Source organism: Paramisgurnus dabryanus, chromosome 18 (assembly GCF_030506205.2).
Source record: "Paramisgurnus dabryanus chromosome 18, PD_genome_1.1, whole genome shotgun sequence".
Classification (NCBI taxonomy): Eukaryota; Metazoa; Chordata; class Actinopteri; order Cypriniformes; family Cobitidae; genus Paramisgurnus; species Paramisgurnus dabryanus.
In genome coordinates this window covers 7,460,405-7,604,583 of record NC_133354.1, presented here as the reverse complement: position 1 = coordinate 7,604,583, position 144,179 = coordinate 7,460,405, and the positions used below count along the sequence as shown (strand labels likewise).

General features: G+C 38.0%; 4 protein-coding genes and 1 long non-coding RNA gene across 9 annotated transcripts in view; 2 read left to right on the top strand and 3 right to left on the bottom strand.

Annotated features, from left to right (window-relative positions):
• Nucleotides 1–35,557: 35,557 nt before the first annotated feature.
• klf4 (Kruppel like factor 4) lies at nucleotides 35,558–39,572 on the top strand. 2 transcript variants are annotated; one of them, XM_065243591.2, is made up of 5 exons: nucleotides 35,558–35,833; nucleotides 35,944–36,067; nucleotides 36,894–37,662; nucleotides 37,795–37,959; nucleotides 38,338–39,572. In XM_065243591.2, exons 1-5 carry the CDS (start codon nucleotides 35,829–35,831, stop codon nucleotides 38,511–38,513), a joined length of 1,239 nt encoding a protein of 412 aa, XP_065099663.1. In that variant the 5' UTR covers nucleotides 35,558–35,828; the 3' UTR covers nucleotides 38,514–39,572. The 2 variants fall into 2 exon arrangements, with proteins under 2 accessions (XP_065099663.1, XP_065099662.1); XM_065243590.2 differs by having other exon boundaries at nucleotides 35,944–36,082.
• Nucleotides 39,573–41,955: 2,383 nt separating this feature from the next.
• On the bottom strand, nucleotides 41,956–53,371 carry rad23b (RAD23 homolog B, nucleotide excision repair protein). Its single transcript, XM_065243592.1, has 10 exons — nucleotides 53,170–53,371; nucleotides 51,021–51,102; nucleotides 50,691–50,770; nucleotides 49,834–50,027; nucleotides 47,115–47,158; nucleotides 46,748–46,875; nucleotides 46,384–46,522; nucleotides 45,306–45,433; nucleotides 44,865–45,023; nucleotides 41,956–42,702 (listed from the first exon to the last, which is right to left on the bottom strand). Exons 1-10 carry the CDS (start codon nucleotides 53,233–53,235, stop codon nucleotides 42,589–42,591), a joined length of 1,134 nt encoding a protein of 377 aa, XP_065099664.1. The 5' UTR covers nucleotides 53,236–53,371; the 3' UTR covers nucleotides 41,956–42,588.
• Nucleotides 53,372–57,278: 3,907 nt separating this feature from the next.
• Nucleotides 57,279–94,705, bottom strand: znf462 (zinc finger protein 462). Of its 4 annotated transcripts, none has more exons than XM_065243597.2 (13): nucleotides 93,552–94,705; nucleotides 75,971–76,215; nucleotides 70,483–75,839; nucleotides 70,053–70,190; nucleotides 67,908–68,248; nucleotides 66,893–66,942; nucleotides 66,028–66,198; nucleotides 64,752–65,040; nucleotides 63,268–63,404; nucleotides 62,946–63,169; nucleotides 61,891–62,104; nucleotides 60,106–60,223; nucleotides 57,279–59,802 (listed from the first exon to the last, which is right to left on the bottom strand). In XM_065243597.2, exons 2-13 carry the CDS (start codon nucleotides 76,182–76,184, stop codon nucleotides 59,610–59,612), a joined length of 7,446 nt encoding a protein of 2,481 aa, XP_065099669.1. In that variant the 5' UTR covers nucleotides 76,185–76,215; nucleotides 93,552–94,705; the 3' UTR covers nucleotides 57,279–59,609. The 4 variants fall into 4 exon arrangements, with proteins under 4 accessions (XP_065099669.1, XP_065099668.1, XP_065099666.1 ...); XM_065243596.2 differs by having other exon boundaries at nucleotides 66,824–66,942; nucleotides 75,977–76,215; XM_065243594.2 differs by having other exon boundaries at nucleotides 66,824–66,942; nucleotides 93,552–94,704.
• A 15,423-nt stretch (nucleotides 94,706–110,128) lies between these two features.
• On the top strand, nucleotides 110,129–111,628 carry LOC135721779 (uncharacterized). The gene is made up of 3 exons (XR_010521564.2): nucleotides 110,129–110,328; nucleotides 111,038–111,144; nucleotides 111,223–111,628. It is a non-coding gene; the product is annotated as an uncharacterized lncRNA (long non-coding RNA).
• A 24,776-nt stretch (nucleotides 111,629–136,404) lies between these two features.
• Nucleotides 136,405–144,179, bottom strand: part of tmem38b (transmembrane protein 38B) — a 12,185-nt gene continuing 4,410 nt past the window's right edge. The window contains exons 2-6 of the mRNA XM_065243598.2: nucleotides 142,448–142,604; nucleotides 141,316–141,500; nucleotides 139,988–140,075; nucleotides 138,300–138,417; nucleotides 136,405–136,686 (exon numbers count right to left, since the gene is read on the bottom strand). Coding sequence (XP_065099670.1) covers nucleotides 136,456–136,686; nucleotides 138,300–138,417; nucleotides 139,988–140,075; nucleotides 141,316–141,500; nucleotides 142,448–142,604 — 779 coding nt within the window. The 3' untranslated portion in view covers nucleotides 136,405–136,455. The remainder of the gene's footprint in view (nucleotides 136,687–138,299; nucleotides 138,418–139,987; nucleotides 140,076–141,315; nucleotides 141,501–142,447; nucleotides 142,605–144,179) is intronic.

Here is a 144,179-nt window from a genome sequence, read left to right as displayed (position 1 = left end):
GATTCGAACTCAGGGAATTCACATACTGATAAAATGTATATCTTGTAAGTCACTTTGGATAAAAGCATCTGCCAAATGCATAAATACAGTCAAGAAAGTTGTTTATTTATTTTTACAGCGAATACCACAGCCAACTTACAAAAAGAGTTTTTCTTTGGCATTTTTTAATAAACGCCAAACATTTGTTGGCCATGACAGTAAGATGTGTATTTAGATTGTGTGCATGACAGTAAATAGTAGACATAAAGCACATTATTATTTTTGTATTATTGTTGTGACCTAAGGATAAAGCAGCTTGTGTCCCGAACCGAGTTCAAACGTTAAACTGGTCTATGTGATGCTACAAGAAAGATTTCTGTGCTGGATTTCTCATGGGAAATGTTTTAACATCAGTTTAACATATTCAGCCTTCACTGCTTTCCAAAAAGCCATGTTTGTCCAAACTTTGTCTCAGTGTTTGACTCTTGAAAGAAATCTGATTGAAGTAGATGTGTCTGAGGTATCATTGATGTCCAGATGTTGAGCAGAGTTTCATCTGTTTGCACTGTAATTGAAGTTCTTCTACATGAACATCATGATGAATTACAGATCATCTAAGAGTGAGAGAGTTTGATTGCCCCCTTCACAAAACACACAGCAGAAATGAAAAGACCTCAAGAGTTATTCTGAGACTACAGTGGGAAGATAAAATGATATGTGTGACTCTTCTCATCTCAGTCTCCTTCTCTCCTGGACCTAATGGAGACCTACAGTACTGCCAAACGTGTGCCCTGACACTCAATAAAAAACTCAAATTCATGATTATGCAGATGAAGGTCAGATTACAGGATAACAGGGACACATTTACTCTGCAGAACACAACACTACGGTAACACTATAGTAACACTACAGTAGCACTATAGTAAGTAACATTACGGTAACATTACACAACGGTAACAATACAGTAACACTACAGCAACACTATGGTAACAATACAGTAGCAACACTACGGTAACAATACAGTAACACGACAGCCACACTATGCTAACACTACAGTAACAATACAGTAATTGTACAGTACAGTAACAATACAGTTACACCACAGTAACAATACAGTAACAATACAGTAACAACACTACGGTAACAATACAGTAACTGTATAGTACAGTAACAATGCAGTTACATCATGATAACAATACAGTAACACTATGGTAACAATACAGTAACAACACTATGGTAACAATTAGTGCTGTGTTCAAAATATCGATACGACGATACATCGTCATGGACGCCTGACGATGCGCGCATCGATACAGCACCTTCCGTATCGATTCGGATGTACTTTTGAAAGTAACGTGACAAATTTCTGTTGATCCGTGATCCATATGGAAAGGACGCATGTGTCCCGCGGAGTATGTAGAGTTAAAGGTGGCGGGGTATACTTTCACTTTGCGTGTCTGTCTCGCTGGCGCACGTGTCTGCATAGTGAGCCGCGTACTCGCGCTCTCTCTCTCGCGCGCGCATTAAAGTCAATGAGTTCAGTATGAAAGCGCAGATATCTTAGCCTATACTACTGTAAACGGCTTTATTAGCCACTCTCTTATAAAACAGTACTAACGCATTTGAGAAGAAACACGACAAAGATTTGCATGTGAAAAGTGTACGTCTAGAGAAGAGATACAGAGCTACAAACTATAACTGTCACATTAATAATCTGATTTCTATTAAATAGTATTAAGTCTGACTGCATTTTTATAGAAATATTCATAGATGTAGAATAATGAGAGACAAGAGTAAGGCACCATCTTTGTAAAACTGCTTTAAAAAAACATAAGTTAAGTACTAACTCTAGGATTTTAAATATTTCTAATAGCTAATAAATGAATGGCAAAAACACAACTGTTACAACACTGCTTATTCAATGTACAATAAACAAATAATAATAATAATAATAATAATAATAATAATAATAATGTTACTAAATTCTGAACAAAAATTTAATTCAAAACGGTCTTGTATCGTGATGCGTATCGTATCGGGACCCTTGTATCGGGATACGTATCGGGGAATTGTTGGCGATACACAGCCCTAGTAACAATACAGTTACACCATGATAACAATACAGTAACTGTATTATTACAATATAGTAAAACTATGATAACAATACTGTAGCAATACAGTAACACTACGATAATACTATGCTAACACTACGGTAACAATACAGTAACAACACTATGGTAATACTTCACAACACTACGGTAGCAATACAGTAACACTCCGGTAACACTATGCTGACACTACAGTAACAATACAGTTACACTACGGTAACAGTAAACAACACTATGGTAGCAATACAGTAACACCACAGTAACAATACACAACACTACGGTACCAATACAGTAACACTATGCTAATACTACGGTAACAATACAGTAACACTATGCTAACACTACAGTAACAATACAGTAACACTATGGTATGTATATCTCAGACAAAAAACATCATGAGGTTTGGATCTGGCAGTAAACGTTCTGTGCTATCAAAGGCAAATTTACCCAAATATTCCTGTCACAGTTTGGTTTTAAATATCTAGTAGTGTTATTATGGCCATCCTTTTACTGTGAGGTTTGGTGTCTGACAAATTATTACAAATGAGACAAACAACCCATTGAAGTCCTGCATGTTGAATTCTGTAGAATTTAAAGAGTTCAGAGAAGAAAAATTAATGCATAAAGATATCCTATAATCATCCATTAGCAATAAAAGTGATGTTCACTTCAAATCTGGACAAACCTTCATTCAAGTTCACACATCACCAGCAAACTCTTAAAGGGATAGTTCGGCCAAAAATGATATTAAACCCATGATTTACTCACCCCCAAGCTGTCCGAGTTGCATATGTCCATCGTTTTTCAGACAAACACATTTTCGGATATTTTATAAAATGTTTTAGATCTTTCAGTTGATTAAATGTAATGTTACGGGGTCCACAACCTTCAAGTCCAAAAAAAGTGCGTCCATCCTTCACAAATTAAATCCAAACGGCTCCAGGATGATAAACAAAGGTCTTCTGAGGGTAATCCGTGCGATGTTGTTGTAGAAATATCCATATTTAAAACTTTATTAATGAATATAAATACCTTCCGGTAGTGCCGCCATCTTAGTCGCGTCCGCATTCAGGATGAGAGCTTACGCAGCCTACGGAGGCTACTCTGCTGCTGCTCTGTGCCCCCGCCCTCCGAATTTGTCATACGTCACTAAGAAAAGTGCGTACACTACGCTAATACTCTCTCCTGAATACAGAGGAGTCTAAGATGGCGGCGCTACCGGAAGGTATTTATTTTCGTTAATAAAGTTTTAAATATGGATATTTCTACAACAACGGTATGAACATTTACATTACGGTTATAGTGACCAAAATCACCACGGTTATCAATATTATCATGGTTGCTAGAAATGTAAAAAAAGTACTGATGCAAAGCAAATTTAAAATACATTTTACATGTAAGTGCAATTTTGTTCACATAAACATCAAATAAATCACATTAACATTAATCATGGCACATTTGGAGTGGTGAGATAAATGCTCATCTAGTTCAGATAAAACACAAGTGAGTAAAGCAGATTTTCATATAAACACAGAACAAATCATCAATTCATCTGTCTGTGTTTGTTGTGAGAAATCAGGTGAACTTTATGACCCAGGAGTAAAACTGCTCGACACCTGAGCTCACAAAAGAAACAAACAACTCATCCGATCACATAATTTCATGGAAAATTAATACAAAGATGAATCTGTCTAAAAAAAATATTAAGTAAACATGTGTCAGTACAACTAGATTTCCCTAAATATGAAAATGTTTTGTATTTGAATTCAGTCAGTGAATCACTGTCATCACAAACACATGAGATCAGACCTGACTGAATGTGTTTGTTTCATGTTATTGCTTTAATTGGTTGATGCTGGAGAGGAGTTTTCAAGCCATGACACTGGCACATTTGAAAGGTAATTAAAAAATGATGCGGTAATACTAACCATTGGACATTTTTATCACGGTTAACCATCAGTACTACTTAACACAACCACATCACTAAATCAAGTCATATTTGGGCTACTGAGAAAATACAAATATAAAAAGCTGTAGTTGAGTAAGTTAAGCATTGTGTTAGCAGCAGCTTAAAAGGTCATGGGTTCAATCCCAGATAACACAAATACTGATCAAACATCAGCTTGTAATACAATTAAGACTAAAGTGTCTGTAAGATATAAAGATATAAATGTTTCGAAGAAAAATATTAAAAGGTTTTTTGACTGCAGGTCGGAAGAAATGTATATTTATGATTTTCAAGTGTCTAAAACACAGTGAAGATTACAAAAGAGACGATTTAATGTAAAGCAAAAGAAGAAATGAGCGCTCCTATCTTAACATTAAGTATTATTGATTTAAAATCACAATAACATTGAGTCGCCTCATGATCAGATGAACTGTGAACATCTATCAGAGAAATAAACTGTGAACAATATTCTCATTTAATGAAATATAAAAGTATAAATAGTTAAGTTGAAATCAATATAGCTTCATGGTTTTAGTTTTCAGCACAAATTTATTTTTAAGTGATTTTACACTCATAAGTGAATAAATAAAGTCATAACAGCAACTAATCACAGAGACACAGCAGTGAGTTTTATTAAAACTGAAAGACGAATTATAGCAGACGTATAAAACAAATGCTACGTCTTAAAGGGGCTGAATGTAAGTTATTACTTAAAAAAATCTTTAAAGTCGCAATGAAATTGAAATGAAAAACTATATATGTATTTTTAATAGTGTGGTATTATTAACAAATGACTTATCTGTGAGCTTCATTATTTTTTAAAAATTCGTGTGTGCTCATAATCTTTAATCAAAAATGCAAATCTCCTCCCCTCCTCAAAACGATCTCTCTTCACTTCCGGTCAAAAGTATGGCAGGTGGGCGGGGTCCGGGAGAAGATCGCAGTGATTAGCAATTAGCAACACGACCCAACTTCAAACGATCCAATCAGATCTCGATGGACAAATTCAAATCCAGCCCTGCCTTATTTCATCTGAAAAGCCGTTTCATTCGGATATACGTCACCACGGGGAAAATAAGGCAATCGCTACTTCCGTTTCATGGCGACTTTAAGATAGAGTTTTCATTTGTATATTTATGAGGCAACCATAATGTAATAGAAAGAATGACACCTTGAGTGTCCTCCACGGTTGTCTCTATCAGCCTGTAGGCTCTTTTCTGTGTAGAGAAGTCGGGTCCGAATTGGCGCGAAATTCAAAATGTGACGTCATGCGCGTGCTCGTCTACCTGGGCGTTCCATATAGACGCGTACGGCAGTCATTAGTAAACAGCGGCAATCGCTAGCATGTTTCAAATGGACTCTGTAGACGGAAAGAAGCGACCAACTTCCAGCACGATCCAGACACTTACGGAAACTCCTCGTAAGTTTAAAAAAATCCTTATCTAGTGCGGCCAAAATAGTGCGTGACCGGCGTCGGGGAAAAGACAAGAGTAAACATCGGATTGGCATTTGATTCTTGGAGGGAGCTCCGGTCAGCGCTGGGTATGAAAACAGACCTTGAGCAGGTTTCCTTTTTACTGCAAAGGTAAGACATAGTTACAGGGCATCTGTAATATATGTTATTGTTTTTGTGGTGTAATGCTAACGATAGCATGTAGCACAGGACCGTTTCAAAAGTTACTTTCTTATATGAATTATCTTTATTCAGAGCACGAGTGCATTAAGATTGTGAGTGTCTGGAGTGTGTTTTACAGTGTCGTGTTACAAAACTTTTAGAAGTAGACTTCTGTTGAAAATATAAAGTAGCACTGCAACATTTTGCTAAAATATGGTCTGTCAAACAATAACCTTACAGTACTGTAACTTTTCTTACATTTGTAAACATGCTGGTGAATCTCAATGAGCTGTCTGTGGTTGCTACGGCAACTCTGGTTGTTGTGGTCGTGCTCCTACGAGTGTGCCCACCGAGAACGAGCATGAGACTGGCTGCAGTTTCTATAACGACCACTGGTGTCAGTAACGGTTAGAAATTGCTCAACTTACGGAGAGCCCCTTTAAACGAACACTACGTCTTATAGCAGACGCGAGAAACAAATGCTACGTCTTATAGTAGACGCATGTAACGAACGCTGTTTTATAGCAGACGTATGAAACAAGCGCTACATTTTAGTGTGGTAACCCAGAATGAGAGGACTTGAGCTCAATATCACATCAGTAGATGTCCATCCCTTCTCAATGTCTCTGTACTTTCCCCTTTTGAATGTGTAAACATGTAAAACTGTGAATGTTATTACGTCTCCGTCAGCCACCTCACATAAAATAAATGCTGACAGTTAATGTGACTCGTCTAGACCATATTCTCTGCATTAATGTGAGCGCCTAATTCGTTTTTTATTGTCCACCCTCCCTCCGAGTCCCTCTTGTATTTTTCCCATTTGTTTTTCCACATGTTGTCGTGTGTGTGCGCGAGTCTGATAAAAGAGAAAGAAATAAAGAAGTGTATGTAATAATCTTCATTTATATCAAGGCTGTGTGTGGGGAAAATCATGTTAACCAATGAACTTTCTTCATGTTGTTTTAAAACTGTTGCTTCAGAACACAGAATTTCCCTGAGACTCAACATGAGATGATGACCACAGACACACAACATCTGACTCCAGATCAGCTCAGCTCTCTGTGTCTCTCACACATAAATAAAGAGTTCAGATGAAGAGTATCGGTCTGGTTTAAACCCACCAGCAGTCTAAAAGTTTAATGAAGGCAGTAGAGACTCACACATCAAACTCACTCTTAAAATCTCTCACAACTCTTTTATTAGGTTTGTAGTTTGTGTTTGTCTAAGAGAAACATGTGTGTAGACTGCATGTGTGTGTGTGTGTGTGTGTGTGTGTGATTATAATAAACTATATGACTGCAGACGCATCACAGACTAATACTGTCAAATCAAACCCAAACCATAGTGTTGCCGAATCATTTCACATTTATCCATCTGAAGAACTCAAACACATCACTAAACCCTTCTGACAGATGACTGCCTCTTCAATAGTTTCTCATAAATAAATATACATTCATAATATTTGTTCTTATTGATTTAGATGATCATCATTGATCAAAACACACAGCTGTCTTCACACATCATGATTTCTGTCATTGTCATTACCGGTATCTTCTGTCATATCAAGATCCAGCTTACATTGACATAACATAACTGATATTGAATCAGGCTGCCAACAGGTAAGAAATGAAGAGGCTAAACACCACCTAAACGTGTGCTTATTATCATTTACAGTACCAGTTTTGGCCACAATCCTACATACTGTTGCTTTAAATGTCTTTAATAACAGCCGTCAATGATTAACAGTGATTTACTGAAAATTATGACTTGATCATCATTAAATTGAATTTACATCAGTAAAGGCGATCAGATTTACATATAAATGTGATAATTCCTAAAAGTCTAGGTTGCTGTGTTGATTTATATTTGAAACATCTACAGCAGATGATAAACATCAGTTCAGTTCAGTAAAAGCGCTTCAGTTTAACTTCACATCCAGCTGCTGTCACAGATCTCTTCAGCTCTTTATTAAACTCATTACTCATCTATCAGATCAAAACACTAGTTCATGTTTCCTAATCCTGCTGAAAAACACACCTCGGGTGTGAAGACACACACACACACGGGCAGGTGAAAGCAGCTCACCTTGTGTGATTGCTGACGATGACGATGATGAAGATGATGATGCAACAGCTTGTGGATTCTTGCTCATAACTCATGATTGCAACATTGAAATCCAGATGTATAAATGTCCAGAGACCTGAAACATCAACAGCAGTGTGATGTGAAAACAATAAGACTGCATTCATATCAAACACAGCTTTTCACTTGATCAACTCTTGCCATCTGCCATACTACTAGACAAATGTTTGTTTCGGTGAAACGTCTGTGTGTTTTAATAAATGTTTAAATAAATGCTGATAGTGTTCAGGATTAAAGTTCAGAACATCAGTAAGGATGTTTTGTTATGTAGTATATGACAGTATGTTGTGTTCAGTTATAATCACTATAACATCAAACTCTTCTCTCAGATACATGACAAATAAATACAGTGTTTACATGAGTGAACTCTACCTACAGGAAGTGACATCACAAACAGATAAAAGCAGCTGTACATCAGGAGGAGGATCTCAACTGTTTTATAGTTCATTTATACCAAACATTTCATCAGGAACTCACAACCCCCAGATGCTCAACACTTCAGGAGATCACATATTCCCTATACGTGTAGACTTTTAAATGATCACGTTTTTTTCAAAGAACTTTGTATATCTTTATAAAGTATTTTATTATTTCCTTTTTTTATTATCTATTTCAAATTTAGGTACATTTGTATTAACATTTTATTGTAACAGCAAAATAATTCAGTGACCCCTAATGACAAACAACCTTGTGTACCTGTAATGATGCTAAAAAAAACTATAAATCAAATCAATTAATAATCAAAGTCAAATGATAAAAGATTTCTGTTTTTATCTCTTCAGAAAGTTCTGCATAAACAATCAGTACAAAAAAACTGTGTCAGCCCCAATATCCCTGTGATTACTGCGCTGACATATAAAACCAGTGTGTTCACGGAGTTACATTCCCATCTCTGAGGTCCTTTAACCATCTCGCTCCTCTATCTCCACCCAACATTATCCTGACTTCTCTTCTGCCTAAATAAAAAACAAAAAAATGCCCAAAAATAGAACTTAACTACAAAAATCTTCAGAAAATCTGTTTCAATTTGAATTTAAATTGTATCTAAACTGATAAAGCACAGATGAACATCAGAAACATTTATCTGATTATCACAGTTATTGAACCTCTCTCTCTCTCTCTTTCTCCCTTTCTCTCATTATTTCGTAAGTGAAGTGAAGAGTCCCGGCTGAGCTGTTTTCTGGATCTTCCAGATATGTGAGCTCAGCTGCAAATGGGGATCATGTTTTATATCAGGGCGTTTTCTTCTGATAAAATGTCACCTCACGTGTTCATCTGCTCAATGTAAAAACTTGCAGATCAAAGTTGCACTAAAAATATTATACAGAGGTCTGACAAAACAGCACAAACCAGTGGTAACCAGCATAAACTAGTGTAAACCAGCACAAATCAGTGTGTTGTTTGACTTACAGTGTAATACAGAAAATTAACGTAATGCAGAAAAGTGTCTTCTTCAAGGTAAAGTCAGTATTTAGTGTTGACGTCTCTTTGATTTCATTTAGGTTTAAGAGATCCTTGTTAAAGTATAAGATCACATTAAATACGTTATAGATGATAATACTGCATCAGTGTTTTCTGCTTGTGTTCTAATAAAGAGAAATAATTCAATATATATGATCCACTGAAACAAAAACAACTCATCTAATGCTGGCCTGAGACTTTACTGTATTTATTTCTCACAGTCTGGGATTAAATTCTCAGTGCAGTATTTGTGTGAAATTGGCATTAAAATACTGACAGCCTGCTGTGAAACTGTGTTAACATTAAATACAAGAAAATAATGAATACATATGCAGCTCATGAGGTCCTGGAGTCGATCTAAAGTAGTTTAGAAATCTCACCCTGAATGTTTTTCTCATCCTGTAAACTGCGAGAGGATCAGGATCAGTGTGAAGCAGATGCTCGGCTCAGGTGGAAGCGGATCTTCTCAGTCAGCAGATGGACGTGTAGAAAAACATCACAGAGGGAATTCTGCTCCAAGAACAGAGCCAACGGAAGAGAGGAAAACACAAAATAAATCACAGGATCGTATTAATAATAGTAGTGCAATAGTGATCTTATGAAATCAAACCATGGAAAAGTTTAAGCACTTCACTTCATTACAATCATTTCACTCTCCTTGTTTTTTAATTCATGTTGTGTACAGTGCAATAGAAACCACAGCATGATCTCATATCATCCAGAGGGATTGAGGATCCCGAACAGAAGATGCGTTATTATTAATCTCAGTTTACCTGCTAAACATTTAAAACAGACTTCTACTTCTACAGCTCGCTCTCATAATGAAGAATAAAGAACCGAAATCTCATCCTGTAATTCATAACCGCAAACACATTCTCCTGTATTTTACAGACCGTTCACTTCATGCCACAGGATTATATTTCCTAGCATAAACAAATGAAGTTGTGTGTATTTGTATGAGTGTTTAATTGAAAACACATTGCGGGATATAAACCATAAACTTCTGTTTGGTGTCCTGTAGTGTAACGACACAAACTCACATGATTCACATTCAACAAACATTTATTCTGTAATAGTAACAAACCTCAGTACTTCTGTCAAATACCATTAACATTTAGAAAGATTTTTACTGTCCAGAAATGATATTATAAATTACATTAGTACATTTTGAGGATTTATAATTATGGGATGGGAGCGCCTCCACATTCATAATGCACAGAGTCAAAGTCATTCAGCTGAAAACAATCAAATCAAAATCGCATACAAGAGAAAAAAATAAGATTTGTCCTAAAGTAAATAAATCAACACAAACAGAAATAATCCTGTCATCTTTATAAAGGATTGAATGTCTATATGTCATTTCTTCTTCTAATGTTAGATGCTAGTATATTACATTTCTTTATTACATGGCTCTCTTGTCATGTAATAACATATTTACTTACATTTATGACATTATATTTACAAATGATTAAACCAAATAGTATGTTTATGACATTATTCTTAAATATTATAAGTAAATGGGTTTTCCTCACAGAAGGTCTTCATTAGAAGTGAGCAAATAAAATATTTCAAGTCAATATTTAATGTTCCATACTTTAGTTATGAGGTTAATTATAAGGTGTAATAAGCGGGATAATGTACAGACAGTAGGTTGTTATCGTGAAATAAGCCCAGACAGTGTGATACAACAACCTGCTGCCTATACATTATTCCTTTACTTAAAGGGGCGGTGTTTCCCGGACTAAAATAAATGTAAGATCCGTCCAAACTGAAAGCATTTTAAAACATATCTTAAAATACATCAGTGCCCTTTGTTTTGCCTCAAAATGCAAACAAGTAATGTTTTTAGTAAGGCATGTTTGTTAAAACTACTTATATATCCTAATTAATCCAAGGTTTAGTCCTGGCTTGGGAAACCACCCCAAAGGATTTTTAAATAATTTATATAATAAAAACATTAATAATGGAGAGATATTTAACCAACGCCTTTAGAAAACCACCACAAATCTCCTTTCATAAAATCATCTCAATACTGTATGTGATATAATGTATAACATGTGTCTGATCTGAAGTGTTTGCTCATCTTCTGACCGTCTGTCCTCACGAGATCAGGTGGTCCAGATCTTTAGTCTAACATGACACACATGCACGCTTGCTCATAATGGAAAGTTAAGTAGTCAGCCGTGATGGTTGTCATTAATCAGATGGGTGTTACACTTTCTCTTATTTCACACTAATGCTCGTTTCTCTCACTCTTCATCTGCATTAGTTTTCATGTTTACACGAGTAAAGAGATGTTTGTTTCTGCTCGAGTTCTTCTCATATTCTTTGTATTTTTATCATATGGAGTCATGTAGCTACGCCATCAAAACAAACACAAACATACTGACAACATCTGTACACACTAAAATCACCATACAGCTCTCATAACATTTCTTTTTTACTTAACATCATCCTGTTTGATTTTATACGGACACAAATCTGTCCACTGCGGTTTAAATGTTTGTGCTATTCATAACTAAACACTTTTGACTGACATATACAGGGACCAATCACACGTCACTTGATCTCTAATGGGTTAGGTTCTCCTGGTAAAATCTCTCATCTCACAAACATCCATCAGGAAAAACTGTAGAGGTTTGAATCAGTAGTGAGTAACCGTAAGCAGTCTCCAGCATGTTTATGTGTGTTTGATACCGACGGCAGGTTTCTATCAGTAATTGTACAGCGTGATGGTGTAAGACTTGGCAACAAACAGAAAACACTGGAATGAGTGCAGTAATAGTGCACGTGTCAGCGCTGTCGTCATGATGACAACATTTGACATCCAGCTCACAGCTGCACGCGTCTTCAGAAAACAATCAAAGATTTCACTTCTGAAAACTAACTTGTTGTTTATCATTCATTATTTCAGTCTTTTTTAATCTTCTGAGATTTTAAATCTGTCCCATCACCAACACAAACTTCTTCAACATGCAGTAAGGATTAGAAGTGCTACACTCTTAAAAGTGAAAAGTTGAAAACTTAAAGAACATTACACAAGACTTTAAGATGTCAAATAAATCTTTGGTTTCCGAAGAGTACATATGTGACGTTTACCTCAAAATATCATACCTATTATTTATTATAACATAATAAAATTGACACTTTGTAGGTGTGAGCAGAAATGTGATGTTTTTGGGTGTGCCCTTTAAAATGCAAATGAGCTGATCTCCAAAACTAAATGTCAGCGCCGTGGTTGGATAGTGCAGATTAAGGGGCGGTATTATTATAATAAGATCCCCTTCTGACATCACAAGGGGAGACACAGTTCAATGACCTATTTTTTCACATGCACAACTAAGTTACTGGGTTGATCTTTTTCACATTTTCTAGGTTAATAAAGCACTGGGGACCCAATTAAAGCACTTAAACATGAAGTCAGATTTTCATCATATGTCCCCTTTAAAGCCTGCATCATATTACTCTGCACTGTTACGAAGCTGCTTAGGTCTATTTACATGTGCAAAGAGAAAATGACAAACTGTTAAACATTCTTGTCTGTCAGATCTAAAGTGATAACAGACTGTAGCACAACATGAACTCAGATTCAGATGACTTGTTCAGAAGCTCGTTCATTCGGTGTAAATCACTGCTTTCATTGGTGACAATCGAATTAAATCAAATGATTAAAACAAGGGCGTTTCATACTACTTCACACACAAGTCTTATAAATTCCTTGTGAAACTGTGAAACTGACAGATTTCATTCAAACTGAAGTAACTGAAATGTGCTGTACTAGTTTATCATACATAATTTATGACTTTCTGTCTGATATAAACGTTGAGGTCCCACAAAAAAGTATCCATAACTCTACATCACATTTAGTCACGAGACACAAGAACACAAGATTGTTTTTGGCATTAAAGTTTGATAATGCATCTGCATGCCATTAAAAGTGTTTTTGTAGAGATGACGGTCTGTGGTTATTACAAAACAGTCAAGAAAATCCTACAGTACAATGTTTGTAAGGTGAATAAATGGTTTCGACTGTTCTCTCATCTGTGTTGAGCTTTGACATCACAGCCGATCATCGCACATCCAGACGTCAGCGCTGAAGCTTGCAGCTCTGCGATCTGTTTGCTAAACATTTCTTTAGAAACCACAGCGATGAGAATGTGGCTGCAGAAACTGCCAACATGAATACAAGGTTCATTTGGTTTGGTTTGGCCTCAGTTATTGAATGTGGAGATCTCTGGTGGGCTGTAACATTTAATGCAAACCATTCCTGTAGAAAGACCACTCGCTTTTCATTCAACTGAAGATGATCGCAATCATTTTATTAACAAACTTCACTTCTCTGATATTTGATGATAGTTGCTGAATAACTGAAAAAAGTGATTTTTTAGAAGTGTTACATTAGTTGCGTTATTCCTCAAATGATGATACTTTTATTCTGTTAGTTCATTCATCTACAGGTTCATATAAAATAAAACTCAGATTGTTCATTTATTCAAAAACCCTCAATGAGTCTTTAATAAAATGATAATGGATATCATTGAAAAGTGTTATATTGTAATTATATCAGTTAATCATTAACACAATAAAGTCATATGGGAATGCTATTGTTTTACTATTTAATATTATGTGTAGCTTATAAGCTGGCAAAGTTTTAAAGCGGCTTTAACAGCACAGCTGTGTCATTGTAAGTTTGATAAGGAAAAACTATACGACAGCTCTTGAGTTTATGGATCACACGTAACCTCATGCCTTCTAATGTTTGCATTTAAGAAAGAAAATGACGTCCATCATCACTAAAGTCCACACCTCCTCAAACATCTATAGAAAACACTTAACATTATAATACAACTGCCTGACCACATGAGAAGACAGACATCAGTCCTGAAATACACAATAACACGATTACAATACACAACCATTATTACAACCAAACACGGAGACTCATTTTCTACTTCAAATACAAAAAAGTGAATCACTGTTAAGGGCTCATTATAGTTTTACATCAGTTTTCTCATATATACTTCTGTGTCCTCATGCAATTACACAAGCAGACCACTAGTAGTCATTATCAATGCGTGTAACTCACAGTAGTAGTGCAACAGCTAAAGAAGCAGCAGCTTTGCCAGTAAACCCACAAATGAAGAAGAAGAAGCAGTTTGTTGTGTATGATTTGCGAAGACCAGCAGTGATGGAGGTAAATACAAATACAATTTTTGTCGCATTTTCAGCTAAATCACTCCTCAACTCGGTCGATCTTTGTTTTAACCTTCGCAAACTGAATACCTATGAAAATGTGGCGCAGATGTTTTTAATATGATGGGAGGGGTTCTAGTGGACCAATCACAGCGCTTACAGTCTGCGTATAATGGACACGGTGTTAAAATTTTGATGAGGTGCTCGTCAAGCTACGCAGAGCTAGCACAACCTACGGAGTAGAACCCACATATGACTATAAATTACACTTTACTGTTAGTGAAATATTCCCACTGACCTAAATCATTTAACTCTTTCACCACCAGTCACAATTAAGAGAAAACGCTTCCCTGCCAATGATGACTTTTTATGGCAATCCATATTTCTGCTATTATCCAGTAGGTGTCGCTCTTACACAACTTATAAACACTGAAGCATCCACTGATCCAAAAACAGTAAAAACTCTGTGTATGTTTTGATCCTCGCTCTGAAGCTGATCTCTAACAAAAGTCCTTTACAAAAATGCAAACATATTTGTTCAAAATTGTGTTTTAATGAAGAAACCTACCCATATTTGAGAGGTGATAAAACAACAACAAATGAAGGTAGGATAAAGCAGTTTTTATCTTTTGATATATTATATTTTTATATATTTAAACTTTTTTTGAAAACAGTGGTGGGAAAAAAGTTAAAGACCAGAAAATCAATAGATTTTTTTTATTTGGTTAATTGAACCAAGTCATTTGTGGGTGGGATCTTCTTCAGAACACCTTGGCAACAGCACAGCAACGTCCTGACAAACTCCACTCAGATTTTTAACAGAAGATAATTGATGGTTATTGATAGTTATTGTAGACAGCACGCACCGATCTCATCATCTCATCACTGAGCGCTTAAGCAGCGTGTCAGTATTTCTGTCACATCTAATGTAGGGTGAGCATGACATCACAGAGAAGGCGGGTCCTTCTGACACTACACATGTTTTCTGGTCCTCCACCCAAATCTCTCACTCACTGGGAATCACTCCAAATGTTAACACTTAAGAGGTTTCCAACATTACGGCTTAAACCCCAAATCTCTCTCGCTCTTTCTCACTGGCACTGGTAATATTTCTCTTTAGAGCAACAATGCCGGAAAAGTTGGTTTGGATGAAGCTAAAGTTCTGAATCCACAGTCACAAATCTTTAAAACATCATTGATAGAAACTGAACGTGTCCATCAATCTCCTATGTATATGTCAACATATTATATCTCTATAGCATCCATACACAAAGCAACACATTTGTCTGAAAAACACAATAGATCTGAATCTGTTGAATGTCATGATTTTCTGTTAATCTGTTTTGCGGTAGAGTATATTGGTGAAAGCATTTGATCATATAACTGACCCCCCATAGAAAGGTGCAGAGATAACTTTATAGAGAGGTTCATGCTCAAATGAAAGAGAGAGAGAGAGAGAGAGAGAGAGAGAGAGAGAGAGGTGTGTGTCCTCATCAGCGGTGTTGAGCGGTGTATGTTCGTATAATCACTGTTGTATGAGAAAGTGACGCTGATGATGGCCGAACAAAGAGGGAAATTCCATCTCTCTCTCTCACTTACATTCCTCAAGAAATATCATGACTGACTGCACGGCCCAAATCCCAACACATGAATCTGTCCAGAGAGCCCATTACAAACAGAGAACAGAGCCAAAAACAGCGCAGCTCATTTCGGGTCAGATTGTTTAAATTAGTGAGATTGCGTCCGCTTGCGTCCCTGAAGGCGACGTGAAACTGTTTGTCTTAACCCTTAGGACGAACGCTCAAACGCAGCTGTCCCGCGACTCTACTGAGACCTGCGTCATAGTGATGTCACACTGACATGCCTGCGGTGGTCTTCTGATGACATCAGAGGGTGATGTCACTACAGAAGGGTGTGGTCTTGAAAAACAGAGTTTGTGAAACGTTTGAGAGTTTTAGCATTTCAAAACAACACTGTAAGCAACTTAAAAAAAAGGATATTAGAGGAAATGTTTGTATTACAGATGTTTAAGCAGATGGGTTTATCTTTGAAGAGCACACACAGAGATCTGTTGATTATAACAGATGGACAAACACGGTTCTGCCCTAACAAAACTTTACATATGTACTACATAAACAACACAAAACCTTGAAAATGTGTAGTCTTACACTGCAAAAAAATGACTTTCTTACTTAGTATTTTTGTCTTGTTTTCAGTACAAATATCTAAATATTCTTAAATCAAGATGTATTTTCTTGATGTGCAAAATTACTCGTTTTTAGATAGAAAAAAATTAGTGCATTTGTGCTTAAAATCTGCCAATGGGGAAAGAAAAAAAATCTTGAACTTTTTCTTAAACACTTAATTCAAGAAAAAAATATTTTTTGCTAGTTTTAAGCACAAATTCAAAAAGTTTTATATTTATTGTCTAACGTTTATTTTGTGTAAACAAGACTTATTCTCTCAGGTAATTTTGTTTATCAACACGTCATTATGATTTTCAAGAAAATGTTTTTGTATTTTTGTGTTGTTTTCAGTAAAAATATCTAAAAAAAATTGACCAAAAATATCAAATTTAAGTGATTTTGTGCATAAAACAAGCAAAAAAATCTGCCAATGGGGTAAGCTAATTTTTCTTGAATTTTTCTTGAATTTAGTAGCTTACTCCATTGGCAGATTTTTTTGCCTGTTGTATGCACAACATAACTTAAATTTGATGTTTTTGGTCTATAAATTAGACTTATTTTCTTGGGTCGTTTTGATCATCAAGAAAAAGCATCTTAATTTAAGAATTTTTAGATATTTTTAATGAAAACAAGACAAAAATACTAAGAATTTTTTTTCTTGAAATTCATTTTCTGCAGTGTAGTTGTTGAGTTCGGTTCTGTAGACACTACACAGAGTTTTTTGAAATGCGATTGACACTACCTGCATTTTATGGGATTTAATTCGGTAGTAAAATGTGGTTGTCACTTCTATAAATGACTGAAGTGTGTTTGTACAGAAGAGGATTAAGCACTAAAGCTGAAGTGACAACTGAATTTAGCTGCAGTGTGTGGTTTAAGCAACAGACATGAGATGTAGATTTACTCGAGCTTTCTTTGACAATCACCTGTGCTGTTAAACTAAAGGTGTGTCAGGTCAAATAAAGTTTCAGATTTACTCTTCTGGACTTTGTTCAGGTCCATATAAAGAAATCCGGTCTTGAGCTGGCCAGGTTTTACACAGACCAATCAGGTGGATTATGTGTGTTGTTTACCCGTCACCATGGCAATTTATTAGCATACAGTGACTTCACTTACATGACGTGACTTACATACAACAAAGGGTCAAGATTCACCGTTTAAGAGACAGATCACTCATAACTTCTTTCTTTATTCTTTATGCCATTCCAGCATCTATGGCTATATTCATGGCAAGAACTGGTTAATCCATACATAGGTTGATCCACACAAGTTAATCCATACACAGGTTGGTGGAGAGACAATTTTGGTAATTCACCTAACTTGCATGTTTTCACGCTGACACAGGGAGAACATGCAAACTCCACGCAGTATCCACGCATGTAATCACAGTAGCAGCACGACCAATGAAGCAGCATCTTGGCCAGTTTAACCCGTAGGTACGGCACGGCATAGATCTTACGCACGACTATAACATGGACTTAAGTCCAGCATATCATCATGTATTTTTGACCTTTGTGTAACCACGACAACAACAAAGAACACAAATCAAGCACATGAAACAAGTGTGTATCCAATACAATACACAAATGCATCTAAAGATTTGTTAAATAAAGTGAAGAGTTACACAGAAGTTAGAGAATATTAGTGAATGAATTTGTGAACAGTAACCATCATGCAACTACTTATAGGTGTATCATCATCATCAAACCAAAGGCAAAGTTAGAGAGAAATGATTGTAAATCTCTTTCTCTGTGTAATGAGAGGAATGAACTTCTGTAAGGAGAGTTTATAATAACACACAAGCGTCTAATATGAGATGAATAGCAGAACTGAGGCTGTTTTATAAATGCTGGAGGAGTTACACCAGATGACTCTGAACTACAACACAAACCCCTGAGCTTCTTTTATAGAGCCGTAATTTACATTTATGAGCTTGATTTGCTGGTTTTGCAGAGTCAGAAAAAAACAGGGTTGAATTTGAAACATGCTGTTTAAATGAAGACTGACTGGAAAGAGTCAAAAATCACACAGCACTGAAAACAACACAAATCTGATCCCATCTGATCTCTAAGTCACTTTACAAAACTGAAAACTGTTTGTTCGGACCACAAAGTCAACACTGAACAAAACTATTTGTCTTAATCAGTATTTGATCTTAATGTCCATCAGAATGTGGAAAACTTCTGATCTCACCTATGTTCATTCATATTTCTTAACTTCTAGGTGATCTGCTATGTTCAGACCAAGGGCAAACTTCTGATCTCTATCATGAAACCATCAACACAGAAGTGACTTAAACTGCAATTCATCGACTGGCCACTGGCTCCAAAAGGGAGTCAATTCCCATAGACCCCCATGTTAAAACTTTACAGCAGGAAATAATGTTTACAGCCTGATACAAAAATTATTTTTGGTCTATTAAGCTTTTTGTAACTCATCCGTTTAAATTATATTAAGCCTTAAAATTCTGCATAATTAAGGGCGTGGCCACTTGAGTGACGGGTGAACTGGGACTGCTCCCACTACGGTTGAGCTAGGCGGGCGTGGTTTCAGCAACCAGCCACCTTTGGTCCACCCATGTCCCACCTATGTCGACGGTAGGCTCTGCCTACTTTGGGCTTCAAAAATGCTCTTTACAAACCTACGGGTGACATCATGGACACTATGTCCATATGATTATTACAGTCTATGGTTCAGACTTCAGAGATGTGAGCCATAAAGTTGTTTCAAGGGGTGGCAGTGGCTCAGTGGTTCATGTAGGTTGTCTACAAACCGGAAGGTTTGTGGTTCAATCCCCGGCTCCACCGGACCAAGTGTCGAGGTGTCCTTGAGCAAGACACCAAACCCCAGCTGCTCCCGACGAGCTGGCTGGCGCCTTGCATGGTGTATGAATGTGGGAGTGAATGGGTGAATGTGAGGCTAATTGTAAAGCGCTTTGGATGGCCATAGGTCTGTTAAAAGCGCTATATAAATGCAGTCCATTTACCATTTATTAATCTGAATGAGGCCTTTAATGTGAATGGCAGAAAAAGACACCCTATGATTTCTATATATATATATATATAGAGTCCACTGGAATACACATTGTGACATCACTCAGTGCCGTGACGTCACTCAGTGCCATATCTATGACCTATCTTTGTGTGGTGACGTCACTGAGTGCCGTGACGTCACTCAGTGCCATATCTATGACCTATCTTTGTGTGGTGACGTCACTGAGTGCCGTGACGTCACTCAGTGCCATATCTATGACCTATCTTTGTGTGGTGACGTCACTCAGTGCCGTGACGTCACTCAGTGCCATATCTATGACCTATCTTTGTGTGGTGACGTCACTCAGTGCCGTGACATCACTCAGTGCCATATCTATGACCTATCTTTGTGTGGTGACGTCACTGAGTGCCGTGACATCACTCAGTGCCATATCTATGACCTATCTTTGTGTGGTGACGTCACTCAGTGCCGTGACGTCACTCAGTGCCATATCTATGACCTATCTTTGTGTGGTGACGTCACTCAGTGCCGTGACATCACTCAGTGCCATATCTATGACCTATCTTTGTGTGGTGACGTCACTGAGTGCCGTGACATCACTAAGTGCCATATCTGTGACCTATCTTTGTGTGGTGACGTCACTGAGTGCCGTGACATCACTAAGTGCAATATCTGTGACCTATCTTTGTGTGGTGACGTCACTGAGTGCCGTGACGTCACTCAGTGCCATATCTATGACCTATCTTTGTGTGGTGACGTCACTGAGTGCCGTGACGTCACTCAGTGCCATATCTATGACCTATCTTTGTGTGGTGACGTCACTGAGTGCCGTGACGTCACTCAGTGCCATATCTATGACCTATCTTTGTGTGGTGACGTCACTGAGTGCCGTGACGTCACTCAGTGCCATATCTATGACCTATCTTTGTGTGGTGACGTCACTCACTGCCGTGACGTCACTCAGTGCCATATCTATGACCTATCTTTGTGTGGTGACATCACTCAGTGCCGTGACATCACTCAGTGCCATATCTATGACATATCTTTGTGTGGTGACATCAGTCAGTGCATATAAGAGAATATAAGACTGTCCTTACATTAGATGATCTGAATTTAACTCTGTTTCAGAAGGTTCTGGGGTTCAGGACAGGCACTGATGATCTTTTGATTGACTGTCAGTAGACACATGATTGTGCAGCTAGAGAGAATGAAAGAGAGGCCATGGTAGATTTGAGGTAATGAGATATTTTCCTGACACTCTTGAGCCACTGCAGCAGGTCACTGATGTGAAACAGAATTTTACTGTGTTCAGCAGTGCGTTCAGGGCTCTCATCCGCCCGTCGTTCTTTTGCTGGTGTACTAAACCAGTTTCCTTCCTTCTGAAATCAGATCAGAGCCGTCCGTCACTCCACCCAGCCCCGAGAGACCAGAGCGTTCGCTCTCCATAAGCCCGAGCTGCCGTTGTTACATAACCACTGTGAAAGTACTGGAGCCGCTCCGGATGGACTCACCCATTCCAGTGTGTCCGGACAGAGAGAGAGAGAGAGATAATGACATCATCAGCATGAGACGACTGAATTCAGTTCACTAGAAAACTGCTTAAAATGAAAATATCTGCTGTTAAAAAACAGATCACGCAAATATAAGCATTTTGCCATCACGTCCACACTTACACGACTCTCTTCTCTCTGAAACACTAAATATTTTTAGAGGAATATTCAGATTTCTGTCTTTAAACAACAATCAGGAGCTCAAACATTACAATCAAAGTACATCAGAAAGACTCAGTTTTAAGTATTAAATCATTCATGTTACGCTGAAAGTATAGCAGATGATTTCTGACATGTTAAAGGTGAAGTTATGTGACCGTTTCCTAGAGTCAAATCCAAATGAACAGGTAACTAATGTCCTGATGTTTTCAAGTTTCAGCATTACACAGCAACCAATCACGACGCTGAGGGGCATCTGTTCAGCCATCAAACATAAAATGATGAAAGGATGGAGATTTTAACAGAAGACTCAATGTGAGAGAAATATAAACAGAGCTGAAAGATGACATTTGTACTTTTCTGTTTGACTGAGCGGGTTTAAAAAGATGTTGTGGAAATGAAGTGGAGCGGTGAAACATGCATTCATCTATAATTGTGTCCCAATTATCTGCCAATAAATACACACACATTTAATAGTCCTGCTTAAACCGTCCTGAACCACAAACAGAGTCGAGCGTGTTTTAGCGCTAATGATGCAGGATTGGATACAGAGTGACTCTTTCACACAGGTACACCATACTGAGTTCATTAACTCTCTCTTATCTGATCCGCTCCATACCGCTGGGTCTCTGTACACATTACTTCCTATTATAACAGACATTATGTGCCAGTCCGGCTGGCAGGCCGAGAAACTCTGATAAAGATCGAAATTACATTGGTGACAAAACGTCTGTGTGCGTTCGTGTTGGGCTACATGTACTCGACCGACCGAGTCACGACATGAAAAAGACAGAAAGCACAAAGAAAGAAAAGAAACGAGAATTATTCTTCATTCCAGAGGTGTCTGGTTTGACCAAAACCTTACAAACACAATTACTTTTGACTGATACTTCATATAAAAGACGAGTCAGGTCTGTATCAATGTGTCAAGTTAATTTATTAAATGATATCATGATAAAATGGTGTGAACTATAGCTGATAGACACAAGTAACAGTAACTGGTTAACTAGTCAATTAGTAATGGCCAAATTTCAGTCAAGCACATATAGTATGTGATGTATTTACACGACATGATTCGGCCCTTAACACTGTTCATGCAACATGAATCTGAGACACAGATGATTTAATTTTCATCAGTCCATTCATACGATGAGAGACGAGTGTGTGTGTGTGTGAAACTGAAGCTAATGCAGTGAGATGATTTACGTCAGGTTAACAAAGAGCAAGTGCTGATGTGTGTACAGGTGTTATAATGCGTATGTTGCTGTGACTTTGTGCGTATGCACACATGCTAGTGAGTGTTTGCATACCTGCACACCTTTCAGAGAGAATGTGTGTGTGTGCTATTGCTGTGGGTGTGTCAGTGTGCTACTGTTGTGTGTGTGTTGTGTGTGTATGTGAATAGAGATTTAGGTTCAGTGTGTCAATTGCACAACAGGTGACGCATGTAAATACCGCAGACATGAACTTTCGCTGCTGCTATTTTAGGAATGACCTCAAAATATCTGCCTTCATTTCCACAGTAAGACAATAATAACACAATAATAACAACACAATGACTTTAAACAGCCAATGAACCAAGACAACATTCTCTACAAGTACATCTAAAGTTAGTATCGTCTCTTCAGTGTGTAACTCATTCAAACACCTGCAGAAGAACTAAAATAAAGTTTGTAAAGACAAGAATATCTGAGACTGAACTTGGGTCGGTATAAAACCACTTAGCAAAGTTTCCATCAACCACACACACATCACCTAAACAATTAGATAAGATTTCTGCTAACAGCCTGATTTCTCTTCTCGGTGTTACTCATTGGTTTGATGAAGACAGATCTGAGGTCAGGCCGTGGTCCTCGTAACCTTTAGACTGCAGTCATAAAGAAACACTGCAGTTTCTAGAATGAGACGGATGAAGGAATTACTGCTGGATTCCACAGCATGAGGGAAAAACAAGGTTATAAAAACCATTGGGTTTGCTGGAATATGCTATTTGATCTCTATTCAAGTTTTCACAACTTTGCATTTTGCAGTAAAGACTTAAAAACAGTATTGAAAGATGTGAGGAAAAAAGTAATGATAACATAAACAGAGTTCATGGTATTTTATCAACTGATACTTGACTTAACAAATATTACTAATAAATACAATCAATGTGGATTCATAAAGGTCACGCCATGTGTCAATCAGAAATACAGAGTTTCCTACAATTTCCCTACAGCTCTCTCTCTCTCTCTCTCTCTCTCTCTCTCGTGATTCATTCACAGTATATTTCTAACAATGATGTTCTGTTCTAGTATGGATACATCAATGGAATATTGAGTTGATCATAGCACAACAATGCTGGCAAACTACGGTTAAGGAAAAAAAGAGGTCAAAATATGAAAACTACTAATAATAATACCATTCTGTACTATCTCATTCCACGTGCACGCACACACACACAATATACAGTGAGAAAAATAAGTATTTGACCACCCTGCTATATTGCAAGTTCTCCCACTTAGAAATCATGGAGGGGTCTGAAGTTGTCATCGTATGTGCATGACAATTGTGAGAGACATAATCTAAAAAAAGTCCAGAAATCACAATGTATGACTTTTTAACTATTTATTTGTATGATACAGTCTCAGAACAAAAAGGTACAAAAGCTGTCATTGGGATGGTACCCTTTAAATGGGTCCTAATGTTTACCATTTAGGTACAGATATAGGTACATTTGTACCCATTATATTTAGGTACAAAGGTGTACTATTTGAAAGGGTACCACCCCAGTGACAGCTTGTGTAAATTATCTTCTGAGAGTGCACACATACAGTAAACAACCTAAAATAAAAAATATCATAGAACTACATTTTAGGGAAGTTTCCCGACAGGGTTTAGATTAATGCAGCACTAGGCCTATTGCTAGGTTATATTAGGGCATTCAAGTAGTTTTTACAAACAAACCTTACAAAAAACATTACTGGTGTGTGTCTTGAGAGGCAAAACAATGGCAATGAAATATGTTAAGATTTATCAGTGCAAGATGTGTTTAAATTAAGACAGATCAAACATGCATTTTAGTCTTGGACTAGGATAAGACCTGACTAGGAAACTGCCCATATATCTCTAAAGCAGAACATAAGCCCAGTCTAAAATTAAATCATGTATTTTTAGGGATGTCACAAATCCACATTAATCCTGCAAATTAAAAAATACCCCATAACAACATTTAAAATCATTGTGGTAGACTTAGCTTAAGAAAATAATAATAGTCTTGATAAACATTCACCTTATTACACACCATATAATGTTATAAACATAATCAACAAGTGTATTTTGTGCATACAGCCTACAAGTGGTGCAGTGTTTAAGAATGAAAAAGTAAAGATTTTAGGATGTTATTTAATAATTATGACAAGACCATCATGTAATATTAGACACCAAAAACCAAAGTGGAGAAGATGATCATTAATTAATTTTTGCGTCTGATATGAACGTAATACATTAATACTTTGAACGTAGATATAAAAATGAACACTTTTCAGAAGTTTAAACTGTGATTCTGTTAAGGACAAGCAAACATGCTGAAAGAGAAACTGCAGGTAGGCTAGCTAGTGGATTATATCAAAAACCATCAGGACATCAACATGGCCATAATTTAGTGAATCCTCACCTCCAGATGAAGTAATAAACTGGACTGATGATTTAAATGTTGACATAATCATATGTGCGTTGTTAACTCTCCGGATTTTGTTATGTTTTGTAGCTATTCTTTGAAAACTATGGTTACAGTGTCGTGTGAGCTGCAAACTGCGAGCAGATTGGATTTCATTTGGCGCTACGCAGACCGCTTGGTGATGTCAAAGTACCGCGAGAGCGATTAGAAAGCAGACTTCCCCGTGTGATTTCTCGAATCGCTCTCGCGGTACTCTGATTTCATTCTTCTGGCTGTTGTTGAACCACATGAATACACCCGTCTGCTTTACAGTCACTTTTGCACCGTGATAATTTGATTTCATATAATGATCGGATCGCGCAGTGCCGCATGAAGTCAAATGCACCAAATACAAAAGAGCCGACTGTATATGAGGTTAAACCCGCCAAAGTAGCAAGTGCAGCATGCGAATGGTGAGTGATTCAGATGTCAATTTATGAATGAAAGTGTCAAAGGTTTGTCACACACTGTTAAGTATTTTCACGCTTTTTTAAATAAGGAAGTCCTTGACCATTCCTGATGGGTATACTGCGTATACCGGTGTATCACGTTAGATTACAAACAAACAAGAAAAAACAGTGTTACAAGACCATAGCCTTCTCTAGTTTTCATACTGCGCCCTTCATTTTCGCGTTGCTCTTTCTCGTTACATGTAAAGCTCATTCATGACTCCCATTTCGCGTTGTGCTACTAGCATCTATGGGTTTCAAAAGCAGTAAACGCCTCATATTCAGCACCAAGATGACTGACATATATATATTAACGAATTAAATGCAGCACCAAACAATTCCGCACCAACCAATAGGCTGTAAAATAAAAAATGAAAACGACTGAACAAATCAAACGAACGCAAGCAAGCACGGAGGCCCCTATTGGCCGGGGCCCCTGGGCTCAAGCCCAATGGTAAGTCCGGCCATGGATACAGCTGCAAATAAGTATTTGAACGCCTGAGAAAATCAATGTTAATATTTGGTACAGTAGCCTTTGTTTGCAATTACAGAGGTCAAACGTTTCCTGTAGTTTTTCACCAGGTTTGCACACACTGCAGGAGGGATTTTGGCCCTTATTTTCCTCACTGTATATGTATATGTGATTCTTATTCTTCTTTTATTCAGAATTGTTCCTGCTGTTTTCTGACTCTCAGTGTTTTAATACAATCTTTAAATAGATGTTTAAAATATATAGTACAAGACAAGCAAAGAAATAATATTTGACTGCAGACAACAAAACAACTGTTATTTCATTTTGGGGCTGTGTTTTATAAAGACATGTCAATGTTAATACGTGCAATTTGTTAGTAGATGAGATTAAAGAGGATAGCAGTGCATTGTGGGATTGTAATGTTCATCTCATTAGGTCTTCTCAGACTGAGACTCATCATTATTGTGCTTATAATGCTCTGTGTTTTATCATTAATCTCATGTGACTTTTTAATGATTCTTCATCTATGAATTTTATAGGAAAACGACCCAAAGACATATTAGGGTCATGACATCATTTATATACTTACGAAAGTCAAGCAGAGGATAGTAAACTAATTCAATTGAATGATATCATGTTTTTATTGAAGTCTTGATTATGATGACTGATATAACATGCTGTTTAATTACCTGTTACTGAATGAAGCAGATTCAATGACTTGCTCACTGAAGTGTATGATTGTTCTGGAGATTGGAAAGTCCACTGGAAAGAGAGAAAAAGAAGAAAATGAGAAATGAAATCTATGTGAAAATGTAATTTCATCAACAGAACAGTTTTTCCCACATCTTTTCTCCTCTGTCCTGCCAAACCCCCTTTCCATTCAGAGTTTGCTTTAAACTCTTCTGACTGTGTATTTGATTGGTTAAGCCATCATAAAGCCTTTTCGTCACTGTACCGAAGTGCATTCGTCAGTCCCACAAAATCAGTAAAAGTGTCAAAATCTTACAAAAATAAAAATAGGCATTCTCAACTCTCAATAAAGAAGTGTGCAAAGCTGGTGCCTGAAAGTTATTACTTGAGAAAAGTCTGTGTCTTTTTATACTTTTCCTCAGGGAGATGAAGAGAAGTCCACAACATCTGAGCTGAATTCCAGAAGGCCAAACTCTTATCTGCTTTAATGGTTTGTGAAGAGCTTTTTTGAAGCCAATAGTAGGCGGTGACTGGCTGCCATGGCCATCTTGGCATTGCGTCACCGCACATCACTCGCAGATAACCAAAAATGGGTAAAGAGGCGGGAAGTGGGTGAAGCTGAGGTGGCTGTTTGCTGAAACCACACCCGCCTAGCTCGACTCTATTGACAGCAGTCACTCAAGTGCCCACGCCCTTAATTATGCAGAACTTTAAGGCTTAATATCATTTAAACAGATGAGTTGCAAAAAAATTCACCCCCTCTCACAGTTGTCATGAAGGGAAAAATTAACTTTATAGAGCAGAATATTTTTTTGTCCACGCTGTAAACACATTATTTTCCATCTATGTGATGACCAATGAATTGCATTTTAAGTCACTTCAGTGATGGCTTGGTGATAGAGTTTGGAAGGTTGCCCCTTGATTTCAACACATAAAACACAACATGTGCTCATGTTATTCCCAACCAAACACATAAAACCAAGCACTATGATAAAGTAAAGATGAGCTGATGCTGAAGATATGACACTAAATTAATATATACCTCTCTTTTTTAATATACCGGTATTCACTTAATCTTTTACAGTGCATCATGAAAGTGGGTTAGCATTTAGCCTAGCCCCATTCATTCCTTAGGATCAAAACTGGAATGAATGAAGCCACCAGACACTTCCATGTTTTCTCTATTTAAAGACGGTTACAGCACTTTGCGAGCAGTAACATCATCACGCCATACAATATAGTTCTCATTTTTTTCGCTTAAAAAAATCGCCACCTTTTATTTTGTGCCACAGGGCAAACATGGAATGTTGGTGGCTTCTAAATTCATCCCTGTTTGGATCCTAAGGAATTAATGGGGCTAGGCTAAATGCTAACATTTTCACGACTTGAGGTAAGTTGAGGTAAGAACATAGTAAAACAGTGGTGTTTTCCTTTAAAATCAACTCAGATTAACATGGTTTAATTAACTTTATATCACTATCCAGATCTTATTGTGAATGATTCATTGGCCCATGTTATTCTAAAGAAAGAAAGGTAATCTTTTCATCAAACTGTGATTTACCATACAGAGTTTAAATTCAAGTCAAAATAAATATGGCATCTGAATGAAACACAATAATCTTTAAACCTTGTTTCAGCTTTATTTTTTTCATTGCTAGCACAATGGTGTGCATTACCAGAACGCATGCTTTAAGTCTAGCGGGATCATCCCTCCAGTTAATACTGAACAGTGTTGACCAATCACTTCAAAACAACAAACATATGACATGAGTATAAAGAGAGTACAGAAGAAATACTGGAGTGATAAAAGAGTATGATCGAGAGGTGAACACCACAGACATGAAGCCTCTTTAAGATGTTTGACATTCACAGTATTATCATTCAAAGTAAACTCATCCACAAACATTATGTGATAACTCACAAGACATTCACAGACATGAGTTTACCAAGAGTAGCGTTGGGGGAATCCCAGAGAAAGCCATCGGACGGGGAGAGGTTTACATTAAGAGCTTAAATTCATTTCCAGAGGCCCAGCGCTCCTTCATTTCCCTGATTATTGCACTTGTTTATACATTATTTCATCACTCGTTTCTCAGTTATGTGGAGTAGATCCAGAATCTGCCTGCGCTTTACAATTAGGATCTAATCAAACAGACCTTCATCCCACATGAGAATTACAAGCGCACAAATCTAAACGGCTGTGATTTTTGGAGCGATCCGAGTGATTTAATGTTGTTTAGGGGATTTTTCTGTTGTGAAATATTTACCCTTTAAACCATTCAGTGTGAGCTTTGACAAAATAAAGTTTTCATTCAATAAAGCTTTATGTCAAAGCAGAGATCAATCTGAGGTCTACTGATAACGTCTAATATAGTTAAACAGCTGAAGATCTCAGCCATATAAAACTAGAGCAGTCTTGCATCCAAACCACAGATATATTACATGTAGTGAATAAAGCTGCTCTCACATTCACATTCCCTCACTGAATCCTGATCAACAGGTTCAAAACCATGATGTCTGCTTGTGAGGAAGTGAAATCTGTGCAATAAGCAGAGGAGCATTTCAGATATTCATCCATAACTGTTTGTGCTTTCTGGGATTACACTAATAAAACTGATCCCACATAATAGATGACTGATTCATGATGAACCGCACACTGAAAACATACAATCAGACCAAAACATATTTTAGCTAAACTTTGGTCTGTTTTAACTCTATCCCCACCACTGACGAGTTATCTTGTGGATTAAGAGAAAACATTTCCTTGCCAATGAAGAGTTTTTATTGAAATCCATATTTCTGCTATAATCCACCATGTGGCGCTCTTACCCAACTTATAAAACACTGAAGCATCCACTGATCCAAAAAACAGTTCAAAATCCGTCTATGTTTTGATCATCGCTCTGAATCTGATCTCTAACAAAAGTGCTTTACAATAATGAAATTATCTTTTTGCTCAAATTTTGGTATTTTTAAAGAAACCGACCCATATTTGAGAGGTGATAACAAGAGAACTACAAACTCTCAGAAATAAAGGTACAAAAGTGTCACTGGGACGGTACCCTTTCAAAAAGGTACACCTTTGTACCCAAATTAGTACTTCGAAGGTACATATTGGCAGTTCATAGATACATATTTGTACCTAAATGGTACTTATTAGGACCTTTTTTAAAGGGTACTGCCCCAGTGACAGCTTTGTACCTTTATTTTTGACAGTGTAATGAAGATAAGATGAAATGGGTTTTTTTTTCTAGTTTTTTGTTTGAAAGCAGGGGGTAGGTTCTTTCATTTGATATATTGCATGTTTATATATTTAAAGAAGACATTTTTCTGTAAGGCATTAAACTTTTGTGGAAATCAAAGAAAATGCTGCTGCTGGCTGGCAGCTTTAAAAAAAAAAACATTGGCGGGGAAAGAGTTTAAACAATCTGCAATTGAATCATTTCTGATTGGAGAACTGGTTTTCTTTTTTTGAGTCTATACTAGGCCCAAAAGATATATCGAAAGAGTATATATATATATTGCAAATGTTCATGCTGGAACATGCATATTCTGAATAAGTTTAATATTTCATAAAGTTATCATAGAGCAAAGTGTAGTGGTGTCAAAGTTTTAGTTCAATGCAGACAGCAGATGAGACAGATGCTTCCTTTTCCAAAGATTTATGTAAAAGATGTTATACAAGTTTCAATTGATAAATATTTTTTAAACAACTGAAATTAAATTTACAAACTAAGATCATTACCACAGCAAACACTGCATTACTAAGCAAATTATTGTAAGGCACATTTTTCTTCAATATCGCAGCTAAAGTCCAAATTCTTTTCGGATGCTTGGTTCAATATAAAATGTAACATTTTTAAATGAAATATTCAAAAAAAAAAAGAAATTAAATAAAAAACTATTTGTTACAGCACAAGACCCAAACTTAATTAGCAACTCTGAAGTTTATAATAAACATCCAAACAAACTATGTGTAACTCTGAAAGTCACTTTCCTGTCCAACCAGTGACCATGTGACCCATAAAAAGAAACAAATCCAAAAATCACATTTAATCAAATGAGCCACCCAGCTGTCCAACAGAATCTCTCAACCAACTTCATGGGATGAACCTTCATTCAATACTGTTTAGAAATCTATCTTTGTGTCGGTCTTTTCATTCAGTGTAAGATATATTACACAGTCGCTCGAGAGTTATGGGTCATATGTAACACTACAGTGTCCTCCCAGCTTTTTAGAGGTTTCTAATCCTGGACGACCCAGTGACATCACTGCCCACAGACACGACACACACGCACTTCCTCTCTTGCCCTCATGTCAGAAATGTCTCCACCGCACCCGAATACACTGAAGGGGTTAAATCCACTCATGAAGCAGAGATCTGGGCATCAGGCCTGGATCTCCCCCCGCTGTCGTATATCTGTGACTGGGCCATAACATCACGTGACCAGGAAGTGCGGCTCCTGTCCGTTTCCCCTGCTGGCTGAAGGGCAACATTGTTAAATAGTGGGCGGTGCTGTACTGCTCTTACACACCGAGTTAAAAATAACCAGCATATTTAAGCAGAGGAGGAATCCCTTCAACCTCAGAGGCAGCGCAGACTGCCCTGCGACAACAACTTGTGCGCTCGCTCTCCTCCCTTTTTCTATTCCCCTTTTATTTGCCAGATTGAATGGGTTGATGCAAGTGCTGGCGTCCAGACTTAAACACACTAAACAAAAGCACTTCTATACGAGAACACCCTTTATGTTTGAATATAGCGTGGACTGAAACAAATAGTTGACCTTAATAAAATATTTCTTAATTAAGCCCAAGCACTGCCTTGCACCTCTATTCTCTCTGTGATTTAATCTAAATCATACCATTCCTCAAAATATACAACTTGGCACATACAGCTTAAAATATTTGGATTTATTTAACTTGACCTATCGCTGCAAATATATTCACATAAAACTTTCAAGCCAACACTGAAGAAACCAACCCTTTAAAGACAAAAAACAGAAATAGATTCACATAAACATGAATGAATACAAATTTAATATAGCTACTTTTCCTAATGCACAATAAAAGTGCCATTAAAAAAAGTGAATTGACCCTAAACTGTTTTATTGAATTATCCACAATTCACACTCATGGATCAAACTGAACTAGTTTATCGTGTTTATTCTGGTAGCAATTGAATATTCACTGACTATTAAACAAACACAAGATGAAAGTCAATCTTTATACTCCTGCAGATGCAAATGTACTGTAGGAATCAAAAGGGGAAGATCATTGGTATATTTAAATATCTCATTTGCATTCTGATTCCTGGATGTAGAGCGCTTGTCAAGATTTTCCCACAGGTACATAACAGGACTGAAAGCTTGCATCAGGCTCAGTTTTTCTCGAGCAGAAGATGCATGAAGTTATCTTGCTCATAAATCATAACCAAAACAACATTTGCTTAAAGGCTTGAATATTAAGTTTCTCCTCATTTACTTTGTCAATGAATAACAACTAAAACTAAATCGCTTCTATCACTGCCTGGTGAAGCTCCATATCAGATTTTACTAACTTTATTAACTAGTTCTGAGGTAAAATAACAGTTGGAAATGCAAGTGGACTACTCTCATCTGAAAAGCACTTCATGACGAGGGCCCAGGTGAAGAAAATACACTTCCATAATGTACTTATAGGGGCGGTTTCCCAGACAGGGATTATCTTAAGCCAGGACTAGACCTTAGTTTATTTAGGAAATATAACTAGTTTTAACAAACATGCTTTACTAAAACATTATTGTGTGCATTTTAAGGCAAAAGAAAGAGTACTGATGTATTTTAAGATCTGTCAGTGCAAGATGTTTTCAGTTTGGACAGCTCTTAACATATTTTAGTCTAGGACTAGTCTAATCCCTGTCCAGGAATCGCCCCATAGTGCCCTTTTTCGAACCCTAATTTTGTACTTAATATAATAGATATTCTTCTTTAGTACTGCTTTGTCTGAAAGTTGGGTTCAAGTTTAATAGAAGTGCTAACTAAATGCATTTTTAATACTGAGATAGTAAGTTAAAAGCACATTTTAGTTTATATTCATGGTGTCTCAAAATAGCACAAATATGTACACTTAGATAATCCTAAGAACATCTTAACAAGTACTCAGAAATATTTTTTTATTTTTTAAGTACAAAATTAGTGTGCAAAAATATGGCACTTTAAGTTCATTATGGAAGTGTACCACTTTTTCACTTGGGGGGCCAAAATGGCGCCATCATATTCACAACATTGCAGCTAGTGTAATAACATTCTTATTTGTTTTAAAAGTTTGTCACATATTGTGAATATTTCCAAGAATGGCGAATATAAATGACAGATATTTATTACTGTGGGATGTACCTGATGTCATATCAGCATCTACAGTTTTAATGTATTTCTGTTGTTCAAGTAGCCGTTTTAAGAAGCAGAAAATCTCTACTCTCAAGCCAGATTAATAAAGGGAAATAAAACTTAACACTTAATCTGAATGTAGCAAAATATTCTTAATGGTAATACAACAGTAATACACAATCTATTTATGTTCTCAGCTACATTAATCATCAAAGAACCGGTGGCACTATTTGAGAAAGTGTTTCTCTCTCACACACACACACACACACACACACACACACACACACACACACACACACACACACACACACACACACACACACACACACACACACACACACACACACACACACCGTGTATTCTGTGGCTAAATGACAGGCCATGCTGTTGACAAAGCAATACGAACAAGATCCTGATGTAACAGGATGGTCTAAGAGCTTGTGTTTGCTCTTCATACAAAGACGACTGTAGACAGTGCAGAGAACGAGTCTATGTAAAGACCCATCTGTCAGCAAACACCAACACAACACTATCCGTATGCCTCATTATAGAATATAAACCCATGCTGTTTAAAGCAGACGTTTAAAATTAAATGTTTGGAAAACTATGGAAAAGTTCTTCTTTGTAACATTCCTGTAGTTAATGTAAGGAATAATTGACAATGGGCTTTTGGATTATTTGAAAATAATGCACACCAAAGGTGGTAATGCGATGGGAAGTGTAGTGAGTTACACCGCGGGTGTGCATTATTTTCAAATAAGGACCGGAGTAACCACAGACATTACTCTGGTGGTTATTTTAAGATATTTAACAGGTCAGGTGTGCGTTTATCGAAAAAATGATGCATACCTGTGAAACATTTCTCAACCAATCAGAATGAAGCATTTTTAATACACACCAATGACACTACTTTTACATTCATGGAAAAAGTTAATTTTAGTGAATATCTACACAATCTTAATATGATACAAAAACAAAGATTGTGAAATCCACATTACTACTGAATTAAGGAGAACCGGTATGAAAGTAACGCAGGATGACAAAGTGATTTTCACAGAGCCCTGAATATATATGCACTCCAAACTATGACAGCATCATTTATTAGCCTTGACAGAGCTGACAAATATCGTGTTATTTTGTCATCGTTTCGCGTGTGTAGGTCCAGAAAGTTATTTTCCACCATGAATAAGTAAATTCCTAAAGCGTATTTTTTTCTTATAACGCCTTGTGTTTTACAGTACTGATCAATCTACAGGTTATTTAGTGCTCCAACTCTCCTGAATTTTTTCAAAATAAAAGTAAATCATGTTTAAATGTCAGGAGTTCCTGTCAGTTCCTGTTACTTTTGTCCCGCTGCTAATACTGTTGCATTGTGTTGAAAACAATTAAAAAGCATAATATAAATAATTTTATTTCCATATTGTTTATACTGTTGAATTTTTTATTCTGGACATTTTAGTTTGTACTGTCGGGTTGCTTTTGAAACATTTGATGAAACTGAAGTTTAAAATAAAAATGTAATTTCATTATATTTTTTTGCAAAGATACATAACAAAATATGTTTGCAGACAGATATTAATGAGGTCATAGTAATGTATATTTACTAAAAACTTGTTCTGTTGTGTTACTTTTGACCCACCTGTGTGTTACTTTCATCTAAGCTGTCAGGGTCAAAAGTAACAATGTGCTACTGCTGTTCAAAGTGAAATTATACTGAAGTCTTTTACATATGATCAAAATTACACCTGTTATTAATAAACCATAGTTGTGAGTTATTGACCACAGCAAATATATATCTCTGTCTAAAACATTAGTTTTTAAAATGACATTTTTGTGAAAAAATGTACTCTCGTCCCTGCTCTCCCCTATGATAGATTTATGTAAATAGAAAACATAATTTCCACCACACTGACACACAGCACAGCTCCTCTACTAACTGATGAGAAATAAACTCTGAGGGGTTTTAATGATCACTGTATGTTTATGTTTGGTACCAGATGGATGTGAAAAGCCCACTGATCACAAAAAACTGACAGGACGAATGAATGAATGAATGAATGAATGAAGGTAAGGCCTCCATCAAAAGAAATCCTACACAGTTCTGACTGCTATTGTCCTGCACATGATCATATAAAAACTATTAGTGCTAATTACAGACACACCTCAATAACCGCGTGTGAACACTGTGTTCAAACTCCTTGCGCTCGCACGACAGTAACAGGTGCGCGCACGCGCGCGCTCACACAAACAAACACACACATTTCTGCAGCTTCTACTCAACGTCCAAACAAGTTTCACGCTGTACCGTCACAACTACTTTGGTTTTGTTAAAGAAGAAGAAAAAACAACTCGTCATTATTCACCAGTGATTTTCTTACTTGGGTCTGTTCAGATCGGTTGCTAACACGCACATGTTTGTGTGGATACAAAATATCGGCCCGCTGCCAGTTTCTTTTTCCTCATCTATGACGTCACGCAGTGTTTTTTTGTGGTTGCCTCGCAACGGGAGAGGCGTGTCCGGGATTTAAGAACTAGGCGAGGAAAGCCCTGCGTGCATCTGACGAATCATTCTCGCACAGACACCGGAGAGCTCGCAGGTCCCGAATGGCAACAGAGTCGGCGAGAGACAGATAGGGAATCCCCGCACCGATACCGACCCGGTTCATGAACCATGGCGCGTTCAACGATCGCTTCTGTCAGGGTGGTACGGATGCGCGTTTGACTCGCTGTATTAAAGACTCTAATAAAAGACTTTTCCTTGAGGATTTCATTGCTTGCTGTAAAGTGGACGCGATTGAGTGTTGGGTTTTTTTCCACTGATGAGGTGCGTTGTGCACTTGAAGGGGGTCATCACTCTTCCTCTTGAGTTTGATGTGTCATGTTTAGGAGTTTTCCCACACCGGCGTGACCGGGATGATTTGTTTTTGATTGCAGGCAGCCACCGAGTGAGTTGGATAACATGGCACTGAGCGGAACGCTTTTGCCCTCTATATCCACGTTTGCGAGCGGCGCTGATGTCAAGCACAAGGCCATGATGGGACCTGGAACTGCCAGTTTAGTGAGTATCAAACAGGTGATGATCAGCGATGCGATTCGCCGCTAATGCGAACACTCGCGCGGCGGCAGTAGCGAATTCTGCCGCTGGTGAGATTGTGTCATCATCGGTTATTCCTGTAGGGCGTGGGACAGCTGTACTGTTATATATCTATAAATTAAACACTTGACCATTACTGACCATGCACTGACATAAACCAAAATGTTATACCTAAAAGTGTAATCTCTTTCATACTAGGAAATTCACGAACAATCTTTGGTGTACAGCTTCTGAATGTAATTCAGAGAAACTACATTTAAGTATAGATGAATCTTGACGTTGGGAAAAGCATAATTTCTGTTCAAGTCATCTATACAAGATGCAGAATAGGACATATACAAATTACACCAATTTATATTTTCAGGATAAAATCCTCCAAAATGTCCATCTTGTTAGAATTCATTGCCCATTAAACATATTCTACTAGACTGTATTACGAAACTTTTATTATTCTTTTAAAATCTTTCGAAAAAGTTTTGGATGAAGTTAATCCAAACATAGTTCTACGATTTTTAGATTAAATTATTTTGAATTTTTTTTCTAGTCTTACTTTATATTAATAGACTTTATTTTCGCCATGAATATAGCCTTAGAAGTGGTGTTGAAAAGAAAAGAAATAAAGAATTAAAATATAAGTCCGCTTAGCTCAATGAAACTACATTCACTCAAGGACTCGAACATGACAACTATAGTAATCTTCAAATCTTGTGTTCTCAAACATCTTTCATGTATTTTAAACTAACCTTGTGCTATTGTCCTTTTCTGTATTTCTCTGTGCGCTTGGGATAAGAGATGGAATGAGGAGATGTCTCAATTAAAACGCACCTGCATGCTTTCTGGTGGGAACGGGACTGACCAGGACGTCTCCAGAATCATGGCTAAGATGGAACCGGAGGAGTTGGATCTGTTGGACTATGACTTCATTTTGTCAAACAGTATGCTGCAGCAGCAGCAACTACAACAACAACAGCAGCAGCAGCAGGAGGCCTCCATGGCCAGCACCTCCAGAACTCATCCACCTTCCCCCATGTCCTCCTTCACCTATCAGATGCCCTCTCCTCAGGGCCAAGATACCAACATGCTGTACAACATCCCAGACATCAGCGACGTTTCCCCCTCCGGAGGATTTGTGGCCGAACTGATGAGGGCGGAACTGGACCCCGCGTATCTTCAGCCGACGAGCCTTCACGGCAAGTTTGTGGTAAAAACCACCATGGACGCGACAGACTTTAACCAAGGGGTTAGCACTGATAAGGACATTTCTTCAATGGCAAGGATTCCTATAAAGCAAGAGCCTTACGATGGGATTCCCTGTTCCCGGCCGATGGACATCCACCTGGGGGCGAACTCACGGCCTGGATCAAATCCAAGACCCCTGGTGGATTTTTCCACAGGGCGAGGGGCAATGGGGCCCAGCCGCTCTTCCAGTTCATCTCTCTCTCCAGATGAACATCCTCAAGCTCAGGTGTTGGGACCTCCTCCGCTGCCCGGGGCTCAGAGATTTCCGGGTTATTCAGGTTTTCCGCAGGCTCCTACGCAGGCTTCACTGCAATACCAAGGTCTGAGCTGATTTTTTTTACAATTGTCTCAAATTGTCGTTAACTGTACATAAAGCAAAGAAAACAAGTTGTCATTTACTTCTTGCCTGGAATTTCCACTTACACTGTGATTTGTTCTTTTCCCATCCACAGAGCTTATTTCTCCAGCCGAGTGTTTGCCTGAAGAATCCAAGCCCAAGCGTGGTCGTCGCTCTTGGCCGAGGAAGAGGATAGCTACGCACATGTGCGACTATGCAGGCTGTGGTAAAACGTACACCAAGAGTTCCCATCTCAAAGCCCATCACAGAACCCACACAGGTCAGTGTCTTTATGTAACGGACCCTGAATCTGAACGTACGCTGTTTTTCGATGAGAAGTGTATTTGTTGTATTGTGCTGACGCGCAGCTGCCGAATGCATTGTGTTCGAGTGCTTGTGTTCTTATTGGAGAGATATACAGCGAGAGTACAGTTGGCAGGTGGTGTTGCTCTGCTTTTTAGACAGCAGGTTGATACTGATCCCTGCTGAAAGACCGGACTGACTTCCCTTTCTATTCAATACATGAAAGAATGAGCACCATATTAATTGTTGCTCAACTCTCTCTAACGGCTCTCTCTAATGTGACCCAAGTGTGTTTAATTGTTCTGGTTAGGACCTCGGGGTGAAATGCTAACCCTTGCCTGTATTTATGTGTTAGGAGAGAAGCCGTATCACTGTGACTGGGAGGGATGTGGCTGGAAATTCGCCCGTTCGGATGAGCTCACGAGGCATTACAGGAAGCATACGGGCCACCGACCATTTCAGTGTCAAAAATGCGACAGAGCTTTCTCCAGGTCGGACCATCTCGCGCTGCACATGAAACGCCATCTATAACCCAGACTGGAAGACCTACGAGTTATGGACTAGTGAACCACGTGTTGCTTTTGAACAAAAAAACTAGAGAACTTCATGACAACCTGTTGTTCATGTCCACAGCATCAGGGTTTCAGACTTTACCGGGTTGGGTTTTTTTTTCCTTTTTTGCCATTGTCGTCTTCCAACACGCTGGTAAATCAAGAGGCCTTGTCCATATCCTGCACACTGGGACGTTACTGGAATGTGCATCTACTTACCGACAAAACTTGGACATGCCAAGTGCCAAACATAATACTGGAAATATATGAATATCAGGGATATGTGAAAACATTATATATATGTATTAAAGAGGCCTTTAATTGAGCTGCAAATCCATCACATCTCTCAAACACTGATCTGCCATAAAAAAGATTTCTTTATTGTTCTCTTTCAAGCCATTAATTTCAGGTACTGAGTAATTTATGTGTGTTACAAGATGGTGCTGAGTGTTTTCAGTGAGGTACCAAAGACAAAAGTGGATTTGATGAAAGTCGTATGTATTCTCAAACCGTCACGCAGAACCGAGGTGAACTCACGGCCTCTTGGTGATGGCAATCTAAACTGCACTGTGGTTGGTAAGGTGCAATAATTTTCATATTTTTATATACGATTACAAATCAAAATAACTCTGAACAAAGGTTTTGTTTATAGTCAGATTAATGTAATATAATCTTAAATTTTGTACATTTGTAAATACTTTTGCATTAAGGTTTTTGTATTTTATGTATGAATACAATTCAGTATAAACATCATCAAATAAATTGTATCTGAGATTGTTTTCAATGAATAACACATGTGGAATTTCATTAATTGTTTATCCGTTTTGCATGAGAGTTTTACAACATGTCCAAACATTTGCATGCATTAAGGTGGCATTCAAACACCATCAGGTTTTTCTACCTTTCACATGTGACACATTCTGTTAAACATCAGGTGGTGATTAAAGGCTGAATGCTTTATTTATTCCTCTTATATATATATTGGTTTCAGTATGATTTTTACCTTGATTAAATACGTAAAAAGTGTGACCTTCCTAAATATTTGTCATTTGTGTTGAATGTGTCTTTTTATTGCATTCTGAACCATTTTAGAGATGCATTGCTGTCCAAGACCACACGCTTATACACGCATGTATTTATATCAGAGGTGGACAGCACTTCATTTTTTTACCTAACTCGAGTACATTTTTCAAGTATCTATACTTGTGTTTTTCTTTGCTTAACTTTTAATTGAATATATTCTAAAGCATTGTATCATACTCTTTTATTTAACTACATTTCATTAAATTAAATTTAATACATAATTACATTTAAGAAAAATTACAAGTAAGAAAGTTGTACATTTTTTATATAGTTGAGTATTTACAACTGGTATTTATGAAATGCAGTGGCGTAAAAAGTATTGGAATGAAGTGAAGTGTTTCCAAAGAAAAACACATCAAGTACAGATATTTGAAAAATGTAATTTAGTAGAAAAAAAAATACTTCACTACTGTCAACATCTGATTTATATACATAGGGGGTGGTTTTCCGGAAAGGGATTAGCTTAAGCCAGGACTAGGCTTTATTTTAATTAGAAAATATAACTAGTTTTAACTAACATGCAGTACTAAAATTATTACTGGCGTGCATTTTGAGGTAAAACAAAGGGCACTGATGTATTTTAAGATAAGTTAGTGTAAGTTGTTTTCAGTTTGGACAGCTCTTACATTTATTTTAGTCTAGGACTAGTCTAATCCCTGTTCGGGAAACCACCCCATAAATTTTCATTATTATCTTATATCTAACCTTTTTTTTTTTTTTTTGAAGAATTGTAATTTTAATTATTCAGATTCACAATTTCTCAAGAATGGCCATGTGATTTGTTGTGTGTTGATACCTGTAGATTTTAATATATATTTTACCGTGATTATTGACTATAATTGTGTTTTGACCCATATATAATATGAAACAGAGTGAGAAAAGAATTTAAAATGAAGTAATTTAAGTTGATATGTTTTAGGTACTTTCCGCACTTTACTTTTTTCCTTTTAAACGTCAGATTAATGCTTGAGTGTATTGTCACGTACAGCAACCTGCGGTAAACAGCGACACCTGCAGGACAAAGTCATGAGACAAACACCTGTGCGTGACGTCATCAGTAATATATGATAGTGTGATACTAGAAAACTTGAGAAGAAAAATTAATAATATAAATGATTAACTTCATATATAAAAACAGCGATTTTATTAAAATTGGCTGTACTGACCCGTGTTTGAAACATATCATCAAAAAAACAAACAAAAAAACATACTTTGTACAGTCAAAATGAGCTTTTAGTGTTTTCAATTTATTAGGCCTAAGATTAAAGCGTTGTCTCTGTTTGGTTAAGGACGCTGGTAAACACCAGAGTGGTTTCCCGGACAGTGTTTAGATTAATCCAGTAACGTTACTAGGCCTCAGTTATTTTAGGACATTAAAAGTAGTTTTACAAACAAACCTTACAAAAAATACTGGTGTGCATCTTGAGACAAAACAATGGCACTGATATATGTTAAGATACGTTAGAACAAGATGCTTAAAGCAACTCAAACATGTTTAGTCTGAGGAAACCACCCCCAAAAGTATACATCTCTAATTTAACTGATGTTTATTAAATTGAGAGAAAAGTTATTTATTTCTGACTTACCTGTACGTAAGCACTTAATGATTTTAGTCATCTTGATTTCTTGTTTTTGTAAATGTGTAATAATTTGTAATTTGTCTCTGAAAATCCCGCCATTCCTGTCAGGGTCTCCATCCACGCGCTGCTGTAGTCAAGCACGTGACCGTCATTAGACTCGCTTCCAATAGAAAATCGACATTTGCAGACGATTGCCACAGTCAGAATTATCACAAATAACAAATAATTGATCATTTTGTTATAGTTTACAACAAGCGATTATTTTAAGAATCATAAAACCCCAACCCCAGAGTTTTATTTTTTTATTTATTACAGACTAAACTTTTGAGTTTGTTCTGTCTATAAAGGGATCATTTACCCAAAAATATAAATTCAGTTATCATAAAAAAACAAATTTATTGGAAGTTTTGTTATAAATGACACACAGTTGATGGTATCAAAATACTTCTTTTATATTTGTTTTTCCTACTATGGAAGTCAATCAGCTGTGTGCTTCATCATGTATCAAAATACTTCTTTTATATTTGTTTTCTTCCCACTATGGAAGTCAATCAGCTGTGAGTTTTATCAAAATATTTTTTTTTGTGTTCATCAGAAAAAATAAATGCATAAGGTTTAGATCAACATGAAGCTGAGAAAGTGATGACAAAATTAACATTTTTGGATAAACTATCTCTAAGTGTGTGAACTTAATGTTTATATGTTTACAACGCAAACATCCAATGACTTCCTTAAATTAAAACACAGAAATAAGTCATCTGTAATAACGCTGAAAACGTTTATTTCCCTGTAAAAATGACATCATAGTGATAGTAATGTGAAAACTAATCATGTCAAAGGATGAAAGCCACACACATGCTCTTAACGCACGTGTCCGTTTCACTCCACACAAAGAAACACCTAACATAACTTCCTTATTTTAAAAATGTTTTCCTTTAATTTAAAACTGCATTTAATTATTTGGAATCTCTATTAATGATTATAGTCAAATAGAGACAGAAGGCATTTTGAACAGGGACAATGATAATGAGATTAAATCATACATCATGAATTGATCTCATGAAAAACTAACTCCACAAGCCCCTTTAACCTGCTAGCATGTCTTAACAATGGAGGAAAAAATGCTCTTTATTGGTCAAAAAAAAAAAAAAAGAAAATCAACAAATCAAAAATAAACAGGCAAATGTAGATGAAGCAAAGAGGCTTTTACTGACTTCTGCCTCTGGAAATGAACAAATGATATCATCTCCAGATGGACGTGCTCATGTCATCCAGTGTGTAAAATTTAGACAGCCTGTGTGTTTGAATAGATTTCTTTTCCAAAATGATCAAATCGAAAGAGAAAAAAAAAAAACATTAGAAAGGGGAAACGATGAGGGAGTCGCTCCTCCTCTAATCATCATCAAAGTTCTGTTGTAAAAGAAAGTTTGCAGCCAAATTTTCATTCTTCTCACAAGCAAAGTAGGCCTGTATAACAAGTCCTTCTGGAAATCCCAAGGCTTTTAGCTGAGGAACAAACACAGAGACATGGGTACGTTAGATAGCAGCACAGCAAGAGGTTTTGTGTATGTTTGGGAAAACATGCGCTTTTTTGATGCTTTGCCAACACAGATCCATCGTCCGTCTCTTTTAATTATCTCTAAACTCTCACAAAGAGTTGAACTTTAAGCACAGACTAGAGATCCACCACTTTATCACCAATAGGGTTCTAATCCCATTTTACCGAGATACTGACAAGCCAACCGCAACAACCACGCTTTTCACGCTAAATTCATGATGCTATGCCATTCTGGTTTTACACATCATACAGAAATAACAAAGACCAAATACATTGTCAAGAGAGCAATTTGTTTTTCGTACATTTTTCAATCCAAATGTAATACTAAGCTATTCATATTTCATCATAGTGTGAAAAACCTTGAGCATGCAAAGTAAAACTAAGATGACAGATTTAGCATCATCTGCCTCTAAATGCAGTTTAAAGGCAAACAATGACTTTAATTTAACTGATCAACACAAATACAAAGTGCCATAATTAGGGCTGTCAAAATGAACACGTTAATAACACGTTAATGCAAATTGATTTTAATGCCACTACATTTTTTAACATGCGATTAATGCAATAGACAATTTCTGTTTGACCCCAGGTCTAGTCCATAATTGTATAAAATGAGAAGCAGCCTTAGACAGTAAATGTGAACCTTGCTGTCTAAATGAGTCAGAGGTTTTCATAAAAATAAGAAAATTAAGCTCTCATCTAGGGAATCCAATTCTCCAAATGGTCGTTGAACATCTAAAATGATGTTTATTTGTACGTTTTCTGAGAGGTGTGCCGTCCTAAATGCTTAACAAATATACCAAGGATGGTTGTCCATCCAAATGCACGTCTGAGGTTTTGGTTTTAGACCATGCAGGAATTAGAAATAGAGTGCAGGACTTGATTGATGTTAAAATAGTTATTAAGAGAGATCAAGTTTGGTTATTAAGAGCGATAAGACACAAAAATGATTTCCTCTCATCTGAAGCACATGCACACAGATGTGCGAGTGCCCGACCACGATATATAGACATCTACAGTTTAAAACATTACAAGAATTCATGCTTATATAATCTGTTATGTCTTATGTTTGGTTAACTGTTCTGATCTGGATCTGATGTGTAAGATTATATTAGATCCTTCCATTTCAGTAGATCTTAAAGCTGTCTGTCTCAATGTCAATCAAACAATAAAAGAAAAAAGTTGAACATATATTAATATTGTTTTTATCTAAATCTATTAGTTTTACAAGTGATTATAAGGTATATTTTTTCTCAAAATTAACTTTGCTGATAGGGGTGTGCATTGGCACTGCCCTCACAATTCGATTCAATTACAATTCACCAGGTAACGATTCAATTCAATTCGATTCTACGATGCATTGCGATGCATCAGAATTCTACTGTACACAACAAGGCAAATTTTTAATCAGTCAAGTAGTAAAGTCAAGTGCAACTATTCTCAACAAAAATGGAAGCTTAGCAGCTTTAAGACAATGACAATTATATACCTGAGATGAGAATTTTACACACAGACTAAGTCTTGTCTAGTTTCCCATTAACTTCATAGAATCCGAAATGTGCCCATATGTCCACTTTCCATGGAAAAGGGTGCGTTTTTATTTACCCGTCTATCACGGTCATCTCATGCGATTAATCTAGATTAAATATTTCAATCAGTTGAAAGCCATAACACAACTGACTGCTTAACAACATTAAAACTTTGAAGGTTTTATTTAGTGTATCTACAGCGTCCACACCATCTGCTTTATTAACGGAAATGTTTTCTTGTACTCGTATATTTCTACATATTTTTGACAAAATATAAATGACTAAAAAATGATCTCTTCAACATAATTTAGCTTAAATAATGTTTTCATACTTTATAGATACACATTAATTTATCTACTAATATATTATTGAAATGCTTTATATTAATATGCATTGCATTCATTTTGTACAGGTGACACAAATACTGTCTCATTTTAATTCATTAAGACACCGCTGTGTTCTGTATAGACAGAGGCGCTGTAAAAATAATGTTCTTCAATTTAATTTTGTTATTTTTTTAATAGATATTTAAAAGCAATATGAGAAAGAAAACTGGTGAAACAAAGTGGCAAAAGTTTTACCCTTTCAATAGCTTCCTTTTCTTGAGGTGTGACCTGGATGTAGTTCATTTGTCCACCTCCAGCCTCAGCCACACCCCCTCCGCCTCCTCCTCCTTGCCCCGCCTCCTGGACGGGCTCATTAAGCATCTGGATAAACTGCTCTTGATGGCTGCTAATTTGCTGTTAGAAACACAAAGTTAAAGTCTGATTTACTGAATGACAGCACTGAGTTCAATGAAAAATGAAAAGTACGGTTTTTGTCCCTTTAATTACTAGCAAACGCATGGCTCAAAATTTTGTGCGTGAATACGGGAGCTTACAACAAACTGTGTGTTATGACTAACAGTCATTTGTACAGGTTAGACCGGATGGCTCTGAAGGCAGCTTATGTATCTCTATTAATAATACAAACACAGGCCTTGGGTCAGCAGTAAAGACTAGAGTACAGGATTGAGTGAGTACCTGCAGGAGCTGTGGGTTCTCTCTACCGATCTGCTGTAGTAAAGCTGGCAGGAGAGATGGGTTCTGCTGGATGATCTGTCTCATCTGAAGGAACTGTGGCTGGTTCCTCAAGAACTCCAGAGGATTTGCTGCACGCACAAACACAACATAGACAATTCAGTCTCATGCACAAAGTCCTGTGTCAGGTATAATTTCATCACTACATTGAGTCCATGTGCACAGTGTTTTATTTTAGTTTGTCAGGTTGATGACATCAAACCCGAGGAATGTTTTTAAAGCCCACCAGATTTAAGATTTAACCACTGCTAACCGGTAGTTGGTCATTTTACATGTCATCCAGGTTGTCTCAGTTCTAGGCCAGAATGAGGCTCTTTGGCTACGCTTACATGCAACCAAAATAAATCTGTATTTAATTGGATTAGGATGATTCATACTAATATCTGTCTAAAAAAATCTATTCTGAAGCGCAAAGACAATAATAAGCACAGTTCTTTCATGTACTACTGCTCTCTAATCAGTAGGAAATCCTTATCGATCTAAAATCACACAGTTTGAGTCTGAAAAACTTGTCAAACATAATCATTATACATATTCTTTATTATCATGAAAATACCTGAAAAGATTTGAGGAGCAGCGTTATAAATGTGCTTAAAGGCATTTCCTGGAGATCTGTGTGTAAATGGTTCTTCTGCGACGGATATACACGAGAGCACCACTTGCGGCATTTCACCGCAGTTCATCGAGAAGCATAGCAAAGTATCCTCACATGATTAATTGTCCCAGCCTTAGTATTTAATCAGACCAAGTCTTTATGTAAACACCTTAATTGATTTGATCGGAGTCAATCTGACTGAAATTTCGATCGGATTGAAAAGGGTGGTGTAGACCAATCATCAGGAGAAAAGTATGCATGTAAACGCTACCTTTAAACGGTTTCTGCGAGTTGGGGATGAAGATGGAAGTATTTTGGATTCCAACTTTTAGATTACAAATAAACAGCACGATCCTAATCTGCAATCGGATTCAGTTGACGCAAGTAAACACAGACAGGAAGTGAAGGTTTGATAAAGAGACCCACCCCCTGATCCTGTGCTGGGCTGTGATGGGGCAATAATAGATGGGGATGAGAGGCCTGTAGACACAACAGGAGCACCACCTGAAGGAGCCACTGGGTCAGCACCTCCTACACTGCCGCCCTCAGCCTCTGTGGGAATGCCCTGACACACACACACACACACACACACACACACACACACACACACACACACACACACACACACACACACACACAATCCACGTAAATATTTCAAATAGAAGTAGACAGTTTAGAGAGTGTAGATAAAAAGTTTTCATGTTTTTTTTTTGAATTTGTAATAATAAGTGCAAAGTAATTAAAAAATAATTAGTAATAGTTTATTCAAGTAGTAGTTTAGTCTAGTCACCGTGAGCAGATACTCGACAGCGCGGTCAGGATTGTTAAAACTGGCTCTCAGTGCAGCCACCACTCGATCTCTCTCGTACCCCATCAGCATGATCTCAGTCACCATGTTCTCATAGGACTGACCTGTCACTGAACAAACACAAAATCACATGACAGTGACAGAGGATATTTACCTGTTTCAAAGGTCAAAGGTGAATGAAGACTAACAGCGTGTCAAGCTTTTCTCATTACACAACAGCGGCATGTGTTGTACGTCTATCAAATGATTTAATAAGACACATTTCTGAGAATACCCATGCACGGATGTGTCATCACAACTAGTAATGGTATGTATGGAGAATGTGATCTGCAATTGTGTGTAGATTTACCCAACGCTGATGTCGCCTCTTCAAATATATTTGCATTTGCAGAACTGAAAGAAATGATCACATTAATCTGTCAATGATGAGCTTCATGAACGTGACACATATACATCTACACTGATAACAAGACGTACTGTACTGAGATTTATATTCAGACACAGTAGTGAGGACACTGCTGAATCTAAAACTAGACTGCAAACTGGTCAACCACAACTTATTTTAGACAAAGTCCATTCAGAAGAAATAAAAACAGATGTAAACAGAATCCAGGCATGTGATTGGCTAAGGACAAAAAAGCAGGAAAATATATTGAGACCCCACACACACACGCCAATCAAACTGGTGGCGGATCTATACGGATAGTAAAGTAGGACCCATAACAACTTATTTGAACAAAAAAACACATTTTAATTCATTTTACAGCTAGATGTGCAACATGCTACTTTTTTGTACAGTATGACACATAACAACTTATTTGGTGGATGTGTAACAGTGGGAATCAAAAGCAAGTGTCTTGTCCACTGCTCCATCACCACCTCTCTCTATATCAACAACCATGATAAAAAATATGTTTTAACTTATTTTTGTTTTGCATTTTTACCCAACTTTAACAGCTAAATGTGCAACATGCAAATGTTCATGTCAAAAGAAGGCCTATTTTGCCGACATCCAAATAAAATGTAGGCAATGGCTTATAAAGAACTAAAGGCATGGCTACTTTTAATTTTATACTTTAAGAAAATTCCCAAGCCTGTACTTTGATACTTTTACTTGAGTAAAGAAGTTAAATCAGTACTTCTATTTTTACCAGAGTATTATTTTAATACAAATATCTGTAAAATGTGCTACACAGGACCATTAGTTATAATAAAGTGTCTTAAAGGTCTCTTTTTCTAATTTTAGACCCCTGTAGATGAGTAACTTTGTTAGCTGTTAAACATGAACAATAGAAGGTTGACACTAATAAATAGAAGTAATTGTACAAAAAAGTGCAGGTGCTATTTATTTTAATCAAACTTGTCAACCTTAAAACTTTAAACACACGAAACCTTTGAAACAAACGATGATACAGAGCTCAATCCTAAGTCTGCAGCCTTCCGGAGGTCGCATTTCTAAGCTGCATACGTCATCAAGACTCATCAAGAGTCACAATATTAACAATAATGAAGTTTACTATTAATTCTTAGTTAATCGTAAATTGTTGTAATATGTTTATCAGGGCTTGACATTAACTTTTTGAGGAACTTGTCCTTCGGACAAGTAAATTTGTGTTTCACTTGTCCATGCACAAAAGTCACTTGTCCGGGTAAAGATTTATAATATAATGTATTTTTTGTGTTTTGCTAATCAGTGGCAGAGCAAGGGATTTTTTCATAGGGGTGGCCAGGCAGGGGCCAGCAGTTACTCTGGGGTGGCACATAAAATCTCTATCATCCAACCTTAAAATACTTTTAAGTATTATAGTGTGTTAATCAGAATAATGTATAACATACAATTGCTACAATAATTTAATTTTTATTAAAATGAATTGAGATTAACATACAATTTATAGTCATAATTCAACCTCCATGTTTTTTCATGTGAATCATGTGAATTTTGAAGGCTACTTTAATGTATTTTACTAAGATTTGTTTGGCTGCTTCTTGCTACTCTTTCTGAAGAAGGATGCTATATCTGCTGCCTTTCTCTTCATTTTTCCCTCATTTCAATGATTGTCTGGCATTAAAACACTAAAGCAAAACATTAAAACATTACCATGTTTTTAAAAACTTATTAGGGTAAATGTATCTAGATTATCTGTTATATATAAAATCAATCTTAATCCTAGCATTTACGCTGTAATGTCTGTGTGGGATTTTTTAATGTACAGTGACGAACTCTGTCAGATTCAAATCGGCTGTCACGCGGCGCAAACACACGTAGGCGCGCTGAAAGAGAGATTCTCATTATAAAACAGATTCTTAAACAAGATTTTAAGCCCATTATCTGTTTTTACAGAACTTTAGAAGAGAAATTTATATTCACGCCGGAGCCTGAAGAAACACTCCGTCCCGCGATTCCCGCCCCTCCGTGTTCGTCGATCAGGTTTCATGCACGAATGTAATGCTCAGTTAGGTTAAACCAGGCTCGATGAGGTAACTTATTTCCTAGCCTTTTTTCGGAACCAATATTATTGCATCGTCCCTCTCTCAGTCGCCACCAGGATATTCTGCAATGGCGCTCGTTTTTCCTCTCATTTCTGTGAAAATTGCTGCTCCAAATCCACCAAGTAAACCGACGTGTATATGTTTGCCGCTTTGTTTCGCGTCACGCGAGTGACAGCCAAACGTCGCAAATGAGGAGAAGAGAGGAGATAAACGATCGGGTCTGATTGGTGAATACAATCATACTTCGCCATCCGCCATTTGCCAACGGTCAGAAACACGTCCTTGTTGATACTTGGAAAGGAAGGAAAATGCATCTCTTTGTCATCTGCCACCGGTGTGGCCCTGTTGCGCGGGGACGGCGATTGTGGTTCCGTCCCGGGTTACCATGGCGACGGCTGTGAGATACCCCCCTCCCCCCTTATTATTATTTTTTTACATATCTGCATGATTCACGTAGGTCACATTTTCAGGTCGGAAAATCCGGAATTCCGGATTAATCCGGAAAAATCACATCCCTGAGAATCTTATATCCACTGAGGGGTGTTCATTGGAGTTTGGGGGTAACCGTGTTCATGTACCTGATGGGTGTGGAGGAGGGCGGCGAGCTGCTGGCCGGTTTCTCTTCAGCAGGTTTGTCTTCTTTCGGGGGGCTCTCAGAGGGACTTTGTGCAGCCGGGGCAGTAGGAGGAGTCGGGGTCGTTGTAGTGCTGGAGGAAGCGCCGCTGGTTGTCGTGGCAGCAGATGACGGAGCAGATACAGGAGCTGTCTTAGGCTGGAAAAACAAGTGGAGACGCATGACGTTTCTGATGGAAGTATGTACAGATGTGTCAAAGTAAAAGTGCTGATGACATCACATCTTCTGTGTCTGATACATTCATGTAGATTGATGAATTGTTAAAGCTTTGTATAAAGCCTAATTACCATTGTGAAACTCTTTAATATTTAAGTCTTAAAGATACAGGAGCAAAACAGCCTGTTTAATATAAGGTCATGAAATATTAAACAATGACTGCTTTCACAAGAAACCATAACTAACATAAAAAGTGGCTTGATGGGAAAAATTTAATGTAAACAACAGAAAAAATACAATATTCAAGTTTATTTCAATAGTGCTTTTCACAGTTTTGCAGAGTTGCAATGATGTATCATTTGACAGGATGGCAGCTTTTTACCATGCGAGTAAATCACTTGCTTATACGTCATTAATAAGCCAATCTCTTGTACAATTACACAATTTAAAAATGTCTTAAAATATATATTTTTTATACATTAAAATTAGGAATGCTCCGATCAGGATTTTTGCAGCCGATGCCGATTAACGACATGTCTGTTAAAAGTAATGAAAATAAAAATGCTCACACCGTGTAAAAATGGTCTTCAATTGTGGCCGCATTCAGGAGCCCTATGATGACAAAAGTAAACAAAATCGTCTCACCTTTGCTACCATCACGACCACAAAGTTCTTCTCATCTATCTTGTACTCCTTTAGAGCCGTGTCATCATTCAGGATTTTACCTGTGGGGAAAATTATTCAAATAAACAGCAGGTAATTCATCAGCCGTCAGCTCGGCGATCTCAATGTGACAGACAGTCAAATCAAACACAGTAAAATGAGGATCCTCCATAAACAGACTTTTATTTCTTACAGTCAAATTGATAAACTTGATGATGTTAAATCATGTGAATTCTCTTATCAGCTAGAAGACACACAAACAAACAGTGCTATACAAACAACCGCACAAAAGCAGAGAGAAACATGACGTACCTGCATATATCAACTTCTGTCCTGCCACTGGAAAACTGTCTTTTCCTTTTTCATTCTCAATTTTTTCCTTTAAAGCCTTTACCTGTGAAAGACAGATCAGAGTCAGACTATTTAAATCTGATATAAAGAGTGAGAATCAAGCAAAAACATCCTCGCTTTACTGTACAGGTCAAAGCTTCAAGTTTAAGGCACAATATGTACGATTCAAAATATGAAAAAAAAAATCACTAGCATACGGTTATATTTTTGTTAACATGTATTAATTTTACATTATACCAAATATTTTCAAATATGTTTGATTTAAGATAATAACCAGCACCCCTGTTCCCCAGCAGATTGATTCCTATGGAGAGTAAGAGAAAAGACTACAACTCCCATCATTCCTCAAGCTTTCACATCATCATCAAGCTACACTGTTGTTGTTGTTGTTGTTAAGCAACCTCAAGAGTTGAAAATGACAAACTGCCCTGATAAAGCAAAACTGTTTTACATGTTTACGTGACCTTGCACGTTATCAGTTTATCAAGCATAATCCAAGTAAGACTGCATTTAAATGCCTTCGTTCAGTGACACTACTACTGTTGGGTCCAAAACTGCCTACTTCCACACTATACAGCAGGTGAAAATCAGGTGAGGCGAGTAGAATGCCAGAATTTATAGTATTCCAAAAACAGTAGGCAAAAAGTACCCGGATGACCTACTACTTCTGGCAAGATCCCGAAGACTTCATTCAATGTGCACTTTTAAGATCCCATGAGCCCCGGGAGAGGAATTAACCAACCAAGACGAAAACAACAGCGGAATGTTGGTATATTCAAAAATGTCTAAAAGTGGTAACGCTGCTGTATTCAAATGGAAATTCATATATTAAACAGCTTTCACTTGTGGTTAAAATGCGCTTGTTTAAAATCATTTCAGCTAACAACTAACTTGTTGTTATGACGACGTATGTCACGTGATGCATCAACATGGTGGACGTAGTACATCCAAAGTTATTCATACTAACCATATTCATACTTTATAGTAGCTACTGTTTTAATGGTTGATGATGAGTAGACACTTGATCTAATTCAGTACCTACTGTCACAGTATGAGAATTCGGACACAGAAAAACATTTCTGAAAAAGATCTGATAAAACAGAAAGTAAATCAAATAATGTGTGGACCAAAGTTTATTTCCTTCCTAAAGGTCTGACTGACATTTGACCCATAACTAATTATTATTTTTTGCTTCGCGAGAGCAGTTTATGATGTCTGCTAAATATGTGATTGTAGATCTGTCACAAATGAGATTAAAACGATTTTCAATGACAAAATGGGTTCATAAGTCATAATAACAATATTGGCCACATTGTCAGGTTGAATTATACAGATAAATATAACAATGCACCCCTATTCACTAAAATAAGAATCAGTGTGTGTAAAGTAAATAAAAGGGAGCAACAAAGGGACCAAAGTCATGCAGATAATTCCGATAAAACACTTTTACATGACGTGACAGAACATGACACTGCACATTAAATTTAACAGCAACTACACCATTTCATCTTCATTCATTTAATACTGTCATTGTAGTTATAGATGACAAACATTTATTTAGTTTATTGTGCAAAACGTGAAAAAGATTTAAACCTTTGTGTGTATTTATTCAAAGCGTTTTGTTTCTGACTTAAGATCAACATAAATCGTATTGGTAACAGTAAGGCACGCGGACACATGCGCGTGTAACGTTAGTGTCACTAATAACACATTAAAACATCAGACGATGACTTGCGAAATCGTTTAAATTGCATATGCAATGACACATCTGACCCTATAAACATCTCTGTTCATGTTTACAAATCGATTTAGATTCTTTTGTATCGTTCACCTCAACTTTATAATTGATTTTGGGAACTTTAAGGGGGTTTTGCTGAAAAGGTATACTCACTTTACTAGCAGCTAACATGCTAATGCTAGCACATTTAATAAAGCATAAATATCGCCTCGCACATATAGACTTGCGTCTGCAATGACATTAGTATTTGTTTTACATTAGTCCATGGCACTTTAAAGGCTCAGCGTGTGTTTTATGCGTTTTATTGACTCTTTTGTGAGAGATCTGTTAGCCGCTAACAGCGCGCGCTAGTGTCACGAGCGGGCCTCTCACCGTCTCCTCCGCGTCGATGTCGATTTTAAACGTCTGCTGCTGGAGAGTCTTTAATGTGATCTGCATTTTCGCACTCTTCCGTGTCGCCCGTGTGGAGATTTACTGATGGCTGGATCGCTGGCTGCTATTTTCCGCCGAGGCTCATCACAGCCTGTCCGCCGCCATTACGTGCATAAACATTTAACGGCCCGCCCCCCTTACGCCACACTGCTCATGCGCGGTAACGTGCTTGCGTCACCGCGCCGTCATTTTTTTGTTGGCGTGACAAATATTTTAGTTTTACCAAGTTATATTATTTTATTACACTTACATTTAATTTAAAAATAATTTAAATTTATTTAGGCTAAGATTATCTTTTATTGTTTTTTTTATTATAGTTTAGTTCTCACTTTCCTACTTTGTTACGTAAACAAAGTGTTGTTTTACACTTTCAGACCATTTGAGGATTAAAATATATTAAATGCCACTATCAAGTAAACAAACAATCAGCACAATACAGAGAGTGTATTTAATCTTATCTGTCAAATAAAATATTAATTTCTCTGGCCAAAAAATATGTTTTAAATATATGCGAAATACACTTTGGAGAAGAGAAGCTTAATAAAATATATATGAAAATATATTTAGTTTTAACCTTCATATATTCACATATATTTTAATACCTAAAATGTATAATGTATAAAATGTATAAGGATGTATGAAATTATAAGTATATTTTTGCAGTTGAAAATATATTTAACTTTAATCTTTTAAAACTGTTATGTTTACAGATTTGTAACATACAAAGTTTATCTTCAATGTAACGTGAATATAAATGCTTTAAAATATATTGGTGAAAAATTATTTTGTCTTAATATATTTCAAAATATATTTCAGCAAATATATTTTTCAAAATTTTTTGTATATCTGAAAAATATTTAAATTTATGTTTGAAAATATATTTTTTGCAATATGGGGACAATAATTCTTTATTGAGCTTTCTGGTGGCATGGATAAAAATACAACTATTGTATTTGAGTAGCTCTAATACCACCTGTTTGGCTGGTTTTAGCTGGTCCAGCTTGATCTGGCTTGAATAACAGGTTGAATTGCTTTGCCAGGCAGTAGGAACCGCTTAAACCAGCTAAGACCAGCATGACCATATGAAAAGTGACCAAAATGCCTCAGAGACCAGCCCTTCTACATCAAATTTGACAAATTATGGAATATTTTTAATTGGTTTATTGAAATATATTGTACAATCAGATTGCTAAAATGAACCAGACATTTATCTGATTCAATGATAATCTAGTATTTTTTAAGGCAGTTATCAGTAGGATCATATTGATGGTACCCTGTATAAATGTGTGAGTTTGGCATTAGTGGATTAAAGTTTATAATGCTGAGCTGTTTACTGCAGTAAAACCTCCTCAGTTTAATGTAAAGAGTGTTAATCAACAGATGAACAGAACACTGGGGTCTCCTGTAAGTTAACCAGAGAGAATAACAACAAACCAAATGTCTCTTATTCAGTATTTAAAATAAGAATGCTAATAATCACTGCTAGTCATATTAAAAATAATCTTATTTGACATTCGATGACTCCATGACTCCTTCAGGCAAGGAGAGGTTTACTGGATTAGATTTATAATAAATATGCATTGGGACTTACTGTACAAGCAGTTTAAATGATGACCCTTTCGTGTTTTTGTTGGCAGAGAGTGGGGTTTAAACATTTAGTTCTTTCTTAAAGTATGAGAAGTTTCAGAATGATGAATTATACAACAGTAGGACCATTCTGTATTTGAATAAAATATAACAGTTTCTGGCCCAGAGGAGCTGACCGTGAGTTTGAAGTGACCTTATGATCTGTATGAGTCCAGAACCTGGGGCAGACCTGAAGGGACGGTCTTAACCTTCAGAAAACCCAAAGGAAAATTATAAAGCCAGAGAAATGAAATGATGTTTAGCAGATCTTTCAAACGTATAGCAAATCTATTATTGGTAGCTACATTATTAAGTTAAAGGATAAAGGAAGAAAATATGACCGCTGCAAAATTCAAATCAGATGGTGTGAGGGTCGTTCATGTGTGTAGATCAAACACTACAGACGCTGAAGTTTAAATCACCAAACTACACAAACTAATGCTTTACTAAAATAACTAAGAGTATTGATCAGAGAGGAGAGGTTAAGTTGGCTACTCATGAAGGACGGGAAAATAAATGAGGTCATTCTCAGTCCTGCATTCAGGTTCAGATTGTCTCTCATCAGACGTTTCTTTTGTTGTTTTAAAATGGATTTCTTCTATGTTTGTTCTGAAGGATCTCAGGGGTCTGATCTGCAGAAACAAAAGTCTGATCTTCTGATATGTTGATCCCTCGTGTCTTAGAGATATTTTTATAAGATGATGTTATAGCTGTGAAATCAAGGGCTTCAAAACGTCTTTTTTTGGGTATCAAATGTGACCTGGATTGTATAAATGTAGTATTCCTGTCATACAAAAAATGTATAGACTGAATGTCTATAATGCAAGTAATTGCAAAAGTTTTGGTGGGCTGCAAATTTACTTCAGTTTAAAGTTAGAACAACACGATTGGTTGAGGATAATTTCCAGTTCCTTTGCCTGAACCTGCATTACGAGAGCATTGTTTGAAATGAAGTGATATTTGATGTGGTTTTCAGTAAAGAGAAAGACTCAATAGTGTTAAACGTTTATTTATGTTGGAGATTTAGAAGAGTTTGCTATTTTTAACATTATTCAGAAGTGTAGTGCCTGTGTTTAGGCTGTAGGTCAGATATGTTTGCTTTATCTTAGAAACATAAACTGTGTGAAGTCAGCATTGAGCTCAGTCACTTTGCACATACACTGGTCAATTGAATATAATCATATAATCTGTTTCTGGGACTTCTGAACAAAATTAAATGGTAAAAAGAAGTTTTAAGTATAGTATACAAAAAACAATGCTTATAGTAAACCGTAGTTTTATGTATGTACTTTAATATTAACATTGAAATGTACACTTTTAAGTTTGGATTAATTGTAAATTATAAATTTTCTTTACTTAAAAATGTAAGTAAAGATACATATATTAAAATACATTTAAATGTGATGATTTTTAATTTTGTAATCAGGACTGAATAATGTTAAACGAAGGTGAATATATATTTTAACATGCAGGATTTGAATGTTTCATAGATGTGTTGTGAATACAGAACAGAGTCATTCTGACACGGTGAAGGTCAAAGCGATTTCTCTTGATCAGTTTTCAGCTTCTGTGATAACTGCAAACCCTTTCATGGTATATCTGAATTCTTGTCATCCACTTCACCTTCCCTGACAGACAGACAGGAGAAAATTGATGCGTCTGTCCACGGCAGCTGTCGTCTTTCTCCTCTGTGACCCTGAAGATAAATCTCTGAAGAAACATTCAATCAAATCTGCATCAGGACACTCCAGGTTCAAGTGCACGGCCACAAATCTTCTGCCTTTGTTTCTTCTGCCGTTTCTGAGCTTCACGTTGAGATGAGCTGCTGAGGATTTCATCACTCAGACATCAGCCAATGAAAAACTTCATCAATGCAGAACGCAGCAGCGTCAGCTCAAACCTTTTAGTATCTCAAATCTATTTTCAACATTTTCTCTTTGAACGCAAGCATTTATTTTTCACCTGTGGTTCTGTCAGGAACACTTTTGCTTAAGAGCACAGGTGGTCGTGAGGAGCATAATAACATTGCCCGGAGGTTTTGGAGCCGAAGATAAAATCCTCTTGGTCTTTCTATAGGGAAACATCCATCATAAAGTATGAAAGTCAAATCATTTGAGTGAATTTCTTTGATATTCTGAGTGAAAAAAAAAAGACTTTTAGCTGTAAGACTAAACTTAAAAAAAAATCATGAAGAAAATATCTCGCTCATGTTTGTTTTAAACTCTAACTCAAAATAGTAAGTGTTTATTTTACAATCAATATTTTTAAAGTTTAGCAAACAAAAACATTTCAGAGTAAGATTTTACATATACATTTTTGATTTTTTTCACTTATATATATATACAATATCCTCACAAAATAAATGAGCACAAAAGCGCCACCCAGATCTGCCGTTTTGAATAATAAACTAAAAACTAAACAAGTTTACGTTATCTGATAACTTTATTACCAAGTTAAAAAAAGACAATGAATTACAATATTTACAGAATATAGAGAAATGAAAGGAATAAAATTGTAAACAACCAGTCTAGTCGACATCACAAGCAACCATCAGAAATCATCAGGATTATCACAGAAGGCCAAATGGAGAAGAGGAAGTTAAGTTCAACTATGGTGCACCTTTAACAGGAAGAGAGAATTAAAGCCTAAAGCGTATATATATATACAGATATATCCAGTGTGTTACCACAGCCAAAAGCTTATTTCTGTCATGTTTCTCTACGTAGGGTTTTCTTTCAGAAAGGCTGGACTGCTCCTTATGAAGGAAACTCAGGGATTTAAAGGTACAAAAGGAGACTTTCTTTTTATTGTTTTTCTTAACCAGACAATTTACAACAGCATTGAACAGTGGAGAGCTAAAAAAAACAAACATTATTCTATTGGCTTTGTATTTTCTTTCTATTCTTCTTTCTCTCTCTCTCTCTCTCTCTCTCTCTCTTTTAAGTTAAATATCAGAACAACATTTAAAATGAACAGATTCTTTCTGAAACAGCACAGTTTTTTCAACACTTATGAGGAGTTTGGACGTTTTATACATGGCTGCAGAACGGCATGCACACATTACCCAGAAGGCAGCTGGGTTTCCTGTCAGCAATGCTCGGGTCGGGTAAGACAATCGTATCTCGGGCTAACAGCCAGAACTTTGGGAAGCGAAACTTTTGGTACCAAGAAAAGTATTTTGTTTTGTTTTGTTTTCTGTACTCGTGTGTAAGTTGCTCATGGCTCATGATAAACGTGTTTCGTATGACCAATAATATTCTGCTTCCTCAATGCAACAGACGCTGGACGGAAGCATCTGGAGTCTGATAAGGCTTTGGGGTTTTCCAGCAGCAACGTCCCGCAACATTCAATCTCAGCCTTATAGTTTTCTTCATTTATCTCATGCCATCAATAAGTGCAACGTACAGAAACGCAGGCAGTCCAACGGGACTCACGTGAGAAGCTTTGGAAGCGATGAACTTTTATTCGGTTGTTTCCTGCAGTCAGAATTGAAATATTCTTCATTCAAAACTAGTTAAACGGTGACAAACTCTTCCTTCAATGTCAGACTAGAGATAAAAAATTGGTTGCATGACCAATGTCGCTTCATGTAAATGGTCACACAGAAGTCCATTCATTGTTTTTTTACAGGTATCACCTTTAATACTTTCACTATAACTGCATTATTTTGCTTTTCTTATAAATGAAATGATTTTCTGTGGTACCTAACATGATGCTGTCAACAGAGCTGTAGTAGTTTTAAACCCAGAATATAAAGATCATCTGATCAAACACCGATCAAGATCCTTTACGTTCCAAATGCAGGAAACGACTTGAGATCAGCAGATACATGTTTAATGATTTAACGTCGTCTGTTGAGCGACTCGCAGGCCATTACTAAAGTCAAAGTGAAGCGTCGGGGAAAACAAGAGCAATACAAAGTCTTCAAAAGTAGCAATTTGCTACAAGTTTTTTTTTTTTTGGGGGGGAGTTTTGATACTCTAAAATATCTATTAATAAAAACGAACAAACTTGTGATATATAGATAAATAAGATGAGACTATTCCTTAAGGAATTCAGCTACAGGAAGATTAACACAAGGCTAAAATGTAAAAAACTGAAACTGTCAGGCAGTATTTCGATGGAATGGGCGAGTCGTCGGTAACGGAGAGAGCGTTCTGGATGAAAGGAGCTTGTGAAGCACATATACACACCGTCTTCAAGACTATCAGTGTGCGTTCACTGCGGTGGAAGACATCGGTTTATTTACTCTAGATTTTAGTGTACACTATCATGTTTAGTGTACATTTACATCACAAATGTATGTCACAAAAGTGCTTGGAACATCGCGTGGATGTGAGAAGAGTTGGGATATTTGTTTAGTTTAACGATGGAAACAAAGCTGTGCCAAAGCAAACCCGCAGCCGGGAGACCCGAAATCCCATCGGAATAATCGCCTGTCAGTTTCATTCACTATTGGTTACCAATATATCAACATCTGTCCTGAGGGACCAAGTCACACTTTGTAAAATTCAGTGTAAGATTTAGCAACGAAACAAACACGAAGAACGTAAAACAACTCGATGTTTAACACGTCATCTACTGATACTCCAAACCGGGACGATTACGCGTGAGCTTTTTAAACTAAAGATTAACGCAGCAGCCGATTTTGTTCTGCATCAAAATGAATGATCTAGAACAGATGAACAGAAAACCAAACATACAACATTCTTAACCATGTCAGATGATCCAAAACCAACGCTTTCATTTTTCTCCTAAGGGTCGTTTTTGGTCTCCAGCATCTCCTCGTTTTGAATCTTGGACCGGTCAGATTGAACCGCCCTCACAGGATCCACAGTGTTACTGGATAAGTCAAGGCCTCTGTCAATCACAGACGCAGGACCAATCAGAGTCGATGATCCGGTGGAGGGCAGAGGACCGCTCTCCTTCTTGCTGCCATTAACAGTCCTAGAAAAACAGCAGATCTCTCTTTAGTCGTCTGAAATCAAATGATCTGCTCATGTCTCTATAATCTACACTACTCGCATGTATATGAATATTTCTGTTTATTACTGTGTGTAGTTGAACGCTTGTATTAAAATGTTTCATTGTCAAATTTCAGATCAGTCTCACTTGCTCGGCCAATAAGAAATTTCTATCACTGTTGACTCATTTGTGTTGATTTCTCAGAGGAAATTTTGGGAGAAACAAACACAGATCTGAGACTAATTGAAGATTTTGTTGCACTCAGTCTGTGTTATTGAGACTCACATGCCGTGCCGAAGGACGTGACGTTCCCATTCCGTGTCGAGCGTGAACGTACGGCCGCAGAACTCGCACGGATACCGTTTCACGCTGCTGCTGCTGCTGCCCGGAGACTCCAAAACACCTTGGCAATAAAAACAATGACGTTCAATTAAAAGAAATGTTGCTACAAATGCTGTCAAATCAGTTTCTTTAAAAGAATATATTTATCATCCTCATGCCAATCCAGATGTTTAAGACATCCTTTATTCAGTTCAACTAAAACAAATTATTTTATATTCAAATGTTATTTTATTAAATGGCAGTCAAAAGTGAATCGAATACTTATTAATATACTAAATTCAGATCTCAATGCATCTCGAGCACAAGATATAAATAGTTTTGTCTCACAAGCTTTAGAAGGCATACATAAACACACAAGAGTCATTTGGATTATTTTAATAATAAAGATATTATTGTATTATTAGATATTACTGTGATAACATATGCAGAACATTTAAAGGGGACATTTCACAATATTTTAAAATAGCATGTAGATGTGAGCAAAAATGTGCTGCTTTGGGGTGTGTACTTTAGAGCTGAAGATCTTTGCCCAAACCCGCCGGGACCCGACGGGCTCGGGCGGGTTCGGGCTTCCTTTCTAACATTTTACACGGGCTCGGGGCGGGCTCGGGCTTGCGCTCCGGCTTTGTGAGGTAAATGAGCGGTTAAGTTCAATCAGTAGCGCAGGATCGCGCTGAATTCATTTACAGTGGATTGGATTTAATGATTTTCCTCATCAAAAACATGTAGCCTAATCTTGGTGAGTAGGTTTTTCAATGTATAACTAAATATGAATCGAGTCTTAAATACATAATTTAGACAGAGGATATAGACTAATGTTGGCAGTAATGGAGAGAAGTGCCGACGCAAATCCCGCGGAGCCTTTCTCTTAATTTCGTTATTGCCAAATACCCATCTTAATTCAGAATGTATTATCTTAATTTAATTCGTTAAGGAATAATAATTTTATTGGCATATTTATAGTGTATTGCATAAGCCTATTTAGAATGAGATGTTACAATGTTACAGATGACTTATTTTATTTCTTTGTTTCAACTTCCAAGTGGCGTGTAGATTATTAGTCATGAATAAATAATGTTAAAACCTGTGTAAATTTATCATTCTTGACAAAAGCTGTGTGTGTGCGCACATTTAAATAATGTCGGGCTGTAAACGGGTTCGGGCTTTTAAATAGCTGTCAATCTAAATGTACGTTCGGGTTCGGGCTGCATTCTGTCGGGCTCCGGACATTTCGGGCCTAACTTTTAAGGCCCGATTACAGCTCTAGTGTACTTTAAAATCCAATGAGCTGATGAAATGCAAACACTGATCACCATTAAAACTCAATTGTGCTGTGAATTATTTTTTCTCTCTGCACTAAATGTCAGTGCTGTGGTTGGACAGTGCAGATTATGGGGCGGTATTATTATAATAAGATCCCTTTCTGACATCACAAGGGGAGACAAATTTGAATGAGCTACTTTTCACAGGCTTGCAGAGAATGGTTTTCCCAAACTAGTTACTGGGTTAATCTTTATCACATTTTCTAGGTTGATAGAAGCACTGGGGACCCAATTATAGCACTTAAACATGAAAAAAGTCAGATTTCCCCTTTAAAGTGTGAAATGCATCTGTTAAACATTTACATGTATGCACTTAGCAGATTTAATATCAACACACTTATAACAATCTTAGAATCAAAAAATTTTCTACAAAAAAATCACTTTTGTTGATATAAAATGATCTTACCCGTCACATTCGACCGGTCAGTGGGCTCCTCCTGTTGACTCTCTGTCACCTTTTCTTCCTCCTTCTCATCCACCAACTCCTCTTCCTCCTCCTCCATGTTCTCTGCTTCCTCTCTTTCCTCTTCCTCACTGCTGCTCGTCTCCCTCATCTTCTCTTTCAGCAGCTCCAGCTGATCCAGGTTCACCCGTCCCATCAGCTCAAAGTTACGGATCACCTGCAGCGTGATTGGTCAAACTGAGGTCAGATCAAGCATTTAGCGATATCATTGGTTTGTGACTGTCAAAGGCATAGATGTGTATTAAGGGCAATACACTGAACAAAACAATAGAAGCAAATCCCATGACGTTGACATGCACACACTAGAGGTCTTCACAGGGCCACTTAGATCTGAAAACCCAAGGTCTGACCTAAGATCCAAGCGGGTTCGGGTCTAAAAGTTTAATGTGTGCCTTGAACACGGGTGGGGTTTAACATTAGCAGCATCGGGTCTTGGGGAATTTAAAATGAATGGGTTTTTGCCAAACGGACCCAAGAAGACCAATGAATCAATTAAAGTTCTACTTACAATTAAATCAAGATCTCATTTTTAAAATGTGTATTGCCTTGCATGCATGATATAGTTTAGATTAATTTCCCCAAATTTCCAAATTATTCTTAGAAATTCCAGTAAATTTTCGTTAAGTTTCCAATTTGGAACATTTCCAAATTTTCCAGATTAAGTTCCCATGGAAAGTTTTTGTAAAGTTTTCTTCCCTTTGCAACCCTACTGGTGGTAGGTTAATATTCGTTGGGACAGACCTGTCAATCAATTTTAAATGTGCATCTTAATGAGCGGGGCTGGAGACGGCTCACATGTCGGCTTGGACTCTGGTCTAATTTTCTCAGGGGTTTGTCTCGAGTCGGGTCTTTCTTAACACAAATATTTATGCATGATGGGTTCGGGCAAAAAGTGTCTTGGATCACTTTAGGTTGGGACATTTCTTTGGACCCGATAAGACACACACATATAATTTCTCTCCATCACTGAATAACTGTAGATGTAACTCATGACCGACCTTGTGCTCGTCCCGCAGGTGAATCTCCAGCTCATGCAGGAGTTTGCTGTCGTAGTAACACAGCTGACACTGATAGGGCTTCAGTTCCTCGTGTTTCTCCAGGTGCTGCTGAAGGTTCTGCTCGCTGGAACACGTGAACGTGCATTTATGACAATGAAAGACGATGCCCTCCAGGTGACGAGAGAGCTTCGACCGTGACACGTCCAGAGGTACGACACGCTCCTCTGATGAACCAGACAGACAGACAGACACATAGAGAGTAAACACACATATACACACACATGGGTTTATCATTCATCTGGTTATAAATGCGACTCTTCACCTCTGTGCAGGACGATGTGATCGATCATGCTGCTCTTGTGTTTGGTGTGGTAGAGACAGAACAGACAGCGCAGATCTTTGGGAATCTCCTCAGGATTGCTGGGATGACCGCCATCCACATGTAGAGTAAAGGTCGATCTACAAAACAAAGAGAAGATGCTTATAAAATACAGGAAGTTTCAGGAAAACACAGATGCAGGTTTGATAACTTTCCAGTAAATGTAAGTGTGGAATAGGGGCGACCCCAAATAGTTTATTTCAGTTTATTACAGTTATTTCTGCAGTTAAAAAGACAACAATGGCAATGGCTAAACTTTAATTCATTTCTTTGTTTTTATTTAATTTATAGATTTATCCGATTTAACTATGTGTGGCTTGTGTTTTGTTCTACTTTTGTTCTGCACCTTCTTACTTGATTCTGACGTTTTTATTTATTATAAAACGTAAATATTGATCTAATTTAAGTCAGTAAATTTTTGATTGCTTTTTGTTGTATCGATGTTGCACTGTTGCGTGCTGGCACATGTAATTTAGCCGAACTCGCTAGGTGCTCTGCGTGTCATACTTAAGATCATATTTAAAAGTTCATCAAACTAAACATCAAAAAACAGATTTTTGTGACAGGCATAAGTTTTAAAATGTATTTAAAACATGGTGGTTATCCTGTCAAAAGTTGAGCTATAAAACAGGTAAGCTGTTCCTGAAATACCGGTGATGACACGAAAAATATCTGCACCAAACCTACAGTATATTTATGCCTGACACGACTGTCTCTCTTGTGATTTAATATAATGGTCGATGTTTACTTTCAAATGATAGAAAATAAATTCCTGAAATAAATGATATAAAAATCATCAGGTGTTACAGAGATGATCAAAGTCAAAGTAAGCAAATAAAATAATAAAGCATAGTGTCATTTCAATGTTTTTCTTGTTATAAATTTACGTTTAAGGAATTGTGTATAAAGCTTAGTTTTTTTAACATTTACAGTAACAATCACAAATTGTCATTTGTCGGGGGTTTTTTGGTCATGACTACTTTGATGCTAAATCTGAAAATGAAATAAAATCTTAGAATTTTAGCCAGGGTTTCCCAGAGGATCACATTTGTTATTTTTTAGGTTTAGTTAACAAAAATGTTTTTTGTTATATCTTTGTGTGATATTCTGTTCATCATGGCTAAAATATTTGAACAGGAATCATTTAATGAATGTTTATACACATTGCCTTTCATTTTAACTTAAAAAAAGATAAAAATGCATTTATCACTTAAAAGTCAGTTTTGGTCACTTTATCAGAAAGTTGTTTCTGTGTGCTTCTTGTGAAAGAAAATAAAAGTTAACCATTTGTTGACTACCTGGTCTGCCTAACCCATGGACACACACACACACAGATGAATTGACTATAGGCAAGATTCAACAATTCTGATTGAAATATGTAAATCCTCAGTCGGGGACAGCCCTCGTGTGAAAGGTTTTGTTCTCACTTGTAGCAGGTGAAGAACGAGCAGTCCTTGCATTTGAAGAGCTTTTTTCCACCGTGGCGATCACGATAATGTCTGCGCAGACTCTGCATGTAACCGGAGCTGAACTCACAGAACTCACAGGTGAGGATACAGTCAGGTCGAGCCGGAGGAACCGGACCATCCGCCGCCAGAGAAGACGCCGCGCCGACGGATGGGCCGGTGGAAACCTCGCTCTGAGAGGACAGCTCGAAGTGACTTAACTGCTGCTGAACATCTGTTGGTTCCAGATACCCGACCGTCTCTGAAACCACTGGAGAGACCACAACCAGCTGTTACCATAAACTCATCTCATTTACACACCGGCTATAAATGTAGCCGCACATTAACGCTCGTGTCTCAGGTGACCTAACACAAGGCTTCACTTGATACAGACTCCAGGTTACACCAAACTAAATGTAAGGAGACTTAAAAACAATCATTGATTTTGTGGCAGAAAACGCAAACGTTAGAACAAACTTCTCTGCATGTTTATACTTTATAAAGCAGGTGAGATCTGATCAGTCGGTCACAGACATGAACATCAGATCAGCTTCTCAAACTAAAAACACAAACTTCAATATAAACAGATCAAAACCACAAACCATCATTTAAACTGCACATAAATAAATAAACCTCATCTCAGTGTGGGAAAAACACACTCATGATGAGCAGACATCAAGAACCGGATCATACAGATCAAATCATATAATACAGTCTATTACTGGAAATTAGACTTATGAGGTGTCATGAAACATTTTGATAATAAAAGTAAAGCTATCACAATAAGAATCATACAGTTACAAACATCTCTTCGTGTACTATTTTGCACATGATTTCAAATGACATCATACAAACCAATTTTGTTGTTTTTTCACATTTAAGGGGAACATTGTCATTACCGCAACGTGTCCATGACTTGATTTGGGTTCTTTGTCATGGAAATATTTATAATTAAAAATAATAATATAATTATAATGCATGTTATACTATAAACTTTTACAGTAAAGAAACATGTGGTGTTTGGTGATCATTGGTAAATGTAGAGACAATAATAAGGAATATAAATGTGTCCAAGAGCAATTTTCTCATCCTCCGCAACAATTTTCAATCATTGTTTAAGCCCTCAATAAACTAACATTTAAAAAAAAAATTGTTGGGGACATAATTGACTGTGACACTCAAGATGGCTACCAGGTAAGCAGTTTTTATTTTTTGTCTCCCCTATGTTATTATCCACACAGGTGATGTATGCTCTCACCATTAGACTCAGTTGTTTCTTCAATGTTGGGTCGTGTGGATCGCAGTGCGGCTCCGGCTCGGAGTTTAGGCAGTGTGAGAGTTTCTCCGTGTTCCTGCAGTGAATGATCCTTCAGCTGACTGATGGTCGTGGTGGAGAACGGACAGGAGAAACATTTATACGTGTGCTCACCTGAAAAACAAATTCAACAAACAACATTAAACCTTGAAGGAAAACATTTAAATCATTTAATAAAAACGCAAACAAATCGCAGAACATTACATCACTTTTGATACACAAAAATAAAGTGTTTTTTATTATTCCAGTCAAAAAAGTGTCTGTCTTTGAATAACATCAGTCTGAATTATTTCCTGATAAACTCATAACATCTCTCTCTCTCTCTCTCTCTCTCTCTCTCTCTTCTTTTAAGAGCACAGAAGAAGGGGCTGATGGGTACTGCAGATAGAAAAGGGCCGATCGGAGGTTGACACTTAATTTGTGTTGCTCTGCCCTTCAATGACTTTCACCCTCCAGTGAGAGAGACAGAGAGAGAGAGAGACTCACACAAACACACACACACGCTGACACACACACACACACACACACACACACACACACACACACACACACACACACACACACACACACACACACACACACACACACACACACACACACACACACACGCTGACACACACAAACAAATATGTGAAGACCCACACAAAACCAGATTTGATCAGTTGAGAGATTTCTATTGAAGGATAATCTCCATCATTGGTCTCTTCATCATGTTTGTGTGTGTTGTGTTGCGTCTCACCTGCGTGTGCTTTGTGCAGATGACTCTTCAGACGACTCAAGTATGAAGATTTAAAGGGACAGAACTTACAGCGGAACGGCTTCTGATGTCCATGATGAGACTGAACGTGACGATCTAAACTAAAGAAACAGACAGACAGACGATTCATATAAACCACAGACATCAGCGGCTGAATTCTTTTCTGAACATTTCTTCAAACAGATGATATGACTACAATCTATAAGTGTCTGTTTCCCAATGATTCATCTGTCATCTGAATCAGTGTTTGTGTAATCTCATGAATGATAAAAAACTCCTCATAACCGTGACACAAGTGTGACAGGTGGCCAATGAAAAAGAGAAGCACAAACTCAAATTGTGTGTCGGCTCGGCTGTCTCTAATGACAAAAGATCTGGAAAGATCTGGAACGTCTGAATGATACTACGGTGACAGACGGAGAAAAGAAGCCTTAGCGAAACATCTAATGATAACTGTAAAGAACATCTCTCCCTGCTTTTGTCCCAAGTCTCTGACAAAACATTCATCTCTGGCGGTGATCTTGGGAACGAGTGTTTTTTATCCCTGGTTCCCGTGTGGCACATGAATGCAGCAGATTTCTGGGTCACAGAACATCCAGTGAAGACGGATTTACTCCAGGGAGACAAACAAAGGCCTTGAGCTTCAGATTAAACAAACCGCTCTGTCAAAATATCCAACATTTCCACAGGAGGACACCTGAACACTTCAGCGTGCACATGCACATCATCCTATATTAGATGTTTCCCCTTAAAATGTTTTTGGTTTTATTTGCAAATCAACAGCCTGATGTTACTTGAGAACCCAAAAGAATACCAGAGGAACCTAATGAAACATTAAGACCTTTATTAAACTATTATAATTAAACTTCTGCATAATGTGACTTCATTTTATGCCTCAGGTAGTAAATGGATAATGAAAGTGTAATGCCAACGCTAAAGCTTCTTTAATATTTTTGCTTTGGCACTGAACAGCTTCACTTGTTGGCAGCAATCTAGTGAGGCTCCGTCAGCTACACCACTTCCTAACTCAATCTAGCGTCAGGTAAATGGAGCGACGTTCACTTACTTGTGTCTGAATGGAGAAGAGAACTGACAGTACTGACAGCTGTATTTGTCATCTCTACTGATGAGCGCAACAGCCGAGTGGCTTCTCTCGTGAGAGCGCAGGCCCTGCATGGACATGAACATGCGGTTACACATGCTGCACGGATGCCCGGGAACCGCTCGCGTCTTCTCCTCCTCCGCCGGCACCGTTTCCACGGGCACAGACTCCTCTGTTTCCATGGTGACAGCGGACGGTGGCGAAACGGTCTCCGAAGGGTCAGCGTCCACGGCAACCGCATCCTCTACGTCACCGTTGGAGTTCCCGACCACTGGAGGAGCAACAGGCATCTCTACAGCTTCATGCTGTCAGACAGGAAAAACAAAAACAACAGTTTCAACTTCACCTGATGAATATCATAAAAACATTTTGTCCAAAAACCAAACAAGCAATAAATTATACATTTCACTGTGAGAATAAAGTTTATATGTAAGGGATCATGTAAGGGCAGCAGGCCCAGAAATAATCTTCGACCTGACATGAAGTGGAGGGTCTTGTATTAAACTGAAGAGGTTTATTTCATGATAACAACCCGCTGTCTGTACATTATCACGCTTATTACACGGCTATTTACCTCATAAGTAAGGTAAGGAACATAAAATATTGATTTAAGGTATTTTATCTGGTCATTATTTACCCGTTTACTTTTTTTTTAGAAAAGACAAGACGTTCAAATGTCACAAACACACTATTTGGTTTAATGATTTGTAAATATAATGTCATATATGTGATTAAAACACATCTTTATATTGAATTTTGTGCAATATTAAATTGTACCTGTCAAAATGATTTGCAGCATCCGGATTACCTTTCTTACTTTTTTTTGTCTTGTTTTTAGTAGTAATATCTAAAAAAACTTAAATTACTTTCTTGATGAGCAAAATTAAGAAAATAATTCTTGTTTTTAGACAAAACATACAATTTAAGTGAATTTATGCGTAAAACTAGCACAAACAAGCACTAAATCTTGAACTTGTTTCTTAAACACAAAACTTCAAAAAATGATTTTCAAGAAAAAAATTCTTAGTATTTTTGTCTTGTTTTCAGTACAAATATCTAAAAATGCTTAAATGAAGATGCTTTTTCTTGATGAGCAAAATGACCTAAGAAAATAAGTCTAGTTTTTACACCAAAAATATCACATTTAAGTGATTTTGTGCATAAAACAAGCAAAAAAATCTGCCAAAGGGGTAAGCAAATTTTTCTTGAATTTAGTGTTTAAGAAAAATGTTGAAAATGTTTATCATTATCCTATATCCCATTATCTCTATATTAATATGACCATGCTGGTTTCAATGGTTTATAAGCTCATGTTGTTGTCAGTTTTCAGGGCGATATAATCTAATGGCTGTTTCTTTTAGACTGAAATAAGCCTGTTTTCATTTACATTACAAATGCCTAGTATGTCTATTTTAATGGTCACTGGTGTGGGGCGGATTGTAAAATAGATACAGTGGTTCGGGGCGGGCAAAATATTTCATAAAAACGAGACCTGTGGTTTGGAAAAAAATCCAACCTGTGCATCACTAGTGTGCATTATTTTCTAATAATTCTACGGACCATGGTCAATTACTCTTTACTTTACAGATAAAACTACAATAGTTCTGTTGTCTTTTATTGTCTGATTTTTAAACTTTGAATACAATGTAAAACACGACAAAGCCAAAGAACCGTACAATTAATATTTATTCACAGAAGCACTTCATTCTCACTTTCTTCATGCAATAGCCCCAAAAAACACCCCTTAGTTTAAAGCAATTTGCTCTCTTACTTAAACGTGCAGCTGTTAAATCATTTAAACAAGAGAGAAATCAACTTCAGAGGAAGATAATAGCGGTGGTTTTAAACAACTGTCCTGTGAATAGAGATGCTGTTATAAGAAATAAGCAGGAGAAAACATTCAACACTCTCCCAGGAGAAAGACTTGGGAATGATTTGAACCTCATCCCAATAGCCAGAACGTATAAAACAACAACATAAAGACATTAAGATCTGGTTGTATTTGTTTTCACAACAGCCATAACCTAATCTGATGATAGATGTATTTGTAGTCATTAATGGATATTGATTTCACATTAACTCAATGTTTGTATGTCTTGTGGTTCGTACCTTCACGTGACCTTCTTTGGCCTCGCCGTACTGCACGTGTTTCCTCAGATGGTTACAGATGGCACGGAGGGTGGAGTGGACCTCGACACAGAAGTTACACCTGTAACCCGCCGGAGTCTTATCGACTGTGTTTTCCACCTGTAGGACGAGAAAGATCCTTCAATGTCTTCAGTAGAAGAGATCCTGTTACAACTGTGTGATTCATCCCAGCCCTAGGACTAATATAAATATTATGACATTTTTTTTACATTTATCCATATTTACCTCAAATGAAGTAATGTAGTCACTTTACAAACCACTTCATCTACACTAAACTACTTTCCAGCCCCCTTATATATTTTCACAGTAATTCACAGCGCTGGAAAACAGGAAGGGATTTCTGTGACATCTTCCCACCCGTAACAAATAACAGCCACAGTACGATTCTCACCTTATTCTCAGGTTTGGCGTCCAGTGGCTCCACCGTCTTTATCTTGCTTTGAAGCTGTTTTCTCCGTTCCTGTCTCATGGCTCTTTTCTGGAAATCCTCATTGTGGTTCATCAGATGAACGGCGAGTTCTGGAAGGGCCAAGAATTTGATTTCGCAGTGTGTGCACTGATAGAGCTCCGTCCCATCTTCTGCAGGGCTGGGAATGGTGACAAAGTCCCGCTTGAGTTCTTCGCCATGACCGTCATTGTAATGCGTCACCAGCATCTCTGCCGCATTAAACGAGAGCTTGAAACATTTCATACATTTAAAGGGAAGCCACTCTACGTCACTCTCTGCTTCCACTTCGTCCTTTACCTCGACTACGTTTACATTCTCCGTGGAGGGAGATTTCTCTGGCTCGTCGGCATAGATCACAGTGAAGTAACGGCTTAGTTTGTTGGATGGCTGCTTTTTTGGAAATACTCCAGGGTGGCGTTTGATGTAGTGCGAGACAATGCTCTTCCTGCTGAATGCCTGAAAAGAACACAGCGAACATTTCCTTCTGTCCACTGCCAGCTTCAGTTCCTCGCTCATCGCCGGAGTCTCTGGCTCTGATGCCAAGGGCACCATCACCTTGTTGGGTTTTTCGCTCAATGTTTTGGATGCCGCCAAACAATGCGTGTAGTAAGCATCAATGTCGTGGCGTTTCTGGTAGTGAGCGGCAAGGCCTTTGCGGATGGGGTTGGTGTAGGAGCAGAGGGCGCATTTGAAAACATTGTTCTTACCCTCAGGCTGAGCTCTCACATTGTTGTGTTTGATCCGGTAGTGGCGAGCGATACCCTTTCGCGTTGAGCAGAAGTATTTGCAAAGCTGACATTTGAACACCGTGTGCTGGTCGCTCTTTGCGAGTTCAGAGAGCTTGCTGTCGTAGTCGCAAACCTCAGACGCTTGCGTCACACCACTGTTACTGCATTCTGCAATGGAATCGTCCCTTTCGGACGGTGATTGTGCAGCGTTCGAGTTAAACATGTCTGACGCAGGCTGGTTATGATATTTCTCATAGTGTATCTTTAGTTTCTCTAAAGTGCCGTGTGTATAAGGGCACATCTTGCAGCGATACGCACCATAGCCCTGCCTCTGGGTTTTTGACCTCTCGTCCCCTTCGCTAACTACTTCCCCGACCTGCTCGACATCATCTGCGAAGTCTTCAGCTGTGACTTTGATGGACGGATGCCGTTTCTGGTAGTGCGTGAGAACTCCGTGGATACGAGAATTCACATACGGACAGTGTCTGCACTTGTAAACGGAGCTCGGGTTGATGTCCGCTTCCTGAGCAAAGTCGGCGGCTTTCACCTTCATGCCCGGGTGCTTTTTTCCATAGTGGGTCAGGAGTCCGTGAAGACTGTTGTACTCAGACAAACACACAGTGCACTGGTAAGGGTTGTTGGAGATAGACGAGCTTGCAGACAGAGACAGATTAGGGTGCCGCTCGTGTGTCAGGCGGCCGATTTCAGCTCCGCCCTCCTCCTGCTGGTCACTGCAGAACGAACTAGACATGGAAGAGTGTCCTTTGGCCAGCTGTGGGAGCAGTTTTTCTGAGGCTTGGTTCCCCTTGATAATGTCAATGAGTACAGACTCATCACCTTTGATGGCCCAGGGGTGTACCGCTTGGTAATGGTTAGTAATGTCCCATATGGAACAAGCCTCAAAGGCACAGTCTCTGCACTGGTAATGCTTCGTTTCAGAGTTCCCAGCCTGTCTGCTGGTGGAAGTATCTGGGCCAGCCCACAGCTTGCTGGCCATGTACGCGTAGTCGACGTTATGCTCCGGGTGGCGTCTTTGGTAATGCATGAGCAGGCCGCTGGGTTCGGCATGAGAATATATACACCACTCACAGTGATAACCAGCCTCCAATACACCATCCTGATATGCCCAGTGTAATATAGTCATGGCTGTGGCCTTCACAGTAGGATGATCCTTCTTCAGATGCTTCTTCAGGGCATACACATAAGGAGACGTGTGGGGGCAGTGTCTGCATTTCAAAGATCGCAATGGCTTGGATTTTTCAGCTTCGGTAGCTACGGTCACAGTTGATGCAGAGCTTCCGGCTTGGATCATCTGCGCTCTTTCCCTTTGACTCCGAACCACAGCTGTATGTCTACGGACAAGGTCAGCATTTGCTTTCACATCCCTGTGCTTCTTCTGGTAGTGAATCAAGACCCCCTTGACAGTGCGGTTTCCGTAGTCGCAGTGTTGGCAGAAGAAAAGCATTTCAGATTCCCCTTTGTCAGATTTAGATTTATTTTGGACTTCGGTTCCGTTGTTGTTAAACTGCTTTAGAAACTGTTTAGGGGGTGCGATCTGTAACTCATCCATGAGCTTCATAAGTCCTGGGGTTGGTGGTGCCTGTTTTATGTACTTTGCTGTTACCTTAATCTCTGGATGTCGTTTTTGGTAGTGGACCAGAACACCCACTACAGACCGGTTATTGTAGACACAGTGTTTGCAGTAGTACAAGTCCTCATCCAGAGCTGTAGGGATGGTAACGTTCGAAGACTTTGGTGTGTTAGATGAGCCGTAGGCCGAGTTGCTAGACAGCTGTGCCCTGTCAACAGATATAACATGCATGGTTTTCTGTATGCGGAAGTATGAAGCTTTCTGGTCAGGGTGTTTCTTCTGATAATGGACTAATACTGAGTGCATGTTGGGGTTTGAAAAAGAGCAAATATCACAGTCGTACACCACCGTGTTTCCACCGAGACCTTCTCTAAACGCTTCAGCCTCTAGGTTTGCGTCAGGTGTTTTGCAGATGTTTTTGAGAGCGGGACTTGAAGATGATCTGGACCCAGGCGAGGCGGAGCTGAAACTCTTTGGTCCAGAATTTAAGATTTCTCTCAGTGTTTGGGACTCAGCAGCTCCCTTTTGAGGCTGATCAACCATATAGCTGGAGAAAATCATGGCATTATTGATCTTCACCGAAGGGTGCATTCTTTGATAATGCGGCATCAAGCTCCTTACATTCGGACTGGTGTAGGAACAGAAACGGCACATATATACCAGATCCGGCTGGTTGAAGTTTAAGACATTGCTCGCTTCTGGATGAAGTGTCATATAGTGCTGGTGCAGATCATTAAAGCTGTTATATTCAATGAAGCACTCGAGACACCGGAAGACTGCGCTCTGATCCTCCGGGTCTAGAATATATCTGAAACTGAACTTGATATAAGGGTGCATTCTCTGATAATGTGTGCTGACGCTGCGAGCTGATTTGTTTTGGTACTCACAGTGTTTGCAATAGAACAAGTTCCCAGGTTCCTCTGTGTACTCAATATTGTCTTGATAAATGTCTCTGCCATCTTGACTGCTTTGATCATGGGCATCTTTAGATTCATCATCATCGTCGGAAATAGTGACTTGAACCGGAATGTTTCTTGAGCTGAGCTTGGACTGCAAACTGCGTTTTCTTTTCCCAACGCCACGCTCAGTCTGAAGACCTCCACCACCGTGTCTGACGTTAAGGTGCTGAGGGTTGAACGTGTAACGCTGAACATCTCGAACTTCACAGTCTTCTCTCGTTTCAAAATCTATGTGATTCCCATTTTCCTCAACATCACCATCCATCTCCTCGAGATTAATCACATCCTCATGCTGTTGGCTTTGACTGATCTTGCTCTGGAGATTATTTGCAATTTCATCGATCCTTGTCCTTTTCTTGACAGGAGAAAGATCCAAGGGCAAATCATTGATGGATTTTCTGGCCGTTTTGCCGATGAGGTGCTTTTTGTTTGAAAATCCCAAGATGGATGTTTGAGTTTTTTGAACAAAGCTCGAGGAACTGTGTGACTCCAATTCCAAATCGTGCTGCTCGTTGAATGAGCCGTCTTGTGTTGAACGAGTTGTGACTTGTGTTCCATCACAGTACGAGTGTTTATGTTGCTGGTGGACACGTAATCCTTTTAGCGTCGTAGTAGAGAAGTTGCACAGTGAGCACCGATGAGGACCCTGCTGGTCTTCTGATGTATTGGATTTTTTTCCATTGACTTTAGAGCTGCCGTTCCCTCCATTTACCGGCTCCGAGCGTTCGGTATGACCGTCTGGACTGTAACCGGTCAAGTCCATGGTATCCCATTCAGAGGAGCCAGCGTGACATTTTTTGTGTGTGTCGAGTTTTAGTGGATTGGTACAGAGAAAGGGGCACTCGTCGCATTTATACACAGTAGCTTTACCAGACAAGTGTATGTTTTCTATGTGGCGAGAAATACTACGACGGTGCATGGTTAAGAAAGAGCAAAAAGGGCACTGGAACCTGTTCATGTGTCTTCTGAAGGGAACTCCTTTAGTTTCCAGCAGATCATTATCCTCCTTTGAGAGAAGCAGCTTAGTGGAATCCTCAGCTGGCTCTGTATAACTGGGGTCATCCAAGTCACAGACCTCATCATCTGAACTGCTTCTAGAATCATTCAATGTGCTGGCGTCTAGAGCCACACCAGAGCTAGACATATCTGACATGGTGAAAGTGGATCTCTCGGACAGTATGGAAGATCCTGTGCTGTTGGGTATTTTTGCTGCGAGCGGTGCGTACTGAAAATTTGATATCCCTTTAGTGGCCTTAAGCGATGCGCTGCCAGAGGATCCTTTGATTGATGAGGGATTCGTGGAGGAACCTTCATTGATAGCTAGATCATTCAGTACCAGACTGGAGGTTGGAGTGCTTCTCCTTGACGAGGCGGAATCAGACTTGCTGGAACCAGCGCTTCCATCCTGTATCTTGGGCTGCTGCAATGATGCCATGATCTTCACCATGTTACGGTGTTTCTTCATCATGTGATTAGCTAACGGCTGCCGTTGTGATGTCTGAAAGCCACACCACTCACAATTAAAGCTTCCCTTTGACTGGGGTTTAATCATAGACTCCAACACGTGATGTTCTAGAACATCTCGCTGTGACTCTTCACACCGTTCTTCAGTGGAGGAGGCATCGGAGTCCACATCGGCAACCTTTGCCGCCACAGGCGAACTCGAGAGGCCTGGCAGACCATCTTTGTGATGCACTTTCTGGTGTTTGAGAATTCGTGCTCTGTGTGGGGATTTATAAGTGCAATACTGGCAAGAGAAGATCGTTCCTACACTGCCTTGAGTTGTAACTGTGCTGGTGGACTGCTTGGAAGTATTGAAGGAGCTCTCGTCGCTTAGTGAAACTTCTCCAGTAATACCGTGGACCTTCCTTGTGTGTTCACTGAGAAGAGTGCTGGATCTGAAGTAGCGCACGCAGAACTTGCACTGAAAAAAGGGTTTGCACAAAGGTTTTGATGATTGATTAGGTTTCGTTTGTTTTGAACCAGAGAAGTGCCCAAGGTCTTTGTTCAAGGTATTGAGGCCTGAAACAGAAAACACAGAAATAGGGTTAGGGTTGAAAACATATTATACATAAAGACCGCTAAATACGAATCAAATTTGTCAATTCTAGTTACAAATCACAAATAAACATTAATCCAACAAATTCTGATACCTGTACCCTTTCTCAATGAGCTGTAATGGTCTTCATCGTCCTCTAAGGGGCTGAGGGAGTTCAAGGAGTTTGATCTGGACCTTCGGGGAGACTCGTCTTCCTCTCGCACCTCAGCGGGCTGCAGGAATGCCGTGTGGACGTCCTGTATGTGCACTTTGAGCTCATCATTGGACTCTGCGCGGAAATCACAGCCATCGCACTGTAGCACTTCCATTGCTCACGACTCCCTGGAAAATCAGGGAAACCTGAGACCAAAGACAGACAGAAATACTTAAACAAACTGCAGGGATGCCAAAGTAAACAAACAACAGCACAAGCTTGGAGCGTAAATTATATAGCAATATATATTATAGTGTAAACAATAAATTGCAAAGTACACAAACTCAATCGTTTTAGCAAGTGATCAGTCTGTTCCAGAAACAGTAGCTGAGGAGGGATTACAGGCTGATGTTTTTATTATTCAGGGATAAGGCACAGATGGAGAACACCAGTGGGCCTTGATATTTACATCAGATTGTATCAGACTCTTCTGGAATAAGATTGAGCGAATCCGCTGAGACTAGAGATGTGAAATACAGAGGACTCAGAAATGAGGTGAAAATTCAAAGGATTATGAGATGGGCCATCGCTTAGAGCTTGGTATTATTACATCCTATGACCTAAGAGCACCCGGCAACTGTGCAAGTCAATGAACTGAAATTCAGTCCCTGATCAATACATTTTCATTAAAATGTGAATGGTTGCCATTTTCACTGTATACTGTAGACACACTGTCAGTATACAAACACTGATGTGTTTTTGCATTAACATACTAGAGTGAGTTGAATTAAATCAGTTAAATATTTATTTAAGTCTATAAACTAGTCCAGAAATCATTAACAGTACAGTTTGTTTAACCATTTGATTCAATATAATGAAACTAAATAAGCAAATCTAAATGAGAGAAATCAGTATTTTTATAACCGTGACTTTTTTTACGCGGTTCGTCCACACGGACACGCAGGATCACGTCACTGAAACCGAAATTTTTTGAAAACCCACGCCAATTGCGGTGTTGTCGTGTAGACAGTACAACCGGGTTTTGCCTTGCGACGTCACTTTTGTTAGGCTTCTGATTGGCCAAGGTGGCTTTACGATTTGAGTTATATCACCGCCTGCTGGTGTGGCATGCTCTTGACGTGTGAAAGGGAGGAAAAACCCGTGTCCGTGTGGACTAGGCCTAAGGGAATCAAAAGTTTTCGGCATGCGACTCCCCTTGTGTATGATGCATCCCTTGGTGGACTCCCAAATTTATGACATAAAACATTATAAAACTTACAATTTTAATTAAACATATTAAATCATACAATGTAGTGTTTTCTGAAGTTCAATTACACAGAATTTATGATAAATTAATGTATTTTATTATGTATGTCATTAAACTGAGGCCCCCCTTGGGACCATTTCACGGCCCCCAGTTTGAGAACCACTGGTCTAAGGTTCCTAATGACAAATAAAAAACATTAAAGGTATAGTTCACAGAAAAATTATTATTCTTTACTCAACCTTAAGGTCTCCTATTTCTGCTGAACAAAAATGAAAATATTTAGAATAATGTTTGTAAGCAAGCAGATCTCGGGCACCACAGACTTCCATATTAGGGGAAAAATAATGACAGGTTTCTAACGGCAAATGAGAAACATTACAGCAACACATTTTTATTCAGTGTTTTTATCAAGGAGTCATGCTCATGGGTCAAATCTTCAGTGTTATACGTGCCACACTACACATCAAATGCCTCGAATTTTATAACAAACAAACAAAATAGACCTTCAGTGCCTTCAGGAGTGATGAGGAACCGAGCAGAAACTCAGTAAGCAGTTTTAACAAGGAAACTCAGTCTGTGAGGGCAAACTGAGATGAATCAGTGAAGAGAAAAATCACAAAGTAAAGTCCAGAGGGACGTAACCGTCCTGTAAAATATCTACTAAAAACAAAGAGAAGAATTCATGGTACAGGTATACAGGACTATAAACGGGTTGAAATTCCTGCTAGATGAGTAGATGAGTTCTCTAAGAAAGACATACGAGCTCTTACACCTCCGGCCTGAAAAACAAACAGTGCTTTCATTCGGAGCAGGACCGTCAGCGCGTGTCATTGTCTCTTCAGGTTGAGTTTCAGCTTTGAATAAAGCTCCACCCTGAAGTTACACACTCACACCAAACATCTTCACAACAATATCTGGAGAAAACAAACAAAACAAAGATTTAAAACTCAACAATCACACCTAACAGCTCTTCTGCTGGAGCTCTGAAGCCTTCATCACCGTCTGGACTAATGGAGCGAAATCAGTAAAGCTTTCATGAGATCATGAGACAGTCAGTGAGCTTCACAGATCCTCTGAGCTTCATGGGCAGCCATTTTAAGTGTGTGTGTCTGTGTGTGTGTGTGTGTGTGTGTGTGTGTGTGTGTAAGAGGTGTTCAGCTCGAGCGTAACATGGACTCACAGATCAGATCGTCTCACTGCCACTGGAGAGCAGCTGACAGAAATCCATCTAACAGATGTAGCTTACCCACAATCCACTGCAGGAACAGATCAGCAGAAAGACGGCAATGAAAACCTTCTCACATGCCAGCCAGATCTGAGCTTTTGCAGATTTTCAAACATCTTTTAAAGTTTACCACAATCATTTTATAAAGAGAAAGACTTTGGATAGACTGTCCATTACTACATACATACATTACAAAAGTTTAAAAAGATTTAGCTTTAAAAAGCGCTTGTCAACATCAATACGCAGTGTATCATTAAGACTGACTAGTTAACTAGTTGAGATAGCACACTGACTAATCAGACCTTCAATACAACTATCAGAGTCTACTGATATGTGTGTTTATCATCAAGAGAGAGCTTTCATAACGCTCAGTGTTTCAAAGCAACTTGAGAGAAAATGTTATCTGTAGCTCATTTCAAACAGCATTAAATGAATTCAAATAGCAGACGCTTCTTCTAAAATCATTCAAGCTTCTGGTCTTTCCATAGATTAGAGGAAGTGAGTCTCATGTTCTTTCACTTCATGATGGTGAGCTGGAAGATGAATGTTCAGCATGTGGTTTTGAGGCTGGACACCTTCACACGACACATCTGAATATATATATATTTATCACAAAGGCAATGCAATGATATTTCTGGATGAATTATAGTCCAGCAACACCATGAAAACACCATGTTTTAAGTGAATCTAATGTTTGTATCATCTGATCATGGGTCTGGATGATAAATCTCACATGACGGTAAGACAGCCAACAGTTTCCCAAACTACACTTCCTGAAGTAAAGCATGAGAGTTATTTTAGCTGGAGGAGGGAATGTCGCTCTTAGTCCACACAGAAACGTTACGTAAGCAACTGAAATAACTCTCTGATCTCTGCTTCACATCCATAGTTGTGGCTTAAGATAAAACAAATCAGTGTGGAGTTAAATCCTTTTAAAGACATGATGAATCTACAACATCATAAAGCCAGCAAGTCAATGATTAGGAAGTCTAAAAAACAAAGAGAGACAAACCCAGCATAAAATATATCTGTTTAACCAACCCAGCATAGGTTAAACTACAGCATCAGGTTGGGTTTGTCGGAGGATTAAAGTTATCATCCTGAACAACTACACTGCAAAAAATGACTTTCTTACTTAGTATTTTTCTCTTGTTTTCTGTACAAAGATCTAAACATTCCTCAATCAAGATGAATTTTCTTAATGAGTCATATTTTTAGACAAAAAAAAAAAAACTTAAAATGTAAACTTAAAACAAGCAAACTTTTTCTTCTTAAAAAACTTTTTTTTACCCCATTGGCAGATTTTTTGCTTATTTTAAGCACAAATTCACTTAAATTTAAAATGTTTAGACTTTTTCTTAGGTTATTTTGCTTGAAATGCTAGAAATGCATCTTGATTTTTAGAAGTTTTAAATATTTGTACTGAAAACAAGAGAAAAATACGTAAGAAAGTAAGAAGTAAGAAAGTCATGTTTTTGCAGTAAAGACTTTAATCAGATTTTTAGCAAATATTTAATCTGTAACTTGAACACCTTGACCTTTGGTGTCTGTGATCTTCTCATGAAGACTTTCTTACAGATGAACACTTTATATAATGAGATGCAAGAGAAAATGAAACATTGTTTGAGTTTGTGGTGCATCTGAGGATCTGAAGGAGTGAAGTTTATAGCAGGAGAAACAGTTCCTCAAAAACATCTGATCATGTGTTTAAATGAGGAAGTGTTAGATGATGTTCACCTCTGTCTGTCACAGATCTTTAGTGCAGATAGAGAAACAACAACACGTAGTTATTCTGTTAAGCTTCTCTGTTCTCATCTGACGTTTCTGCTAAACAGCACTCACAACTTCTTAACTTTCCTAAAATCATTTTAAAGAAACTTACAAAAACACTATGCTGAGGTCATTGTTTATGTTAGCGTGCTTCTGAATTTTTGCAAAACAAATGTTTAGCAAAGTGTACAATTATTCTCAATCAAATACCAAACACCAAGTTAAATGAATCTTAAAAATTACAAAACTATGAATGTTATGCACATTTAGTCTAATGAAATCGTGTAACAACAACAACATAACACAAACAAGGGATGCACCGATACTGGTATCGGGTATCGGCCTCGATACCACATTTTCTAAAGTACTCGTTAAAAGTCCCCCGATACCTGGAATCGATACCACGGTCTGAGAAATGTCTATGTTTGAGCGGCGTGTAAGGGGTTAATGCCTCTTGTGTTGTCCAAAGAGGCAGAGTTTACAACAAACTGGAAAACTAGTCCTTTGTTTTTTTGTTAAATTATATGACTAAAGCTGTTACCTGTAAATTTAAATCATGTTTTTTTTATTAAGTACTCGGTATCGGTCTCGGCAAGTACTGAAATGCAAGTACTCGTACTCGTACTCGTATTCCAAAAAAGTGGTATCGGTGCATCCCTAACAAACATTTATCACAACACATTCTCCTGTTAAATGTTTAATAACAATTTACCATATACAGTAAATAGGTAGTGAATAGATTACAGATACAGTAGGGCTGTGATTTTAATCGGATTTTCAATTCTTGATTCAAGCGGTTAAAAAAACAAGATAATCGAAGTAAAACAATTATTGTGCAATTAAAATATAAATTGCATGGTTTTGAACCGATGTGTTTTTAGGCACTTCTGAAAGCATGACTGCTTTGACATGTGTAGTTTATTTCAAGACTTTACTTAATACAAAGATTAGATTAAATAAATTCACGTTTTCAAAGCCATAAAGTAATCAAGTTAAATAATCGTGATTATGATTTCGCCCATAATCAATCAGATCTAAGATACAGTCATGTTTTTGCAGGCTGATCGAGACACAAACTGAAAGCTTCTGGTTTGAAATGTTCTTGTTAGAGAAAAAGCACAGTCAGAATACTGCCTGCAGTCTTTAAATGAATCTCTCTCTCTCTCTCTCTCTTTCTTTTCAAACTCATGGATGTGAGATCTTTTGCAGTGATGTGCTTACAATCTTCTTCTTCAAACCAAATCATGGGCTTTTATGTTTGAGAGCAAATCCCTTCCAGGAAGCATATGGCAGAAGAAATAGGTCATCCATTAACAAAGTGACACGAAGCTTCAGACTCATTCAGCACACGTCTGCGTACCCTAACCTTCTTCATACTTTGGTTGATCCAGTTTAAATGACAACAAAGCCCTGACAGATGCCAAACATCTGCAGCAGTCCATCACATATCTATCATGAACATGAGCTGGGACAGAGAGAAGAAAGTGCACTGCTGGCATCTTTATAAAACATCATGTCAGCACTACAGCCAAAGTCTCTCAAACACAAGAGAAAAACTCAAACTGATCCAGCAGATAGAGACGTGCAGCATCAATGATTCACACACACACACACACACACATGAAGATTTAAGGGTTAAACCAAAGCAGACTGACCCACGAGTTACTGATACACTATCAGTGAAAAATTAACATGAAACAACACATCAGTTTCCTACAAAAACATGGTTTTATATACACCGTTATACGAATCTGATGCAAAACAACATTTATACAAGCAAACACATATTTATTTATAATAATACAAAATATATTTAATTTTAATCTTTTCAAACCTGTTATGTTCACAGGTTTTTTTTCTTCCAGTGCAACGTGAATATAAATGCTTTAAAATATATTTCAAAAATGGCCAAAAAATATATTGGTGAAAATAAATGTTTATAAACATATTTTCGAAAATATATATTTTTGGACTTTTTTATATTTTAAAATATATTTAATATTATATACATATATTTGTGCCGTATAGGATGTGAAAGACATATTTCATAACCAACAACCAGCAAAGATTCAGTTCAAATCTGCAATGATTCAAAGAACCATTAGTGATTCATTGCCAGGGTCGTCATTTGATCTGAAAATCTAATTCAGTCCATCAGATCAAATAAAAGATCTTCACTGTGGAGTTTTGGCATTGTAACATATCTTTTTGAATGATTAAACTGGTTAAGCTAGTAAGGTAACATGAGCTGTGGTGGTAAGGTCAAACAGTGACATGACTCAAGAAGATTGAGAAGAACGCTCAAAACCTCCAGATCCTCTTAAGAAAAGTAAAAACCTTCATTTATAAATCACTGTACATCACTGTATCCTCCTGCTGTGTTCCTGTATAGCATTGTGTTAGCAGCACAAAAGGTCATGGGTTCAAACCCGAAGAACACATACTGATAAAAATGCAGACCTTGCAATGTACTGAAAGTGGCCAAATGCATAAATGTTTCTACAGAATTATCATCAGTTGTTGCGTATTAATAAATGGTAATATCAACACATTTTCATACAGTTTCATTTTGAAGAAATGTCTTGCTGTAGGTAAAATATGAATCAGTAGCAGTGTTTAAAGAGAGTCAGTGATCTTCAGATGATCAGAAATCTGCTCTGTGACTCTGAAGCACGTCCTCGCTCGACTGCTCCTGACTGAATTATCTCCTGAATCAGCGCGACTCCATTTCACTCGCCACACGAGCGCTGCAGCGTCAAGGAAACCGCTGACACCATGACGGTCATCCTCCATTTTGTGCTCCTCAAGACAACACTGCACTGCAGGTACACAAACAGACACCTGATCTCCATAACAAAACTGTTCTCATACAGGACTGATGAAGACATGAAGATGACGGTGAATATTATTTACAAGTCCATTAGGTCCACAGTACTAAGAAGGAGAAGAGGTCATATTTACCTCTTTCACAAAATAACTTCAACCATTCTGTAAAAGACAAAGCACTTTCACAAATCTATGATGAAGACCTCTCTGATAAACTGTCAACATCTCTTCAACAATCCAGCAAATAAATCTCAGCTTTGCATTCATAAAAAAAGACGAACAAATGTGATTTTTCATTTATAACTGTGGGCCTCTGGCATGAGAATGATGATGGATGAAGCTCAGGACTTGGATACAGGAACACAGAAGTACTAGTTCACACATGTGAACGATGTAGAGTTATCTTCTGTTAAACCAGAAACTGTATGGTTCTTTTCTCAGTCTTCAGTTTCCTCTTTCAGCTCAACTGCTGTCATGATGGAGCAACAACAACAAACTGTCACAGCAAACACACAACGCTTCTGAAATTCAACTAAAAATACACCAACAAACTCAAGAGCGATTACACTTACTGTGCTGTAAATATAAACAAACTGATGAATGAGGAATAAAATAACACATGAGGAGAAAAGACAGAAACCAGGAAGAGTTTTCCCTCAGGAAACTTTCAGTCCCAGATCTGCGGCTCTCTTCAGAGTTGGGCCTGATCTAAAATTTCCAAAGCTAATGCGTCTAATCATTAAACTGAATAACACATCAAAAACATTAAAAAATTTGACCAAAGACAAAGAGATTCTCCTCTGTTTAGATACAAAAGATCCTAATGAAAGAAAGTATCTCCAATAAACTGAAAACAACAACAGAGAAGATGTTTGAAAGACATAAATCGCTCTCTTAAAGGTCACGTTCTTCCTGATCCCATTTTTTAAACCCTAGTTAGTGTGTAATGTTGCTGTAATAGTATAAATAATAGCTGTAAAGTGATGAAGCTCAAAGTTCACTGCCAGGCGATATATTTTCTTAAATAGAATTCCACTTTAAAAGCCTACAGCGAAACGGCCGGTTTGGACTACAGTCCTCTATTTTCTGCTTTAATGACGTCAGTAAAAGGTTTTTTTGACTAAACTCCGCCCACATGAATACGTCAGTCACCAGCTTTGGCTCAAACGGCTCTGCTGAGCTAAGCTGCTATCGAATCACAGCACACTAAACTAATTACACAATCAGAACTTCTTACGTATTTCTGAAGGAGGGACTTCACATAACAAGGAAGACATCAGCCTGTTTGGAGGACAGTGAAAACAGCACTATACAGATAAGTAAATTGTGTGAAAAATACCATGGTTTTTTACACGTGAAACATGAACACATGTTATAATGCAAACTATAAACACAATCAAAGCTTTAAAATCACAGAAAGAATGGGAGCTTTAACACTTTAAAAGCATTCAGTCATATAATCTACAGACACAGTAAATGATTGAACGCTTCATCATACAGACAACACAACCAACATACTGTAAGTATCAACAACATGAAGATTCGCATTTACCATCAAATCTCTGACCTGTCATCTCGAACTCCTTCAGATCTTAAGTTTGTTAAAAAGACCATTCATGAGAAAATCTCCAAAACAACAACAGCATTTCATGGAGATACTAGTGTCCTGAGTTAATGTACTGCTGTTTTTTATTTGAAACATTTACAGGTAAAATATTTATATAGAAGGCCATTAATAGTGAATGTTAAAGGTGCCATTTATCAAACTTTAGTTGGTGTGTAATGCATAAATAATGCCTGCAAGATTATAAATCTCAAAGTTAAATGCCAAGCGATATATTTTCTTTAACAGAATTCACTTTAAGGACTACAGAAATCAGCCAGTTTGGACTACAGCCCTCTACTTCCTGGATATATGATGAAAATATTCCTCTGCCTACATGAATATGCAAAAAAGGGGGCGTGACCTTGTTGCGTTTCCACAGAAAAGAGGAAGAGTTGCATTAGTAGAATGTTTTTGTTGCCATGTTATTGAGACGCTGTTATTTTAATTCCCAGAGTCAAATCCCTTTGTTTGGCCTTTGCTGAGGACAGTTTCCTCAATCTGGCGTGACCTTTCCAGAAAACGTGCACTAGCTGCTGTCGAATCACAACACACAGGACCAGCTACACAATCAAGAAGGAGGGACTTCACAGATCAACATCAGACCATTTTTAGGACAGTGAAAACAGCGGTACAACATGAATGCATGTTATATTGTGCACCGCAAACACAATCACAGCTTGGATAACACAGGAAAGGACGTCACCTTTAACATTCATTTTTTCACACTTTAGTATGTGTTGTACCTGTTGTTCAGAGTTTCCACTAAAGGCCTAGAAGGCACTAGAAGATACTGGGCTGAACTTGGTCTGATTTTCACCCTTATGACAATCTTATGTAAAGTCTTGATCATCTTGGTGGTCTTATCCAATGAGTCCATGTTAGAAGTAATTGAATCTGCTCGGAAGCACGTGGGGGCCGCTCAGATCACAAATCATAATCAACATTTACGATGAGAAATCCTGTTCTGTGGGAGAAACCCCGAGGACAAACGCCAATCAGAAAGCGAGCTGATAATGATGCACAACAGGCACAGTCTAAACTGAGACCGAAAGCCGTCCATTATTAGTCTATCAGTATTAATGCCATTTCTTTACATGCTCACTGTAAGAGACTTTATGGGATTTGAAGGGGTGTTCACAGACGAGACTCACGTTGTTTATGAAGGGAATCTGGTGTACCATCACATACTGTACTACTTCTCAAAATGGCTGGGATGCAACATTGGTTCATTATAAACCCAGTATGTGTTCTGTCATAATGCACCCATTATGGGTTTAAAAATAACCCTGCCATTTTTAGTGTTAATTTTAACCCAGCATTGGGTCAAAAAGGACGAGCCCAGCCTTAATGAATGATTCAAATTAGCACGACATGAACACAGACATACAGACTGCTGTAACAACAGCAAAGCATTATGGGTATCAGAGGTCAATGTTTCTGGTAGCTTCTGGAGCTCGGTGAAGATTTTCAGAGCATGCAGATTCTCTCACATGACTATTTTTGTAAGAATTACTGTTCATGTCATTTGAAAACTTTCACATCCTTATCAGAAATAGATCACATTCATGATGCAGTCAGTGCTACTGTAAAAACACAACAACCAAAAATTAATGCAAAGCAGAACTTTTGTTTTATGCACATTTATGCATTTCCATTGCCGGTGTTTCTACAGGCTGTGTGAAGTATTATTGGTGACTGGTTTAAGTTCATTTGCCTACATTACTACTGGAAAAACTCTCTCCTAATGTCTGGACTCCAGCTGCAGGGCTTTAGGAAAGTACACACGTGGTCCAATATACGGAAAAGTACAGCCATCTCAGAGACATCACATCCATGATAAAGCTCGAACGATTCACCTCAGAAAACTGCATTCAAGCATTCAAACTACAAGAAGAACCAGTTACCAACAATGATATTCAAGTCATTCAGGTTATTTAAACCGGGTTAGTAAAGTCTAAAGCTCTTTCTACACAAATGTTGTGGACTATCTGTGTATTGTCTATCATTAAAGACTCTGAACACAACATTCACAAGCATGACGAACACTAAGATACTGCACACGATTCATCTGTCTGTCTGTGGACCACAGCCAAAGTATGCAGCTCTGTGGTCTTCTGTGTCCTTCTGAGAAGATCTCAAAGTTACAGAGTTACAGGAAAAACTGCTAAAAGAAGTTTCACAACTTATCTGGTCTGAAAATCTGCTCTTATAGCAGAAGCTAACAGACGACATAAACAAAAAACTACACAAAACAGCACATAAACACAAATCTGAATAACCATCCAGACCTAAACAACTACATGTTCAGACAAAAATGATGGACTTTAACCACACAGCTTCAAAAACTCTCATGTATAAATAGTAACACAACATGCCAATGTCACCATGGTACAAATCCTACAGATGTCTCTGTCTCCATCGAGTCGCTCTTGTTGAAATGTTTGAAAAAAGACGGATTCGCTCTCTTCCAGTTAGGTGTTAGAAAGACGAGAGATCCATTAATATTAACTCACCAACAAGATCTTCCTTCCTTCCTTCTAAGAGCTTCAATATTTAATCAGACTTGGACACTAGCATCATCCAGTCCAGCAGGACAGAGCCGAATGGATTCGGTCGACAAGACCGGCGCTGTTCCTTCTCAATGGACGCCTTGTCCTTCCTCTGAGCTGGGCTTTTATAAGAACAGAGCCCTCAAAAGAACGCTGAATGTTTCCATACACATCTGCAGGGCTTACAGGAGCTACTGACACATTTAAAAGAGTTCCTCTCAGTCTCTATATAATCTTACATTTACCAGACATCCACTGTCCTCTGCTTTCTCAAACTCTTTCTGCTAATTGTGTTACAGTTATGTATGGCTCATAGAGACCAGAAACACTTTTATCTCTAAACACTCTAGGGCCGCAACTAACAATTACTTTCATAATCGATTAATCGGGCGATTATTTTTTAGATTAATCAACTAATCAGATAAAGACATAAATATTCACTAATAAGTTTTCACTTAAAAGTAAGGTATTAACGTGTAAAAAAGCCACACACTACTGCAGGGTTTAGCTTATGTAAGCTTTTTGATTTTGACATTTTAATAAAAAAGTTTGTGAAGCTTTTAAATAATAAAACATCTTTAAATGTCAAAACATAAACAAACAAAACACATTGAGTCTTCAGGGATGTGCTGAGGAAATTTTGCCACAGAATAATAAACACATTTTAATCTTCCAACTTCAGACCTTGATTACAATTACATTTAGTCATTTAGCAGACGCTTTTGTGCAGAGAAACTAAGAAATGAGGTAAACAATAGAAGCAAGTAGATCAACACAATAACAGCAATACATAACTAGAACTAGTCTCATCAAGTCTATCACAGCATACATAACCAAAGGTAAGTTTTTTAAATAGAAAATAGAATAGAAAAAGAGATTAAGCTCTGTATTAGTAAGTGAGGTGTTGGCGGAAGAGATTTTTAGCAGATTCTTAAAGACGGCTACAGAGTCAGCAGATCTTGTTGTGACACAGATGAGGAACAGATCCAGAGAAGGTACACAAGAGATATTTTCCCTTTGTGAGATGAAACCACAAGACATCTCTCAGTGACTGAGCGCAGAGATGACAATTAACATTATTATTAACATATATACACATGGATTGTTACAGTAATAAAAACTGGATTTCCCCCTTACTTTAAAGCAGACGTTTTTTGTGATCCCATTTGTCAAACTTTATTTAGTGTGTAATGTTGCTGTAATAGTATAAATAATAGCTGTAAACTGATAAAGTTCAAAGTTCACTGCCAGGCGATATATTTTCTTTAACAGAATTCGCCTTTCAAAGCGTACAGTGAACGGCTGGTGTGGACTACAGACTCTACTTCCTGCTTTAATGACGTCACTAGAACTTTTTGACTAAACTCCGCCCACAGGAATACGTCAGTCGCCAGCTAAGCTCAAACGACTTTGCTTAGCTAAGCTGCTGTCAAATCACAACACACTAAACAAACACACAATCAGAAACTCGATACGTATTTCTGAAGGAGGGACTTCATAGAACAAAGAAGACATCAGACTGTTTTTAGGACAATGAAGACAGCGCTATACAGATAAGTAAATTGCATGAAAAATACCACGTTTTTACACGTGAAACATGAACACATGTTATATTGTGCACTGTAAACACTATAAAAGCTTCAAAAACACAGAAAAACGGGACCTTTAAAACAAGTGCTTAGTTTGTGGTTCAAAATACTATTTTTGTGAAAACAAATACAAACTCACTTATATTAAAGTACGAAATTAAACCTTTATTAACCAGCGTTTGTTTTTGCTTCCATCATTATGGGCAATGCTGCCTTTCTTTTAAATGAGCTGGTTGCATGATGAGATGCCTGATAAACGTGAAGCTCACTTTGTATAAAGAAACAGCGCCTGACTTTAAGCGGTATGAAGCAGACGCGTGTCTGGGCTGATTGACGGTGATGTCATTGAACACAAATTTCATTATCGATTTTATCGATTAGTTGTTGCAGCCCTACAAAACTCATTTATTACAATGTGGGACCTCTTTATGTGACCAGTTCAAACACCATCAAGCACACACATGTAACTTTAAACATGTTAGACGGTCGGCTCACGTCATATTCCTGAAACCTTTTTATATGAATATTCCCATTCAATACAGGTTATAATCAATCTATTACATTTTTTGCACAATGTTGATTACCAGAACTAAAACAGACCCATTAGAGATTTATCAAATAAATAAAAGTTCATGAAACATCAACATCAAAAGTTCGTCCTTACAGAACATCAACAACAAACTGCAAGACATTTACATTAACAGTTCAAAATAAAACTCAACTGGCAATGGAAATCCACAATGTTGAAAAATAAACAATGTTTTTTTCCCCAAAAAGTCCATCTCAATCTTACCTTGTTCACTTCAACTGTAAATGTCTTCTTAATCTAACCAGATCTAATTATTTTTATACAAAAAAATGAAAGATAAATATAGATCATTTTTTGTGGTTATCAATTTGTAACAAATGCAATTCAGTTGAGCCAATTAACTTAACTAACAAATGTACAAAAACACTCGCTGCTAATAATTATGATCATAGCAATGTTATAAAACAAAACTGTGTAACTCCAGGGTTTCTGAAGGTTATATAACTTATGACTTCTTTAGATAACTGCTTTAAAAAAGCCATGTTGTACACACACACACACACACACACACACAACACATGTGTGTAGTCCATGCATCATGTTAAGAAAGTGTCCAGTGAAGCATTTGAATTGGCTTTTGTGTGTTTTGTTTCTTTCTCTCAGGCTGTGTGAGGAAAACACTCCAAACTTTTGCCTCCTTCTGAGGCCTCAACACAGTGAAAGGTCCATTTTACAGCCCACCATTAACACAGAAGACCCAAACAAACTCACTTCAGTAACAGGAAAAAAAAACCTCATCGTTCATCTGTTTCTCCTGGACTGCAGTGATATTAAATGAGCAAAAATCATCTGATATATCTCCTCATCATGACACTGGTGATGTCCGGTCCAGCAGTACAGGGTTCTGTAAATCACCCTTCTGAAGTGGGTTATCAAGTACAACATCTGATATCAGATCTGCAATCTAAAGTCAGAGACCTCAATATAAGCACCAAACAATCAGCAACAAGAGTTTTCTTAATGAGGTTTAGGAGACATCTCCATGACAAAATTCAAACTTGAATGAAATATAACTGAGATGTTCATTGAGCTTGGAAAGAAAGATATGAGAAGTACAATCTTCCTCTGGTCTGTTTTATTATAAAACAATGAGAATAATAAAAGACACAACATCCACCTGATTAATGCCACAACCAGCCTTTGACATTCAAAATTATTCAAATGAAATCTTCACATTACTGCATCTCATGTCACACAAACATTCATGAGCTCTGTTTCAGGACATCTGACCTTCAGAACATCTAGAAGATCTACAGGTTAGGAGATGATGGAGGTTTAGTTTAACCTTTCATTCGTGATCGATATATTAGACAAGCTGATATATTTCATCATCATCATCAACCAATAACCGCATCTGCTTAATGCGAATACAAGTAAATGAATCATTATTTACTTATCTATAATAATCATTTGTCCTACGAATTTTAAGGAAATATTGTAGTTCATCGGTCATTAAATGTCCTAAGCTAAACTCAACTTTAGTAAATCTCTCTTTAGTTAACTACATGACCCATACACAACTCATATTACTCGTTCCATGGAAATTAACAGGAATATATGGGAATTAACAGGAATATATGGGCATTAACAGATATATGGGAATTAACGGAAATATATAGGAATTAATAGGAATATATGAGAATAAAGGATATACATGGGAATTAACAGGAATGTATGAGAATTGTCGTAAATATATGGCAATTTATGGAAATATATGGGAATAAACAGGAATATATGGGAATTAACTGGGATAAATGATCATTAACAAAGATACGGGAATTAACGGAAATATATGGGAATTATCAGGAATATATGAGAATTAACTGGAATATATGAAAATTGACAGAAATATTGGAATTAACGGGAATATATGGGAATTAACGGGAATATATGGGAATTAACGAGAACTTAAATGTGTTTTTTTTTTATCTTGCCGCATAATTTTGCTTAATACAACAAGATTTAATGCAATTTCAGTTGAATTTGTACTCTGCACGTTCTTCAGTCACCTCACCATACTCACTTTATACCAAAATCTATTGAGTTGCATTGAAGCAGAAGCCCAACAGAAACTGACCTGAGATCAGTGAGTGGTCTAACAGTCAAAACAAAAAACACTGGACATTATAAAGACCCGCATATAGTGAATGTCTTTTTTGAACTTAATGAAATCTTTCACTTTGGCTGCTATCCAGGATGATTTATAATATATGGTTTATTCTTCTCAGTTTATCATTAAACATTAAAGTCATGAAGCTGTTGTGCGTTCAACATCACAAAGAAAGTACAACAGGCTTTATTCCCTCATAAACAGAACCAACACATAATCAACATTACTATCATCAAACACACCAAAACACAAAACTGTGCTACAGTTATTATTTGACAAAACTATTTCACACAAACTTAATACATGTTAGAAGTGTTTCTTGAACGAGCTGAAAATGTTTCACACTGGATCTTCATAAAAACTGGGTCATCGGTGAGATTGAACCGTGAGCCGTCGCTGTGTGCTCAACAGTTGCATAAGACAGCTTTTAGCTTTTCCAGGTCAGACACTCGACCGGCTCAAACTCAGTAATGTAAAACTCCAACATGTCACCAAAAATATCCCAAAAAATTCCTACATGAGGGGCTGAACGGAATTTATGACATCATGAGCTTCGGAAGAACTTCTCAAAACTGGAAGAACAAGTTAGGAAGCCAAACCAGGCCATTAAAGATAAGAGTCAGATAACACACACACACAAACACAGTGTCCATCAAATATATCCTGATCAAATCCAGAAAACATAAAGAAAAACTACACTGCCTTTAGGGATCAGCTGGGAAAGACGTAAACAACATCAGAGCTCTGTCAGGACATAAAGAAGCTGCACAGACATCAGCAAAGCCTGTAACCTTCATGTGAAAGAACCTGTTTGCCTTGACATGGGAGACGTGCCACCATTTTGAGTTCCTCTGGCCTGCGTCTGTCGCATTCAGTGTCTGTCTCTGTGTGTGTCTGTGTGTGTGTGTAGCGCTGTCTTTGTCAGCAGGATTTCACACACTGGTCAGAGTGATTGCAGAAGAACACACACACACACACACACACACACACACACACACACACACACACACACACACACACACACACACACACACATTTCTCTGTAGAGCTGTGGAGAAACAAACAGCCTTTCACAGTTTCCTGACATTAGGAGAATAAAGCTCGCTGAATCACACATTTCTATTAAACTGCAGCAGAAGATTCCCACATCTGACACAACACACAGGTGCATGATGGGAACACGACAAAGTTCATTTAAGTTCCTGCACCTTCATAAAGCATCAGCACCTTCATGCATGAGTTTACAACATGATCCATCTGTAGACCAAAGCAAACATGCAGAAGTGAAAGCTCCAGAGAAGTGAGATCTTCAGTGGATCTTCTGAAGGTCACAGGAGAACATCAACATCAATAACAGAGACGCAGCATTAACATTCTGAACTCATCCTGACCCGAAGCGCATTTACAACATCTACACAACAACAACAACAACAACAACAGTCAGACGCTACAGTAATAACTTAAAGAGAGAGGGAGAGAGAGAGGCGCGTGCGTTTGTCTCACTGTGTCTCCAGGTCCAGGCGGTGAAGAAACTCAACCTTTGTTCTTCAGGCTCCATTGAGACTCCATTTTCCCCGCGTGTCATTGTGAACCTGCGGCGACAAACACCCGGAACCCGCGAGCGACGCCCGCCGCCGTTACACTCGAACGTTATTTCCCCCCGTCGTCCACACATACTAACACTGTAACGTCACAGGACGTAATGAGCGCGCCCGGACGCGTCGCGTCTCTAAATGGACGCGGAGCTCCGAATCCGCGCAATGGCTTCCAGCTCGGCGAAGCGCTCGCGTCGGACCGGCCGACCCGTGCGTGCGCTTCCCGACATTCCCCGCGGAAAAAAACAGAAGCTCCAGCGACGCGACGCCTATAGCGCTTAAGGTGGCGGTTCGGTGTCTGATCCTCTCGGCTCCTCAAACGATCGAGCTCGCGAACGCGGGGCAAACGCGCTCTTCCAGGTCATTCCCGAAGATCGCGTTACCGTGGATCATGAAGATTGCGTGTGGATACTCACGTCTGGATCTGGCTCTTCTACAGCGGCAGCAGCAGCAGCACCACCGGCGGGATGATCGCCATCTTCTCTCGTTGTTCCTGAGCGCAGCAGCTGCAGATGACCTGAGCTCCGGGTGTCTCTGAATAATGAGGAGCCTCACACACAAGGAAGACAATCTGCTGAACAGCCAACACAAAGAAGTTTTGGAGTCTATCAAGCACCAGAGGGTGCACAAGAGTTTGCGATGAGACACTGAGACTGAGACAGGAAGGTCCAGTGTGTCTCTCATGTCTCCAATCCTAACTGAGCTCCCACACAACATGGACACTCGGACATCTTATCATCCATACACAAACTCGGCTTATACAGAGCACGCTATATAGCACAGTCACGTGATAGATGGATGGATACTATAGACACCATAGATCGTTGGATCCATAGACACCATAGATAGATAGATAGATAGATAGATAGATAGATAGATAGATAGATAGATAGATAGATAGATAGATAGATAGATAGATTATTTAATAGGCTAATGTAAATACATGCATATCTTATTAAATGGTACTACATCTATAAGATAGATAGATACCATAAATGGATACCATAGATAGATACTATAGATAGATAATTAGGTGATACATGCCTATGTTATTACATAGTACTATACTATATATAGATACTATAGATGAAAAGATAGACAATTAAGCTGCATATGTTATTAAATGGTACTATACTATAGATAGATACTATAGATACCATACATACTATGGATATATACTGTAGCTAGATAGATAGATAATAATTAGATTATTAGATGTACATGTTATTAAATGGTCCAATTGTCTCATTATATATTTTTTATTTTCACCCACATTTACATAAGAACCATAAACACTGCACTGTTAAATATTTTCAGTGAAATGTTGAAGAACATCTATATCAGTTCTGATTGTTGAATGTAAAGCAGGTTTGAGGTTCACTGCAGAGATGTGATGGACCAAAGAGAGGCTTGGATGACATCATCAGTGCAGCAGAATGGACGAATGCTTCTGACAAGGACACAGAGAGACTCTCCTGAGGTCTGAGACAGATGAGCTCCTCTTATAAATACAGAGAGGAGAAGGTCTCCGTTAAGAGTGACGTATGATGCAACCCAGTATCACGAAATTGCGTGACTATTTCACGCATGGACCAGCGTGACAATGTCACGCTTTGCCGCGTTTGAGCGTGAGCATGTCACGCTTTCTGTTTGTGTCACTGTCACGTATTGGTTACTCAACTTTTTTGTCCTAATTTCTTACCATTGTCGCTTCGGTTTAGGGTTAGATTTACATAAAATGACACCCTTACCTAAACAAACTCTAACCCCAACGTCAGGTGACAATTGGTTAAAGTTTAGAAAATATAAAAGAATAAGTACACTGTAAAAAATAAATTGTTGGCTCAATGAATTATTTTTTAGTAACTAGTTCCACAGAAATTTTACGTTCACTCAATTTCTGTCACCAAAGTGTTACCTGGATTGATGTTTTTTAGTTGGCCCAAATTTGGCTCAAATATAAAAAAGTATGTTGGCTCAATTAGCTTTATAGTTCATTCAACTTAAATGTTTTAATCAGTTGAATCTTTAAAAACTTACAGCAAATACTCTGTCAATTAAAATTTAAGTATTCACTCAATGTTTTATGTGTTACTTCAATTAATATTTATTATTTGGGATTTTTTTAATAACATTTTTTAATTATTTATCAAATAATTTACGCTGGTGTTGTAAACAAAATAATTAACTTCAGTCACATAAAAACAAAAGCTTTTTATTCACTTATTCACTTATCATACAGACTGAACATACAGAATTAAGTCTTCTTTAAATAGAGGGCATAAAACAGTCCAAAAAGCCTCCAAAGTCAGTCAGAACATCACCAGGGCCATTTAGGAGACTTTCCTCAGCCAGTCCAAGCGGAGACTGTCTCGCTATGTCTCGGGTCTGCCTCTCACATCATCTCCGCTCTGGTTTGATAAACAGAGGAATATAAACACACACACACATACATAAATAACATGTTTAATATAATAAAGTTTGACGGTGAAAGACTTTATTCCCTAAATAACGTTAATGTTAGGCCAAATTTCCCTCAGACATCACACATTAAACACTATTGGGCGGTTTTCTCGGACAGGGCTTTTCACTGACTAAAATAACTTACTGACATCTCTTAACATATGAGTGCTATTGTTTTATCTCAAAATGCACGCCAGTATTGTATTATATAAGGTTTGTTTGTAAAAATGTCCCAATTATAATACAGACTGAGTTCTAAACTCTGTCCGGTAAACCAACCCTATAACGTTATCAAGGCTTTTTATCTTAACTAAAATAGCTCCACTTTACTTCGGTCACATAACATAACACACTTCTAATATATCTTTACAAAAATATAATTACAAAAACGTCGAGTATTTGCGTCTTTGCCAATTAATATATTCTAAAATTAACATTTAATTACAAACACTTACCTGACGTGAACTTGAGGAAACGGCTGACTTGTGTCCTTCCTTGTGTGAATCAGTAAGTGATTCCAGCTGTTGCGTGCGGATTGATCTCAGATGAAATGACCTGTGATCCAGATCCTTCCGAGTTAAAACATTTTAAATTCAAAATACACAGACGCACGCGCATACATACATACATACATGTACACGCGCGAGCACGCGCGCGCGCACACACGCACGCACACGGGTAGACACACGGGTATATTTAGAAGTTTTAAGATTGTTATGATATTGGGACTATTTCTCCACTCGCACCTTCAGCTCTGAAGTTCAAATTCGCAGGCAGTACGCAGCCCAGTTATAACAAATGTGAAAGATATGAAATATCATTCAACAGCGATATCATTTAAGTGCAATCCTAAAATATGATTTAAAACATACCGGTAAACCTTTTATTATTAAGTATAAGAAATTAAAATGAATTAAATCGCATGTTTAAACGCCACAGAGATATCAGAGCCAGCAGTCGATTTCTGATGGGCTTGCCGAGGCGAGGCTGCGCTGGGCGGGGTGTGAGCGCTTAAGTGTCTGTGATTTTCTGGAGCTCATCTGGAGCTGTTCTCCGTCCGAAAGTGTCAGAGCACATTTTTAAATAGACTATCTATATTAACCGACCGCATATTTAAACTTAAAGCACATACATTCACGCCTGAACAACTCTTAAAATTACATTTTGTTACCAAATAACAGTAATATTATGAGCATTTTGTTGTCAGGAAACATAGCTGTCATAAGTCCACATATTGACCAGATTTGTCTTAATTAGTTCAGTCAACATAGCCATTCTGAATGTTGACTGAATTTGGAAATAACCATTCACTTAATGTTTTAAACACAGATTTATCTAGACTTAAAATAATATGTCTACTCAACTAAGCCCAAACAAGAAAATTGGTTCAACTTATATATTTTTGCCCTTCCAACATTTCATTAATTGGATTTTTTACAGTGTATTGTATCTTTTTTTTTTATAAACCAATACTTAAAGTGACAAATACTTAAAGTGACATATAACACAAGCACCAAATCTAACCCTAAACCGAAGCGACAATGGTTTGAAAATAGGAAAAAAAAGTTGAGTAACCAATACGTGACAGTGACACAAACAGCAAAGCGTGACATGCTCACGCTCAAACGCGGCAAAGCGTGACATTGTCACGCTGGTCCATGCGTGAAATAGTCACGCATTTTCGTGATATAGGGTTGCATGATGAGACCGTGATTCACATTCATTTACAGAATGAAAGACTGGAGGATTTTCTTCCATTCAGGTCTTTATCCATGACCACTTGACATGGTGGTTAATTAGATTTTTAACCGCTCTTAACCATCTAGTCATTAATCATAACTTAACGAGTCTGAATAACACAGAACACCAATAAACCTCGACAGCATCGTAAATCACCGACCCAAATCACTTGAATCGTGTCACTTGCCAAAAAAGAACAAACATCGAATGTTAAACATAATAGCTGACTAATGTGGGTTAATCTCTGTCTACTAGTCTCTATTAAAGGGGTTTAAATCCTCTACCACAGGGGTTCTCAAACTTTTTTGGCATGCGCCTTTCATAGCCCCCCCCCCCAAAGAAAATTTATGACAGAAACATGGCAAAACTTAAAATTTGAATTAAACAAAACCTATTAAATTATACAATTTAGTGTTGTTGTTGGTTAGTAGCCTTATTTTTCCAATGTTTTAAGATTTTATGATAAATAAATGTGTTTTATAAAATGTAATTAAAACTAGGGCCCCCCGGCACCATCTCAGGGCCCCCAAGTTTGAGAACCACTGCTCTACCATACTAGGTAAAGTCAAGATAAAATGAAAACTTGGTTTTATTGCACACAATATTCAAAATCAAAACACCTTTCTATTTCAGCTGACGTCTGTGGATTTTAAGGAATAATAATTTACCCATCCGTCATCATTTACTGTGACACTCACATCTGCCAGATGCTTTCATCTGAATAAACTTCTACACTGCATTTCACCTAAATATTTGATCAGTGCATTGATGTTGTGGTGTTGCAGTTGAACTACAGTAGGTGTGAAACTCAACACTTATTTGTTTAGTGTTAATGATGATGGCTGTCCATTATGAGCCTTTATAGAGACACAAAAGCCAGCAGCTGTGAAAGAGACGTTTATTTGGGACGAGCCGGTGGAGGTCCATTCAGAAAAGACCAGAGAATAAATGAAAGACAAATAAAAAAAGGAAATGTTTGTTTCTTCCATGAGCTTTAAATCTTTATCATCTGCTTTACTTCACAATCTCATGTTTCAAGTAAATATTTAGACACAAAGACAAGAGTAATAGACAGTAACCTTGTTGAAGTGATGATAAGTTACCTCACCTCATTAAATGTGTTTGATGTTTTATACTGTGACGTAGTGCTGGATTGTTTTAGTGTTCCAGTTAAAGACAAACTTTCACCCATCAACCCAACGCAAACATCTACTCATCACATAAATACACATCTCAGACAGATTAACCTCAGGTCCACACTGAACTTTATTCAACACAATAATCACTTAAACTGGCGTGTTAACAATTCACACATTTCATTCCTAAATTATTTTCTATTATTTGATATTTTGTTTTATTTTGATAAACATGAGATTGTTGAAGCAAAGTGAACTTTTGAACATCACATGTAGATAGATTACACAGATTGTTTTCCACTGATGATGTAAAAAATCTGCAGATTCCATCTGGACTGAAGACAACTTTAAATATGAGGAGATTTTCAGTGACTGTTTTCTGCCGATCTTAAAGGGGACATATGATGAAAATCTGACTTTTGTCCATGTTTAAGTGCTATAATTGGTTCCCCAGTGCTTCTATCAACCTACAAAATGTGAAAAAAATCAACCCAGTAACTAAGTTTTGATAAACCATTCTCTGCAAGCATGTGAAAAAAGCTCATTGAAATTGATCTCCCGTTATTATATCACATGTATTACAATAATACCACCCCTTAATCTGCACCATCAAACCACTGCACTCTTATTTAGTGCAGAGAGAAAATAATTGAAAGTACAACTGAATTTCAATTTCAACAAACTACCATCATGGTCCACTTGTGATCCGATCGATGAAAACACATCTTAATACCAAGTGTAAACAGCCCCTTAGATGTCTTTTCATCGATCGGATCACAAGTGGACGAGAGAGACACATCACGTTTACACCTGGTATTTAAATCCGTCTCTTTTGTCCACTTTCGACCACTTCTGTCCTGAATACTGTGAGGGGGTGGTCTGTGAGACGGTGGGCGAGTCTCTCTGCTGTCATTTAAACGCGAGCGGGAGTAATTATGAGTTTATATGGACGCAAACTAATATTATGTCGGAGTCCACTGCTTGTTTAGCAAGTATACATGCTGCACAGTGTTTTGTATGTTTATATGTCAGAGCTTTCTATGATATTTCAGTTCAATTGATGAAGTAAGATTGCGCAACTTTCACACACTCGCAAAATGAAAATACGGAGATCAGCCGCTTTGGTTTTATCAATGAAAGACTAAAAATAGCGCTGTTCACCGTGTGTTCGCGCCAGAAGTCAGCAAAGACGTAAAACATTGTGTTCAGTACCTCAGATTAGATAAATGGGCGGAGAGAAGGCGGTCGCGTGTGGCTGTTCAAACACATTCAACCACATGTGCGTTTACACTACAAAAGCAATCCAATCGTAAGGGGTTTCGACTACCTCTGAATGTGGTCGAAAGTGCCAAAACGTTTTGAACACTGTTTACACCTGGCATTAAAGTTGTCCACTTGTGATCCGATCGATGAAAACGCATGTTAATGCCAAAACAGCCAATGTGTTATTATTGAAACAACACATTGCTTTTAACACATCTTCTGTTTTTAACACAAAATCAACACAAAAAATGTGTTAAAAGCATAACACAAAAAAAAAGTGTAAAAAATGAACACATCCTTTCTTAGAGTGTACAAAGTGTCAATTGTAACATGTTATAATAAATGATCTGTGTGCTATTATGAGCTAAAACTGCACATACTGTATGCACTCTGGGAACACCAAAGATTTATTTAACATCTCAAAAAAGTCTTGTGAAATGTCTCCTTTAAATGCTTTCCTCTATACATAGACAGAAAAGGTTCTTCTATGTCATCGTGAAGCTTCTTTTTTTTAAGAGTGTACATGATGAGTTATGAATCTGATCTGGAATCAGGGTGGGCAGGTTAGTCCCACCCAGAGCGTGGTGCACGCTGCCTCGACATATGGCTGACACTCGAAATCTGATTAATTTGGGAGGACCAGGACAGACTGCAGCAGGAAAACCCATCCGCTCGGGCCGAACGCTGCCAGGTTCTCCTCCAGAGCAGCTAAAAACAGATAAACAGACGTCAAACACTCAGATGGACCTGCTGAGCAGGGGTCTGCGGGTCTCGGGGTGGTACCGGGTTTTAAGATGAAAAAAACCTGGATCCAAAAATATTCACATCGCTTCCGTCACGGGTCATGTGTAAAACACACAGAGATGAGTACAGACCTGAAATCTCATTTAATAAGATGACACATTCTGACACGTAATAAAATACAACATCTGTAAAGTTCTGACAGTCAAATGATGTTTATGTGCTTCTGAAATTCAAACTCAATTCAAAAGCTCTTATTGTGCAGATTCTCCTTCATTCGTCTTTCACAGAAGAAAGAAAGTCACATATGCTCTAAAAATGCTGCATGGATTATTTTCTACCCAGCGTTGGGTCAAAAGGGATGAACCCAACCCAATGGGTTGTAATGTAAAGAGTACCTATTTCATTGGTAAAAAACAATGTTATTTTGGGTATTTGGTATAAAACAATGTGTTCGCGTGGTTTATGGTTAAAAAAGGCACATTTTCTTCCACATACCATACATTTTTTTGCTCCAGATTTCACTCTCTTCCTGAAACGCAGTGATTTGAAAAACTCTTTCCCTGATTGGTCAGCTAATCTGTACATTGCGATTGGCCTAAATACCTCTGATGTTAGCAGGAAATGTGAAGCTCCTTACCATGTTTGAAAGATTCAGTTTTCTAACAGGAGTTAACTTACAGGCTGTAAGTCAGAGGCAGGAGGAATTATGATAATGTCGGTCTTGTCTACATCACCAATCACAGGAAGTAAACTGTTGCCTACAATCCGTGTGTTTGTTGTAGTCCAAGAAAAGAGATTTACATTGGAGACTCATGACTCTCATCATCGTTTATTTTGGGTTTGTACCTTTTGCTTAATGTTAACATGAACTAATACACACTTACACACCAAAGGAAATGTAAAATCATGAACTGGACAATAAGTGCTCTTTAAACTATGCTGGGTTGTTTCAAACCATAATGCTATCGGGTCAAAATCTTTAATTTAACCCAACCATTCATCACTGACCCAATATGCCAAGATGAAAATAACCCAGCATGTTTTAGACTGTAGGTACAAATTGTAGCATTTTATGCAGCTATATTTGCAGTAACTTATGTTATTTATTGATAACAGTTTGTTCAAAGATAAATAAACAATAAACATTAACAAGTCTTTATCTTTATAATAGACTCATGCAAAGCATTCTGGGAAACAGAAATCCTCATCAACCTTTTCTGTTTTTTTAGTTCCCAGACTGCTTTGCACGAGGCTGTTATTTTATAATTTTATTCTGATAAAGACTTGTTAATGTTTAATATTCATTTAACTTTAAACAAACCACAGAAATATTTAACAGTGTACTTTAAAGCACCATGTTGTTTCTCAGTGCTTTGTGCTCTTTAAGTGATTATTGATTATAAAATCATGTGTGGTTGTACTACAAGATTTGTCCGTTTACAGAAAACATTAAGTATAAACTCTATTGATCATAATGTGAGAAATAATATATAATACATCATATAAGACATCTTACTGCTATGTTTGTGTATGTTAGTGTAACATCATAGTGATGATTTCTGGAACATTACCTCACAATGCTGCATGTTAACACATCAACCTGTTGCAGCTGATCTGAGGTCTGTGAGATTTCATCCATACTGAAGAAGAAAGTGCTGAATCAACAACACAGAGAGATCATCAATCACAATCTCTTCAGCTCACAAAGCAGAGGAACCAAACATTGGAAAAACAGTTCCCTAAATGTCTCTCTGTCCGTGTTTATGGTTCCACAAAGAACCTGTAACACTGCACAAAGGCTCTCAGAGACTATAAAGGTCAGATAAACCATTCTTTAAAGAAGTACTTTTATCTATTCCAACTAAAAAAATAAAGAAAAATAAAGTTTGTATAGCCTCATAGCACATGAAAACATTTGATTGTGATTATAAAGTTATGATGCTGATTTAAAGAACGATCTGTAAGAACCATATCAAGATTCTCATATAGACAAAAATTACACCAAACCTAAGATCTACTGATCTACACATCTAAGATTTTATGAATAACCATCAAACATGTTTTAAAACTCACTGAGCTCTGATTGGAGACGTCTGGATCGACGGTTACCTGATGATTTACAGACATTCAATGTTTGATTGTTAGGATCGACATGAAGTTTACTGCTCACTGTAGGACAACGATCCATTCAAACCTGTCTGATTGTCACAACTTGACACATTTTGGCTATAATGAAAAAACAATTCAGTTATTTCATCATAATGTCATGGTGTTTTAAGAGCCGTTCAAGGACCTGTAATGGGCTTTAAAATGAGTTATGATGAGGACTCAACAGGAAGATCAAATGCTTGTATTCAGGCTCTGTTTTGGTCTTTTGATGACAGGTGATTTTCTGAGCTTTGACAATCTGTGAAACACAAATCAAAAAGAAAATTACAAATCCAACAAGAAGAAACTCCTGCTGTGTAATTTGAATGCAATTTAAAATCTTTTCAATGAAAACGATGAGTTTTTGCTTGAGGTGTTTTGATGTATTTTGACAGAAAGTGGAATCGAATGCCTGTAAAACCAAGAAGAGAAATGTTTGGTACAACACAACACCTGAATCATTCATCATTTGCCTTTATCTTATATAGATATAGAGTGTTTGATTTCCCCAAACAAAAAGCAATTTATTCTCAAATAACATTAATTTAGTTTAATGAAATAGATTTCAGGTCAAATTGATTGAAAGCAAATTGTAAACTCCAAACTTTAAGTGTCGATCATCAGAAATCTTTCTGCAGTCTTAATTTCTTGTGTTACATTAACATTAAATCTGTTTCTTTTTAATCTTAATAAGATCTCAGTGAAAACTAAGGCTGTATATCAGTAAGATAACTGTGTAAACATTATCAGACATCATGACACACATCATCATGATAATCATCTCTGAATAAACCATTCATTATTACAACACAACCAATCAGATGAGCGGAACATGTTCAATAGACTGAATGGAGTCTGATCTCAGATCAGCATCATTACACGACTGCTCTGTATGAGAGCCTGATGAGAAAATAACCATTGACTTTTAGTTGATGCTCAGCAGATTGTCCTGTGATTTACTGTATGAAAGAAAAATCAACATTAGTGAAGACTCCTGATCTTCCACAGATGAGTTTAAAGCTCAGATCTGATCGTGTCTCATCTCAGTAATTTTATTTTCTTCATCAAGCAACCCTGACATTCAGTACGAATGAAAATCCTTTAATGATTCTTATAGAAAAATTATTCATTCTAACTCAAACCCTTGGTTAAATTAAGCTATAAAAATATTCATATTTGACTCAACCATGGGTTAAAACAACGCAGCATATATAACATTTATACCACGGGTCTGTTGAATGCTGTATTCTGATTGGCTGAGAAATGTTCTGTGGGTATGCATTAATTTCTGATAACCGCACACCGTACTTGTCAAATGTCTTAAAAATAGGAACCCGAGCAATATTTGTGTCAACTATGGTATAAGAGAAATAATTGACTCTGGTCCTTTGAATTATTTGAAAATAATGCACACCTGCGGTGCATTGCACCTTGGGTGTGCATTATTTTCTTATAATTCAATGGCCTGTCATCAATTATTCCTAACATATTTATTTCATTAATGCAATTATGAATGGTTTTCTTTGTCCTAAATATTTAACTTATAACAATTGTCAGACTGTAGCTAAACAAACAGACACAGAAAAGAGAAAAACTAAAGTGTTTCCATCTGACGTGCAGTGGGTGAGAAATATATCAATATATTCACGCCATTGCGGATTCTGGTCGCAGGGCCGAGCTGCAGCGGTTCAACACAGACTGATGCTGGCAGCTATGCAAATACAGCCGTGTAGCCGTCAGACAGCAGATTACTTCTCCTGCATTTACTATTCATATATTTGCAAGGTGACTCACATCAGACAACGCAGGTGATCAAGAGAAAGAGAGAGAGAGAGAGAGAGAGAGAGAGAGAGAGAGAGAGAGAGAGAGAGAGAGAGAGAGAGAGAGAGAGAGAGAGAGAGAGAGAGAAATAGATGATTGATCCAGAGTAGTTGTTGCAGAAATCATCAGGTTTACAGATGTTAGACTGCTAGTGTCTGCAGGTTTTATATGAACAGCATCAGTGTGAGTGTTTTCATGTCAGCAGTAACATCATCACAAGTGTGTCTTCATCTATAATGTGACTGTTACACAATAATAATTATAATTCTCATGCTGAGGTTTCTCTATAAATGGATTTATGATTTCACTTCTTTCTGCATTAGAAAACAAACACATCCACAAACTGAATAGATTTAGAGAAATGCATGCTAGTATTCACTACTGCTTCAATCTGTCAACACACAATTAATTTATCTGTTAGCATCTTAATGATGGGAAAATAACACATGACTCTGATTGGCTGATGGCATCACTGACAGTGTCAAACCCATCATCACTATTAGAAGAAATACTCTCATGGTATCGTGTGACAACATTAAAGTCTCCTCATGTTTGCTTGGGTTCTCTACTTTGGTTTTCTTTGAGAAACTGCAGATAAAAAATTCATTCATTTGTTTGTTTGTTTGTTTATTCGTCTGTCCATCCATCCACACATTCGTTTACTCTCATTCATCAGTTCTGTTTGTTCGCTTTGATTCACTCACAATGATCTTTCTTCTAGAGATCTTGAAAACATCAGGGAACAGAAGAGTTGAAGAAACATTGAACTGAAGGAAAGATTTGTTGTCCAGTTTCTCAGGTTTTCTCTGTGTGTCAGCAGAATCTGATTGTCCCGGAAATCACTGCAGGAACGTTGATGTCAGCGATATTCCCAATAGTCTCAGCATTAGAGGACAGAACGCCAATCACCAATAGAAATAACACAGAACATCTCTCAGGATGAAGAACAATCTGAGGAACTCTGCGTGTGTCTGTGTGGATTCTCCTCAAATGTTTTTATGATGTTCAGTTTCTCATTCTGTCACGACTGGTATAAACAAAAGAGAACCCAAATGCAGACACGACTGAAATAATAATAAACTGAAGGTTTATTAAACACAAAAACCCACGTGGGGGTGAAACAGGTAAATAAACACGGATGATAACACGGAACAAATCACTGGAACAAAATAAACACAGAGTCATAAGTCAGAACACGGATAACATGAAAACCTGACTGTGGACAACTGTAGACAATGAACGCGCACACGACCGAGAACGAGAGGGCAATATAAAGAAACGACATCAATGGGGAACAGGTGAACATAATTAATTACGTAAGACACGAGCACATAAGGGAGTAGGGTGAAAGTGACAAGACACTGGGAACACGTGACACAAATACATAATATGCAAACACGTGTTCCCACACAGCACACAATGCTGCCATAATCTTGCCCTCTGAAATAAGACCTGAATCTACACAAAGGTCTGGCAAGACCATGACAGCGACAAGACACTGGGAACACGTGGAAGCCACACATACTATAAGACTCCACATGTTCCCACACAGAACATAGTACTGTCATGGTCTTGCCAGGTACTCAGACCTGAGTCTAGTACAAAAGATCTGGCAAGCCCATGACAGTACCCCCTTCTTTAAAGACGGATTCTAGACGTCCAAAAAAAACAAAAAACATTAAACACGAGGAACGAGAGACTGAACAACAGAAGACAACCATGACAACATCACAATAAACAACAACGGTAAACAAACATACGTGACAAACGGGTTGGGATGATTCAACAAAAACAATACATGATGAAGGGGTGGGGGGGCAAAAACAGGGAGAACAAAATGTCCAGGGTGCATTAACCGAGTCCCAAAGTTCAAAGGCTGAGATGCCGAGGGGTGACGTGGTCCTGGTTGCGCGTGTGACTGCGCATGCGTCTGCGCAGGTGGCTGCGCCGGCGGCTGACGTTTCTCCGGCTGCACCGGCGTGTCCCGTGTCTCCGGCTGCACCGTCGTGTGACGAGTCCCCGGCTGCACCGGCGGGTGACGAGTCCCCGGCTGCACCGGCGGGTGACGAGTCCCCGGCTGCACCGGGGGGTGACGAGTCCCCGGCTGCACCGGGGGGTGACGAGTCCCCGGCTGCACCGGCGGGTGACGAGTCCCCGGCTGCACCGGCGTGTCACGTGTCTCCGGCTGCACCGGCGTGTCACGTGTCTCCGGCTGCACCGGCGTGTCACGTGTCTCCGGCTGCACCGGCGTGTCACGTGTCTCCGGCTGCACCGGCGGGTGACGTGTCTCCGGTTGCACCGGCGGGTGACGTGTCTCCGGCTGCACCGGCGGGTGACGTGTCTCCGGCTGCACCGGCGGGTGACGTGTCTCCGGCTGCACCGGCGGGTGACGTGTCTCCGGCTGCACCGGCGGGTGACGTGTCTCCGGCTGCGTGGGTAGCAGCAGCTGCTCTGACACGTCCTTCTTCCTTCTCCTCCTCCGTTTAACTGCGGCGGATGCAGGAGTGGGTGAGACCGGCAAGGAAGAGGTCTCCAGAACCGGAGAGACGACACCCGGCTTCCCCAACTTGATCGCTGCTGTGAGGAGACCCCTCGGCTTAGAGGCGGGCGAACGGGGCCCGGCAGTCCCAGCTGAATTCAGCCTCGCGTTCACCTCGGGTCCGAATACGAGCGGGTCATACCAATCATAACCCGGCTCGTAAGCTAGGTAGGAACCCCTACCCCTCTTCGCCAAACGGCTGTACATGTCCGCTGGGTTCAATTAGGCGCGTTCATTCTGTCACGACTGGTATAAACAAAAGAGAACCCAAACGCAGACACGACTGAAATAATAATAAACTGAAGGTTTATTAAACACAAAAACCCACGTGGGGGTGAAACAGGTAAATAAACACGGATGATAACACGGAACAAATCACTGGAACAAAATAAACACAGAGTCATAAGTCAGAACACGGATAACATGAAAACCTGACTGTGGACAACTGTAGACAATGAACGCGCACACGACCGAGAACGAGAGGGCAATATAAAGACACGACATCAATGGGGAACAGGTGAACATAATTAATTACGTAAGACACGAGCACATAAGGGAGTAGGGTGAAAGTGACAAGACACTGGGAACACGTGACACAAATACATAATATGCAAACACGTGTTCCCACACAGCACACAATGCTGCCATAATCTTGCCCTCTGAAATAAGACCTGAATCTACACAAAGGTCTGGCAAGACCATGACAGCGACAATACACTGGGAACACGTGGAAGCCACACATAGCTACCCAGTCTCACAAAGTTTCGTGATATAGTCACGTATTTTTTTGATTCTTTTTTCGTGCTATTATCACGAAATTTCGTGTTTTTTCGTGATCGTATAACGAATTCCTGTTTTCGTGTGATTATCACGTATTGGTTACTCAACTGCTTTTTCCTATTTTTAAACCATTGTCGCTTCGGTTTAGGGTTAGATTTGGTGCTTGCATTAGAGAGTCACTTTATATATTGGTTTATACTATTTTTTCTGATTTATTTTTTTATATGTCGCCTGGCGTTGGGGTTAGAGTTGGGTTTGGTTAGGGATGTCATTTTATGTAAATCTAACCCTAAACCGAAGCGACAATGGTAAGAAAATAGGACAAAACAGTTGAGTAACCAATACGTGATAATCACACGAAAACAGGAATTCGTTATACGATCACGAAAAAACACGAAATTTCGTGATAATAGCACGAAAAAAGAATCAAAAAAATACGTGACTATATAACGAAATTTCGTGAGACTGGGCTGCACATACTATAAGACTCCACATGTTCCCACACAGAACATAGTACTGTCATGGTCTTGCCAGGTACTCAGACCTGAGTCTAGTACAAAAGATCTGGCAAGCCCATGACACATTCACCTTTGACAGAAATCACATCACCTTACAAAAGAACAAAAAAGTAGTAAATTCTGTTTAGTGCTCAGTCCAGGTTATGACTTCTATTTCACTGTCATATCATTAAAATCTTCTGTCATCTGAACTCTATAATCCATTGACATTATAAAACAAATGATAAATGAATGTTTTTCAGAAAAAAGAAGAGAAACAGGATTACTAACATGTTCATTTGTTTGAATTGAAGCAAGCTGAGCTGTGTTGGGTGTAACTACTTACTAAGTAGGCTATCTAGTTAGTTTCATAACTTTTTACTTATAAAAGTAAAGCAAGGGATTACTCTGTAATTTAATGACAGTAACATCTGATGTAATTGCTGTGTATGGACTGTAGATCAATGATATAGTAGATTTAACATCAACATTATTAAAATGCATGTTTTTAACAAATCTTTCTCACTTTAAATACTTTGGTGAGTTAATAAGAATAATGGTAACTCCCTAGTGTAGTTTACAATGCTCACTATTAACTGGTTAGTTATTAGCATTAAAATTACTGAGATATTGTCTGTTTATTAATACTTATAAAGGACATATAAATGCCTGATTCTGTAAAACTTTATTTTATATCCCTAATCCCACCAATTCTTAAATTTAACAACTACTTTACTAAGTATTAATAAGCAATAATTAGTAATATATTGAGACAAAAGCAGTTAATAGTTAGTTAATAGTAAGAATTGGAGCTTTAAAAGTGTGATCAGAATAATTGATGTAGTTTTATACAGTATGATTTATTTGAGCCGCTTCAGGCCTATCCTTGTATCATTTACTAAATAGGATTTAGAAAGTAATTAGTAATCAGTAATTAAATACTTTTTGGAGAGAGTCATTTGTACAGTAATCGAATTACATGATTTAAGATCTTATTAGTAACTAGTAATTAATTACTTTTTTTGAGTACCTAACCCAAAACTGAAGCTGCGTCAGGCTTTACTTTCACATGAAAGAAAATATTACTGGTGTTCATTTCTCATTCTTCACACATACGAATGTTAAATGCTTTAAGAAAATCTCACTAATAAAGTCTTTTGCTGCTAATGAAGTTTTTGTTCAATCAATTCAAATTTACAAATCTTTTTAACTTAGTATTATTTATCTTGACTAGAGATGAGTTGTCTCTTGTCAACATAAATAATAATAAGTTGAAATGACTTGTAAATCTGAATTGACTGAACAAAAACATTTAAGGCAGGAAAGATTTTTTACAGTGATGTATTGAAGTCAGAAGTCTTTTACTCCCGAACATAAATACACAACTGCACAAACATGACAAATCTCACTAGAATGAAACAGAAAGAAATGCAAAAGAGTCTCTGTATATTCCAGACGAGAGATGCGAGTCTCTTGATTTTAGGTTTCTCTTCACAGGTGACGACACAGCGCCAATAAGAGGAAATAATTACAGCGACGGTGTCATGAGAGATTAACATCTGAGAGAAACTGACTGCTCTGAAGTCATATTGATGAGAAGAAAGATTGACATCTACACACTTTAATCCTTCCTCTATAGAGTCATGATGGACACTCGTAGAATTATAAACCAGCTGTCTTATAATTAAACTTAACCTGCTGTTGAGGTTACAGAATAATTATAAACAAAATAAAAAGAAACATTTTAGATGTTAAATATTGACAGAGTGTTTGTTAGGTTGCAGGTAAAGTCATTAACAACATAATTATATGAAATTATTGCTTTTAGGTTCTGCTGAGCGTGCTGAATATGTAGTTTTGTACACTCTAAAAACCGTTGGGTTATTTGTTTTACCCAATAGGTGGGTTAAACATATTGGGTTGTTCTGTTGGGTTATTCCTAGCTTGTATTGGGTTATTTCCATAACAACCCAGAGAGTTGGGTTAAAATCGGGCTCACGTCACGCATTTTGAATTTCAACGGTTGACCGGTGCCACTGCTGAGTGCGGACAGACACGAGAGGTACGTTTTAAAATATATATCTCTGTGTAATGTTTTATTTTGCTACAAAGTGTCTTTAAGCTCTGACACACAGTAAACTATCAGTCACGTTTAAATAAGTGTACAAAAACGCTGCTGTCTAGTTTTTGTCTGTTACACCTGTTCCATTGATTAACTGTTACCGATGCCAAACGCGTTTTTAAGCCATCATAAACGTAGAGAGACATCGCAATTTATTTTAATACTAAACAGCACCAACAGCATGGTCACTTACAAAAATGAATCATTTCTTCTTTTAGTAGTATAACGTTAGTTTCATGGCGTAGTGATTGCCATATTGCTTTAACCATGCTTTCTGTAACAGACAATGTTTTTTTGTTTAAAGTGTAGTAAAATCCGTTTTTTAACTTTTGTAAGGGATGCAACCGGCTGCTTTTTGCTCCAAATATTTTATTTTGGCGGTCTGTGTTATAGACACAGAGCTGTAATATAAATGTGATTCTGAATGTAAATGTCTTAAGAAATGACTCGATGGCATTTTATTGTCGTTTTACTTCAGTATAATCCCCTGATAAAGCGCTGTTTAATCCTGCACGTACTGTTTACTGTAACCCCGGTAACGGTTGAATTTGCAATTTAGCGCCATCTACTGTCAAAGTAGAGTATTTATTCAGCGTGCCAGATGTGTTTGCTTTGAGATTTAATACATTATTATTTTCTTTAAATGTAGACATTCTTGGAGATGTTGCATTAAAAACCTTACAAAATGGCCAGCAAGATGATTCAGCCTTCCTACAGTACCAAGAGGCAAAGCAAACATTTATTAATTTGCAACCTGTAAGTATCATTTATGACACTTGTTTTTTTTAACCTGTTAATGTGTGCATATTTACATTGTGAAAATTCTGTCTTCAGGTCAGAAAACAAACATAATTCAGTATTTGGAGGAGGAGGTATGACGAAGACCCCATGTTCTGCTATGGGATGAATTTGACTAATCACAAGCCTTTGTTATCGTGGGGAGGCATGGCCCTGGAGCAAGACCAGCAGTTGACACATGCTTTAATTTTTTTTTTTACATTTTATACAGAGTATCCCAAGCCTTTCACTACTGTTAAGTAGTTTCTGTAACACACAATACATTTTGTACCATGTGATGTTTCCTGAACACACTGTCACCTGCTTAAAGAGATAGTTCCCCCAAAAATGAAAATTGTCATAATTTTCTTCCTCTCCTGTCGTTACATACCTGTACACATTTTTTTGTTCTGATGACCACAAAGGAAGATATTTTGAGTAATGTTTAAACCAAACAGATCATGAGCCCCATTGACTTTCATAGTAGGAAAAAAGAATACTATGAAAATGAATGGGGCTCATGATTGGTTTGATTTCAAACATTCTTTGAAATATACCTTTGTGGTTATCAAAGTAAAGACTTATATACAGGTTTATAACAACATGAGAGGGAGAAAATTGACAAAATGTGTGAACTATGCTTTTAAGCAGTTTGTAGTTGGATAAGATTGAGTAGATTTGTTTTGTTCTTATGTTTTTGTTTATTTATGTATGTATATATTTATGTATGTGTGTATGTATTTATGCTTCTATACATGTCTGTATTTATACATTTAAATGCAGGTACAAATGACTAAATGAAAATAAAGCATTATAAATGTATTTGTAAGTTTTGTATTATTTATTTATAAAGCAAATAATAGTAATAAATAATAATAATAATAATAATAATAATAATAATGGGGTTAAAACAGCATTGCAAAAATAACCCAACAAATTGGTTATTTCATAACCCAACTAATTGGGTAAAACTTTCTACCCAATGCATTGGGTTAAAATAACCCAACAATGGGTTGGTGCTATAGTAACCCACCATTGGGTTATTTATTGGGTTATTTTTAACCCAACTGTTTTTAGTGAGTACATTATATTGTGTGCATAAGCGGCTAACTCAACCTCAAGCTAAGTGGCTAACTCAACCTCAAGCTAAGCGGATAACTCAACCTCAAGCTAACCCGCTAACTCAACCTCAAGCTAAGCGGCTAACTCAACCTCAAGCTAAGTGGCTAACTCAACCTCAAGCTAAGCGGCTAACTCAACCTCAAGCTAAGCGGCTAACTCAACCTCAAGCTAAGCGGCTAACTCAACCTCAAGCTAAGCGCCTAACTCAACCTCAAGCTAAGTGGCTAACTCAACCTCAAGCTAAGTGGCTAACTCAACCTCAAGCTAAGCGGCTAACTCAACCTCAAGCTAAGTGGCTAACTCAACCTCAAGCTAAGCGGCTAACTCAACCTCAAGCTAAGTGGCTAACTCAACCTCAAGCTAAGCGGCTAACTCAACCTCAAGCTAAGTGGCTAACTCAACCTCAAGCTAAGCGGCTAACTCAACGTCAAGCTAAGCGGCTAACTCAACCTCAAGCTAAGTGGCTAACTCAACCTCAAGCTAAGTGGCTAACTCAACCTCAAGCTAAGTGGCTAACTCAACCTCAAGCTAAGCGGCTAACTCAACCTCAAGCTAAGTGGCTAACTCAACCTCAAGCTAAGTGGCTAACTCAACCTCAAGCTAAGTGGCTAACTCAACCTCAAGCTAAGCGGCTAACTCAACCTCAAGCTAAGTGGCTAACTCAACCTCAAGCTAAGTGGCTAACTCAACCTCAAGCTAAGTGGCTAACTCAACCTCAAGCTAAGTGGCTAACTCAACCTCAAGCTAAGCGGCTAACTCAACCTCAAGCTAAGCGGCTAACTCAACCTCAAGCTAAGCGGCTAACTCAACCTCAAGCTAAGTGGCTAACTCAACCTCAAGCTAAGTGGCTAACTCAACCTCAAGCTAAGTGGCTAACTCAACCTCAAGCTAAGCGGCTAACTCAACCTCAAGCTAAGTGGCTAACTCAACCTCAAGCTAAGTGGCTAACTCAACCTCAAGCTAAGCGGCTAACTCAACCTCAAGCTAAGTGGCTAACTCAACCTCAAGCTAAGTGGCTAACTCAACCTCAAGCTAAGCGGCTAACTCAACCTCAAGCTAAGTGGCTAACTCAACCTCAAGCTAAGTGGCTAACTCAACCTCAAGCTAAGTGGCTAACTCAACCTCAAGCTAAGCGGCTAACTCAACCTCAAGCTAAGTGGCTAACTCAACCTCAAGCTAAGTGGCTAACTCAACCTCAAGCTAAGCGGCTAACTCAACCTCAAGCTAAGCGGCTAACTCAACCTCAAGCTAAGTGGCTAACTCAACCTCAAGCTAAGTGGCTAACTCAACCTCAAGCTAAGCGGCTAACTCAACCTCAAGCTAAGCGGCTAACTCAACCTCAAGCTAAGCTCGTTAACCTCTTATGAAACTGCTGAAATTCCACAAGAGGGCATGTTTGTTCCTCAGACTTTGCACAATAAATGTGACACCCAAATGTAGCATTATAAGTCTTGAATGAGAAGTAAGAGTCGAACGAATGTCCGGTAATGAAATAATTGTTTACAGTTTTTATATCGTAATTTGAACAGAAATGTCAAGATTGTTTGGGATTAAAAGACTTGGATATTCCATTTCCTTGGACTCTTGGGGATTTATGCACAATTTATTTTGGACAATTTCACTGAGGCAGATAAAGGGAAGATTTTGAAGGTAAGTAAACAAACTCAATCGGCACGGCCGGGTCAGGTAACTAACAACTAGATTACAGTTTTATGACTGCTATAAATCATTACATCTGCTTTGTGTGTGGGCTTAATGGAATCCTGAGAGTCTAAGCTTTCAAATGATGTGCTGCATGACCGTATATTTTAAAGAGAGAAATTGCCACATAAACAATAATCCATCTCCTTTCATCCATGTAACCAAATTCAAGGTTATTTAGGGTAGTTAAGTGGTTTAGTCACAGCCGGACTATATTGGGTCTATGGTTAGCCTTCAGTTCATTGTCTTGGTTTGTGCTTGGTGGGTGGAGTCTCTTTTTCTCTCTCTCTCTCTCTGATGAATGCATGCATGAGAAACTAATGACAAATAAAGATCTAGATCAAAATAAAACAATACCAAAATCTAAGTAAAAGTGTAAAACAGCAGCTGTAGAAAATGAACGGTTCTGTTTGAATCAGTGTATGAATGTAATGTCTGAATGTCAGTGAAGTTCATGTGTTGAGTAAAAGTGAAGTTGAAGTCTGTGAGCCGGACAGGAAGAGAGATTGACTGTAAACAGATGAGCTTCTTCCTGAAAGTTCATATCCTGAAGACACACAGAGCTCAGGAGAACCTTCAGCTCAAGGTTTTCCTCTGTTCCTCTTATCTTCCATCCTCCTCTCAGACATCTACACATTTCCTGTCCCTCAAACACACACACACATGCACACACGTACGCACACACATACACACAGTCAGCCATTAGAATCTGATCGACCTCTTTGGCACAAGAAGTCTATGATGAATGATTCATCCTGAGGGAAAGCGCTGACTCACAGCACAAACTAAATGGATTTTACCAGCACAGCTTTGAGTATCTGGACCAGAACGTGAAGGGGACAACATTTGCTGCTCTTCAAGCAGATATTCACAGAACGAGATTTCAGTGAGATCAGATCAGATCAGACAGATGTTCAAATACTCAGCTCCAAAACAACATGAGGTCCCTACATAGACAACATGCAACTATTCTGTGTTCACTTCATACCAACTATAACTACATAGAGAGAGTTTCGGTTCTGATGTGCATCCATTTTAACTCAGACGACAACATTTCAAAACATGATTAAAACTACACAACATACAATAACATAACAACACAACACAGATGACCTTAAATACATGCTTTGTATTTAGGTTGGCTCCCAGTAAACAATTCAGTAAAATCTAAGATGGTGGATGCCCATATGGCAAAAAATACATTTCTCTGGCCTGTAATATATTTTAAATATATGCTAAAAACATTTTGTAGAAAGTAATGCTCAATTGAATATATTTTTGAATGTGGAAATCTATTTAGTTTTAACCTTCATATATCAACATATGTATTTCAAGGGCAACAAATACCCATATGGCACAAATGTATTCTTTACCAAAACATATTTTAAATATATGCAAAATACAAGTTAATTTTATAAAGCATATTTTTGAAGTTGAAACTATATATAATTTTAACCTTTTTAAAACGGTTATGCTTACAGGTTAGTAACACAAAAAAAGTTTTTCTCACATGCGAAATGAATATATTTCCTTGGATAGAAATATATTGAGGACTAAATATATTTTTTAATAATTTAAAATGTAATTGAAAATATACAAAAAATGTCAAAAATCTATATGGGTGAAAAATATATATATGTAAACATATTCCAGAATATGAACTATAAAACTGTTCAACCCGGTGCTCAGGTAGAATATTTGTGTGATAGGTGCTCTTGGGGTAGGGAAAAATTCAAAGACAAAAAACACAAGTCCCAGGCACTCAATCAAAAATAACAGAAGGAGAAGGAATAAATAAAAAGCCTTTATTAAGTGTGGCTTACATTATATAAAATCCAAACGCCAACGGCCACACTTAATAAAGGCTTTTTATTTATTCCTTCTCCTTCTGTTATTTTTGATTGAGTGCCTGGGACTTGTGTTTTTTGTCTTTGGATATTCCAGAATATATTTCAGCAAATATATTTTTTGACAATTTTTTTGTCAAAATTTAAAAATATATTTTTGTAATATATGATGGGTGAGAGAAATGTAGAGATTAATATAATTTAATACTAAAAACTGAGTATTAAAAACTTGTGTTGTATATTTTTTTATCATGATATCCTGACATTATGTTAACTTTGTATTTCATTGAGATGCGTTATAATCTGTTTCATTTGACACCATTGAGTCCGAGTCGATGTCTACACAGAGTTCTCCATATCAGAAAACTCATGAGTAAAGATTAATGTAGTTGATGTGATGGATTAGCAGCTAACTAATGCATTAACACAGAAAACAGGCAGTGAATGCATGAGTTTATATAGTGTGCCCTTGACAGTGAACTTCAGTTAATATGACCAATTGATATTCAGCGATGGTGTGAGATTACACACGTGTGCTACAGCGTCACGTCTTCTTCTAGCTCACTTCATCTAATGAGAACAGAAGCTTTGTTGTGTGAGATTCACAGGAATCTGCTTCTGTCGAGCGTCTCTAACTGCTTTTTACCGCCGAAATGGGATGACATCTAATACCTGAGGGCATCGTCTTATCTCCTACCTGTCAAAAACAGACACATGGATCATTCAGAGGCTTTGGGTCGCACAACGCATCAGCCAATGAGAAACAGGCGACCACATTTTCATTGTAACAATGCAAACGTTTTATCAAAGACCTTCTCCCAAGTGGAATGAAGTCTCTCTCTCTCTCTTTCTCTCTCTCTCTCTCTCTCTGGCTGAGCTGTAAACAGAATCTCCACATGAAGTAAAGGCTTGGACCTCAGTATTAAAGAGAGACACATGAAACAACAGTTTTGTGGTTCTGTTGATGTTTGTTATGACCCATCATCAACACAATGTCACTGAGTAGTTCAGCAGAAGCTAACATTAGTGAAACTTCATGTTTATAGAGCTGTGTGAACATCTGATCCTGTAAGAAATCACATTGAGCCGGACATCTTTCCTCAGGTTACTCCACAGAATCTCAACCAATGAATGATCAAAGTCCTGTGACACCCCGAGCACCAGATGCATGGAGACAGACAGATGTCATACATTACACAATGTGTTATAAATGTGTTTATTATATTTCACATTATATTGACTTTGCATCCTTAAAATATTCTTAACATCAATCTATTAATGAGCTATGATTCACACAATACTTTGGTCCCAGAACATTTCCATAAATTGTCAGAAAGGGTTCTGTGTGAACACAAACACGTCATGTAAATGTTCTGGGATCGCTCCCTAAAAGAGGACCTAATAACATTGCCGTAACATTCACTGATAGCATTCTGTGTCAACAACAATCCATGAGTCTCTTTAACACAGGGATTTAAACACAGAAAATGTGCACTTTACATTTAATGCAACACAACTTTGTTAGCTATGAATATTTAAAAATTATTATTTTGCACAAACTAGAGGAGACAATAACGTGTCTTTTGATACTTAAGCTGATGTGCCATATTGAGCTAACCCTGAGATTTAGCCAACATTAGCACACATGTCAGTTTGGGGCAAGTCATCACATGCTTTTCACACTGAAAATAGTTAACCCCAGGTTATTCTAAACCCCAGGTTAATCCTAGGTAATCTGTTTCACGTTTCACACTGTTCATACTTAACCAGGGGTTGAGAGATAACCCTGGGTATTCATAATTTGACATTTCACACTGTGCATTTCTTAACCCTAGGTCAGGTGACTGAAACTGAGCTCATCCACAACTGTCTGTAATTATCAAGCACAAAGATAGGAATACCAGTGTTTTTGTGACCTTGTGGGGACATTTTGAGGTCCCCATGAGGAAACAAGCTTATAAATCAAACAGAATGATGTTTCTTGAAAATCTAAGGTATCAGAAAGGTTTCTGTGATAGTTGGGGTTAAAATATACAGTTTGTACAGTATAAAAACCAATACGTCTATGCAATGTCCCAAAAACATGGAAACCAGAATGTGTGTGTGTGTGTGCGCGCGTGTGTGTGTGTGTTACCTGTCTAGAACTCTGTCAGGTAAACAACAGGTGTAGAGCGTTCACCTTGACTCCTGTAGGCAGACTGTTTGTCACCCATCTGCTCTGTCTGTCTGTCTCTCTCTCTCTCTCACACTCCACCACCTGCACTGGTCTTACAGTGTGTTGTCCCTCAGGAGCGTGATGAAGGTATTGTAATATTGGTCACCTGCTGTGGAGGATCGTCCACATCAAACTGAGACCTGAGCAGATGGACTTTCTCTGTTCTCATAGAAACACAACACGTCAAGATGGAGATATTTCACTGACAATAAAACATACAAACAGACACCAACACTGACACACGTGACAATAGAGAGAAACTTCAACTGGTCATGTAACTTTATACTGCTTTATTTTTATTAAAACTGATTTCTGGCTCTCTCTCTCTCTTGTTAAATCTCTAAGTTATGACAGTCACTGATGTAGCAGAAGAGAAGACTTACATAAATCACTCACACATCAGTCAAATATAATGTTAAATGTGTTGTCCCTATACTAACACACCTTCTGTGTTATTATTCATTGTGCTGCTCACCGCAGTCATGCGATGTTAGATCAGAAATTGTCTGTAAGTGTTCATTTATCACAAAATAGAGTAACGCGAGTAACCAACTCATTTAAATTTCAGTAATTGTAACTGCGTTACTTGATTTAAAAAAAAATACTTTGTTACATGTTAATTACCGCTAAAAGTAGTGGAATTACAGTTATGGAATTACTTTGTAACGCGTTACTCCCATCACTGTTTTTAACACAACTTGTGTTGGCCATTTCATTTCTTTTAACATGAAATAACGCCTTAAATGGCATGACACACACAATGTGTAAAAAATTAACACATCATTTTTTGCAGTGCACCAATAGGTGGCTAACGTGAGTCCTCATTGGCACCAGAATTGTTAAGACAAGCATTTAAAAATAAATGTGGCTGCGTCCGAAACCGCCTACTTCCATACTATATAGTAGGTGAAAAGCAGTAGGTAAGATGAGTAGTATGTCTGAATACATAGTATTTCAAAAACTGTAGGCGAAAAGTACCCAGATGATCTACTCATTCGATGGACCCTTTACTATCCCATGAGTCTCAGAGAGAGGAGTTATCCAATGAAGAAGAATATGTAGATGCGTTGGGGCGAATTGAAATGCAAAACATATTAAACAACTGACCCTTGTGGTTAAATTGCGCTTGTTTAACGTCATTCCAGTTAACCACTAGTTGTTGTTATGATGACATATGTCAAGTGATGTATCAACATGATGAATGTAGTACATCAGAATTCATTCATACTTTCAATATTTATACTTAGGTCTGTTTTAACAGTCAATGAGGAGATACTTCATCTAATTCAGTAGCTACTGTCACAGTATGAGATTTCAGACGCAGAATGTTATTATGATAAAATCAATTTTTTTAAATTAAACCATTGTAGAGCAAACAAGAGAGTTTCGACTGCTGCTTAAGGAAGGAATAATTGACGATGGGTTGTTAAAATCATAAGAAAATAATGCACACCCAAGGTGATAATGCGGCACGACGCAAAGCAGAGTTACACCGCGGGTGTGCATTATTACAAAAGAATATAAAGGACCGGAGTCAGTTATTCTAGGTTTCTATTTTTAAGACATTTGACAGGTCAGATTTGCAGTTTATGGAAAAAATAATCAACACCTGTGAAACATTTCTTAACCAATCAAGCATTCAACAGAACCGTGGTATAATCCTCTTTACTTAGCTCACCATTAGTTGAGACTTTCTTTGAGAAATGTCGTAGCATCGTGAAACTACATTAAGAAACAATATACTTATAACTGTCAGGATCCCAAATGTTATTTAAGTGTATTTAGTCTTGTTTGGTGCCAGGATCCTGACACCCCTGTATATGTGTTTGTGTGGAGAGTCACGTGACCTATGTGTGGCACGTGCTCTCCTGTCTTTAGTCTTAACCTTACCCTCCTGGGTAGGGTTGCACCAGTCGTTCGTAAGTTCTTACTTAAACTGGGACGTAAAGTCCAAACTAGAGGCTTAGTAACTACTAGCTAGTTTATAACTAACTCTTTACTTAATTCGGTTGCACCACTTGTTCTTAAGAAAGAGAACGTAGCTAGTAGGTCGTAAGCTCTCCATAAAGTAATGCGTTGTCGCATAGAATGACGTTTATTTTCCTTAACCCAATCACAAGCCTTATAATGGGCAAGCAGGAAATAGTCTGAACAGTACGTAATTTCAAACTCATTCTTGTCTCGCCTAAACTGAAAGTTAAAAAAGACGTTAAAGCATATGTTATCGAACTCAAAACATTACACTTTTAATTGAAAATATATATCCCACACATGGAAGAGAAAATAAACAGGAAGAAATTTTAAATCTTATTTTAATTGATGGATACACAGAAAATTAAACAGTTCTTGAAAAGTGGTTGACGAATTTGCGGCTCTTCATAATTAATACGAGCTCATCGATGTTATATAATCTGGATGACATCTTATTCCAAACGTTATTCATGGACAGGGGCTTCCGTAAATATTTAGTTACAACGTATTGTTACGTTTAAACTAAGTTTAATGGTGCAACGCAAAAACATTTAGTAGTGCGTAAGTTGTAACTTAGTGCCTATTTACGTCGTAACTAAACTACGTTGTAACTTACGCACAGCTGGTGCAACCGGCCCCTGTTTCCTAATTATGTATGATTAGTTTCCTCACCTGTTTGTCATTGTCCCCTAATTAGTTTCCCTATTTATATGCCATTGTGTCTCTTGTCTTTGCCGGATCATTGTGTTTGTATGTTGTCAGGAGTCCGTCTAGTTTTGTCATGCCTGTTATTATTTCATTCTTGCCTTGTTTACCCCCTCGAGGGAGTTTCTGTTCATTAATAAAAGTCTTTTGAGTTGAGAGCTGTCTGCACTTGGGTTCATCCTCCACCATCCCTGACAGAATGATCCGGCCATTCTTGAACCCAGCAGACAGCTCTGTTTTGGTTTTGGTTACCTTGTTCAGTTCGTCTTCGTCGAGTGTTCCTGTCCGTCCAGTCCTGCCTTGTCCTGATGTCTGTCCAGTCCTGCCGTTGTCTGTGGAGTTGTGTTCCTGTGGCCGTGCAGTGAGCCCCGCGGGTGTGTTCCTGATCGGTGGCGTCTACGGTAGGGCTACTGGTCGACGAGCTTCGCGGGTGTGTTCCTGTTCGGGGAGCTCCGCGGGACAGATCCAGATCGACAAGCCCCACGGGACGGGAGTCATGCCTGTTATTATTTCATTCTTGCCTTGTTTACCCCCTCGAGGGAGTTTTTGTTCATTAATAAAAGTCTTTTGAGTTGAGAGCTGTCTGCACTTGGGTTCATCCTCCACCATCCCTGACAATAACACTACATATACAAATGACACATTATTTAAACAAATACACATTTACAGATACCCAAAGCAGAATAAATGATAACATAAATGAGAAAATTAACCAGAAGAGCTCCACAAATAACGTGACATCATGTGACATACAAAATTATATTACTTTAAAAAACAACATGAAAAACACACAATAAAAACCTTGTTGCGCCAACGGGTACTAAAACGAAGCAAACATGAAGTGCATTAAAACATCTTAACTTTGGTGGATATTCATGATGTGTTAACCAATCAGGAGCTTGCTCTAATAATGACATCATTATGAGTAGCGAGCTGAGACTATCCGTGTGTCTCAATTCGTTCCCTAGCTCCCGAGGTCGTGAATCAGTATATCGTGTACACAGGTTCGGGCACTGGTAAGGACCCTAGCTCACTTCACATTGGGACAATGTTCACTTATTTTTCTGTCACGTGGCTGCTTAAGCGCGTTGTGATTATTCACAGCTGTTACTCATCAACAACCGGCAAAACCAACATCTCTCTGACTTAATTTTAAAAAACAGTACATTGTGGAAAATGCTGTCATTATTCTCTTACATATCTGTGCATAAAATTGGAGGCATATAATTACATTTTAAATGTAATAAATATATTTACAATTTTAAATGAATATTATTATTTTAAATATTGAGTAGATTGTGGTCCCTTACTGTGTAGCAATGTGTGTTTATATTTACAACTAAAACAAACGTTTGTCTTTATAAAAGTTCTGTAACATTTCTTAAAGTTTATTGAGTTGGATCACGTGATGTTCGGGTGGCGAGCGTCAGAAAAGGTCACGTGATTTCCGGTTAGGGAACATAGGGAACATCGATGCTCACTGGTTTTTGCGTTGCATTGTGGGAATTTTTAGGGAACGAACGTTCCAGTGCACTGAACGGATTTTGCGATTGAGACAGCCCTTAAAATGGCCGACTCCCTGATCAGTGCCCTGACTACTGAACAAGGGAGCTGATTGAGACACACGGTATGAAACATCAATGGAGGACAAAATCATTGTCGCTGTACACTCTAAAAACAAACGGTGCTATATAGCACCAAAACTGATTCTTTGCTCATAGTCATAGAAGAACCGTTTTTAGTGCCATATAGCACCGGTGAAGCACCAGTGTAGAACCAAATAGGGGCCATATAGCACCACATATGGTTCTGCATAGCACTATTTGGTTCTACACAGGTTCTTCACTGGTGCTTCACTGGTGCTATATGGCACTAAAAACGGTTCTTCTATGATTACGGGCAAAGAACCACTTTTGGTGCTATATAGCACCGTTTGTTTTTAGAGTGTATGTGGACACCTGGAGCTGTATGACACAAAAATAAAAAGGATCTTGCTTGATAGAAAGTGAGTGAGGAGGTTAGACAATTTGTAAAAAATGCTCTTTACTCAATTTGAGCTATATAAATATACATAATGAGACTACAAGCAAGCTAAAGCCGGCAAATTTAGTGTATTCACGTTTGAATTTAAAGGTACAGTGTCTAAATTTTAGAAGGATCTTTTAACAGCAATGCATTCTAATATAGATAACCATGTTTTTATCGCTGTATAAAGACCTTACAAAATGAATCGTATTGTTTTTATTACCTTAGAATCAGCCGTTTTTATCTACATACACCGAGGGTGCCCTTACATGGATTCCGCCATTTTGTGCCTTCATGTTTCTAAAGTAGCCCTAAATGGACAAACGGCTCTACATAGTTTGTTTGTCACTACGTTATCTCAGGTGATGATATGTTTGTCCTGTGGTGGCTATCGTAGCTTCTCTATGTGTTTCGAAAGGGAGGGGTGCAAATCACAAAAATCTACACACTGCACCATGGGCGAGGCTAGCCCCTTTTTAGGGGTGCATCAGCACCCCTAAAAAGGAGCTCAGCACCCCTAAAACTTGGAGCAAGTTGACAAGGTTAAATAATGTCCAAAACATATTCCGTAGTTTGTGGTTTAAAATGTATATGTTAAGGTGGAAAATGAAAAACTCCCCGCTTAGCAAATGGTGTCATCCTCTTCTTTTACTTCTCTGTACCATCGCTTAGCCCGAGCGCGAAACACACGCAGAGAGAGAATCAGTTAAAAGTGTTGTGATGCAACTTTTTTGTTCAAATCTTACAAAATGTTTACGTTATGTTTATAATGAGCGAGTACATCACGAATCAATCTTTCAAGCCGTGTTTTTGTCTTATACTGAATCACCATGGTACACGTATAATAATGGTTTATTTTCGGATTATTTTAGTCCGGCGGGTACCTGCGCGCTGCGGAGTAGTACAGTACCTGGGTGACTCGTCCATAGACTTAAACGGAGAGAAGTAGTGCCGGTTACAATGTTCTTCCGCAAGACGCATGCAGTTTTGTGCGTCTCAGTGGGTAGTTGCATACAGTACGTGTGTCTCCGTTGTTAAAGTTTATTGTATGATTTATCGTTAATTTGAGACTTATTTTAACAATCGGGAGTCATGTAAACATGACATCACGTGCGTCTTTTCTGGTCAGTCGTCATGAAAACATGGCGTTTGTTTGGAACAGAGTGAAAACAAACTACATATCACTATACCACCAGTACCGGTAAGTTATGTGTGAAATCACTAACTGTCTGACTATCAAACTAGACAATAACTATTTTTTTAGTTTGTCACATGTAGATTAATATGAAGGGGATAACGTTTTTAACCCTTAGTGCAGGAGTCACAAGTGTTTTGTTTTAGACATATAGTAAAGGTAATGGTTCAATTAAAGGACTGTTAAAAGAAAAGCTGCAAATTAAACTATAAATTAACATACCATATGTTGTAGGCATAAAAGTTATAAATTAGTAGATTTGTCATTTTGACAAAGGCTTAAAACGACACACTGTATATCCACATAAAACCATACCCACACTGCTGCTGTAGCCACTGATCTATATAAATGACTGGATTGCGCATGACGTCACACTTGTGAAGCCACCGCACCGCCATGTTGGTATACCCAAACGTTCTTTTTAATCAATGGACGTTATCAGATTTTAATGATAAAACATCACTTTACTCGTCTTCGTTTTTATATCTGAAGTTACCCTGTACATTATAACAACACAAACGTCCAAAGCATGTAAATAGTTATTTACTGAAAGTTGTACATTTTGCGTTTTAAACAGTTATTATACATTCATCTTTATTACAGTATCAGATCAGCAGACAGACCGCAGCATATTTAGTATTAATGACAATAAACGTGCTCATTCTGAAATCTAAATAAATAATCATGCTTTGTACAGTATGTGCATGCAATAATTTGCTAGTTTTGTAATTATGTTATCTTAACTTACAAGTTACCTAAACTTATTTAGAGATATAACGCTGACCGTCACAGTGTAGCTGAATGTCAAAAAAAACTTTATTTATACCTATGTCATTAACAAATGCAGCAGACACACTCACCTTAACGGTTTTTTATAAATCCATTATCCTGCCCGATTAAAACATAAACATTGCAAATAACACCAGAATTAACAAATAATTAACGTACACATATCCTAAAAATTAACCTTGTGTAACTGATACGCTGTAAAGGGGGTAAATTTTGATCATGATTTTGAATGGAAGTCAATGACGCTCTCTGCCTGTTGGGTATACCAAGATGGCGGCTCGAACTCTGCGCTGGCTTCACCTCACGCAGTTACGTCAAGCGTTCTATGCGCAATCCAGTCATTTATATAGATCAGTGGCTGTAGCCCACCTTTTGTCCTGATATTTTAATATGGCATTAATGGCAAAAAAGTGCTAGCTCCCCACTAATTAGTAATAAAAAGGTTGGGAAAAAAATGCATCTCAAAACTCATCAGATTGATGCTTTAAAATATGTAATTTAAAAAAATTCTAAGGGGGAGCATGCTCCCGGACCCTAGAGGGGTAATTTTCTTATCATCTTTTCACCCCTGACCCGTTTTCATGCCTGAAAGGTCTCCAAAAAAATCTGGATTTTGGAGTTAGTTGAACCAATGTTAAAATGATAGTTATTTTACAATAGACATATTATTGGTTTCTGTAGGAAAAAAGAGTGGGTGGTGGCAGCGGAGCTCATTGGGTGCTCAGCACCCCTAAAGCTCTAACCCTAGAATCGCCTCTGCACTGCACCTTTACTCAAAATGTTTAAGTGTCCAACTACATGTGAATAGCGCAATATATTCGCTGCAATCATGTCTGGTGTGAACGCACAGTTAAAGAGCGTGTGTAGCACACGTTACAAAATTAAAAGTTACACATTTATTTTATGGTTGATTTACAAATTGTAATACTGATTTTTTACAAAATGTATATTAATCTTAATTAATAATAATCTGATGACTGATTTTTTTAACAAATTACAGTAACAAGTCTCTTATACAGTCATATTTGTACTTCAATCTCACCCTAACCCCTGTCTGTCTGATGTCTTTGTGTGTGTGTGTGTGTGTGTGTGTGTGTGTGTGTGTGTGTGCGTGCGCGCGTGTCTTGTTTAGATTCTTAACACATTCAAATGTACAGCGTGCTGTTTTAAAGAGGGGCAGCTGACAGATGGGGTGGGTGGGTGAAGGGAGGGTAGTTTTTGCTGATTTGGACGTACAGAATCACTGGACATCTGTCCTGTCCTAAACAATGAACACTACAGTGTGTACCGTCACACACACACACACACACACACACACACACACACACACACGCACACACGCAGGGCCGGCCCTGGCCAATTTGCTGCCCTAGGCAAGATTTCACCTGGTGCCCTTTAGAATCACAGAATCACAATTGTGTTCCAATCATTTTGTTCATAACTTACACAGAAACAAACTGCACAGCTTTGTCTTGTTTTTCTTTATTTTGAAAATATTTTGGAAACACACACAAACACACAAACACATACACACAATACCCTGTTACTCAGGCATTTGATCTTGACATTGTTAAAATCTTGTCTTTTTTACATGTTTTAACACTGTACATTTAACTTAAAATATTTAATTGTGTACAAGAAAACAGCTCTTATTAATGAATTATTAGTAGCATGTTGTAGTGTCTCGGGAGATTGTGCTCATTGTTAAATAGCGTTGTGGCTATTGCACTGGAGCGGAAGTTTAAAATATAAACCCAGAATTCAGCGAACGTCAAGAACAAGAGAAAAACAATAAGGCCAAGATGCGGGATTTAAATTACGTTACACGGACCATGTATAAATTTCAATGTTTCTGGACAGAAATAACAACTTTGTCTGGTATTAATAAGCTGCACATTGGAGTGCTGGCTGCTCCCCGCGGTGCTGAAGACGCGTGATGGCACATATACACAGATATCTACGTGCAATCTATTGGAAAGTGGAGGAGTCATTAGTTGGGTTAGTAAAATAACGAAATTACAGCTTTTAAATAGAAGAAAACAAGTTTTTTTGTAAAGAGATATATTTTTTTCAGATGAGTTAGTTGGGTTAGTAAAATAATGAAATTATAGATTTAAGTACAAAATAGTATTTATATAAAGAGAAATATTGAAATAAAATTGCAAAACTCTTCTTAAGAGGAAGTAATAAAGTAAAATAACGAATAATAATTATATAATAACGAATAATAGTTTCCAATAGGTTGCACGTAAATATCTGTGCTGCCACCAGTACTCCGTCCGAGCGCGTCTTCAGCACCGCGGCCAGCACTCCAATGCGCAGCTTATTAATACCAAACAAAGTGAACAAGTTGGTATTTCTGTGCAGAAACATTGAAATTTAAACATGGTCTGTGTAACATTATGTAAATTCCGCGTCTCTGTCTGATTGTTGTTTCCGTTTTCTTGTTCTTGACGTTGAATTCTGGGTTTATATTTTAAACTGCCGCTTCAGTGCAGTATAGCCACAGAGCTATTTAACAAGCACGATCTTCCGAGATACCATGCTACTAATAATTCATTATTAACTGCTGTTTTCTTGTGCAAAATATTTATATAATAAAATATATAAATATTTATAGTTAAATGTTTATATACATATATTAAAAAAATAATAATTTGGGCGCACGGACGCCCCAAGGGGTCGGCGGCGCCCTTAGCATTTGCCTATTCCGCCTATGCCCAGGGCCGGCCCTGCACACACGCACACACGCACGCACACACGCACGCACGCACGCACGCACGCACACACGTATAAACTCTTTTATAAGCATGACTGTTGATTTAAATCATCTCATCCTCCACAGTCAGTCTGTGGTTCAGTGTGTGACCCCTGCTGAAAACATCTCACCATCCAGACGTGCTGTTGTAAATGGTATTGCAGTGTTACTGTGGGATAAAGAATCACTACGGTAATCTTCTAGGGATTAATAGCTTCTTCTTTATCTGTGGCGGGCGCAGCCCTTAGATGTCTCGCCTGGGCCGCACACGCCTGACAGAATACTAATGACTGACGGGCGGGCAGGCGGGCGGCACTCTGCCCTCAGAGAAAACCATTCTGAACAGATCCCAGATCAACCTCAAACCTGGGGCATGTTCAATCTCACACCGGTGCGCAACGTTTTGCTACGGTTTCCGGGTTGAACGACATGTTTCCTGGAAACGGTGTGCAACGGAATGCAACAGGTTTTAGAAGCGTTTTCTCTTGTTTGGTGGGTGTGTCAGAAATGTCAGCCCAATCAGCGGCAAGATGTATAAAACCACGCGATAGTAAAGAGACAGCTCTCTCAATGGGTTCAAGTTGGAATGTTGTCTTTCATTTTGGACAGCAAGGTCAGTGATTGTAACATCAAGGGTATTTTACAGTATTAAACACACATTTATAACGATTTCATCAGGCTTTAGAAACATTTAAAAAAGAACACAAAGAATGGCCTCTCAGCTACCGTAGTTGCAACTCTTGCGTCATCACAACAGAGTGTTCAATGCATCACCGTTTCTGTTTAATAAACGTTGTGCAACGTTTTGTCGGGGCTGAACGCAGCCCTGGAGGAACACTGATCTCAGATCTGCGACATCTCCCTGTGTAAGAGAGCACAGAATGCAGGTGACATTTCTCTGTCAGGTTTTATGGAAAAATGGGAAGCTTTCCATTTCACAAACGGGTCTTTCTGAGGAACTCAAATGTGGCACTGGATTTAAAAGAGCAACATGCAGGCAGCATAGGTGAGATGTTTGTGCTACTCTTATGAAAATAAATCATGGTATTACTACAGTAATAATGATGCTTTAATACTGAAAATACTTCATTTTGTGCTTTACTGATGAAAACACGCCTGTAGAGATGAAGATATGATGATGTGATTCATCTGTAGATGTGTTTTGTTCTCCAGAGGAAGAGACGAGCAGCTTTAGTCGATTGAGGTCATCGCTCTTAGATTCTGTTCCCTGTTTTCTTCTTTCAATCTTTCAGATTCGCTCATCTGGAGAATCTCATCACCACATGTCAGATGTTACAGCACATATTAAACATACGGTATACAGCCGCTGAAATAAGTATTGAACACATTTTCTCAGAAAAACGTGCAATTAAAGGTACACTCCACTTTTTTTTGAAAATATGCTCATTTTCCAGCTCCCCAGATTTAGCATCGCGCCTAAAAAAATAACCAAAGAGTTTCGATATTTTTCCTATTTAAAACTTGACTCTTCTGTAGTTACATCGTGTACTAAGACCGACAGAAAATTTATGATATCACGCAGTGCCTGAAAATAGTCCCCTGCTATTGAAAGATACTAAGGAGACTATTTTCGGGCAGTGTGTGATATCACTACGCCTGCTGCAGTCATGTTATGGCAGTCGTTGATTATTACGCCAGTTTGAGAGAATAGTACCATATCTGCCTAGAAAATCACAACTTAAAATTTTCCATCTGTCCTAGTACACGATGTAACTACAGAAGAGTCAAGTTTTAAATAGGAAATAAATCGAAACTCTTTGGTTATTTTTTTTGTGCGATGCTAATAGTCTAATCAGATTGAATGGATTGTGCTAAGCTATGCTAAAAGTGCTAGCGCTAGACCTGGAGATCGGCTGAATGGATTCCAAAATGGTAAAAATCAAATGTTTAACTCTAGGGGAGCTGGAAAATGAGCATTTTTTCAAAAACGTGGAGTGTCCCTTAACATGAAATTTTCACCAGATGTTGGAAACAAGCTTAGTAATCAAAACATGCAAAGAAACCAAAACATATAAGTTCAGAAATGAAGTTAAGTGTAATAATGTGAAATGACACAAGGAAAAAACTATTGAATAAATGAAGAAAGGGAGGTGCAAAAAGGCAAGACAACAGCTGAAAACTATCAGTAATTAAAAAGCAATCCAGCCCACTGTTATAAGCACATTTCTAAACTTCTGAATGTTCCAGTGAGCACTGAAATACAGAAGTGGAAAGACAATCATTTCACCATACATTTCCCCATTCATCCTTCCTTCAATTATATGAAGTTTGTCAGTATCATTTGCTGAAAATCAAGCCCCACACCAAGATGTTTCCCCCTCCAAACGCTACGGTTGATATGGTGTTTTTAGGGTGATGTGCAGTGCCATTGGTCATGGTGTGAATTATGGCATCCAATCAGTTAAATTTTGCTCTCATCTGACCACCAGTATTTCATTTTAAACGAGCTTCAACATGCTTTTTTCAGCAATGGAGTCTTGTGTGGTGCGTGTGCATACAGGCCATGGTGGTGGAGTTCATTTCTTACTGTTTTCTTTGAGACAACACTATCTGCTAATTGCTCTCCACAAGTGGTCCTTGGCTCTTGAATAACTCTTCTGATTTTCTTTTCACTCCTTGCAAGGAGCACCTGGTCGAGGTAAATGTATGGTGAAATGATTGTCTTTGCACTTCTGTATTACAGTACTCACTGGAACCTTCAGAAGCTTAGAAATGTTCCTATAACCAAAGCCGTCATTATGTTTTGCAATTAGGTTGTGAAGGCAGACTCGGCGCCAGATACAAATTCACGGACGGGCATTTCATTTTTCAGGGGGGGCACAAATGAGAGCAACCTCACTGCAATGCATAATATCATTAATTGTGAATTAAATGGACAAAAAAGCGAGGAAGAACTAACATACCTCTCCATTAACGCAATACAACGAAGAAGTCGTAAAGAGTGGACCTAGCTTAGTGAAGCAATCTAAACGCAAATAAAACATGTCGCAGGCCTCGACATCAACGCTTGTCCGCTTAATATCAGAGACAAGTGGATTTTTTAAAAGGCCAAGTGAAAGAGAATTTTACTTGCTCGATCGAACAAGTTGCCTAGTCTGATTAAAAATTAACAATCACCAAAACAAGTAATTAATATTAAGCCACTTACATTTTAGACGCAATGTTGACTGTTTTTGTTGTTTCAGAAGCGAAAATAGTTGAAAGATAACAGCAGAACAATAACGTGTCAGTCTCACTGCAGGCAGCACTTAATCGTGTCTTCTTAACGTTAAGCGGTGGCGCGCTTAGCAAACACCCAAACATTTCCGCGCTCGCTATTGAAACCAATCAAATACGTTTAAAATATATATTTTTTTAAATCAGACCAAACACATTTTTATTCAGGAGTTATATATGTACAAAACAATAACTTTTAATTAATAACAGTGGCCTATTGATAAAAACATGGAGCTGGTGAACAGGTGAAGGGAGACCACAGGTTCGTCCAGGGCGGGCACTGGTGACTCACAGGGCGGCCCCGGCCCCCTAAAGCCCGCCCATGGCGCCGGGACTGTGTGAAGGTGATAGGTGTGTTCGACTTCATGCGGCGCTGCGCAGACCGATCGGTGGCTGACTTGAAGCAGTGCATTCCGGTTAGTAATTTTGTCCGACTTCAGCTGGCGCTGCAGGCACGTGACTGTGTCATATGGTTTTTAAGTACCGCGAGAGCGTTTCGAGAGTAGCCGGCTAGCTCAGCCGGTGCAGCTTCTCCAGGGCGGCTGCACGGAGTTGTAATGACGTAACAGCTTTACGTGATTGGTCGCCTCACTGATGACAACGATCACGTGCGTCTCAAGTTTAATCCAACCTTTAGTTCCACTAATAAACATTATAAATTTATGTTTTAAAACAGGGAAAACAGGTTATTATGTATAAATATGTTATATTGTGTCGTGATATAAAATAAAAATGAAAATAACAAACTCTATTGGTATTTTAATAATATAGGCTTGTTTCCCGTTATTTTCGGGTATACAGTATAAGCAGCATTTAAAATATTATATATAAAATGTTTCTGGTTGTAACTTTTTATTAAAAGGTTTGTTTTTATCAAATTCACCATCTAATTCACTTCATTCGCGATTAATAACAAGGAAACACCATAGACAGTAAAAGAAATGGACACAGCGACCCCGTTGGATTCAACGGAGACAAGTGAAGCCAATTAGAACCTCACACTTCCGGGGGGTCGAGCGTACTGCGCAGACTCAAACTGAGCTTGGTGACGTGAGCAACCTGTCTGACACTTGTAAGTCTTCTAATAGCTGTGCCAAGAGAAATCTGAATCACCCACCGAATCTTGCAGAAACGGCGAGCGTGAACAGGAGTACATTTTGTATTAAGTATATTTAGTATTCTGATTAATTACTTTGTCATTTTGCATAGCATTTATTTATTTGAAAGTTTAACGCCAGTACGCCATATTCTACATGCGCTTCTCCTCCTGTCCATACGGTAATTTCTCTACTGTGCGACAGAGAGTCGCGTGGTTATGACGCAATCGTTAGCATAGTTTTACTAAAACTGCTTCTACTGGGCCATAACGTAAGATACAAGGTAATGGAGCCTTTTATACATTTTCGTGTTTCTTTAGAAATAATTGATGCACAAATTGAGTCTTTAAACGCCTCAGATGTAAAGTTATTCACTGTCAAAGTGACGCCAAAATGAATGGGAGTCAATGGAATGCTAAGAGCAGGTGGGGGTCCGCTAGCTAATGGCGGTGCCCAGGGCTGCTTCAATAAAATATGAAACCCTGCCCCCCTGGGAAACACGGCGCACACGTCACTACGGCAAGCAGCAGGTGTCCGGCATGACTGCTTCGTCTTCAGTTCCTCCCTCGACTGCAAGCGGCAAACCTCACCGATCGGTCTGCGCAGCGCCGGATGATCTAGAACACACCTCTTGAGACAGCTCTTTGCTTTTACCCATCACGAGATGTGTCTTGTGTGAGCCCTTGGCAATGAGACCTTTTGTAGGCCATCAGTTGGGACTGAACCAGCTGATATTCATTTGCACTTATATTTTTTTGATAGTTATCAGATTTTTCTTGGCTTTCTATGCCTTTTTGCACCCTTTCTTCATGCATTCAATACTTTTTCCCTGTGTCATTTCACATAATCTGAACTTATTTGTTTCAGTTTCCTTGTATGTATGGATTACTTGGGTTGTTACCAACATCTGGTGAAAATGTCATGTCAATAGCACCTTTGAAAATATATTTACTGAGAAATGGTGACGTGTTCAATACTTATTTCACCTGCTATATGAGGTCATAATGTTAAACATATTTTCTCATAGGTAACATCACACTCAGAGTTTAGTTATTTATACATGTCAATTTACCTTGTTAGTGACAATAGAGATATGAGCCAATCACAGCTCAATCAGCAGATGACTCTTTGCCGGATTTGCACCAGATCTACACCGGAGCTGCCAACTTCGGCACAAATCCAGTGCAGATCCGGCCCAGAGTCATCTGTTGTCTGAGAGGGATGTGTTGGAGATTGTGTGAGAGAGAGAGAGAAAGAAAGTAGTCTAACAGTGAAGCCACAACACGCACAACCTTGAGGCGGATGGGCTACAACAGCAGAAGACCCCACCGGGTACCACTCATCTCCACTACAAATAGGAAAAAGAGGCTACAATTTGCGAGAGCTCACCAAAATTGGACAGTTGAAGACTGGAAAAATTTTGCCTGGTCTGATGGCGTAAGTCAGAATTTGGCGTAAACAGAATGAGAACATGGATCCATCATGCCTTGTTACCACTGTGCAGGCTGGTGCTGGGGGTGTGATGGTGTGGTGATGTTTTCTTGGCACACTTTAGCCCCCTTAGTGCCAATTGGGCATCATTTAAATGCCCCGGCCTACCTGAGCATTGTTTCTGACCATGTCCATCCCTTTATGACCACCATGTACCCATCCTCTGATGGCTACTTTCAGCAGGATAATGCACCATGTCACAAAGCTCAAATCATTTCAAATTGGTTTCTTGAACATGACATTGAGTTCACTGTACTAAAATGGCCCCCACAGTCACCAGATCTAAACCCAATAGAGCGTCTTTGGGATGTGGTGGAACGGGAGCTTTGTGCCCTGGATGTGCATCCCACAAAATTCCATCAACTGCAAGATGCCATCCTATCAATATGAACATTTCTAAAGAATGCTTTCAGCACCTTGTTGAATCAATGCCACGTATAATAAAGGCAGCTCTGAAGGTGAAAGGGGGTCAAACACAGTATTAGTATGGTGTTCCTAATAATCCTTTAGGTGAGTGTATTGTGCAATTTGCATGGATGACCCTCAAAAACTATAGAAGAATAAGTTTAAAATTTGTCTTTTGTGTGACAGAAGTAAGAGAGTCTGAAACATCACGAGAGAGATTCATGCACACAGATTTGTCATTGATTGAGGAAACCTCTGGCTTAAATATGAAGTCAATGAATTCTGGATTGAATCTTTTCAAGCATGAAAACTACCGATGTTTGAGAAGGTTTGACTGTCTGGATGATCTGATCTGCCTTGGTTTCTTGAGGTTTCTGTGAGGTTTTTGTCTCCAGTAGAGAAGAAACACAACAGATGAGAGTCCAGCTGACTGATGGGAACAGCTGAGACCATATGAGTCTGTTTGTGTCTCCCTTTGTGCACCATTGTCTTTGTTTGGGACGTACCACTCTGTGTCACCAATCCAGCATCATGGGAGAGAGAGAGAGAGAGAGAGAGAGAGAGAGAGAGAGAGAGAGAGAGAGAGAGAGAGAGAGAGAGAGAGAGAGAGAGAGAGAGACCTCCTATCAGACTGACACACACACAGCAGGACACCTAGTGGACATCTGATGATGGTACAACAGTCATTTATACCAAACACAAACATGTGATGACATCACAGACTGAAATGCCAGACTGCTTGTTCACTTCATATGCACCCTACACTGCATACTTTCTGAAATCAGTGTGAGAAACATCTTATGCAGTGTGTAATGAAATAATATGGTTATTTTACCATTAGCAGTTTGATTATAAGCCAAATTGTTCAAAATTGCAGCTAGATAAATGTCCCGTTCACTCATGAAGTGCATTGTGGGATACAGTATTCACACAAATGTAACGGTGATGTGAGTGATCCAGTGCACATATTCCAGATATACTGTAAGTATTTTACATCTGTGTGTGTCTGTGTCACATGATGACATCACAGTGGGCAACAGAAAGAAATTTCCTCATCGCTCCATCAAAATGTTGTTGGCACGGCAACAGGAGCACTCGTGCATTTTTGGCAGAGAGTTAATTTGCGGCGTGTGGCTTTTGGAAATCATTGATGATATGAAATGGAAATATTTCAAGATTGTGTTTCGTTGATCGCTCATTAACAAATCTAATCACTTTACATATTCCATAGTTAATACACAAATCATACAGCTACAATAAAACACACAAACACATTCTGATAAAGACCTTATTCACAGTATGAGTGCTATACTAACACTAAAACAGAGCTTCTCAAAGGGTGGCAAGATTGTGCCAGGGGGCACCAGTTTTACGACATTTAATGAAATACATTACTTTATCATTAATTCTGTGTACTAAACCTCCAAAAATAACTAACAACACTACATTTTATAGTTTTGTTTAATTCAAATTTTATGTTTTCACAATGTTTTGCCATATATTTTCTTTGGGGGTCCACTGTATTAAAGGTGGGCCACACCCTGAAAAAAGTTTGAGAAACACTGTAAAGGGTAAATCCTAAAGTCACTGCAGTGAAATAAACTAATAACCAGTAGTTATAGCTGACACATTAAGTTGTAATATGAGAAAGTATTTAACAGAAAGCTGAGATTATTGAAGTTTTGATCCAGGCCCGGCTGCAGAATGAAATGACTGATGGGTCTTAACCTTAAACCAAAAATAACCACACTTTTTTTCAGATTTTGAGCGTGGCGTTCCCTAAAACACATTGCACAAGTGTATGACTACTGCACAGCTAACCAATGAGATTAAACTAGTACCATTTAAAAATTTAAAGAAATGATTTTAATAATACCTCTTGATTTGGCATTGAATTTCTTCATTAACACTTAGTTTATCTCAAACTTACTGAACTAATATCACTGATATCATAACTGATAATAGCGCAGATAAATGTTGAATAAAACCGTGTCTTTAAGATAACTCAAAAGACTCAATTTACAACCACAGTGGGTTACCAAATCAGCAAAATATAGACGTCTTTTAAATTAGCCATAATGATCTTAGGGTTCGTTTTTAAACCTTCCCATGAATCCCAAAAATAAAACTGAGGGGGCACAAATCAGATCTGAGGGTTTGATCCTTTACAGATAAAGCTCAACCTAAACCTCCTTTAACGCTCTGTGTTATATTTTATGTGACGGCAGGTCAGACGAGACCTCCAGAGATTAGCTGGTAAAACCTTAACCAGTTAACCACCTTCACTATCACCAGTACAGACAGACCCCTTAATATTCTCGTAAATATTGTCATGAGGAGAAATATGAGACTATAGACAGATGTCAGTGATCAGGTGAAATATATTCAATCATTTCATAATAAACATGCTCAGCATTCCACTGTAAGTGATTGCATTCACAAATGCATTATAAATAATACAAAATATATCATCACTGCAAATCGAGAATAGAAAAGAATAGAATTTCTCTCAATCATTTCAGAATAGAAAAAAAATATACACATCACAGCAATATACACAGATATATAAAAGAGATTTTCTGCATTTAAAAGCATTATCAGAAGGAATTATTTAGAAAAGTTTCACCAGAAAAGTGCGTTCGTGCATTGCGCACGCACGCACGCACGCACGCACGCACGCACACACACACACACACACGCACACGCGCGCGCACACATCAAGTCTCTTTAGTTCAGTTGATCTTTTTGTTTTCTGCTGACTCTTTATGGTCAGTTTGGTCCGTGTTGCGTGAGGATGACAAGCCGTTGGAAGTGTTTGTTTTTTTGTGGTTCTGGTGGGCAGCACATTGGGTCAGGTCACTCACGGATGAAAAGGTCAGAGGTCGAACGAACAGAGTCTTGAAGAGGACAGACTCCACCGAAGAGAACGGATAAGAAGAGGAACCCAACAGCATAATGCGAATCTGCCAGAGAAAACATTTAAAACATCACATTAACAATTCTCATCATGTTAAACATCTGACTGAAGAAAGTTGGGAAGAAGTTTTGTCTTTTCCTGACAGTCAGAGGTTAAAGGCTGAATGAGTCTGAGGTAAGACAGATATTTTACTTTAAAACATCAAGATTTACCGTCGGCAGATGAAGTCTCACAGAGGAACTGCAGAATGATGCAATTACATGAAAATGATGCAAAAAAACGACTGAAATGTGTAAGACTCAAGTCACGACACAAGACGACGCCTGAGATTTACTCAAGAGATTTAGCAGATCATTTGTTAAATTCGCTCATATGATGGATGTGAGAGGAGACGTTTGCTTTTATCTGCAGTGCAATTAAAAAACAGCGCACACACACAAATCTATGATAAAAACCTCGGCTTTGCTTTAATACCGACACCAATGCTGATGTATTCATGTATGAGAAAACAAACGCTACCAATGTTGTGGTATACACCAATAATAAAAGGTCAAGCGCACAGCATTGTGGGATGCGGTACTTTGATGATGTGTACAGCAAGACCTCTTAATATGATGAAACTTTATTTAAGGGACCCCCTACCCAAAATATATTTTTATGTATAATGAACATATAATTGCCTACAAAACAGGCTAAATTTACACTGCAAATCTTGATGCCCAATTCTGATTTGTTGCCTGTATCTGATTTTTTTTAACAACCCGCTTACATCCTCTCTTACAAGCGACTCATATTCGATATCTACATATACACTAAACACTTGGCAAAACAATTCAAGGTAGACATACTGACCCAGGACAGCTTAAACCACAGAGGAAGTAAAACGTTGCGATATGCAACGGACACAGACAAAAGGATTACACAAAATGATACAGCTTAATTTCTGTAATAAGACATAAACCTTTACATTACAACACTAAGTGGAGCCGTCATCCTCCATTGCGCTGCTAAGAAGAGTCATGTGACCGCGTCATTTGCCAGCATAGCATTTTCAATGACACACGACACGTCATGAGATGGAAAATCTGATCTGTCCGCTTACATTGCTGGCGTGAATGCATGTATATATTCAATTTATTTCCACATAAGAATGAGGCCTGAAACCGATCGGAAAATATCTGAATCTACATGTTTGTGAGTCATATCCGATCTGTGCCACATGAGGGAAATAATCGGAAGTGACATCAATGCAGTGTAAATGTGGCCTTAGAGTAATGCTGGATGTATAAACATAAAGAGATACATTTTCTATTTAAATGTTTTTGTACTGCAGCAACTTTAATAATCTTGTTTCATAGCAGAAATCCTGCCGTATTAACTCTCAATGAGTGAAAAAAAAGAAAACACACAAAGATTCTGAAATGTATGAAGCAAGAAATGAAATATAAACACCTAATGAATATATTTAACATTTTTCTTTTGCTTATTTCTCAGAAATTTTTTGGGGACCCCCTGAAGGCCCCTAGGTGTCCCCGGACCCCAGTTTGAAACTCCCTGGTTTAGAGGACATGCATATAGTCTATACTGTGATATAATGAGAAGTGTGTTAGAGAACATTTCTTTCAGTATGGATCCTGCAGAAGGACAAACAGAACAAACCTTATTGGTGACGATGAAGAGCGTGTAGATGAAGATGAGGTGATGTGTTTGAATCGGGAGGAAGCGGCACTGCTGGAGAGAAAACAGGAACGCTCCCAACAGAGTGACTTTAGTCGGGCTGCAGACACACAGAGATTAAATCAGACTCAGTTAAATGAGTTTTTAGGGTGATTATAATCCTGTTATAGACATTACATAACGTTAAATAAAACAGACCAGAGCTAAAACTACATTACTGCTCATTTTGTTTATTATTATTAATAAATAAATAAACATATTTATTGCACATCACAGTTTAATCCTCTTGAAATCTGATTAAAATGTTGCTTTACACAGAGATTGTATGTAATCTGAACTAAACGTCTGAGCAAGCAAACAGTCAGGGTTGCCAGATCTGCGAATCTAAATCAGCCCACTGAACATTCAAAACTACCCCAAAAGCATCCCAATGACTATTCACAGCCCAAATACCAATAACTAATAAACTAAATCATTTCATCTTTAACCCACAGAAAAAAATATCAACTCGCTGAATCAGTTTGAAAGTTGCCTAAATCTGTACTACACCAAAAAGCAAAGGGCAACGCAGCGCACAGCATCTCTCGGTGAGTTCACACTCTGGATTAATGTGCAAAGTCAAAGTTACGTTGGAGAAAGTTCATCAAAGCAAAAAATGCAAACAAAGTGCTGCACGGGGTGTAAAATGCTCTTCTTGGTGCTCTTTGGATGCAAGGGATAATTTTAATCAGTATATAAGAAATCTCCAGGGCACTCGAATAATGTAGAAAAATTAAAAAGCCTTTATTTCACAGTTACGTTGAAGAAAGTTGTTCTTAAGAAGTTTTCAGATATAGGCAAAGAAAACACACTTTTTTTATCAGATCAGATCAGACAACCCCTTTCAATACGATCAAAATGTGCATCTGATCGACCTCAATCATATTGATTAGGATGTTTACATGAAGGCTTTTCAATACAATTGAGCCATCAATACGATTACAAACGGATTATTTGGTATGATTTATGTATAAGTCGTCAGCTGTATTCATTATAGGTGCACATGAGGATTAAGATTGACTAAGTGCTCAAATGTTTTATTTTCCATCTGCATATAAACACATGAGCATCACGCAGACGTGCAGTGACAGACGCAGACGCTTCGTCTCCACGGTGACAGATAACAGAAAGTGACTGTAATCTCTCGTGCGTTCTTCCACATCTTTTCAAATGCCACCCGCACAAAAACCATGACAACAAGTCTGGACTGAAGACGAGCGCAGATCAATACAGAAGCCAATTATTCTACCTGCGGCATTCTGGGTGGAAAAAACACGGCCCGAAACGTTATTATACTGAGAGAAAGAGACCGCAGGACATGAAGTGCTATCAAACATCTCTGTGTGTGTCTGTCTGTATTCAAATGTCACTCATCATGACATCCAAAAGAAAAATATCATTCAGCTGCTTTCACATACACATTAAAAACTGATGTGTTTCATCTATCCTGTGCATCATACACTGACAGAATGGGTTTTATTCATGTAGTAGATTATATAGTTTGATTAAAATATGTCTGAATGTCACTGCAATAACTGAACATTCAAAGCAAATGCCATTTACTATAAGGAAAAACAGAGCAAACACTTTTTAGGTCAACATTTGACAAAAATACAAAAATGTTGTCTTACTATGACATCTTCAAGAGCTCATTGGTTTCAGGCTTCCAGACGCCCCGGACTAACTGCTCGAAGTTACTGATGAGACCTCCACCAGCACCTACAGACAAACACAGAGTCAAACACACAGAGACAAACACACAGAGACAGACACAATGACACAGAGACAGACAGACAGACAGACAGAGACAGACAGACAGACAGACAGACAGACAGACAGACAGACAGACAGAGACAGACAGACACAGAGGCAGACAGACACAGAGGCAGACAGACACAGAGGCAGACACAGAGAGACAAACAGAAACAGACAGACACACAGACACATAGACAGACACAGAGACAGACACACAGAGACAAACAGAAACAGACAGACACAGAGAGACAAACAGAAACAGACAGACACACAGACACATAGACAGACACACAGAGACAGACACAGAGAGACAAACAGAAACAGACAGACACACAGACACATAGACAGACACACAGAGACAGACACACAGAGACAGACAGACACAGAGGCAGACACAGAGAGACAAACAGAAACAGACAGACACACAGACACATAGACAGACACAAAGACAGACACACAGAGACAGACAGACACAGAAACAGACAGAGATGTATATTTTAATACTGACTGTGTCTCTCAGCTTTTCATTCCAATAATCATGTGAGATAAAATCTTCAATCACACTTTAAAGACTAACATTAACTCACATTAAACAACCTTTGACCCCGAAGAGAATAAATGTGCAGAATGTTAAAGAAATCATCCTGTGTCCATAGCAACCTCTCATCAATTAAAATATTCATGAATTATTAAAAACATGATCACATAACACATTCATACAGCATTTAACTAAATCATGACAGATGATGGACAGAGACTGGATTACATTACTCAAATACTCTATGTTCCCCTTTGGGTTATGAGAAATCTACTTTCATACAGCAGGTGTTCAAATGAGAACTATTTGTTATTATGATGCTCTATGAAATAATGTCTGTAAATGAGAGAGAAATGAAAGGTTTTATGATGGTCATTGGTTGATGTGTTGTGACTCTTTCATTACAGTCACCTCAACCTCTTGATATTTCAAAGCTTTCTCAGTTTAATTGAAGGACAGCAGGAGGGTGAAATACTGCACCACTTTAATAATGAAAATCTATAAAAAAAACACCGGAAGCTTTTAAAAATTAAAATGTCAAGGAAAGAATATTGTCACGTCCCAACGCAATAAAGTGCTCAATATCAGACTGAAAGATGTCAAATAATAATAGAGATAGATGACTGTGATTATCATGGATATATCTGTGTGTGCGTGTCTGTGTACCTTTGGCCCATCCCACTGCGATCATGACAAACAGGCCATCTTTATACTTTTTCCCAGCTTGAGTGACTCCACCCAGGACCTTAAATGTACGTGTCACTTCCTTCATAGCAGTCAGGAGCAGACGGAGAGGAAAGATGGAGGTCAGCGAGTACACAACATCCAGAGGACAATAAAACACCAGATACCTGCAGACAGATAAAACCCTTATAACCTCTCTGATCAGTTTAATATAACATCTATATACCAGTGGTTAGTTAGTGATTGACCTGATATAACTGCATGAGTCACATGGCCAAATCTCTCTCGCTCTCAGCATCAGTGAGTGCTCATTTAAATATCCATTAGTATAATTTGTGGTGTTAGGAGTTTAATTATAGTGAGTGCTCAGTCTGTGAATGATGATGGTGAAATTATTTCACTTTCAAATGTCAAAGAACCTTTTAATAGAAAACTTTAAAAGTACAAATGGATTTCATTTGTATGATGATAATTAACGTCCAGATGAAGTTATTTTATGTTATTTTCAATACTTTTTGAGTGAACCACGAACATTTGGATGGAAAAATCTGCCAAAACATATCAAGAAGTGTTTGTTAGAAAAATAGTATAAATACATATAATACATTATAAATACATTTCAATTCTGTAAAATGAATACAATTAGAGCACAACATGCTCACTATTTCATTTTGAGTTCTCTAATTTTAAAATCTCTATATCAATGTAATATAAGAAAAACCTTATAATATTACCATGGTACTGATGGGATTGTAATATCAACCACAAAAAATTGCAATTTCCACCAACATTATGAGAAAGTATTATAATAAAGTGCTTGTATTGTGTGTAATTGAGATGTAATGATTCCTTTGATCCTTCAGATGGCGCTGTAACATCACACTAAGATATAAAGACGTGTTCATGTAGTAATCTTTACATCTGTAATCCATCAGATCTGAGTGTTTGTAAGGTGTCTGAACTTTATCTGATGTCTGAGGTTTACATTAGTATGGATGGTTAAGAGAACTAGTTTAACTGTAATGCTTACAGGAAACTAACATTCAAAATGACTATACGAAAAAAAAGTTTGTGTGTGTGTGTGTGTGTGTGTCTGTGTGTTAGTGAGTCTCACCACATGATAGATGCCAGCAGTAGGTTTGTAGTATTAGACAGGGGTGCGACCGGCGCGTCTGCCATCATCAGTGCAGAGAGAATCGCTCCCCCAAAACAATAAAGCATTGAACTGAACCAGCAGGCAAAGGGACTCCTCTGAGAGACCTCCATCGCTCCTGTAAAACAAATAACATCATCAGAGTGTTAACAAACAAACTACAGTCAAATACACACAAATCTGCTGCTGATATACACAACACTACACAAACAACAACACATGCAAATAAACATACTGTACTGGAACTGTAATGCATACTGTGTGTGTGTGTGTGTGTTACTGGTTTCACAACAACACAAACTCTTTCTGCATTATTATGTAGGGATATTGTGCAGTGTTTTTCTGACAGAAGTTCAGGTCATGTGACGGTCTGATGGGGTTTGAGGGATTATAGAAGATTAAGAGGTTAACCGGTCTGAACATGTGATTATGGATATGTTGTGTGTGTGTCACTGAAATACTATAATAATATGTACTGTAGTGTACTGTACTGTACACAGCCTACTGCTGATGAAAATCATAATGTGAAACATGAAGTATGCAAGGAAAGCACTACATGATTGATATTTAATCTCATTACATTGATCTCATTACAGTGTTTTATGGGTGTTTGAGATATTTTTGGTCTATAATCTTTGATCAATGGTTGTGTAGCTCTTAGCCAATAACAACACACAAATGAAAGCAGTAAACAGATGTAAAGCAGCTGTGATAAATCATTGAAGAAGAGGATGAGGATGAAGAGTAACGCATGGGTTATGAGAGTCTGTATCTTTCCCTCAGTATAGCAGCCTGCAATATACATACTATACAGGCAGCTTAAGTGTACACTAAGTCTTACTGTACTACTACTGTAAAATAAACATTGATCTCTGAAGAAGTTTGAGGCCACGTTTACATTAATGCATAAAAACATCACTTTTGCTACGGTTACACCTTTCATCCAGACTACTCCAGCGTTTTCAACCCTCGTAAACAGAGTCTCGGAGATGATGGTAAGTTTGGAGCATTTGCACATTTATCACTGTATATCCAAGGATGAAAGTTTACATTATAAATATATACACAAAAAAATTAAGAGACCACTTCAAGATTATTTTCATTTTTTTATAAATGTACTATTTATATGTCTGTGTTAAAATTATCATTTTTGTTTCATTCTGCCAACTACCGACAACATATCTGGCATGTTTCTAATAAAATAAATAATGTTTTTATTTGCATTTATTTACTCAAATTTAAATGAGTAAAACATGGTCCAAAATAAGATGCAGTGTTTTCCGATCTTGAATACTGCAAAGAAAACAAGTTCAAATTCTTTTTTCAATAACAAAATGCTAATGTTTTTACATTTATTTTAGGAAACTTTCAGAAAGATAAATTTGATGTAATAACCAGATTTGAATCACATCTTTGTATCCACTCAGTCTTTTATCATTGCTGTTGGGTGCATCCCAATTCATGGGCCATGTCCTTCGAAGGCAATATTTCAAAGGCTCCTTCACATGCAGCCCCCAAATGTGGCCTTTCTTTCCCCTGAAACCCAGGATAAATTGATGTATCCTTCACAGCCTTGGCTATCCCAAGATTCAATTCACGCCTGTGATGTCTGGGTATTTTATAAATAAACATTCAGAACTATAAAAGGGTTAAATTAAAGTGTATATTTTGCAAATGAAAGGTCCTTGTCACT

What these genes read in the sequence shown, in the direction of transcription:
- klf4 (XM_065243590.2), top strand. An exon ending in GTTTAGTGAGTATCAAACAG is followed by an intron (nt 36,083 to 36,893) that starts GTGATGATCAGC and finishes GCTTGGGATAAG; the next exon opens with AGATGGAATGAGGAGATGTC. An exon ending in CCATCACAGAACCCACACAG is followed by an intron (nt 37,960 to 38,337) that starts GTCAGTGTCTTT and finishes TTTATGTGTTAG; the next exon opens with GAGAGAAGCCGTATCACTGT.
- rad23b (XM_065243592.1), bottom strand. Translation starts at nt 53,235, where the DNA reads ATGCAGATCACATTAAAGACTCTCCAGCAGCAGACGTTTAAAATCGAC. An exon ending in AGAGGCGACATCAGCGTTGG is followed by an intron (nt 46,876 to 47,114) that starts GTAAATCTACAC and finishes GTGTTTGTTCAG; the next exon opens with TGACAGGTCAGTCCTATGAG. An exon ending in CTGTCGAGTATCTGCTCACG is followed by an intron (nt 46,523 to 46,747) that starts GTGACTAGACTA and finishes TGTGTGTGTCAG; the next exon opens with GGCATTCCCACAGAGGCTGA.
- znf462 (XM_065243594.2), bottom strand. Translation starts at nt 76,184, where the DNA reads ATGGAAGTGCTACAGTGCGATGGCTGTGATTTCCGCGCAGAGTCCAAT. An exon ending in ACGCCAAACCTGAGAATAAG is followed by an intron (nt 70,191 to 70,482) that starts GTGAGAATCGTA and finishes CTCGTCCTACAG; the next exon opens with GTGGAAAACACAGTCGATAA. An exon ending in ACCTGCGGGACGAGCACAAG is followed by an intron (nt 62,105 to 62,945) that starts GTCGGTCATGAG and finishes ATCACGCTGCAG; the next exon opens with GTGATCCGTAACTTTGAGCT.